This window comes from Lutjanus erythropterus, chromosome 20, assembly GCF_056507025.1.
Source record: "Lutjanus erythropterus isolate fLutEry1 chromosome 20, fLutEry1.hap2, whole genome shotgun sequence".
Taxonomy (NCBI): domain Eukaryota; kingdom Metazoa; phylum Chordata; class Actinopteri; order Lutjaniformes; family Lutjanidae; genus Lutjanus; species Lutjanus erythropterus.
This window is the reverse complement of record NC_139336.1, coordinates 19,920,121-20,064,299: the sequence shown is the minus strand read 5'-3', so window position 1 is coordinate 20,064,299 and position 144,179 is coordinate 19,920,121. Positions and strand designations below refer to the sequence as shown.

At 39.1% G+C, this 144,179-nt stretch overlaps 6 protein-coding genes across 9 annotated transcripts in view; 2 read left to right on the top strand and 4 right to left on the bottom strand.

Annotated features, from left to right (window-relative positions):
* rab11fip1b (RAB11 family interacting protein 1 (class I) b) overlaps positions 1–8,263 on the bottom strand; it is an 18,049-nt gene extending 9,786 nt beyond the window's left edge. Inside the window, exon 1 of the mRNA XM_084745852.1 lies at positions 7,482–8,263. Within this exon, the coding sequence (XP_084601978.1) occupies positions 7,482–7,849 (368 nt within the window). The 5' untranslated portion in view covers positions 7,850–8,263. The remainder of the gene's footprint in view (positions 1–7,481) is intronic.
* Positions 8,264–9,868: 1,605 nt separating this feature from the next.
* gpat4 (glycerol-3-phosphate acyltransferase 4) lies at positions 9,869–19,722 on the bottom strand. Its single transcript, XM_084745646.1, has 13 exons — positions 19,586–19,722; positions 17,717–17,964; positions 15,798–15,867; positions 15,413–15,695; positions 15,226–15,300; positions 14,285–14,374; positions 13,966–14,059; positions 13,703–13,818; positions 12,212–12,267; positions 12,039–12,124; positions 11,827–11,955; positions 11,596–11,675; positions 9,869–10,375 (listed from the first exon to the last, which is right to left on the bottom strand). The coding sequence occupies exons 2-13, from the start codon at positions 17,882–17,884 to the stop codon at positions 10,207–10,209; spliced, it is 1,416 nt and encodes a 471-aa protein (XP_084601772.1). The 5' UTR covers positions 17,885–17,964; positions 19,586–19,722; the 3' UTR covers positions 9,869–10,206.
* Positions 19,723–21,857: 2,135 nt separating this feature from the next.
* On the bottom strand, positions 21,858–45,536 carry cabp1b (calcium binding protein 1b). Of its 3 annotated transcripts, none has more exons than XM_084746241.1 (8): positions 44,646–45,536; positions 28,423–28,590; positions 26,962–26,992; positions 26,708–26,851; positions 26,273–26,382; positions 25,298–25,372; positions 25,072–25,144; positions 21,858–23,701 (listed from the first exon to the last, which is right to left on the bottom strand). In XM_084746241.1, the coding sequence occupies exons 1-8, from the start codon at positions 45,306–45,308 to the stop codon at positions 23,676–23,678; spliced, it is 1,290 nt and encodes a 429-aa protein (XP_084602367.1). In that variant the 5' UTR covers positions 45,309–45,536; the 3' UTR covers positions 21,858–23,675. The 3 variants fall into 3 exon arrangements, with proteins under 3 accessions (XP_084602367.1, XP_084602369.1, XP_084602368.1); XM_084746243.1 differs by lacking the exon at positions 44,646–45,536 and adding an exon at positions 33,295–33,903; XM_084746242.1 differs by lacking the exon at positions 28,423–28,590.
* A 17,057-nt stretch (positions 45,537–62,593) lies between these two features.
* Positions 62,594–71,890, top strand: ggt5b (gamma-glutamyltransferase 5b). The gene is made up of 12 exons (XM_084746362.1): positions 62,594–62,851; positions 65,098–65,225; positions 65,312–65,407; positions 67,334–67,529; positions 68,605–68,762; positions 68,866–69,012; positions 69,165–69,295; positions 69,723–69,907; positions 70,023–70,114; positions 70,232–70,341; positions 70,425–70,535; positions 71,253–71,890. Exons 1-12 carry the CDS (start codon positions 62,679–62,681, stop codon positions 71,397–71,399), a joined length of 1,674 nt encoding a protein of 557 aa, XP_084602488.1. The 5' UTR covers positions 62,594–62,678; the 3' UTR covers positions 71,400–71,890.
* A 4,324-nt stretch (positions 71,891–76,214) lies between these two features.
* ggt1b (gamma-glutamyltransferase 1b) lies at positions 76,215–94,494 on the bottom strand. 2 transcript variants are annotated; one of them, XM_084746011.1, is made up of 13 exons: positions 94,347–94,494; positions 88,412–88,616; positions 88,051–88,181; positions 87,826–87,915; positions 86,406–86,598; positions 86,140–86,300; positions 85,048–85,197; positions 83,752–83,888; positions 82,036–82,223; positions 81,825–81,952; positions 80,193–80,305; positions 78,610–78,723; positions 76,215–77,542 (listed from the first exon to the last, which is right to left on the bottom strand). In XM_084746011.1, exons 2-13 carry the CDS (start codon positions 88,576–88,578, stop codon positions 77,396–77,398), a joined length of 1,719 nt encoding a protein of 572 aa, XP_084602137.1. In that variant the 5' UTR covers positions 88,579–88,616; positions 94,347–94,494; the 3' UTR covers positions 76,215–77,395. The 2 variants fall into 2 exon arrangements, with proteins under 2 accessions (XP_084602137.1, XP_084602138.1); XM_084746012.1 differs by lacking the exon at positions 94,347–94,494 and adding an exon at positions 92,734–92,835.
* Positions 94,495–99,948: 5,454 nt separating this feature from the next.
* lrrc75bb (leucine rich repeat containing 75Bb) lies at positions 99,949–142,186 on the top strand. The gene is made up of 4 exons (XM_084746014.1): positions 99,949–100,484; positions 109,515–109,643; positions 117,154–117,266; positions 141,305–142,186. The coding sequence occupies exons 1-4, from the start codon at positions 100,200–100,202 to the stop codon at positions 141,906–141,908; spliced, it is 1,131 nt and encodes a 376-aa protein (XP_084602140.1). The 5' UTR covers positions 99,949–100,199; the 3' UTR covers positions 141,909–142,186.
* The last annotated feature ends 1,993 nt before the right edge of the window (positions 142,187–144,179 follow it).

Here is a 144,179-nt window from a genome sequence, read left to right as displayed (position 1 = left end):
TGCATAGATTCATACAAATAGCAGGATCTCTAATAGCTCATGGCCCACAATGCCTTGGTGACGTGTGTCACACTCAAGTTTGTGCATTTACTGCACATTCCCAGACATCTAACCCTGCAGACAGTCAACACACTAGTCGCCCCCTGAAGGAGTTAGTTTATATATAACAAGATTAGTCTCTACTTCTCACAAAACAAGCTGCTGTTAACCTCATCATCTCCATTTAAACATACTGTAACAACAAGTCTTATTCTCTCAGTGAGAAGCGTGCTGCAGTGATGAGACAGATGACAAAGTCAGCAATTTTTCATGAGTTCTATTCTTTTGAATCAATGTGTTGCTGACTTCTAAGTGACATGGTTAGCGTGTGTCAAGGTCACATGATGTTCTGTCATGGCTGAAAGGGTGGGGACAGCAACCTGTAACTAAGCAGCAGTATCAAAACAGACCACACAACTGTATTTTTCAACATAAAGAGTCATTGTGGGGTACAGGAAAGGATAGTTGAACTGTCCCCAGGGTTGGGGTCAGTTGCAACATCTGACTTCTTCTGTTCAAATAAATATTGTGAACAATATGTCATGTTTAAATGGTATAAAGATTTGTTTGGTCTTGTCCAAAAAGTCTCTAACTATAAACTATATTCTATAACTATAAATAACTGAAAGAAATTCCATAATACTATACTATAATACTAAGATGACAGTGAAGGAAACCAACATAAACACTGGTTACAATCTCGTCTTCTCATAAAATGTAGAAAAGCCTAAATGCACTCAGCGACAGATCAACGGAGACCAAGTTTTGTCCACTTTGCGCTGCTACTGCACCTGTGTCACAGTCCAGTACTGACAGAAGGGTCTCAGAATAAGCAGAATAATTTAACAGAACAACGAAAAAGGAGCAGTCAGCATAAAAAGTGCTTATCAGGCAGAAATCTGAGGTCAGCTCACCACTGAACAAACAACTCCAACTGAAATCTGGATTCCTGGGGAAATGAGGAAATGAGGAAGGGGCCGTGTGGGCATTTCTGTGTGGGCGCGTGTGTGTGTCTATACGAATATTACTCACGTTGTGGGGACATCAATCTGCTTAAATGCTCACATTGCGGGAACTCACCTTCCTTATGGGGACCAAATGGAAGTCCACATGAAATAAATCATTAAATTTAAGGGTAGAGACTTGGGTTAAGGTCAGGTTAGATGTAGGTTATATTAATGGTTAGCGTTAGTTAAGTGGTCGTTATGAGCAGGGTAGGTCTACAGGAAATGATTCACAGTCATGATGAAAAGATATGTTTGAAAAACAGAAAAATGTGGAAGCTTTAAGCAGGATTGTCATAGATCTATATTGTGTTTTGAGTTTGTGTGTTTAATTGTATAACTGTCCCCTCATTTGGCATAAAACCTCTACCTCATATGCCCCCGATATGTAATACAGACTCAGCTGAATACAACGCCTTCCTCTCGGTGGTACTGATATGTTGCCGAGACTCACCCGCCTACTCGTCGTCCTCCTCTCTGAGGAATGCTTCAGATATGTGGCACCAACTAACAAATTAAGGAGGAAAAGGCGTTTTCCTGGAATTTCCAAAATGGATGAAACTGTTGTCACAGCTCCCTCCCACTGTTGAGTAATGGGATATGATTTGCTAATTTCACACCTGACATTGCCAGACACATCACCCATTTATCCATCATGCAAATAAAGGGGGACCTTAATCCATTTTGAAATGCTCATGAAAATCGAAGTGTTAACATGTCAACTATATCAGCAAACTTCCTAACCTAAACTCACATTTTGATGTAATAAAACTTTGTAGAGCTGAGAGGAACTGCAGAGGAACTGGTATTAAACAACATCAAATATCACAATACTTTTAACCAAATACCTCGATATTAATATTTATTGACAGTGGTGTTTTTTACATGATACACAGGTATTTTTCCATGTACCCACAAAGAAAGCTCCGTGATTTCCATATGCCCACTAAAAATGTGTAGCAATATGTAACAGTATAATTTTGTGACTGACCTTTCAATTTAGCAATTTGGTTTTTGCAAATACCAGATTGAGATGTGTGACAGTGAACAAACACAGAGGAACAACAGGGAATTAAGGACAAAGTCTTTATGGGATAAGGTTAGCATTATTGTTCCTTGGCATAGTTAAAAAAAACTCACATCTACGTCATCATTCACTCATTTAATGCCCAATCCTGCACTTCTTAGTGGTACAAATCAAACACACCCTATGTTGCGTTACTTAAGGATGCACACTGTGTTTAGGAAAATGCTACAACACTCCCAGTGGATCCTCCAGTTGTGTGATTTCTATATTTGCTACACTCAGAGGAACTTCGACCTTCACTGAGGTATGCAAGGCCTTTCTGCTGTTTCAAAGTTGTGACTGGACCGCAGACTTTTTCATTTTGAAATGTTTGATAGCTTTAAGGACTGCAGTGAGACAGACAGACTGGTTTTATACAAACTGAGAATGGACAAGCAAAGAAATTCAGCAAAGAGCTGAATGCTGCAGACTTTGCGGTGCTCAAGGCTCAGAGAACTAGAAAACTGTACTATAATACTGAGTTGTATTACAGTAATAAAGCATAATAATATTGACGAACCTATAACACTATTAGTACACTAACATTGTACTACAGCAGCCTGTAGTATATTAAAACTATACTTCTCTGATACTGACAGACGCCACAAACACATCCAACATGAACAAGTAAAAAAGAAGAAGAAGTAAGCTAGTTCAGTTTAATCAGACGGGAAGTTGCAAAAGTGTTTGGGCGTTAGCTGGTTGGGGTAGTAAGCAGGGTGCAGGAGGAGGAATTAAAAATGCCTTTCACTGAACAGAGCCTGGGTGATGATGACTATGCCTTTAAACCCAGTAATCTCACACCCCTGTGAAGAGAAGAAAGTGTTCCTCTGCTGTACAGACAGAACAAGAAGAGGATAATGCATGACTCAACATTTTGTAAATTTATTCTACTTTCTGCACACACACACACACACACACACACACACATCCTTCCTTGTGAAGCCTGAACTACTGATAAGACAATACCCTGAGTGGTTCAAGCCTTTCTTATCACAGAGCACAGCTGTGTGAGTGCGAGAAGAGCTGAGTGAGTGAAACAGCTCCACAGTGATAATGTCCAAGCACCAAAACTGTCCAGGGCTCAGTCTATCAGTTCACAACCGTGAGTCAGAGAAGACAAAATGAAGACTTGTTCACAGGAACCAGAGTGAATGTGACTAGAAATTCCCTTTCCAATGGAAAATTAAACTAGGAAAACTAATGACTGAACTTATTTTTAAGCCAAAATAATCACAACACATGCTGTTGACAACTACAAAGTAATTGCAAATTATTTTGATAATTGATTAATCAAGTAACTTTTTTAAGAGGAAAATTTTCTGACTTCAGCGTCTCAGATTTGAATAGTTTCTGGTTTCTTTAGTCCATCTAACTAAATAGCTTTGGGTTGTAGACAAAATAATACTTCTGAGGATGTCACTTCGGGCTTTGGGCATTTTGACCAAACAATTAATCGATTGATTTGAAAGAATGATCGACAGGTTAATCAATGACAAAATTAATCCTTAGCTGCAGCACTACAAGGAGAAAATAATTTATGGCGAAGGTGTTTCAAAACACAAAATGCTGGACAGAAGGTTTAATTGAGGCTTGCTTACTGCGGGTTATTTAATATCCTTACACTTAATTCTCCTGCAGCAGATATGGATGTTGTGCAAAGAGGTCACCGCTAAACAATAAACGTACACATGGGTTGTAATGAGCTGCTTGAACAGACAACCTACATGCTCGTTTTTCTGGTGAGGATGAGCTGCAATGGCGTCCAGAGGCATTTTGGTCTGAGCCTGTGGAATAACACCCCCAGGAAACCGAAAATGAGAGAATCCAGACAAATTTGCAATCATGAAATTAACTGAATATTTTTAATTCATAATTCAAAACATCTTTTAAGCCAACATAGAGAGAAGTCCTTGAGGTGTTCAGAAAAAAATTGAAATTTGAAAAGATTCAGTTTCATGATAACTGGACAAACTCATGTGCCTGATGGAGCTTGTGGTGAGACTGTTTTTTCACTTATCCACTTATGATCCAGCTTCATCATTTTTGTTCCTTTTGCTTGTAGCCAGGGGCCTTTCTCAAAAACATGCAAAAGAAAACTTTGTCCACTGTCTTTCCCCTTGAAATTAAAGGCAAATAATAACCAATGACCAAACAAACACAATTATCCAATCACCAACTGACCACATAGTTCAAATCAAACAAAAGTACTAATTCAGATGTCTTAAAAGTATATTTTATATAATTATATACAGCTATCAAGAGACTAAAGTCATTCTGTTTATTCTGTCCATTTCCATCTGTGCTTCTAACAGTACTGCTTTCTTTCGCAAGCAACACATGTTCAAAAAAGAGCAAAACTTGGTTAAATAATTGCTTTCCCAAAGTCAGCCAACACCATGTCCCTTCAACAGTAGAGCCGTTGTACTGGCAGCTCGTGGAATATGTTTGTCTTCTGGGGGTCAGTACACTCACAGTGGTCTCAGTGGGAAAACTGACCCCGTAGACTGTTGCTCACTGTTGGCATCACTGTTTGTTTTTCATTGATAAAAACAGGCAGGAATGTGAGGCTAACGCTGGATTTAAACCTCAGAGGCAAGGTACACTCACCAAGGACTACAGGGAGATCAACAGAAAACAAGCTGAGTATTTATTCAACACTAAAGCAGCATGTTTCCTGATTTTACAAAAAAAGAAATCCCCATAAAAATCGATGCATGTATCAACCTGCACATTTTCTGCAGCAGTACTCGAGGGAAACCGGTATCTGATATCTGAATGCCAAAAAGAGCAGATGTGACAACTACAAAGCCCAAAACCATGCACTATTAAACAGGCAGCGTATAGCCAGGTGAAGTCCAGCTCGGGATCCTGGGAAATTTGGACGCTAGCCAAACCAGAGTAGCAGGCAGAACGCTATGAAGAAGTTATTTGTGACCAAATGCATTTAATCACAGCACATTCCATGCTCTCAAATCTCACTTTAATGTGATTTTTTCACTGTGACAATCGCACCAAACCTTCAGGCGGCGTTGTTCCGGTTGCCCTGCGCTATTAAAACTTTGCCATAATATGAAGAGACAGAAAAGCTATAGTTTTATGATGAAGAAAACTGGAACAGTAATGAGTTACAACATCAAATCCCGCCTTGGTGTGGTAGACATTACAATTCATGCAATGACCAGAGACATCAGACGGAGCAGACAGACCCAAACAACAACACAAAACCTTTGAAGAGGTGGGAGAAGGAAGTGTGTGTGTTTGTGCATTCAGACAAACAGGTTGGTATGCAGTCTGCTTTTGTATAATACCGGTCACACGGCAGGGGAGTAAAATACCCACAAACAGCTTAGCACAAGAAAATATTTTCCATCCTTACTGAGCTGCAGACGTGGCTGATGGGTGTTGCATTTAAATTTTTTGAGAATTAAAACGTTAAATATTTTCTTTCTTTGAACACATTATGTTCTGCTTAAAGGAGCATGTACCAGAAAGGCCTGTGAAACCTGATCACTGACATTATTAGCACAAACTCACTCAGCTTAAATAATTACTACACCTACTTCACACGGTCTGCACACAGTATAATGCCAATTTAAAAAGGACCAGTGACAGTAGGATTTAGTGACAGCTAACAGTAAGCTTGCAGATTGCAAACATTTACTGCAGTGGTTTTTGAAACTTGTGAAAAATTTGAAAGGCTGTGTCAAGAGCCAGTCTTGTTGATCAGCTCTTGATACCCAAACCTACACACTTATAAATATTAAACTTTATTTCTGCCATATTCTGCCAATAAATCCGTGTGAATCTTACAGACTGAATTTTTAAAGCTTGATGTTTTATTTTAGTGATGTGCTGGCACAGCAAGGTGAAGTTTGGGTCCTTTTTTGTGGAATCTCTCAGTCATCAACAAGCTCAGTCAATGAAAGAGTGAATCCTTTGACTCGCATCTTTTGCCTGAGTAAGTAATGCTGATTGGCATCCTTGAAGGCTGCTGCCGAGGGAACAAATCCCTTAAGCTGCACTGGAGCAAGTGGGCAACATTTGCAGTCCAAACCCACCAAAGCAGCTGTGTAGTGATGCGTGGCTGTGTGTGTGTGTGTGTGTGTGTGTGTGTGTGTGTGTGTGTGTGTGTGTGTGTGCGTGTGCGCCGCATGCTCAAATACCTCACCTCAGTGGAAAAAGGTGATCTAGATGAAAAGGTAGATGATCTATAATCTTATTGTTACAATAAAAGAATAGAGATTATGGAGTTTTATTCTGCAAGACCACAAAGCTGCATGACTGACAGAACAAGCAACCAGGAGTTGTTCCCCTGTTTCACAGATGAAAATCAAAGTTACTCACTCCTCACTGTGCCTATCACAATGTCACCTGATTGCTCAAAGAATCTTTGGCAGATTGATTGATTAATTGATTGACCCTTGAACCACTGGACTCTCCTGCCAAGAGACAAGCTCAATGATGCATCCTTTAAATTAGAATTAATCTTATGGGGATGTAGGAGAGGAAAAAATGACAAAACAGACAGAGATATTAGGTTGCCAATGTAAGCTAGTTAGCATGCTAATAAGATAAGAGAATGAAATGCAGACTTTGGGAACGGGTAAGGTTAGCGGTTAAGTAAAGTTACCAAAGCTGTAATGTTAAGGCATAGCAGAGCTCACCACATCATGAATGACCTGGTTCACCCTTTTTTTTCATCCCTGGGTTTTGATCTGGAAGTGGAAGTGCTTCTCCACTCAAAGTATCTCAGGAGACAACGCACAAGTTCTGCGAGGGAACGCAAACACAAATGTCTTATGAGGGGGAGCAAGAACAGTGCAAGAGAAGGCAAAAGTTCTGCAAGGGAACGCAAAAGTTTTGTGAGGGAAGGTCAAAGTTCTGCAAGAGAACGGAAAAGTTTGTGAAAGAACGCAAAGGTTTTGTGACGGAATGCAGAAGTTTGTGAAGGGACATAAAAGTTTCTTGGGAGGATGCAAAAGTATTTTCTCCACCCACATTATTTTTTCACCCATTCATTAAATTTTTTTTCAGACCTTTTTTTTCCAATCACCATTTTTGTCTCCCTATGTTCACATAGGGGTTCCGTATAAATGTTCGAGTAATTTCTGATGGCTAAAATTAATTAAATACTTTTGGGTTTTGGACTGTTAAACAAAAGATTTCTGGACTGGGATCTTGTGTGTGTGTGGGGGGGGAGACTTATATGAAGTCACTTTGGGTACTATAATGAGCTATTTTTACTATTTTTGGACATTTTATAGATAATACTATTGGTCATGAAAGTAATCGTTACTTGCCCTATAAAACAACTGATGTGTTTTCACATCATTTCTATTGACCCTCTGACTCTCTGCTGTGTAACTCACTCGGTCTTGTTGCGGGTCTTGTCCTCACTGAGCAGCAGCAGGTTGATGACAGCCTGTCCCAGCAGTTTGTCTGGACCCACCAGGGCCCGGTGCAGGACGTGGACGTGCAGCGTGGAGCGCTCCGTGCCTCCTCCTCCTCCTCCTCCTCCTCCAGCCAGCAGCAGCTGCGGCAGGTCGAAGGCGGCCTCCTCCTTCCACACCGGGGCCACGCACTTCTCCACCACCGACGTCTGGTACTTCTCTTTGCCCACTTGCATGACGGCGTAGGCATCGTTGGTGCCTCCTTTCCCCTTGATCCTGAGGCCTCTGGCTTGGAGCACCGTTACCTGGACGCTCGTGGGACACCACTGCTGATCCGACAGGGACATGCTGACACAACGCTTGTTGCTGGATTAACAGCGCGCAGAAAATAAACTCCAAAACACAAACCTGCGCGGCCTTTACATGAGTCCACCGTCAGACTGGACAGAAGAGAGGAAAAGTTTCCCTCTGAGCGTCGGTGTACTTGAGGAAACAGCTGATTGGGCGTGGCTACACCGACAGGGGGCCTCGGTTAAAGACAAGACACTCCCCCCAGATTAAATGACTCCAACAAACCTGACACTCCGCTTGGTGCCCATTCACACCTCAACAGTCACTTACTGGAATCATCGGGCCACACCTGATGCTTGCTGAGACCTGCCAGAGCGCATCAGTATCACATCAGTCAAATAAGGACAAGAATGACTGATTGATTGATTGAGGACTTATTTAAACTGACAGATCATCTAGTCCATATTCACAGTCAGTCCATAATGCAAATTTTACTGTCTTCTGTGAGGTGAATTTGAGTAATCTGGGACTTTTTTTGCAAATCTGATTTTAATTCACTTTGATATCTATCTACATAGGACCTATATCGACACATCTATTCAAACAACACCAGAAGAAAAAAGTAGATATCAAACCCAGAGAAGACATGCCACACCTATATGAAACATGTAAAAAAAAAAGTCACAATATTTTAATCATTTCAAAAGGAAAGAAAATGATAAATATCTGAATTTCTGTATTTTATTTGGGCCTTACTCATTTCTTCATTTTATTTCTTTATATTTTGATTTCATTTTTGTAATGTTTATTCTTTTTAACTTGTTATTCTTGACTGTATATAGGACATTGTCAACTGGCATTAGATTTAAAAATCTTGAATAACTACAAATGGAAGTCTCTAAATGCACATTTCCCCCCATTTGAACAGCTTCAGTGACTGGCATGCTGTTCCACACTGGCAACCATATAGCACATCATAAAACTTTGTTGCTTGAATAGATCACAAACATAATTTGATAACAATTAGGGGAGTTTTCTGATGGTGCCCTACCATCTTCTGTGACCCCTGTGAACTAATGTGATTTCAGTCAGGTGTCATCTATGCTACACCTATAGAAAGTTCCTGTTAACTAGATTTCCGTAGAACAGAAAATAAAACCTCTGAAGCTTAGGAGTCCCACATTACCTGTATTCACTCATAATTTATAGTCCCTGCTTAACTATCTCTCTGATCTAGGTCTGAAAACACGAGACCAACTCTCTATAATTGTCTTGGGGACTTGGAAAGGGGACAGGATGCCTGATGTGACAGCTGATAGGATTCATATGGTTGGATTCAGTTTCAGTTGTAGCTCCAGTTTGAATCTTAATTAGGCTGCAGTGTCAGCGTCTGCATGGATTTCATTCCACCTGTAGATCACGTGGATTGAAGGCAAAAAAGGTTAAATATCTCCAATGTGTTTTTGTATCAGTTTTAGCCCATTCATGGACTGAAAACTTTTCCACACTTGATTCCCTGCATTCTCCTTGATACAAGCTGGAAAAACCATCAATTCCCATTAACTAGACTAGGATTAGGAGGTCATGGAAAATGTATGTATTCTAGACAGTTATACAGGTGTCTAAATCAGTGTGTTTTGATTTGTATGTTTTTAGTTGAGTAAAATGTTCTGGATGGTTCATGACTAAACACTGACTCCTGCTGTTTAAGAAAGGGAATTAAGTGACTGCAACTTCTGTTCCTTTGCACCACTTTTAGATGTCAAATCCTTCAAATAAACTTTCCTAACACCCCAAGAAAAACAAAACCTCCATTATCGCAGCTTACATACCAGGCCTGAAAACGTTTGATCTCATTTTTTCTTCTTCCTGGTGCCCAGTAAAGATTAAAGGTGAAGACACATATAGAGCCTTGAGCCAATTAGCACAGTGACGCTTAAGTCTTGGCACTGCCAAAGCGTCTGTCTGACAATGATGTAACCACATTAGGAGTAGGCACTTAAAATAGTCCGTTTAAAAGATTCTGTGAAATCATTTTGATTTGAATTCTTTACAAAAAACTTTTAACACTCTTTAAAAGAGAATGTTTTAATCAGACACACGACAAACAAGCTCACATGGCAGTAAAAAGGAGGCAGGAAAGAAATTAAGGTCAAAATTAGAATTGGTCTATATATAGTTCATCTGGTCTATGAACTTTGGTCACAAGAATAAACACAGACCTATAAGCATTTGTCTCAGTGTACTGCAAATGTAACTAATTTTATATCATACAACAATATAAATAAATAAATATTTTACACATATATATCAAAACATAAAAATACTTTCATTCTGAGTCTGTTCAAAATTAATTCTGATCATTCTCATTCGTCATTATGTAGGATGTCAGAGTCATACATTCTATGTGTCCTCATTGACCTTTTGTTGAATCTGGATGACATTTTTCCTCTTCTGGGTTTTCATCCTCTAAATGTTTGCTGTCCCCCTGGTCCTGCGCCCCTACAAGAACTTTACTGTAAAGTTTCTGCTGCTCTTCTTTGAAAGCTTCTTTCACTTTTGCTCGTTTCAGCCCTCCGTCCCTGAAGGAACACGGGTAAGAAAGGAAAAGAGCATCACAGACAGACTCGAGACGTCAACTTTAGTTAGTTCTTCCACAAACAACTGAGGGAATAAGCGAGATTGCACCTTCAGGGTGCAATGCTTCTGTCAGAAGTAAAAGCTTAATAACAATGTGGTTTGTGGATCAGTGTCAGTGTTTTATATGCCACTGGCTATGAGGGGTGGAAGTGACAAAAATTAATTGATAAAAATGAAGCTGAGGAAAATGCATGTTAATTGAAAAATAGATGGGCGAAGATTGATGTGAAAGACTGATAAAGCTGATTTGATGAAAACAGTTGTGGTAGGATGAAAACACTCATGTTTCATCTCCCCCTTCTTACATTCATCATTTATCATCCACAACACAAAATTGCCATTTATCATTTAAGATGGTGGCCTCGAGGATGAACGTACCAAAAACTAATTGAAGAAAATTGAAGTAAGTTCTTATGAATTATTAATAGAAGTAATGATGTATGTTGTCAAATGAAAATAACTTGACTGTGTTGAGTGTTGCAACACGGCAACAACAATAAGTTCCTACAATTAAGTGACACAACAAGTCCAAGTCCATCCACCTGTTTTATGCAACAATAACATAAAAATACAAAAAATATGGAATAAAAGTTTTAGTGCTTGTCAGTGGTGAAGAAGTTGTCGTATGGATAAAAGCAAAATGCAACAAAGTACAGAGGAAACAGACTTAGCAAACGAGTCATGACATACATAAAGCATGTGACATAAATTTGTACTGAAGCTTCACTCCACTGAAGAGACAAAAATGTCAGCAGATAAAAAAATCAGATCTGTGTGGAGCAATGAGAAAAGTGTAATATTCCTCAAACTAATACATGAAACAAACATTTCCATCATGTTTTCTCCATTTTACAATACAGTTTAAGGTTTGGTTGGTGCTCTTTTAATTACTTCATCTTGTTGGAAACTGCTAGGAGAGTTAGTGGCGTCTATTACTTATCTCAATGAACCAACTCCTAATATTCTCATTACAGCAGTGCAGGTCTATTCAATTAGCAGCTCAAGGGCCACGTCTGACCCTTAAAGGACCTCAATCTGGTCCTTGATCATTTATAAATATGAAAAAAGTATGTAATCGTGATTTTATTTAAATAAAACACTACTGTAAAATTCTGTTAAAAATTGCTCCACATTTGTGATGCAAACCTGGCTAATGACTCACCAAATTAGATCCACTAATCCTCCTTGTGCAGCTATGGCTGCTTTTACTCTGTTGGCAAACTGCACAGCGTCCTCCCCTTCCTACACAATAAACACAGCACAAGCTAAGAAAGCTGGAAAAAGCAGTCCGGCAGCAGCAGAGAAAACAAACAACAGATGATCTGAAAGTTACGTCACGGATTTTGGTAATACATCAAATATTTCTATGTAAAGTTGTGATAAAGAGCTTCACCTCTCGGTTCATGGGTGGCAGATACCAAACGCTGCAGACGATGGCCCAGCTGCTCATCATCCTCAGCAGATAATTCACCATGCCAAACTTACTGCTGTTCCAGAAAGCATCCCCAAACCGAGGATCATACTGCAAGGAGAAAATACAGTCATATCAAACATAGGTAAGAGCAAAATGAGCAAAAAGGAAGAAAAACAGTAATTCCTTCCTACCTTAATGGCAACTGGATAGACGGTGCAGCCAATTTCAAAACTGCCCTTTTTGAACATCATCACTGATGTGTTATTGATGCAAGTGCCTGCAGAAAACACCATGTGAATCAACACTAAAAAACACTTTATGGGCTCTACATGTGTGTTTAAAAGAATTATGTGATCATACACACCCTCAGGGAAGATCAGGATGGGCTGTTTGTTTTTGTCAGCAACATGATCACCAAGCCTAAAATGATGAAGCAGAAGAAATCAAAATCCTGCCCAATGATGTTCAAACCCACAGTGTGAACTGCTGCTATTATAGCTACAGCTGAATCATTACAAACTCATACTCCATGGTCAGTAATATTAAAGGTGTAATATACAGAACAACATCCAGCTGCACTAGATGTCAGCAAATAACAATTTGTTATGTAAAGATATAATGGAGCAATGGCATCCTGAGCTGAGAATGAAGCCACGCTCTCTGTGTCTGTGCTGTTATCTGAGCTATCTGCCATTTATCTGGGCCACTTGTGCATGTTTGTGCATGTGAGCTCCTCTCAGTCTTTTCCCATGTCCACTTTCAACACGGCATCCTGATGAGCAACTTTCTCATTTTACAGCTAAACAGTGAGGTAGAATATGTTTCTGAAAACATTCTAGGTGAGAAATAGGCAACGTAGCAACATAAGTAACATAATCTTAATCCATATTTGATTAACTGTGTCTAGTCACTCACACTCACACACACACACACACACACACACACACACACACACACACACACACACACACACACACACACACACACTTTATTGAGTAGACAAAGTACACATTTGTTTTGGTCTGAGATGCTGATGGCCCGCTGTGACCTCCTCTTTACCACATACCAATCCTAGTGCACACAGTGGTGGAAGATGTCCCAGGTCTCAATTACTCAGGTAATTTACTTAAACAAAAGTAAAAATACAACAGTGTAGAAATACTCTATCACTAGAGGTCAACCAGTACAGTATTTTTTGAGGCCAACGCCAATACCTGTATTATAGAGTAAAAAATTTTTTGACATTGATATATCAACTGATGTTGTCTGTTTCTGCATATTCTTCCTTTAAAACCTGAATTAATACAACAGATCAAATATACATAAAATAATAATTATAATAATAAAACCATCTGCATAATGTTTTGTAAAAAAAAAAAGGCCTGCATTCAAATTTTACTTAAGTCAAAGTACAAAAGGACAATGATTAAAATCTACTTAAATTGGATTACAATTATTGATAGACTAGTGTAACGTTAATATCACTTTAATGTTGAAGCTTGAAGGCAGGGCTTTTTTAAATGACGTTATATATTGCTGGATGGCTTAATTTATTATACATTTATTTGCTGTTAATGGTTTGTATTAATAACACCTGTAAAGTGAATTTATCAAATAAATATCGTAGAGTAAAAAGTACAACATTTTCCACTGAAATGTAGTGGAGAACAAGTATTAAGTAACACAACATGGAATTACTTACCAAGTAAGTAAGACGACCTCAAAACTGTACGTAAGTGCAGTACTTGAGTAAATGTACTCAGTTACTTCCCACCACTGGTTGCCCAGCAGTGGCACTGACCATAATCTAACTGAAGCTAAGAGCAGTGCCAACACTGAGAAGATGCAGTTTTACCTTTTAGCCACTAGATGTCTGTCTTTGACTTCTGATCTCTCAAACCAGATGTGATGAGAGGATCTGACCATCGCTCGCTGGATCATTCCCATCAGCCCTCCATGCACCTGGCCGACCTGAGGGACCAGTTCAACTCAAGTTCAGTTCAAAAACATCCCTACTCATTTCCAATACTCTAAAAGCTGAGCTACTTTTCATAATCATTTGTTTTTATGAAGACTGAACACATTCACAAACACACACACAGACACCAACTTTTGTACCATCGAGTAGCAGCCGTCATTGGCCAAGATGATGACATCAATGGGTGTTGTGTGATTGGCCACACAGATACCGCCATTCTTTGGTTTGTTCTCTCTGGAATTAAGACAAGTTTTTTAAGACACACATGTACAATTTGGTAACAAGCTAACAAATATACACCATTCACAGTTCAACACTTGTCATTATATTCTTTGAAACAGAGATGTTTACAAAACTGTTAACTTGTGAATGTAATTGTTCTGAAAATTATAAGGTATTCAATAAATTAAAGTGTCTCTAAGGAGCTGATGTTCTTGTTGAATATTAAATATGTTGTACCTGTTATGATAGGTGATGATTGCTGTGAGAGCTCTGACACAGATGCGGTAACACATCAGGTGAACCTTTTCACTCAGGAAGAACCTTAACCTGAAAATATAATGACACCGCAATTACTCCAGTCCCCTTGGGATGCACACTTCAGAATCAATCAAGGTCTTAAACAAGCACTTCATTTTTCAGGGAACAGAACAATTACCCAGAAAATGTTATTTTAAACCTGATTAGCCAAAACACACATGGGTACATCCAGTCAGTCTTGTCGTGTTTGATTATCCTGTCTGCTCTTGTTAGAGGGACCTGTGAACTATTATTAGTCCAGGCATTTTATTTTATTTTGATTTTGTGCCTTCAATGTGTTCTGAAAGAGAACATTTTCTTTCAGGAATCATACGAAGGGAAAGTTAAAAATCGCCTCAGTACGATCCAACTAAAATGCCTTTTTGGTGCAGGCAATCTGTGAGGGAAAAAAGCGGTAAACCTCACACAACAACAACAATAACAACAGAAAAACTGACAAATATTTATTCCTCATAAAAGTTTCTTTGACAACATATAAAAAGCTCTAAGAAATCCAAGCAGTGGTTCTTAACTATTCCCTGGCACAACTTAAATTAACATCACTATATTAGTATATGTGTTTACGAGGCAACATTAATTGGCACTAATACATACAAATGCTGGCACTGATTAACATCAATTATTTAAATATCACTTTAAATAAATCTTTTATATTCATTCATCAAGTGAGCATCAATCAACATAAATGTTTGCAAATATGAACATTAACTTAAACGGGATAGCTTTTAAATAAAACCGGTTTTCATTACAAAGATTTGTAATGAAGAATTTCCTTATGCACATTCATTGTGCTCCATCCAACAGCATGTCTCATGTAAAACACAGTTTCTGCTTCTGTATGAGAACTTGAGGAAACTTACTCTTTATTTGGTAGAAAGCCCACTAAATAGGTCAGGACTAGAAGCAGACTAATGCCAGTGACTGCCAAAGTAACCCTGCAGACAAAACAACATATAATTGAGCAGTTGTTCACCCATTCTCAGCTTCTGTACAATGAGATGAATCTTACTGTGTCTACCACATAACCTGCCTGTGTGCTGCTCTGACCTGAGAGGCAGAAGGACACCATAGCGGATGAGGACTCCCAGCCCCCACAGGACAGTGAGTCTCAGACTTATATGACGGAAGTTGTAGTTGCTGCGAGTCAGCAAGTTCCAGCTCTCAAGTTCCTGGGCTGAAAAGCGCTTGGTCACCTCGTCATCCACGATGCTCTCCACGCCTCTCCGGCAGAAGTAGAAGATGTCGGCCATCTCAAACTCACAGCTGGCAGAACGTCTGAGCCCCTGGATCTCCTGCTGCAGAGACGATGGAGGTTCTTTGGCTATGATTCCTATTATGAGAATGAAAAGAAGACATTTGAGTTAATTGTAAAAAATAATACAAGCATTGTGAACATTCATGACTGAGAAATATTGAAATATTACTCATATACCACTGCTATATGGTTTGTAGAGTTGCTCATTCTTTTCCTTTGCTCCCATCTCCATTCGTAAGGTTGCCCACTAATTTAAGAGAAAAAAAAACACAAAGATAACTAGATTAGAAAACAAGACTTACATTTTCTGTTTGCTAAAATGTTTGACATACAGCAACACAAGAGTAAGAACTAAAGACTTAAACTGATACTCTACTGCTGACTCGCAGGTATAAAGTTGCACTGCAGGCCTCCAAATTTAATTCAGAGTTAGAAATTAAAGGAAAATAATGGTAGTATAGACTGTAATATCATCAGAGTGGTGAACTTAGGCAACACAGTCACTGGAGACTGGTCCAGGTTCTGTTTCAAAGCCTCTACCCTTTGTCTGACTAACTCAGGCATAAATAGGTCACAGTTCTGATGGATCAGGCCTCTGTGCCACCTCGACCTGAACAGAGGACATTTAAAGAACCAGCGCCTGGTGTGTACCCCAAATAAAACACAAATGTGCATTCCAGCAGGGCTGTAGCACACGCACACGCACATACTCCTATGCCAACAAGTGCCTGCCGTACAAACTCAGATGATTTACACTTGTCAGGCTTGGAAAATATTAAAACTCATTTGGAAGTGTGGAGAGGCCACCAAAGCCAGCTTGCCAAATACAAAGCTTCCTCTTGTCCACCTGGGAAGATCACACATCTAATCCCTGATAGAGATATACAGAACGAGTGAGTGGATATTTTATTTTTGTGTCTGGTCATTTTCATGATGCATTCTAGCATATCATCATCATTGAACAGCAAAAAATATCATCGTCATCCAAGCATTGAGTATCGCGCATGAACACAAAACAAAGTACAGAAATCTGAACAAAATAAAACACTACCAGAGCTAAATTAAGATACTCAAACCATCTGGATAGTATGGCAATGCTGCATATGTGAGTAGAATGGCTGTGCGCCACAACTGCCATATCGGCTCCATACTGGTCTGTTGTACAACATTTACAGTCCAGTGGAAAAGCCTGGACTTTAAGCTCTCTCGGTGGAAACCAACATTAAGCTAGTCTGCCTTTTGCCCTGACTGGACAAAGCAGAGAGAAAATCTGGAGAGGATCTGTGGAGAATTTGGCCACAGGACCATCCCTACAGGATCCTGCACACTGCAGATTTGTGTTGGATCAAGAGAGCTTACAGCTCCTCCACCTCTCCAAGCAAAAGCCAGCAGAAAAGCAGTCCAACAGGGACTGACAGCCACTTCAGACTGACCAGTTCCAAGGGCTCAGACAGAGCCCAAGAACTAACTCCATAACAACTTATAACAGCAGCTTTCAACTGTTATGCAACCTTTAGCATGTTGGGAGAGCATTTTGCAGTCTGTCTCAAACAACTGGTGTGTTCCAATTTGTTCATCCTAAATCTTAATCTCTCCTGAGTGTAGAAGGGAAAGTCTGAAACTGAAGGACTGCAGAGACTATGCTTGTGAGGAGAACTGTGCCACAGCTCTTGGTACTTCATCCCAGGAGTGTATGCTCCCTGCAGTATCTACACCTCAGATGGTCCCATGGCTAAAAGCCTGCTCCCTTGGGTTTGTTTCAAAATCCAAGTCCCTGAGGAAAGGGAGCCAACAAAATGCCCTGTGGATCTAACAGTCCCTCTGAGCTGGGAGAACCCAGGAGTCCCATCCAACGGGCAATGTTTTTTTTTTTTTTTAATGAAATCAGTGAGATTAACTCTGCAAAAACTAGTTTGTGCAAAATCTATAAACTCTGTGGGTCCTAACATATTACTGAGAGAAGATATTTGTTCAAAAATGTTGTAAAATGTGTAATCAATGAATAAAGTATTATTTTCAGTTCACCAACAACATATGAATACAAAGGACTTTGTACCTTCTACTAATAGTGTGCATTAAACAAATGTCAAGCTCACCTCAAAGATCTTAAGAAGTGTCCTCATGTAGAGTCTGCGGATACCAAGAGAGACTCCAAGCACAGCCGGCACGATTGTGAAGACAAACAGAAGAGTCAACCACACAGTGATGGAGATGCTGAGACACCTGCACAGCAGGTTGTCAGCAGGAAATGAAAACCAAGTCATGTTGCTCTACAGGAGAAGAGAGAGCAAAGAGACTGCACACCACAGCGAAAGCCTCAGCTTTAAGACTGGTCCGTTTGAATCTGACAAAAACAGCACACAAAATGTCAATACACAGTTTATAATCCCACATGTTCCATTTCAGGTGACTTGTTCTACATTGTGATCGACTTTAAATTACCTTTTGAGCAACATCATATTTTGCTGATGGGCAATATATAGGGTAGATTTTGACCCACATATTTTCACTTATGAGTTGTCTACAGTTGTTGGGGAACTTCTGTTACTGAGTTACATTACTGAAAGACAGTTAAAGTGCAATACTTCCCCATAATAGGTGGGTATTTTTAAGGATTCAAGATGGCATGATTTACTTTATGAATTCACTAACTTTCTTCTGACAGCAAGCGTAAGAGCTACTCCAGCTTGAAGCAATAGCTCTTACTCACAATTGTTAATTGACAGCTGTTGCCTTATTGTTGGAAAAACTGGAGAAATTCTAATGCAAGCTGTTTGAAATAAAGCTGGTGAAGGCATAAACGAAATGACTTCAGTTCACCTGTCAGTTGGCTTTCAGACAATATTAAATATTTTGGATATCTATTCAATTAAATTGAAGGATTGACAGGAAATAAATGTTAGAATTCAACTGTTATACTGCTAGATGCTCAAAATGTTTAATAGAGCTGGATTAATTTCCAATTACAACACCTTAGGTTATGGGGGATGCAAAAACAGGGGCTAAGAATAGGGCTGCAACTAAAGATTATTTTCATATTTGATTAGTCTGCCAATTATTTTTTCGATTAACAGATTAGTTGTTTGGTTTATAATAATATGTCAGAAAATGGTGAAAAATTCCGATCACTGTTTCCCAAAACAGATAAGGTAAGATCCTTAAATGTCTTGTTTTTCCCCCCCAACCCAAATATTAAGTTTACTGTCATAGAGGACTAAAGAAACCAGAAAATATTCACATTTAAGAAGCTGAAATCAGAGAATTTTGACTTTTGTTCTTTAAAAACATACTCAAACTGATTAATCGATGAACAAAATAGTTGGTGATTCATTTAATAAATGATTAAAACTGATTATTCAAGTAATAATTGGAGCTGTACATGAAAACACAACAAATATGTAGTTTGTACTTACAACCTAAACTACATGACCCAAAGTATGTAGCTCTAACTACTAAAAAAAAGCTAGATTGAACTACCACCAAACCACTATAAATTGTAGTCAAGCTAGTAACTGAAGTAAACTACAGCCCAGCACTGGTTTTAATTTAATATTAAGGGACATGAAGCACCCAATCCAGAATTAAGGTACAACTAATTAAGTATAGTAGGTGGCCATGATGTAGCGTCACTGATAATTCTTAGGAACAATGCTTTAGCTAAACATCATTTGTCATTTGTTTGTGTTTTTATTCATTTAGCATTGACGTTAACAAACAAATTTTAATTAACAGCGAATAATTGTAACTTAAATGTGACACATTCAAGTCAGACGTCTGCTTTCTTCATAAGGAAACCCTGGCATTGTAAGTTATTGATTATTGGGAAGCTTAGCCAGCTATAAATGAGTTTTGTTCATGGGTTTATTCCTAACATGCTAGCTAGCCTACAAGGTGCTCTGCTCACGCTCAACCCCCGGCTAAAGGCTAATAACGTGTTAGCTAACTACCTGGCTAACGGCTCTCACCGTCCTGCAGATTTAACTCCAGTCCTGTGTCGGGGAGGATCGAGATGACAGACGGTCAGTAGGTCTCCATCTGGACAGTCCAGGCTGAAGTACACTGTACTGCTGGCTCTACAGGCGTTTAGCTGCATGCTACAACTGCAGACAGAGTTGTATAGAGTCGTCATGGTAACAGGTGGCCAATGAGAGCTGCTGTCACTGCACTGTGGGCTGGACGGCAAATCTGATTATAGTGGAGTAGGTCCGGTCTGTTGTGTACTGAATATACCATGTTTAAATGGCTCCACATGAGGAAATAATATTATTATTATCATTATTTAATTATCATTATTTAGTATCTATAATTACCAATTAAAAATGCTCACAAAAACAAATGTGGTACCAGTGGAGACCATAAAACAATAATAAGCCATACAATAACTCACCATATTGTGGATGAAAGTGGGAAAAAACAGTAATACTTAACCAAGTCTTTAAACTTTAGCTGTCACTGTGTACATTGTCTCTATGATACTATACATTGTCTCCACAATATCCTCTATGATAAATACTTTATTTACACTGAATACACGTATTTTGATATTCTGAGAGACTAAAGATGGCCTGATGTATGCTGTTTCTGTTAAAAGCTAAGTTGGCTCTTACTCAGAAAAATTAGTCAGTAGAGAAAGGCGTGTGTTTATAGTACTACAGAAGAGTTGCCAGTGTGCTACACACACAGATTTTTGTAAATGTCAGAATTCTTTTTGTCCTCATCTTAATCTATTGTTATGAGCCTCATTCCAACATGTCAATAAATTACTCATTCTGATAAGCCACACTGATGTGATGCTGCTACTTTTGGCTCCTCAGACTTGATTCTGTCTTGTCTACAGACTTTGCTGGATTTGAGGAGCTTAATTTTCTACATCAATCAAATATTGTTGTGGGATCGTACATTTTGTTTTGATCTCCTTAAGTAGAGGTTTTAATGTTTTGCTCAATTCTCCTGTATGCCTGCTGTGTTAAACCCATGCAGTCTAAATTTCATAGACTGCTCATTAGAGTCTTATATCCAAATAATTTCAAACAAAGTCTGCCTCAAATTATAATGTGTATGTAAATAAAGTGAATCATTTGTGATGGCCTTCTCAGTCACCTTGTCTTAATGCAATTGAACACCTGTAGGACACTTTGGACAGATATGTTAATTTAGAAACAGCAAACAAGTACTGGCATCAGAGGAGTAGCTGCCCAGTTATTAGTACTGAGTATGCATGAATGAAATGTGATTGCCTTTTTCAGTAACAAGTATAAGGAATGACAATTTGCAATTTAGTTATTACATGAAATTTACTCCTCCAAGTAATACTCCATTACTTCAGTGTTTTGGTCAGTTAACAAACTGAAATGTATTAGCTTGGTTGAAGTTGACATAACCAAGAAGTGAGGTGGCTAGACTAAAGGAGGAGGAATGCCTCTTTTGATAAATCCAAAATAGTCTTAATTACATGCCGTATATTCTTAGCTGGCTGGCTTGTCACTGATGAGCCTTGCTCAGAGTTGGAGAAGTTGTGTGAGCCCCACTGCTACACCGTGCAGGCAGGACTTCTGGAGAGCAGCTCTAAAGCTGAGCAAATACCACCAAGCTGTAGGCCGAATGGTTCTTAAGTTTTTCTACTACTTTTCTTCTTTTTCTACATGTTTTACACTGAAGAAGAAGCTCTTGAGTTGTTGGAAGCTAGGTCCTTTGATGGAGCTGGGGTGGGTAATAGAAAATATTGGAAATAATATTGCAATTTATTACATTTTCAAGAACTGCAATTACTTTTTCAATAAGTAATTAGTAAGTGATAACTAACTAACTAACTAAGCGTAAACTAGTCTCCACCACGAAATTTAAAGGATTTGGCACACACTGTGATACACTGTGTTTGTTCCTTGGCCATTGAGTCCCTGTAATGTCCTCACAATGTGGTTAAATATAAGACGGCTCACATGGACACACACACACACACACAGTTGTGTTCCCATCACTTCTGAGGACATTATATTGACTGACATTCATCTCCCTGAGGATTACCTGAACTAACCCTAACCATAACCCAAACTGTAACCCAAGTCTTCACCTTAAAGTTTAATAAATTACTTTAAGGGAACTCGTGTTTCGTCCCCATAAGGCAGCGTGTTCCCCATAGCGTGAGTGTGTAGACAGATCTGTGTCCCCATATGAGTAATACACGTCCACGTCCACACACACACACACACACACAATGACACAGACACTGCTTCTGAGCAAGTTCCAATAAAAACCTTTATTTCTGATATATTCTGCTACAAATGTCAGTTGTTTCTTGCATGCATAGTTTCACACAGTTAAGACAAGTAAGATCACAAAGTAAGATTTCCCTTTAGAAGAATATCTTAACTTTAGAGCATGCATATACCCCCATGTCCATTTATAAACAGTCAACCAGTAATTTAGCTGCCCCGGGAACCAACCGGCATTTCAAGCAGCCATTTTGAAAATATAATCCAGCAGATCATATTCCTAAAACATACTGCATACACTTACTACACTGAATAAGACTCAAATAATATTTTTGTAAACTTTCTTTGGCTTTTTGCATAAAGAAGTTTTAATGCTGCTTCTTTATAAATATAGACAATGAAGGTAAGAGGGTAAAGAAATTGGTTATTAGAGATTATGCTAAATAGGGGCAGTTTGTGGATGAGGTTGATTGTTCAATTCATTTTGAGGTATTAAAGTTAAAAGTGTAAATGTCGCACCAAAGTGAAAATCACTTCAGGGCTGTTCAGTAGACTCACAAAACCCCAACAAACAAGTACATTTATCAAAGCTCTCTGATAAAATTAAAGCATTAACAGACTCTCTCTTTCATGTATAGTTTTAATACTCTGTTGATCATCCACCAATGTGTTCGGATTATTTTATGTGGGGTTCAATGAAGTACATGTCAATAGTACCTGCAGTAGATGTTAGTTAGCATGCATCCAGTTAGGACATGCAGAGAGGAGTCCTGGCAGAGATGCTACGCATATTGCTTAGACTTCCTGTTGGTGCCCCTCTTTGCTTCTCCAAACTGAGGGCATGTTGACTGGCATGTACTGTAGGTAATACAGTGACTATGAACAAATACTTCACACAATCCAACATCAAATAATTTAAACTATCCCTTTAAAGTAAAGATGATCTGTCAAACTCTTCATGTATTCATGCAGAGTCATTTTCAGAATTTGTAAAACATACATGTCATTAAAAAGGCCTATCACAGTAGTCAAGATTAGCAACTCACTGTACCAAGAGAGGATTTCCTTCGAGATTTTTTGCAGTTGAAAGAGTCTTATGCACACTGAAAATTACATGTATATCACAGTAAGATAGGCATAATCTTATTAATGTTAGAAGAACTCCATCAGTGCTACATTACACATAATTACAAAACAAATATTGGCTTTGCCTTAACCAGGGTTCGACAGTAGTCTTATTAAGGGACATAATAAATGTACAGTATAAGGTGGAGAGAAACGACAGTATGCACAAAACACAAACACACAGCTTTGACAGGATCACATGAAATATTTCCATATTGCCATATCGTATTTGTGCTTAAGACGTCCTCAGCATTAGAAAAACAATGTGCTCTATTGGTTTGGCTGTTTGCTGGCATACTGCTGTAGTTGAAAATATGTCTTATTAATTGCTACAGTTATTAACATAGTGTTGTGTTTGTTTACCCATTGAGGCAACAGCCACATCAGCATTAGAAATGTTGTTATTACTAAAGGAAAATATGCTTTTTTTTTAAAATATACTTTGTAAAAGTCAGAAATGCAGCTGTTGGTTTTGTTTATGCTCTAAGAAACAGCAGCAGCATAATAATCAACAGTGTTGCTCCCGGCTGTAGTCATCAGCCTTTGTGCTTCAGCGTGGCAGTTTCAGGGCAGGGTTGATATGTTTTTGTTTTCTTGTTCATTGACAGTTCAGAAGTTCAAGATCCATCAGTAGTCTGTGCTGGTCTCTCTCCTCTTCCTACCAAACCAACGGAGAAGCCATGTCATGTTCTTCAACACGTCCCTCTCTGTCAGGGACTCATCGAGACATCATCCGCACGAATTCTGTGAATTAAAGGCAAGGACAGATTGTTTTTGAAGCGCTAGTTTAAAGAAAATCATCTATATGGTGCTGCACAAGTGAGCACAACTACTCTTTAAGATATAGGATATATATAATTTGAGGTTTCTGAGGCAGTGGTGGATGAGTGGAGATGGATAATTGAACACCTGCAAACCCGGCTGTTCTTACTGAACAGCAGCAATATGATGAAAAAGTTAATGATCATTGGAGATTTTCATCCACTGGATGAGCATTTCTTACAGTAAAAGAGATAGTTTGGAATATTGGAAGTATTTGGTACTGCTGACCCTGTCCAAAGCATTACATCACTTATCTTCCTACATCAGGACTCCGAGAGAGATGGCCGACTGCCATCTATTGCAGGTAGTACACTGACTATCGATAAGTACCTCATAAAAGCCCATCTCAAATAATCCGAAATGGCTGGGTGGGTGGGTTCAGTATCTTGTGAAAGGACTCTTTGACATGCAGACAGGAGGGATTTGAACCAGCGGCTAGAGCCGGGCGACAGTGAACTTCGCAGTGGACGATGAATTAAATGAGTATTTGTCTCGGCACCACATGCTTCTAACTTACTTGTTTTTAATAAGAAAATTAATAAACAGGACATGGAGATGTAGTACAATAAACAGCAATGACATCTTATTTGTATTTTGTCTATTACATGTCAAAAACAGAACTAAGATATCTACCATATTGCAACTCTGAAGGGACATACTACCTTAAATACAGAAGACTTTTAAATCAAAATGTTATGATGGTTGAGGGTGTAGGTGTCTTTTTCTGCAGATGGACTTGACTTGGTTCTTTTCTTTCAAAGTCACATGAATCAGGACCACTTTAGACATGTTCTCCATGTATTCTAGCACTCCAAAATGATACTTTCTTCTTAAATTTCTTCTCTCTATCCTGATCAAATGTTGCTTGGCCATCATTATTGATGGATTGCGTATAGAATGTAGAAAAATGTGAAATTATATTGATGTAAGAATAGTCGAGCTACTGAAAACAGCAGCACTTTCTGATGTTTTCATCCCTGACACCCCGTGTGCATCTTTTTCTCTGTGGGTAATCTATGAGGTGCCATAATCCCTTGGTATGGAGATAATCTGACAGACAGACCTACTGCCTTCATCCCTTCACCTCACTATCAGCATGGTGCTGGGATATCAGCCACACACATGTTGGGATTTCTGCTTATACTTTGAAATGTGTGTCTAAGTGTGCATGTTTATGAAAGAGACAGAATGATGAAAATAGAAACACACCAACAGAGAAAGGTGTTGTGTAAGCATATTTGATTTCCAGGCTCTGCGCACGGCACAGTCACATCCTGCATCGGATTCTTTACCTTCAAAGTCTACGTGCCCGTCTCCGTTAAGGTCAATGTCTCGCAGGATGTCCTCCAGATCTCTGTGTCCAACCTGAAAAAGTCAGGTGGATGAAAGGTGTGAACGTCCCTGGCACAAGCTCAGGCAGGATACACAAGTGGAGGAGACAGACACGATTCAGACAGACTCCATGACCTTGATGGAGAGCTACAAAGAAGACGACAGACTCTCACAGCAGCTCCGTACCTGTTGTCCTAAAAGTTTCTTCATTGCTTCTCTAAGTTCTGCTGTGCTGATCTGGCCGTCACCATTAGTGTCAAACTGAGAATGAGAGAAAAAGAAACAAACAAATAAAACAGAAAGATTTCCCCTCCTTCTTAGATATATTCCTGACCTTGCACCAATCACAGTCAGCGTCACTTAATTACCAAAATAGCAACAGAATAACCTCAAGAGTATCATCAGTTTTATCTGACATTAAGTTTTTTGTTATAGCATGGTTACCCCTTGGATCCCCCTCCGTCAATCGCTTCTGAAGAGACTCTTTCTATGAGGTAGCAATCTATGATCAGTTTTTCCTCTTGTTTCAACTGCATTTCAGTCCAGTGGGAAATTATTTTGACCATAATGCTGTTATCAGACTGTGTTTGGTATTGATTTTATCTTTACTCAAGGTCAAAGAGATACATACACACAGAAATAGAATAACAATACAAAAAAGAACATGAAGAGAAAGTGAGAAAGAAGAAGAATAAACTAAAGTAATGAGCTTTGCGTTGTATCTTAAGTGTTTCTATTGTATCAAAGAGTTTAGAACTAAAAGCAGATTAATATTCAGATATGTGTTATATATGTGTTAACATTTATATACAGGCACACATATCTGTACACAAACATACAAACATATGCCTTGTTCATACAAATACACACATATATGCTTATCCATATAGACATACACTCTCATATTTATTTGTTCATGGAACAGACAATTAGAATAAATAATTAAAAATAAGAAATATGCTCTTTACATCCCTTGAGTTTATCGACTTTAAATGTCAGTTTTAATTCCAGGTTTCACCCTGTCTCAAAGTATCCCACCCACGTTCAAATTCTGTTCCGTATTTCTATTAACATCCTTTTCAAGAACCTACTGATGGTTCAAAAATATTGTCTCTTTGTAGCTCTTAATATGTATGCATTCCAGTTTGAAGTTTTCCTCACCTCCTTGAATGCATCCCTCAGCTCTTTGACCCCGATCATGTCTGCGGTTTCAGCCAGAAGTTTGGGCCCCATGAGTTCAACAAAGTCCTCAAAGTCAACATGTCCTCCCACTGTTGGACGGATGGAAAAGAGAGAGGTGGGTTAACCTTCAGGCTGTTTTTAGAGGCAGAAAGACTTATTGCTTAATTTGCACTCCTGATTTTCTGTGACACTCATCTGATGAGCAGTGATGATGGAGTGGCTTTAAAAGCGCTGTTAGCGCCCAGATGTTTATTTTCATATTTTTATCAGATGTTTTGCTGACATTAGCTAATAATAATGTGTCCACAAATCTCTTATCTCAGATTCAGATTCATGAAAATCAGAGAACATAATCTCCTTGGTGTAGTGGGAAATAATTCATAGACATGTACTCACAGATGTGGTTTTACTTACGATTCATGTTGATCTGCTGGCTCAGCTCTATCAGCTCCATCTCTGTTGGCATGTAGCCCATTGTTCTCATGCAGTTCCCCAGGTCTTTACAGCCAATAAACCCGTCTTTGTCTTTGTCAAACTCTTTGAATGCCTCACGCAACTCTGAGAGCCAGGGAGAGATGGTGTGAACATGAGAGAGATGTGAAAATTACATATTGTGAAAACTATAGTTTTGTTTTTACAGTCTTTATTTTTCTGAAAATGTAACATACCATCCATTTCTTCGGGCCTTAGCTCTCGGTCCTGTGAAGGATCACAGCACACAGTTAGGGTCCAAACACTGCTGGTATTTTTAAAATCATGCCAATATGCAGCATTCCTCACACAATATGATGCTGTAAAAAAAAAATTGGACAGGCAACTGCAGAGATTGGCCACAGAGTGCCAAGAGTCTGCAGGTTTCCTTCTATCCAGAGAGGAAGAGCTCATCGATGAGATCACCGGCTAAAGAAAATATGAAGACTCTTGGCACTCTGTGGGAAATAACACAGTGGGATACAAGCAAAAATTGCAGGAACAAGTTAAAATTTAAGATCATGTATTTTCCGTGGAGAGGAACCTGAACCATTCACTGTATCTGTAGTGTAGGTTTGTGTTGAAGTAATTTCTGCTTTTGTTGGTAAGTTGTTTGCATTTCAGTAAGTGTGGACATATGGAGACAATTGCGGAACTTACTATTAGACAAAGGTTGGCAGTTGCCTTAGAGCCCAAGCTACCAAGGGCCCCATAAAAAGCCTCATAAAGTCGTGGTTAAGAACTTTTAAATTAATTATTTTTTTTACTTTTTGCTAATGATGATGTCTTTCTAAAAATGTTAAAATGGCATCAGAATGCTTAATTCATGACTGTCACAGGGCCTCCACACTAGCTTGGTCTATTCATTGATCTTACTGCACCATCTGTGGAAATTAGTCAGAAAGACAGTAGCCAACTCTATAAACAAACAGACTGTTGAAAAATGAAGCGAAGCTGCCCCAGCAGTGCTGAAAAAGGAAGAAGAGGGAGGATATTAAAACAAAACACCCCCCCCAGCCCACCCCAGCCACAGCCTGTTCACCCTGCTGCCATCTGACAAGAAATACCGAAGTATCCACTACCATCCTACCAGACTACAGAGCAGCTTCTTTCCTGAGACTGTGGGACTGCTTATTTCATCCTCAGCAAGGTTTTTTTTTTCTAAGACTTACTTTCTATTCAAGGACCGAAAAAGGGGAGACGAAAACAACTGGGAACAGCCAAGGGAGAAATAGTCATCAGAACAGTCAGTAAAACAACGTCACTGTTGAGACTCTGATTTGTGTATCAATGCTGGAAATACACAAAAAGGAATAAACACCATCACCATAATCTGGCTTCACTAATTCTCCAACCTGGTACAAATGTCCACCATGTTCATGAGTGATGCAGAATAAGTATACACACAGACACACACACACACACACACACACACACACACCCTTGCATTCAGCATTGATTGCATACTAAAAAAGATTTCACATTCTGAAAAAAAAACAATCTTCTCAGCTCCACCACGCTAATTTCCATGCTGTGAGTGCTGACATTACAGTGAGGAGTCATTACTACACACATCCATCACACGACTCTGTTATTGTGCGTGTTCTGTAGCTAATCTCTGGGCATGCATGCACATGATATTGTCTGGACTTACGTACAGCCTGCCGGCTCTCAGCGAAGCCCTTGCGTAGAAAGATGCATGCAGGCCCCAGCACGTTGTGCATGTTGGCTCCGTTCTGGGCCAGGGCCACTAGCGGCTCAAGATAGGCCCCCCCAGAGCCCCCCTCCTCACAGGACTGCACTGCTTTGTAGTTCTTCTTCTGGTCCTGGGGCAGCAGCAGCAGCAGCAGCAGCATCCGGGGCAGGGGGGGCCGGACATGGGAGCAGGAGGGCAAAGACAGGGGTAGAGACTGTGACTCAGATCGTGGCAGCATGGAGTCAACAAGGTGGTGGGATGGAGGTGGAGGGGGAGGTGACAGACATATGCCTGTCAGTCATAGAGAGGTGTGGAGTCAGGTCAGTCATGATGGAGGGAAGCACCTCAGTCAGAGGGTAGAGGTTGTAATTTATTATGACAAGAGCAACTGATGCCATCCATGAATCTGTCACAATCCTGCTCAACACCATCAGCCTTCATACCATGTCTTATATATATTTCAGTTTACTACATAGTCAAAATGAAATGCCTCTTTTCATCCCTCAAGTGCTTGCGATTTATTCATTTTTTACAGTCCTTAACTGCAAATGTTGTTGCTTTAGAGGGAACTTTCTGTACCCTATTTTCTCATGTTTTGTGTCTAAGGGTGTTTTCACATTAGGTAAGATTGTTTTGTACCATGCCTGAGTACGATTACCCCGTCTTTCCAGTCCCAGTCGGCCAGGTTTCACTTTAGTAATGTTATTCTGTAACTGAGCACACTTGCATCATCATTGGAGACACATTTATTTATGGTGTAACTATAGTATGGTTTAAAGCCTGCCAATCGCAATAACTCAATATTATAGCCCTATTTTTAGTGGGCGTATGTTGCAGCTTTACAGTGGTCTCACTCAATACTGGACCAACTTCAGAAACTGTTGTCCCCGTTAGTCACTTAGACACAAAAACATGGGAAAATAGAGTCCAGGTTGAAAAACCAAAGTTACCCTTTATTACAAAATTTAATTGTAGTTTTGTAGTTTTGACCATCCTTCCTAACATTTATAACATTTACTCACCACAGCTGTGATATGGGAAAACAGCAAGATCGCTACAAAACAGATGGAGCGAGAAAAACAAGCTGATCAGATTGTCATAACACTTAAAAAAAAAATAACTTCCAGGTTGGCTAAAATTATTTGGAAGAGAACATGAAGGGATTGATCTCACATCATAGACTCACTTTCCAAGTCAAATTTAATGTATTTGCCATCTATGTGCAGTTAACAGTTTTTCCTGTGGAATGGGGAATTTCTACCAACATTTCACTTTAATCCCCAAATATAGTCTTTTCAATTAAGTGACTAAATTGTTGACCCTTTTAACAACCTCTCTAATCATCTGACTGCTCTTGTTTGTCGCCTCATTAGACATTGTTGGAATGATGTTGCCGTGCTTGCAGTGATTTTGGTGAGTACAATATGAACAAAACCTTTATCAATAATGGCCTGAACTACAAGAATAAGACCCAAGTTGTAATAAACTGGAATAATCCTTTTATACCCAATTTGCTGATGGTTAGAGGCAACAGAGTCCACAGCTTTATGACTCTAACTGAATGACTATGTATGTGTTAGTAGTAGTGGTGGTAATAGTACACACAGAGTGTTTACAACCAACAAGACTCATGCTGGGATAGTTACTTTAATTTCTGTGACGAGTGGCAGTTTTTTTGTGCATATTTCAAAATAATTGTGCTGTCCAGAAGATGAGGCTAAAGTTCATCCAGCCATTTAATTATAATCACCAATTAGGCAATCAACCAGGGGGCAAAAGTTGTTCTCACAGCAGTGATCCCAATTACAGAGCGAGCTACAGGTTAATTAAAAATGGGCAATCACTGCCTGCCAGTGGACGGGAAAAGCTTCCTCTAAATAAAGTCAAATAAGGTCCAGCCATTGCTCTGACTAATATTTGAATTAGAGAAAAGGCACAGCCTAAGCTGAGGCTAAATACAGAACATAAAGATGGAAAAAGGGCTTTGACAACATGCATCTGCTGCATATTTTAGTCAAGTCTAAAGCAGTAACATCTCTTCTTGCTTCTAAAAATGTGATAATATTGGTCAAGTCTTCAATTACTGCAGTGTAACATCCATCTCAGAAGAGGAAAATCCAGCTAAAAGCGAGAGGAGTGGACTCACTGTCACAGTGAATTACCAAGAGACCATTCTGCTGCTGCTTTGATTCTCTCAGACATGAGCTTGTTCCCGTCTCTAGATGCTTTTTACAGCAAAAATAAGACATCTACATGCATACATAATGAAAAACGAATATGCATATGTATACTACATTAAAAAACACAGTATAATATGCTCTACAAATGACCTTCACACTCCATCTGTTAGCCCTAATGCCACTTCATGCATTCCTGCAGTCCCCACCACAGGAACGGATGCCCACTGGGTAATCTGACCAAGTGATGCATGGAGCAGGGCTGTCTGTGGGTATATCGTGCCAGAAAAGTACTATGAAGCCACGCACTGGCAGTTATATAACCAAGGAAAAAAAAGAAAGAAAAATAAATTAACAAGCCTGAAAACAGTGTCAGAGAAAAGCTGAAGTGAAGCAAGAACTTCTCCAACCCATTTTGCACAGATGGCATCAACAGTTGCTTGTCATATTGTGCTTCCTCACGGATGTGCAGCTGCTGATATGAAGGAAAATCTATTCGTGGGAAAGTCTGCCTGCTACGCTGAGAGTCTATTCAAGCATACGCTGATATGTTGAGGACAGCAGATGCAAGAGACATATTGTACAAATGAAGATTGTCTTCTTGAGCCTTTTTGAACGCTCCTCCTTCATTGTTCCTCAATTGCGCACTTATGTTGTCGTCTAAAAAGGCTCGATGCCAGTCGTACGTTTGAGATAATATGATCTGACGAGGTTGAAACTGCACACCTGTTCACAACATTTCCCCTGACTGGTCACGTCCAGCAGGTGCAGGTTCAACAGCTGGTAAGGCTCATAAGGTGGTATCATTGTGTGTGGCTGACTCTAAAGTTTAGTGGCATCCCAGTGAGCACCACAAGGATTTCAGCATTGATTTCTACTAAAAATGCAGTTTCAATATCAATGCAGCACAAAACACTAATTTGTTTACTCAGAGGTTGAAAGAGACACAATATTGATTTTGTGAAGATTTGGTGATTAAGTCCAATTTCACTAGTAGGTGCAACGTTAAAATTAAAATATCCTACGTCATTTCTCCATTATTGTCGTCATTCAGCCTCTCAACAACCATTAAAATATTCCACATCATTCAAACATATTATTCAAATTTAAGAGCCAGCAACGCAGTTTAACTTTCAGCTTTTCAACAGCCAGCATCATCTAGTTTAAGCTGCAGGTTGAAAGAGACACAATATCAACTAGTGTGAAGTCGTGATTCCAATGCATTTAATTTTTCATATATGTAATCAATATTAACTATATAGGCTTTGTGCAGCCGAGAAGAAGCTTCCAGGACATTGTAATGGGAGAAGTTCTCAATTTAAAGTAAAGAAATTCCTCCTCTTGTCGTAATGTGCATGTGCAAGCACTTAGGCATACTGATTATTTCAACTAATTCAGGATATAAAGAGCGACAAAGTGTTCAACCAAAAAGTCACAATGGATAAAGGGTTAAATACAGGACTTTTGTCCAGGCACTTGGGGATTTCAGTCTTGCATATGGTGTGCTTTTTCTAGCTTTCAACTGAGAAATTTGGATGTAGTTTCTTAAGTGAAGGTCCAAAGTAACAATAGTCTATTATTTGCACACTGTAGCAGATGAAAAATGTCACTGCTGCACATCACAGTGAAATATGGTCTAAATGTGAAAAGAGCTACATGGTTAATTGATTAGTTATCAACTATTAAAGAAATCACCAGCTATTTTGATAATTGTATAATTGATCTGAGTAATTGTTAAAGAAAAAGAAGGTCAAAATTCCAGCACCTTGAATGTGAATATTTTCTGGTTTCTTTACAGCTTTATTGTACTATACTTAAAATCTTGGAATTGTGGATAAGACAACACATTCGACGACATCATCATTGGAATTGGGAAACAGAGACTGACGTCTCTGATGTTTCACCATTTTCTGATATTTTAAACAAAACTACTCATCGATTAATCAAGAAAATGATTGACAGATGAAGTGATAATGAAAATAATCATTAGTTGCAGCCCTAAATGTGAACGTTAAATACAGGTCTTCAAAAAACTTTCTTTCACTGGTGACCATAGTCGTTTTTTAACACATCATTTCATCGGAAAAAATGTCCACTGAGAAGATCCAAATCCATTGACTTCACCTCAGTCAGCAGATCAAGCACAAGCAGCACCAAGAAACTCATTTGACCTTTGTCTAAAATGCTAAAATGTACTTCTAGAGAATGCAACCACTCACTAATGAGCGGAGAGGGAATGTTTATCTACAGTAAAAAGACATATACGATACAATACGATGCAAATGTCATATTACGGCTACACTAATCTCAGTGCAATTCATAAAGAACATGCAGAATGAGATTTAAGGGAAGTCACAAAAATCTGAGTCAATAATCAGAACTATAAGTTATAACTCCAGCGTCAGACACAAGCATTTTTCTTGAAATACTCTCCCATTATCCTCTTGTGTGCCTGGACTCCATCAACACAGAACACAGGGAAACTGTTGAAGACAGCCTGTTAGTGGACACACAGTCAGACAGCACACAGGGTTCAGTCAGTACAAGTCCAGTCAAATAGCCTTCGGTCAGGTTGGGGACGCACCATGAGACAAACATGCACCAGCAGTCAGGGAGGGGATTGAAAAGGGGGTGAAAAGCCCCAGAGCGGACCTTACCTTCTTGGTGAAAATTTTAAGCGACTTTACAGAGTTGCCCATTGCCAAAAAACAAAAAAAAAAGTCCTTCTTGTTTTATGTTTTCTCTCTAACTGTGTCTGTGTTGGCTGTGTGGCTGTTTGCAGCAGGTACGTACATATGCATGTGTGTTTGCATGTGTCTCCAGGCATGCATGGGAATAAGAGTGATTAGGAAGGGAAAGAGGGTTCAGTGGGTCATTGACTGACATAAGAGGACATTTGGGAAAAGGCAGCAGGGAGAGGAGCAGGGGTATCATAAGAGGTAGAGAAGGTAGATAAGGAGGGAGAGGACGAGGGAGTGGACCTAGAGGCGAGGACACTGGGAGGTACGAGGGGAGGGACAGTGAGACAAAGGAGGAAATATGCAAACAAGAACAAAAGGACGGATCAGAACAACACAGAGAGAAGCAGAGGGAGAGGAAGCATGCATGTGATCAGAGCGAGATGCAAGCGCCAGGAGTAGAAAAAGCAAGATTGCTTATTCATTCCATCCTCTCTCCTACAGTGTCTCTCCTCCCCTCTACCCTCCCTCTCCCTCTCCTGTCTCTCTGTCCGTCCGTCTGTCTGTCTCTTCCTCTTTTTTCCCCCCTACTCTCGCCGTTCAGTCCACAGTTTTAACCATCTCCATGCGAGTGTGACAGAAGAAGCTCGTTCGGACAAGCATATTACCTTCCCCTGAGCGAGACGCGAGTGGAGACACTAATCCAAACATGCGCACGCACGCACACACACACACACACACACACAAACACACACTTGATTAAACACACATGGATGTGGGGCTGTGGAGCTAAAAATATACCACACGCTCTATCTTTTCACCCCCAACATACTCTCCCCCATTTCTCCCCACTCTTCCTCCAGCATACATCTATCCATCCCGCTTTGTCTCTCTCTCTCCCCCTCTCTCTCTCTCTCTCTCTCTCTCTCTCTCACACACACACACACACACACACACACACACACACACACACACACACACACACACACACAACACACACATGTAGATGCATCACAAAGTCATGTTAAGCTTGAAGGGCATGGACTCAGATCAAAGGCAAAATGTGCAAGAAATGACACATGGATCCTGGACCATCGAGGATGCAAACCAACACACACAGGCTCAGGTCATAAATGCTCTTTCTCCGCTTCTCACATACACACATATACATACTGACACACACACACACACACACATTTATGTATTTATTGTAAAGTAGTATGACTGAAAAACGTGAGTGTCTCTTAAGATGAAACACCTCTAAAACCAGCAGTAAAAAGTCACAATGTGCAGGTACTAATGGATAATTTAGAGCATTGGTCCTCAACCTGAGGTCTGGGCACCCCAAAGTGGGGGCGACAAAAATCACAGGGGTCCACAAGGCTTTGTCTGCTCTGAGGTTGTCAAAGTTAGATTTGTATGTCCATAAAGAGAGACAATGTGGTACAAACTATGTGTGTTACTGATATTACAATACAGTATGAAAGCCTGTGTATAAAAAGTATATTGTAAAAGACAGACTTTACAAACAATCACAAATAGCAGGCTACGTAGTGGGCTACACCTCTGTGACCTCTCAAACTGTGATAATGAATCAATATAATTCTTTTGGTGAAGATGAGTGTGTGTAAGCTACTCTGTTAGGCTGTTAAAACAAAAAATGTTACAGTTTACACTAGAAAAGAGACATTTTCCAAATGTAAAGGTTCTAATGAATGGAAACAAAACCTACGAATTCAAAAACTATGAATTATAAGTGATGTTAATTTTTAGAAGTAAAGCTTTCCAAGTGGTGTTATTGTTTGTGCCGCTGTCGCAAAGACAAAATCTGTACACAACTCTGGATCAGTTTCTGTTTCCTCAGAGTCAGAGCCAAACTGCATGGAGAGATGAAGAACAGCACTTTGGAAATAAGAGAGAAGAAAGACACGTGTTCACTGAAGAGGTAAATTGAAAGCTATTGTAATGATGCGCATTGCATAGGAATAACATAGTTGGAGCTGTTAGCCTGTTGCTGCACACAAACAAGTAACAGCAACAGGAGAACAACCATGAATTGTAAAGTGATTTATAATGGAGACAATTTTCCTGCGAAAAATCATGCGGTCAGTGGCGGACAGATTTGCATAATGAAAGTGAGGCTTATAGGAAAACGGTCGAAATCTGATGGTGCCATTATTCTGTAGCCATTATACTCTGCAAACAACATTTACTTCATAATGATAAGCTAAAGAAAAATAGTTCTGTTTACACTTTAATGTACCAAATAGAATATAGCAGTTCAAATTACCTCTAGTTGGACCACCTACAATATTAAAATGAGAACAATCCAATAACATCACATGGAAAATAAATAATAATATAAAACTCTAAAATAAGCTTTTCTGCATGAGTACTTTTAATTTCATTTTGGATGATAATACTGTACTGCTTCTTTTACATTAGCTAAGGATACCCTCCAGATATGTTATATATGACTTATGATAATATCAATTACCTTACTAAAAATTCTTAAAATTATATCTACTCCTTCTCTCACATTAGTCCAGGCCAATTTCCGCATTCAGTTTATGTCAGTAAGATATGGCACAGTAAGTACCAGGCCACCAGTAATTCTCCTGCTGCTCCCCATGGATCTGCCACACCAAATAAAACATACAACATAAAACATTTCTTCTCGATATAGATCCTACATGAAACTGCTCAGTGTAGATGATCTTGAGTAACCAGGTTCTCAACCAAAGAGATATTGCTGTGGAAGTTGTCAAATGTATTTTTTTTTCCACTTTGAGTGCCATCCAGCTCCTTAACATTCAAGCGAGGGCAGTCGAACTATGCAACTCAAACAATCAAGACGGATAAATAGCACAGAAAGTAAAAGAAAAAATGTGTTTTTTGAGTTTTGGGTGAACTGACCCAGCATCTATGATTATGCAAATATTGCTCATTTCGAAAGTTAAACTACAGGACACAAGATGTCTCCTGCTTCACTGAAAATTCCTTTGTTATTGTGTGCACAGAGGGTTTCAAGTGTCCACATCACACTTGTGCGAGCTGCGTGTTGAACTGGCTGCCTTCCGAACTCTGCTCGTACGGACATGTTTTCAGGTTTGTGATGAGCACAGAGAAACTTTCTCCCTTCAGCAGATGAATTTTAAAACAGCCTTCTAGTGTCAAACTCTGCACACACATCATCCTGCACAGTGAAGATCAAACATCCAAGTGACGCAACAATAAGCCAAACACTTCTTCTACCACTGTCTAAAACAACAAACCACATCACACATTCACTCCCGAGGTAACTTTAGCAGCGACCATCGCAGCACTAACGAACGTCCTTATTTCCCTCTCCTGTTCGACCTTGTCTGTTCCCCGCTATTTTAATAAACACATTCACGCCGGAGTCGTTTCACATCTCGCTCCCATTCAATATCTCTGCGGCTCCTCTGTGTTGTTCTGCGGATGATTCATCCAGCCTCTCACCGGAGGCTCATTGTGAACTTCAGAACACATCAGACGTCAGACACAGGAGCCGTCAGCTCTCATAATGTCAGACCAGAGTGTGCACGGGCATGAGATCCATTTCCTCCCCCCTCCATCTCTCTCTGGCTGTATCCTTCACACTCACACACACATTTTATTTTACACATTTACATAACTGCTTACACACAACATACCAACAACGTCTCTGGACAAGAGTCATCTGAAGGATCTGAGGGTTATTGAGGCACCATTTCACAGGAGTCACACACACAGGTGCATAAAAATAATATATAGGATGATGTTAAAATGTTAAAAACCTTCAGTGCAAAGTAATCTATATACACTAAACATTACAGAGAAAATATTAACAAATGCATCTTCTTTTTAATGATTCAATGAGGATTTTGAAGTCAACATAATCCTGGTTCATCTATGGCCATCAAGTGTGTTCAATGAGCTGAGAGATGAAGATGTAGGTGGGGGAAGGAAGGGATTGATGTAATCTAACAAGCTCTCATCGTTCATCATCAACCTATTTGAAGCTAGCTGATGCATTTCTAAATCGTTCTTGTTTCATATACAGTCAATAGTCCAGCCGATAAAGTGAAAAGACGCTATTCTATAATGAAATACTGATTTATGTGAAAAATTATTTAAGCTTCAACAATAAAAGTTCGTAATGTGTGCTTCTTGAGGGAGATGGTTGTCAGTTCAATGGTCTAACGAGCTTCTTTGGAGACATTTATGATGTGTTTTAGTGGTTTGAGTGAGTTGCATTTGCAGACTTTATGAAAGGTTTTGAAAAGCTGGCTTCAGTATTGACCCATGCTTCTTATCAATTGAAAAAAAAATTTAGTAGTAATCTGAGAAAGTTTCTTATTATCTCTAGATATTAACTTATTTTGAGATTCTAATTTATTATAATGACTTACATACACATATAATGCAGATTTGCTTCATCTGCTTTAGCTTTAGCTGAGAGGTCACAGTTTCATTAATTCAGTCTGTTTCTTTTTACTTGTAATTTGGAATGAAATGCAGTCACGTTGTGGTCAAATGTGGCACTTTTTGTAAAGATATGGAGTTTATCTCACAGTGCATTCAAAGGGCTAAATACAGAGGCAATTAGTTTTTTTTGTGCATACATTTCTGTCGTCATCTGAGGACGTCTAGGCGGTGAAAAAAACATACTTGCGTCATCTGCTTTTGCTTTGCCCGAGACGTCACAGTTTCATTAATTCAGTCAAATCAGAACAGCTAAGACTCTCATGCAGATAATTCTGTTATTTTAGCATCATCTCAGATAAATGTACAAACAGTGAGTTGAGTTAAACATCTAGTGCGTCAGCGGGAGGGAAAAAATATTGACTTGTCTCTTTTCAGTCAATTAAACCTCTATTGTTTTTCTCTCTATGACTCATTTATCTCCTCTCCTCTGTCTCATTCTCCCGTCTTGCAGTGTCTCTCACTGATTTTCCCTTCCAGCCTCAGGTCTCCATGAATATTTAGCATCATCGTGCACACGCGTGTACTTGCAGTGCGCGCAGGCTCTTACATTTCACCGCCTAATCCTCATTTCAAAAAAGGGATTTAACCAAAGAGTGAATTTTCTACCTCCTTCTTCTCCAGCACAGATACAAAAATATCCCTCTGTGTCTAAAAATAGCCTGTTATACTAGAGACATACTGGAGGCATATGCTGCTGTGAATACGATGATGCTGCTCTCTTTCCTCCCTGAGCTTTCTCCTCATTTTACTCTTTTTTTTTTTTGCCTCCTCTCTCTTTTGACTCCCTCTCAGACGTCATCAAGGACAGTGTGACCCCAGCAGAGGAGAAAACAGGGAGGAGAGGAAGGGAGATTTTGTGAGGGGAAAAGAGAAAAGGGAAAGGCAGACGGGAAACATCAGTGGATGCGAGTTCAAGTTGAGTAACAGGAAAATCAGGCGAGGAAGTGATGGGCTAATCTGTGTTTTAAGACCTTTCCTCACATTGTCTTCAGAGCTGTCAGGTGGGAGCAGGGAAGTGAGAGTTGATGAGTGTTTGTCTTATATAACAATCATCATTCAGGTCCGCCAGCAGTAGACTCACTCTCTTCCCATTTTATTCTTTTGTCCTCCTCCCGATTTATCCAATTGCCTCGCTTCCGTCACTTTCTTTCCCTGGCCTTTCACTTCTCCTGTCTCACTGATGTGACACACACTGGACTGTTAATCTCTTCCTCTCTATCACACACACACACACACACACGCACACACACACAAACACACTCTTTGAGTTCAAACCTATTAGTACAAATGGTACTTGCTCCCTCTGCTGGCTAACACACGTATCCTTTCATCTAAATTTAATTTGAGAAGAAAATTGTCATCTCCTCAATAACAGTTTCCCAGCAGTAGATAACAAGACGTCGTTCATTAACAAGGCTCGACTGAATCTGCGGATTTTCAGTGAGGCTTTGAAGAACAAGGTCATCGAAGGACACAAAAACTGAAGGATGTGGTGATTGGTCAGTATGGAAGGACATTTCTGTCAAAGTGATGGGAAAAAATAAAAGATCCACTGAGTCATTATAATGAGAAAATGTCTCAAAACAGTGAGTTAGTATCTCACAATAATGTGAAACTTATGTCATTATTTTTGAGAAAGTTTCCCATTATTGTGAGATACTAATTCATTATTCTGTGATACTGACTCAATAGTTTGAGATTCTAGGTCATTATTTTGAGATACTGACTTATTTTTTTTTATAATAATACTAATTAAAATATAGGTATAATAAGAAACGTTCTTGAATGAGTTAGTATATCAAAATAATGAGAAACATTATGTCTCAAAATGATGACGTGGTAAGTCACTATAACTTAATATTTTGAGATGCTAACTCATTATTTTTTTAAATACTAAGTCATTGTTTTGGATAAGTTATTATTTTCAAGGATATGTGATGATTTATTTATCATTTACAACAAGTTGGTAAAATGAGATTTTGTTGTATTTCCTTCTTTGACTGATTTGCCATGTATAGACTATGCAAATCAATTTGTAATGATGGTAACATATATGCAAGTAAGCACGGGTATCTTCCCTGATTAACAGATCAAAAGCTGTTTAAACTGCTGCGCTTGTATCCAACTCCATGTACTTTGTCAGATTAAAAAGTGTGTGACAGCGATCCCACAGTAATAAGCCCTGAATCATGTACAAGACGCCTCCTGTCTCTATGGTCTCTATCTGTTGGTCATGTAGGCTAACAGTTATTAGAACACAGTGAAGCAGAGTGATACATATAGTTTAAAGTCATAATTATGTTGTACTCTATATTAGCACTCATGGGATTTTTCTTGTCCAATCAAATTACTTAGTTGGAATTAACTGTTGTATACAGAAAAATAGAGAACAAACTAATTGGAGTGCTGAGGATGAATTGAGCGATCTCTGTGCATCATTCTTCAAGGCTGTTGATTTCCTCCTGACACGAAGCCTCGTTGTTGTTTGAAATCCGGCTGATGATGGCGGTGTCATCTGCAAAATAGAGTTCTCTCCATGTCGGGGGCAGCAGTCAAGGGTGTACAGTGTAAACAGGAGAGGCGTGAGCTCACAGCCCTGAGGGGCTCTGGTGTCGAGCACGAAAGTGGAGGAGGTGAGACGGCCAATCTGAGATACTAACTCATTATTTATCTCATTAGTTTTGACATAACTCTTAATTTTTTTAGATAGTCATTATCTTTTAAGTCACTGTTTTGAGACACTATGTCATTATTTTGCAGTGTGTAAATAAGTATTACTTTAGATACTAACTCATTATTTTGAGACAGTAACTTATGAACTAAATAACGTCTTTTCATTATAATGATTTACAGGATCTTTTCCCCCCTCACATTTGCAGAAATAGGCTTCAATAGTCGAGAATCTCTTAAAATAGAAACTAAATTTCTACTGGGACAAAAACATTGCTCAAGCTCTGTCCTTGATCAAGGTGTCTGGGGTAACCTGGATAGTTTAAACACCTGAATGAGCAGTTTTATTAACTATTCTGCACGCCGGCTTTATGAGTTTTCACAAAATGCATCAAACTGCAAAACACATCCAAACGTCCTTACTCTAACCTTCACATTAGCCTTTTTAGTGCCCATGATTCATCTTATGAATATGAGAGCATAGCTTGGAGATACATGTCAGCACATGCTAGAAACTAGCCCTTTTATTTACAAGTGCTGCAAATTTGCTCTGTCAGGTTGCATGTTTGTCAAAGGATTAAAATATTTTTACGAAGCCAAGAAAAACCAAAACTTTAATGCCCTCCTCCAGTCTCTCATAATCAGGTCTTGAGGGGGTATTTTTAGCTTCTTCCACTGGCAGCGAATGAGTCCTGTTGGGATTGTATGCAGATCTTGATGTTACATAAGAAAAAGAAAGAACTTGTAGTGTGTAATATCTCACCCTGCATTTTGTGCTGCTCTGGCTGCCATGTCTATTCAAGGAGCATTAAAGGCAAGTTATTGTGATGGCGTGGTCACTAAAATGAAACAGCTTGGGTAAGATGCTGAGCAGGTGCAAAAACATGCATGCGCAAACTCTGTTTTATTCACTCTTTTAACGTCCTTGCACAGACATCAATCCCTTCCTTGGTCTCTTTTTCACACAAACACCAATGTGCACTCTGCTGTCTGCTCTGAAAACTAGTTCGACTGTTAACAGCTGACTTAACTTCACAGCAACAGCATCACAGAGAAACAAACTTTCAAGCAGTTAAACTTTTGATGGCATGTTTTTTAATGTGATTTGATAACCGAGTAATCCAGTTCACTAAAAACACTCAAAACTGCAGCAACATAACCTTTCAAATTCACAGCAACGCAATACTTTGCTCACTGGAAAATATCAGAATCTATCATCTGACATAGACCCGATGGATGTGCTAAAATATCTGCTATTTCCACACACGTCAGCAGCAGCAGCTCTAGAGACTTTATATAGCACACCGCTGCATGGATTTTGCCTCACTGGAACCCCTAAGACTGATTGAAGCTCTGGCCTGGATTGAGAGGAGTTATTTCTGGAACACATTAGCGTTCGGGGAGGTAATTGTCTCCTCTTGAGCTTTTTATCACACAGAGAAGGATTTCATTGAAACAAGGAAAAAAGATGGGAGAGAACGGACAACCTACTGTACTGGATGCAGCAGAAAATTGATGTATTAGTAGGTGAACAGGTGATGCAGGGAAGAAGAGATAGACCCCCGTTGACCCTCACTCACCAAAGTATCAGTATAGGTGAATGGTGTTTAGATTTCATCAATATATAAATGTTTTACTTACCTGCATGCGTGTGTGTGTGTCAGTGTGAGCGACAAGCTCTCATGATTGAAAAGTTTTCCACACAGTGGGAAAGTTGATCCCCCTGCCATCGCTCAGGTGACAGTCAGTCACAATGAAAGCGGCTGCATTCATATCGGGATGCATGACAGACTGCAGGCCTCCATCATGAAAGTGATGGATATCAGATACATACAGGAGCCAGATATGGACTGAATGCATGCATCCATTTTTAATCTGCTCAACTGGGGTCACATGCACATGCGACTTCAACAGGTTCCAGCTTCATTTGCATCTCACCTGTGAACCTCCACCTGCTGTCAACCAATCAGCTCTGCAGCTACAGTATTAACTCTTAATAAGAATCCACGCTACAGCAAATTTGGCAGTAAAGGAGTGGAGTATGAGACTAATACACCTGACACCATTTGTTCTGGGATTAATTTGAAAATTTGACATTGGACTGGAATGTTTTTGTCCTGTCATATAGATATTGGACACTGTCATTGATGGGTTTAGTTCTCTCATTTTTATTTGTTTTGTCCCCACTTATTGCTCCACTTGTACCCCCAACTGTCCCCAGAGGCAGATCTCTCTTTGAATTGGCTCTCCCAAATTTCCTGTGTTAAAGGCAGACTATGCAGGATTTTCCCCGTGTGGTGGTGTCTGTATTTACAGAGACCCCACCTTCTGTTTGTATTTTCCTATTTTCTAATATTTTGCTGCATGTGGGATATGTCAGCCTGTTTGGACAGTGGTGTGTAGTCCCCTGCCAATACAGTGCACAGGTTTTGAGGTCGGGACTAGGGTTGCGCCAAAGTAGTAGCCAAAGATCATTGTGGATTAGTAATACCAGATTTTACCAATAGGTGTCGCATGTGACGAGTGGAACAACTTCTGCACTAAACATCCTGGAAGTATTAACTATACTATGTTTATTACCAGCCGGAAAATCAGATCAAAACAAATCACTATTTAGTCAATTAACATACTAATGAGCTGGTTTACGTACACTGGATCAGATCTGCAGAACCAGAATTCGACCTCACCCTAGTTGGTACTTGCAACTACTTACAAACGGTTACACTGAATTCTCTTTCTCTTTCCTCGGCTCATTATCTGTGAGAGCTTCAGAGAAGAGCTACACACACATACACACATACAGGCAGGGCAGACTGAGGATCACTTTGGCTGTATTTACACAAAATCCAGTGTGGTGTGGAAGTGTAGAAGTGTTAGTTGTGTTTTAGAATGTAACTGCTGTAAACCAATCATTAAATAACATTTTATTGCTCTGCACAGCTTTGTTCTCTCTAATGCTGCTCTCTTTAAACTATAATATGTAACATTTCCACATTAAAATGTCAAAAACATTAAACATATGTTATATATTTTGTTGATTTGTTTACTCACATTATCTCAAGTGTTTCCAACAATGTTCGAACGCAGAGGCATTATTATTATTATTTATGCTGAGTGCTAATATAACCATTATTTTTTTAAATTGAGAGAGACGCCCAGATAATGTTTATAGACAAAGTGTCCTTGTTCTGTCTCAATACAGCAGTTTGGTCAGTGGCTCTATACGCTTTAAACTACACAGGGACAAAAGTAGGTTTGGGGAAAGGTCGTCTTTGGATTACAATAACTATACACTTATGTAAGTTCACCTATGTAACATAACATAACTTAATGTAACATAACTTAGTGTAATGTAACATACGTCAGTTACGTGAGGAATTATAATCATCAACTGCAGCTTTATAATAGCCATCCAAACAATGTGAATAGATGCTTTACAAACCAATTATTAACCATTAACACAGTGTGACAAATATCTGGTCCAGATCTCTATATAATGATTTCTTAATGATAACCAATGATTATGAATTTTCTGAGTTTGATCTGAATGTAATTATGATCTTATCAGCTTTGACACAATACATACAGATATTTTATATTACACAGACTAATGATAAAAAAAAAAAAAGAAATATAAATAAATATAATATATATAAATATAATTAATTGTTTGTTAACAGTGGAATAAATATTATCTAAAGTTGTATTAGCTATCAATTTACCATTTGCTAACGATGGCATTATAAACCATCTACCATCTCAGGGTCACATAGAGCAGATCTAGACTGTGCTCTTTCTATATATTTAATATAAAACATGACTTTTTTTTCTTGGACATTTTTAAACATGTTAAACAAAGCTGTTACTGACATGTTGTGCCTGCTCCTAACAAACACTGTGACTTTCATGCTGCTGATGATTTATTTATTTTAGACTGAAATTCTGTCCTTTGCACCAAAACACACGCACACACACATTTAACGGCAATAGTGAGCTTTTAGCAGTAGTACCCTGTTTGAATTGACTTTTCTTGTTGCATTTTATTACAAAGGTAGAAGAGATTAGCTCGTGCTTTAATTTGCTGAAATACAGGATTAAAAACTATCCTCTGGTCCTATTCTCTGCACCTTTGGATCTACTTTTTCAAAAGTTGAATTGCCTCGACTTACCTGCCCAAACACTGACTTCACGATGGGATGGAGAGTGGAGTCATACTCAGACGCGGTTGCGCTCAGTCTCTTGGATGTGCGGCTGCTGGCTGCGGGCTGGACAGGTGCGCTGGGCGCAGGTGGGTCTGAGCTCAGGCTGGAGGATGACCCGGTGATGACTCTCTCCCGGGGCTCGAAGAAGAAAGCCGCCTCGTCCGTCTGTTTTGGGTAAGAAGGAGTTGGAGACGTCCTCCTGTCCAGCCGGGAGCCTCCGTGCTGCTGCGCTGCGGGAGGCGGCTCACCTCTGGAGGAGTCGTGGTGGTGGTGATGGGAGTGTTTGGACCTGGTGGACTTGCTGCGCTCCTTCTGATGCCGACTCGTCCTGTGTCTCACGTCCTCCTGAGTGTGCCCATCATCCCGGTAAGAGTGGCTCTTCTGCGCCCGGTGATCACCTGCATGTCGAGAGGACTCTGCATGTCTCGGCTGGCAGAGAGGTCTCCGGGCGCTCGTCTCGCACTCCTCCGTCCAGCCTCCATCCTCTCCGCCTCCTGCTCCTCCGATGGGGTGATGATGGTGAGTGCGGTGGCCTCGGTGGTCCCGCGGAGCGTTGTTGGACCTGCGGTTCGGTCCGGATGATCTGAGCAGAGAGGTGGCAGACTCGCTTTTTGGAAGAGAGGAGCTCATCGTTCTGCTTCTCTCGCTTTGACAGGCGGAGGAGTGATGGAGCCGCTGGAGGCTGGAAGAGGTCGAGCAGAGGAAAAGAAGGCTGTCCTCCTCCACGTGCAGGTGTTCAGCGCTCTCTAATCCACGTCCACGCACTCGAGCATCAGTGATGGAGCAGCAGCAGCCACCTGACTGAGCGTTCAGAAGTGAGGAGCAGCCTGATGTGGCAGCAGGCGGTCAGTCTGACGCCTCTCAGGAGCTCCTCTAAGTTTGGATGACAGCCTGCCGCGTATCACACACACGCAGTCCACGCGCAAAGTTCATTAAGACCCACGTCACTGCAGATCACTTCTCTCATAATGAGCCCGCTTGATTAATATCCCTTTTACGTTCTATTAACTCCTGCTTGAGCGTCTCTCTTACGATCTAATGTTTTCAAAAACACACCTTTGGAGACAGAATCAGTAGAATTAGTCCGAGCTGTTCGTAAAGGCACCAGAAAGATGCCAGTACGTCAAATACCTACGTTTTCGGTTAGTAAAACGTCCTGAGCACTGCAAAATAATGAGAAAAAAGGAACTACAAATACATGGGAGAGTCTCTGCAGATAGACACACCACAAGACACCTCTAGTGGGTCATAAATGAAGATTGAAAGGGATTATGTTTATATGAGTCTACACATTATTTTGCTCAAGAAATGCATATTGTGCCTTTAAACAGGTCTATATCAGGGGCTCCAATGATCACATGATGTTAGAGCCACAGACAGATTCAGTCAACACTCAACAAGTGGCTGGTGTGACATTAATACCAGCAGACAGAGTCTTTTTCAAGCACGTCACAAAGTAGCCCTGCTGTGTATTTGAAGTAGGGGAGACCGGGGATGGTAGTAACGCTTTTTGTTTGAGGATCAGTAACTCAGTGGTTGTTCATGTTCGATAAAAAAAAAAAAGAAGATACACAGTATCCACCAACACTACATAGATAAAACCTCATTGGACATCTACTATACAATCACAGATTAGGTGATTTAATGTCAAATACAAGGAGTTCTGTTGTTATTACTGGGGTGAGTTGTAAGACTGGGTATAGGATTGATATAACAATGAGAGGCAATTTGCTGAATTAAAATCCAGACTATCATATTTAATTAAAGAAAAAAGAATAAACAGTTTTGAATACAGTGAATAATTAAAAGACAGTATTTCTGAATGTGAATTTGTCACATAAGGGTTCAGTCACTGTCACAGTTGTGGTAAATAGATTGCTGCCCCTGGGGTGCTGCTTTGTGGGCTCAGAACTGACAATGTACACACTTGACCCACATTTTTTGGGCCTTCAATTTTCAGTGTTGCATGCACACAATTTTGGAATTATTATTATGTTAATGAACTGTTACAGCTCTCCCCACCCCAAGCAGCTACAGCTAACTGGTGCAGCATTAAGGCTTAAATTGAATGCAAAGCATCAAATGAAACTAGAGAAACTGTTACTTTAAGTTATGTAAGTCAAACCATTGTATCTACATTACAATGACTTTTAGCCATTAAAATAAATCTTGAGGAAAAGAGGTACTTTCTTACCTGAAATCATTTTTTAGTCCTTAGATCCATAATATTGCTCACAGAAACATACCACTTCTCCTGTGAGCTAAAAAAGGAAGCAGTAGCATTACGATTATTGAGATCATCACTAACAACTAACTAACCCTTCTCATTTGTCAAACTGAAAGGGCTTGACTTACCCCGTGTTACAACACTCCCTGGTCTCCCCTATAACTTTGCATTTTCATGAACTAAATACAAAAGACTCTAGTGCAAAATAGGCTCAAAATGAAGCAAAGCGAGCAGAAAAAGGAATTGCACAAAAAGGATGACAAAGTGAAATCCTTTTACAACCTTGAGTAGTTTGTAGGTCTTTTGAGCTACAAATAGTAAGATAACCTTTTAGGAACTAACAATGAGGCCATTTATTTATAAACAAACTAATGAAAAGAGATATACAAGGCAGAACAATATCAGAGAAGAAAATCTTCAAGAATTAAATATTTATTTATTTAGCCATATACTTTCCATGTATATGCACATTGTAAATGTATTACATTAACATTAACATTTATTTTTTAGGTAACATCTTATTTGTATTTTTTGTATTACAACCTCACACACTTAAATAATCTTATCTGTGTACTGTAAACTTTCGTTTGGTGAAAACCTTGCACATTCTTGCACAAAACTGTCTAACATATTGTACACATTTGTTTCCATATGTTATTGTCAATTTTATATTTGTGTTTCCCTTTAAGTACTTGTTCTTTATCGTTCTCATATTTTTCTACAACTTTGTTTATTGTCAAACACTAAATTTGCTAAGGACTAGTTTCTGATTCTGATATATTGTCTACAACAAAATAAACATTAGTTTCTATAAGTTTTATTTGATTTTAACTTGTGCAAAAAGAAAAAAAAATCACACTCAGTTATCCTTCCAACTTTTGCCTACATGAGTCAAAAACATTTTTATCCTACCAGTACAAACAGCATGATTGCATAATCTGGGTGTAATAATGGTGCCGAGGTGTGAACATAACGGAACATTTGACTGTGGGTTACTCCAAATAATAACAGCAAAGTTCAAAAGGGAAAAAAAAAACTGAAAATAAAGCGTGACAATCTCCCAGCCTCATCCCATCTGCACACCCAGGGTCATAATTCTCACAGCAGATGTCCAGGGATGCAGGGCAAAAAGTATGTAATGATGTTAATATACAGAGCCAATTAGACGCTCAGGCTCTCACGAACCGCGTTTCACAGTGCAAAGCTGAGAAACGAGCAGATTTTGCCCTCCTCCTCTCTCTGGGGAATTTTTGTTCTCTGACATCTGTGTCTCTGCCTCCTCTGCTCCAGGGAGAGCCGAAGTATCTTCACTCCATCGCTCCCAACCCCCCCCCTCTCCAACATCGGCCTGCTTTGACTCTGCTGCTACCTTTTTATACTCCGTGCATCTCATCAAGTGCCGGGAAAGTGTCACAGATGCTGAGCCACTGTTACTCTGTACAGTCATTATCAGGTGTAACTCTGCTGTAACAGTACTGGCCTCCTCATACTGTCTTCTTCATAATCATCAGTAGAAAGCCCGATGTCTTGGAACATGTCTTTCCTTTCCTTTTACAATGTCTTGTTCATTAAAACATGTTTAATCTGTAGTACTGTTATACTTCATATGCCCCTCCCTCTCCATTTTACTCTCCCCTTCTGTGGACGTTGGGCTGCAGCAAGGGACATACGAGCCTCGGGGTGCAATATGGCCCATTTAATGTCCACAGAGACAGAGAGCGGTGTGCAGCATTAAACAAAATAAACAGGTATGTGTTTTTTTCAAAAAGCCAACAACACGGAAATAACATCAGGGAAAAAAACAGAAATAATTTAAAAAGATGACACAGGAAATGTTGGGCTTTTTGGGGCCATGTCACTTTCTATTTTTGCATTTATCCCTCCGCTCCCCCACCACCCCGACATCACCGACTCCAACACTCAGCAGGGTCAGATGGCCAAACTAACTTTTCATGGCAAGTGCTGCAGTGCACACAGCTGCTGCTCTGCACTCATAAACAGCACAACTATTGGGAATATGTGCTTTATTTCTTCTATTATTTAGCAAAAAAAGACCTTGTTTAGGTACAGGATGTGTTCTTCCAGGGAGTTATGTGTGCATTCAGGATGTAACCATATCAAAAACTCAAGGTCCAGTCATACCACGTTAAAAATCTACTATTGACCTAAGCGTGTGCGAAAAATGGCATGAATCGTCTTTGGCAAAGAATATTTGAAGACCATTCTTTTGTGTATTTAGGCCCTTTAGTTCATCTCTCTTATTATCCTGCCACTCACTCCTCTGCTCACTCATAATTTCTTTGCGGTCAGTGTCTGAGGCTATCAGTTGTGATATCAGCTGTTCCATCACTTCTATCCAATAGACTACACCACTTCACAGCTTCATCAGCTTCATCAGCTTCATCGTTTCATCAGCCTCATCAGCCATCAGTCCCAGTGGAGTCATCAGCCACCACGTACACCAGTGTCTGGCTCCATGGGGGATTTATCTTGCTGCTGCTCAGGGCAGACATCCCTTGAAGCTCCAAAGACTTTCTGTCAAGACTAATTATCACATCGTCTGAATAATAAACAATTATCTTTACTTCGCTCACTTGTCTCTCCTCATTGAAATACATCCTGAACTTTTTGGACTCACCTGGAACAGTTTTCGATTTATTTTTTTTAATCTTGAATGGTTCCTTCTCCCCGACTCTTACTGCATCTCTAATCACATCTTGCATCCTTATTAACCTCGTCCCGCGACACAGTTTGGTATTACTGAAAGATTAATCAGCGTTGGTAAATAATTAACTACACAGCAGCTTGGGGCCTACAAGGTGAAGAAAGAGCTCCCTCATCTGAATCATCAAAACATTTTGCCCATTCATCTAATGAACACTTTGTGTGGGATGTAATATAAACACTAAAATAAGACAATCAGGAACCAGCATGAAATTGATACTCAAGTTTTGAGTTCACATGGAAGCCTTGCTGTCATCAGTAGACTGATATCATTAACTAAATGTTCCAATCAGCCAGCTATTTTAATCATCAAATATTCATTCATGAAGTCAGTCAGTCAGTTCATTTTCAACCCGAAACTTAAAAAAGTTTGAATTTGTGTCTCACAGTTCTTTGACAATTATGTGATTGATGCTTCAATTATCCAAAAAAACTAATTGACTAGCTCAGTTGACATAAAACCTCTCACATAATCTATCCAGTTAAAATCTTGTGCCCAGATTCTCTCAGCATGACTAGACTATAACTAATTCACTTAAAAAAAAAAATGATGAAAAGAACAGGAAAAAACTGTCCGTTTGCACCCAGGTGAGAATACTCTCATCGCAGCTATTTGTCTATTTATACCCAGCCACCTAGTTTAGTTATGAAGAGTGACAAAGTCCTTGTAGAGACGAGGTTGTGGTGGATCCACATTTGATATTTACACCTGGGTGCAAATACCCTCGTTGACTGCAGACACCTTGATGCTTGTCTCTGCCATGCTTGGCACTACACCCAGGTGTAAATAGCCACGTTGGCTTTTCCACCCTCGGGGCAAATAGCATTGTTGGCTACTGACACCTGGATGCTAATAGCATCTGCCTAAAACAGGGTTTCTCAGTCTTGATCCCCAGGGACCACTGCCCTGCATGTTTTAGATGTTTCATCTGATTCAAGTGATCACGTCGTCTTCAGGCTTCTGCGGAGGTTTCCTGATGTGCTGATCATTTGAATCAGGTGTGTTGGAGCAGGGGACACCTAAAACACGCAGGGCAGTGGTCCCTGAGGACCGGGATTAAGAAACGCTGGCCTTAAATAAATTAAAACTAAGATTAATAACATGGCGTGTCTGTTTGCACCTGGGTGACAACACTCACACAGCAGCTATTCAACTATTTACACCTGGTATCTGAGTTTAGCTCTCCATAGAGCAGAGGTGGTGGTGAATGGGTTAAACATAGGACTCCCAATCAGGAAGGCTGGGTTTTGAGTCCAGCGTGACCCCGGAAAACAAAAGTGTTGACTGAAGAAAACTGTCTTTCTTTCAGGAAACAAAACTACTTATTAGGTTCTTAGGAGTGATCATGATTTGTCACTGCCATGCTGGTGTAAGTAGCCACATTATTTACACCCGGGATGAAAACAGAATCTGCCTTAATAAAAATGGTAACGTGAATATGAATTGTCAAAAGTACACTTGATTGCACAATGTTTGTGTGTGTGTGATGATGCTGTGTCATTCCTCAGATCATAAGTCTAAATCTATCAAGTGATGCATCAAGTGCTGGAAGGTCTGCTCGAATCATTTTTGACACTTCCTTTTATAGTCCGATGCAGCAGCTGACAGTGATTCAGTCATATTCTCAGACTGTGTCAGTGATAGTTGCACAATACTGCAGAAGTAAAAGTTGCTTTCAATTTCAGTTCTCACTCAAAAATTACTCATGCTAATTTTTGTCATTGTTGTGGTTGCTGTCATCACTCTCTTTGCCATTGGTCATCAGGCTTACGTTCTGGTGTTCAGAATGTAAGCCTTCATCAAGCCCATTATGACCCTGATGAGAACCAGAGCCAAAAACACACTGGTCTGCAAATAAGGTCATTCGACATACTGAAAGAATTGCAGGGATTTTGCCTTTTTGAGCCCTTTTCCTTTTCTCCCTGCAGGTAAAGCTGTGACAGAAACACCAACTTTTGGTGCCACAGCAAATAAAATTCTTTTCCTAACTGTATTATACTTTAAAGTCAAAAACAGCATTCTGATACACTACATATCTAAACTGATCTCTTCAATCTGCTTACAAATAACACGGCTTTACACTATTTAATGGCCATATAGTATACAGTACTATTAATGAAAGTATAATGAATATAGACTACTAACATTGTTTAATTAATATACTTATGTTATACTTTTTATTAATCTTTTAATGTTTGAATTCAATATTTTATATTAGAAAATGCAATTTTCAAATACATGTTCATTTCTGTGAGTTAGCATGAAATTTCGGGATATATATTATACACATATATAAATATATTATATATTTTTATATTAATGAACATAATTAGAATTCAGTTTTATTTATTATATTTTATTTTTTCACAGCCCCCCACTTTGAAAATCACTGTCCTGGAGCTTTCTGCATCATTTTGAGCTACAGACTTCAGTGGATGTAGTGGATCATTAAGGATGAGCATTTTGCATTTTTTGAAAAATAAATCCATCTTTATTTTATTTAACTTTATAAAGGCAGAGGTTGGAGCCAAATGGCAGCAATCGTGAGGATGTGATTGTTGGAGTTTTCTTATCTTTGTTATTAATGTATTGTCTGAAGTAGTTCAGAGGTTGGCAAGCTGTAGTGCTTTCTTCCTGCCATGAATGTCTCATGCGTGTGTTACTCTTCTCACTGATTTCCTGTCAACGTGCTCTCTAATGTCTCTTTTTTCCTCTCTTTGTAAAAGAGGCCAGAGGTTAAGGTTTATCTGCGCACTGATTCATTTAAAACAAGTTGCATTATAATAGGTTTCATTCATGATGATTGCATTACTAGCTCACCAATGGAAGTTTTTTTCTTTGTAATTGATTTAGTCGTGATGAATAACTTTAGTAGGTAATAGATTTTTTAAAGCAGCCATCTTGACATGAAATAGAAGGGTAAGCACGTGTGTTAGCGATGATACAAATTAAGGTTTAGTTCAGTTCAGGTCAGATAGAGTCAGGGTGCTGCTATTGTGCATGTTGACTCATTGCAAAGACCTAAATTCTTAAGAATAGTACCAGTCATACCTGGTTCTCTGGCATGATGTTCACAGTTTTCCGGGACCATGCAGAGCTGCAATTTGTGGCATCACAAACTGGCTCAAGAAAGGAAATCACACAAAGTCCTGAGTGCTAGCAATTGTTTTTTATTTCAATGGAACAAACCAAACTACTGTGGAAATTCATTTCACCGGGATAATCTGCTCATGCCGTGCAGGGAATCCTTCCTGGGTACAAACAAATAAGAAACCATCAAGTAACATCCAACTGTTAGAAGTTAGTGGTTTTAGGACGGTATTATTTGCATGATGACTCTCCAGCTGGCTTGAACAGGCACTAGAGGCCCACCAGGTTCTGTGAGTTACATCTACAATGAGCCTCTCAAACTCTCTGCGGACTACAGAAAGAACAGAGCAGGCAGGCAGGCAGGGATGTCACAATGGAGTGACTGTCCATAAAAGCTGTTTTAAAAAATAATTTATGTAATACTATTGTTACTCATTCATTCTAAGGCTTGTGTTCTTACCTGAGATCAACGAGAGGATCCAAGGCAGCTAAAATATGCTAGAATAAGCAAATAAAATTTACAATGAATACAAACAGATGTTTTAACAGTTGCCACTTTACCATTATAGTCCAAATGCCTAAAGTGTTATAGTTTCACCCATTTTATTGAGGATCCTTTGGGAGGTAGTTTGCCTGTGAATTTATACTGGAAACAGATGACTTTTCAGCCCTCCACTGATGTTTTCAAATGGTATTACTGTTTGCGCCACTGTCGCAAAGACAGCATCTGTAAACAACATTGGATCAGTTTCTGTTTCCTCAGAGCTTTTCACCATGGAAGAGAAAATATAGAGAGAAGAAAATGCATGTTCACTGAAGAGGTCATTTAAAAGCTATTGAAATGATGTGCATTGCCTCAAAATATAACTTAAGTTTGAGTACTGTTAGAATATTGCTTTGCACAAACAGGTATTGTCAGAAGAAGAACAGTAGGAGAAAAAAAGCATTTGTTCATTCATTATCCCTGCCAGGAGAAAGGATGAACGGACCTGGAGCTCCTCTGTAGCTACTCTCAAATACTACTGGACTGATCAGCCTAATTATTTTTATGATTTGTATGCCTTTATGTTTTTATGGCCACAGACAGTGTGTTTTTAAGTCATCCCGTGAATATGATATCTCAAGAAAGTTTTGAGGGAATTTCTTTAAACTTTAAACAAAATTACACATAAATATCTAATTGATACAAATATTTAAATATCTATCTAACTTTGTAAATCTCTGCTGGTTGTTTCTGGCAGCTGTGGCGGCATTGCTGTAGGTGCTTCACACCTGTTACCTGGCAGGGATGCACTCTGTTAGTTAAATGTGTAAATCAAGCCTTCATTTTGTGGGAAAAATCGTGCCCTGATGCAGAGAGATTTGCATAGTGAAAGTGAGGCTTTTAGGGAACCAGACGTAAAAAGTTGTCTATTTCTGCTTTATGTATTCCAGGGTACATTTCATGTTAACCAGTGCCATTGATGCAGGATGTGAGCCAAACACAGGACTGTTCCACTATTCAAACTTTTCTTAGGCAATGAATTAACCATTTAAAAACCTTGAAAATGTGCCGAAATGATCTAGGCTCAATGATAGGACATTTATCAAAAACTGTAGAAAAATCTCATTTGTTGAATCAAACAAGTTCACTGGAGAAGAACAAAGTCAACCACAAAAGAGTTTATTCGTGTTCTTCAAGGCAGCAAAACGAACAAACTCAAGTCAATCCCAGGATCAGACTGAAGAAAGAGACTTAATTCACCTTATTTTATACTATTTGGGAACTCTGGAGAGTCCCCTCCTTCTTCTAACATTTTGATCTGCATACAAACCCATATATGATTTTCTGGCACTTTAGGTACTTTCCACATATGTCATAGTTGGTAAAATTTGCCACACTTAAGTTTGTGCCTTGTCAGCATGTATTTAAAAAAAAAAAAAAAAACATATCACCTGTACATGCACCTGCACACATAGATGACTTCATCCTGCCACTTAACCATATTTGGCCACATGTGGCTCTTGTTTGACTGTGTCAGCACTCTGCTGCAAGTTCATAACCCTGTCCAAGTGTTCTGTTGCCTACTAATACAGCTGGACCGGCTGGCAGCAGTTTAAAGCCAGTTTATAGTCTTGACTGTCAAAACACAGGAGAGCTTATACACTGTCTGACAATGAGCAGTTGGAGAATGTCTTACACACAGAGAGAATGCTGGACACACAGAAAACAATACGTCTTACACACACATACACAGAGGATCTCTAACACATGCAGAAATAATACACAACAATTTCAAATATGTTGTTTATTTATGAAATTCGTGCCTTCTTTGCTCTGTTGTTTTATTAGAAGTGATACCATTTCAGCAGCAGCTTGGCTCCTGAGATGACCGGCTGGGAAACGTCCTTCATTATCTTTGGGAGAACAGGCCCGGTGCACCTTTTGGCACTTTACCTGCAATACAAATGTCACCATAGCATTTTAAACAACACAAAATTTCAGCTGGAGGGTTGACATTGGTCACAGAGTCGAAATGTAGTATTTGTTGCTGCAATATTGGTTTGAAGTTTGAATTGAAATAAACACAGTGTGTCATAAAAATATGTTTTATTGAAAATACTCTTGAACAAATACTGTTGTATTACAGCAATTATAACAACTAATGGAATCTGTTAAACATTAATTGCATATCACAGTCAGCACTGTTAAAAGGTATAGAGAAAGATTATTGTGTAACACAGCAGGTGTTGATAGCTCATTAGGCACACTGGATTAGCAAACAGTCAAAAACAAATTGTCCATTTTCTTAAAATGGCTCTTTAAATGGGTGGGTATAAGCACACGGCGATGTGTTCATTTGCTCATTTCCAATCAGCCACAGCTGTATAAGGGAGGTGTTAATTCCTTCGAGCTTAAAGTGCTTAGTTTTCTACCCACTCCAATAATGGTTTCATCAGTGTAAATGGAGGGCTGGTGCAGTTCACTCAGTGTTACTGTTACTGGACGCAGCAGGTGTGTTTCACTTTGAATGTGGTGGATAAAAGGAGTGAAATGAAGACTGCAAGTAAGTGGTGAGTTTTTACTAATCAAGAACAAATGCAGCTTTAAAAGAAACAAATCTTATTTTTCTATATATCTATATTTTCCAGGCGCCTGACTGTATGTATGTGCACAGCGCCCTCGCTCTGACATCTCTCTGATGCATGTCTATAGGTTGTTGTGTTTGTCCATGAGTGTATATTTTGGGCCTGTGTGCGTATAAAAGTGAAAAATACAACCCCCCCAGAGAGAGATTAATAAAGTACATCTTCTTCAAAACGTAATTGCATAAATGTACTGCAGCGACTTGGCAGGAAGAGTGTGTATTCTTGGGATGATGCATTATCTATTAAATTTGTATGTAATCCAAATTAACTGAATGTACTATTCTCTCTTTCTGCAGCTGTTACATTTCAATCTGTTTTGGCTCTGCAGGGGTGACTCAGCCAGATGAAAATTGTTTTGGAACTATTTATGCCTCAGAGAAAAACAACAATATTTTATTTTATATCATCTGTCTATAAGCCTTGCTCAGAGTGCACTGTAATGCATGTCAGCAATTATATGATCCAAACTTCACATTAACAAAGACAAGACAAGTGAGTATGAGGGCTCATGAATCATTCTCCTGCAGAATGTAAAGGTTACAGACTGCGAAAAAGAAGAAAAGAAATGTCTTTGACTGAAAGATCCCATGCACTAAAGGTGCACTGCACATATACAGTTCTGTACTGTGGGATGGTGGATTTGAGTGAATAGGGGCTGGCATGGGTGGGTGGGGGGGTTTGGTGTGACGCAGGGAGGGCAGAATAATAACTGTGCTCTATTTATAGGAACACAACGACCTACAGTACAGTATGGTATCCTTGCAAAATATGCTCTTGCACCATCTCTGTGGGCTTTTCAACTATGAACATAAACATTATGACATATTCGCTTGTATTTTACTGAGATTAATTGGCTTCATAATTGAAAATAAACCAAATGATTCGACTCCTTATGATTATGATGCAGTACTGTTTGCATTATGATGAAAAGAATAGGTCAGTGGCTGTGACACTAAGCTAATGCAACCATAATTAACATTAATATGCATGTGTTTCCTGGCTATGTTTTCTATTTACAGGTCTTGTAAAGGTCATTAGTTACTCTTTAATATCCTTGCTGTGTACAAATTCAGCCAGAACAGATGTAATGGTATATCTTAAGGGATTAAATCGATCGCAACTGGACTGGTAAAATTGTCTTAGAAGACGTTTCGCCTCTCATCCGAAGAGGCAGGTCAAGACTCTGCTGTTTACTTACACCTCAAAGAGACAACACACTCTTTTGAGGACAAAGATGTACATATTCTTGACAGAGAAGACAGATGGTTTGAAAGAGGAGTAAGGGAAGCCATCTATGTCAAAGTTGAGAAGCCATCCCTGAACAGAGGGGGAGGCCTAAGACACCACCTATCCCCAACTTACAATGCTGTCCTTTCATCCCTTCCCAAAAGATTCAATAATTTAGCCTCTAAAAACCAACAACACAGTCCAACCACACCTGGCTCCAGGTGCCCCTAACGACCATCGTTAGAACAGAATGGAACACTAACGAGTGAGACCCCCCCAACGACGGTTGTTGGCTCACTGGGGTTTCACCCCACTCAACCCAAACGACTGTCGTTAGGCCTCACAATAGGGAGTGAAACCATTCTTGGTCTGGAGGCGGCCTCTCTTAGAGGATAAATAATTGAAGTCCAACTACTATTCATCAGACTAGAGCTGTCCTATCTAGTCTGATGAGCATGAACTGATGAAGCCTGCTCGGATGAGAGGCGAAACGTCTTCTAAGACAATTTTACCAGTCCAGTTGCGATCGATTTAATCCCTTAAGATAACTATGACCTGGATGAATGAGAATATTCACAGGCATGTAATGGTATACATTTATCTCTCTGAGAAAGAGATATGAGTACTTTTGTTTAAATGTTTTAATTTGTAACCTCACATTAGATATTTAATATTATTAGACATTGTTAGAATCACTCTCAGCTATAAATACACAGTAAGATTTGGCAAAATTTAGGTGAGCATTCATATGGAGGTAATCATGTCAGGACCAAATGGCTTGATTTGCTGTTCATGTAATCATATTTTATTCATGTATTAAGTGCTTGAAGATCAAATCATTACCAAGTGATTTTGTTTCAGACTGTCTTATTATCAGGGTTAATGCTAATAAATCATTTTTCTAACTAATCAAGGTCACTTCACTTGTACATCAATTAACACTTTCTTTTTGGAGTTTTTTATGCTTTTGCAAAAACATTCTGACCAAGATCGGGTCTTATATTAGTGGTTATTTTCTACTAAGGGGAAAAGAGCTGTTTTCCTAAATCTACTCTCATTTTCCCATCCCTCCCAAAATTACATGTTGCCTTACTCGTTCACCCTCAAAAACAGACATTATCCCATCTCCTTTTTGCAGTGAGTTTAGTCTCAATGGCTGCCAGTGTCAGTTTTGTCTCGAGTTGAACTGCCCTTGAGACAGGCTTGTTTTACACCGCAACAAAATGTGCTGAAGTAAAGCTGTGCCTGAACATAAAGGACATTTTGGGTCTTTGCCTGTCCTTTTACTGAGATTTTGGGGGACGTGGAAGTACATCATAAAATGCATGAATCTAATCCTACCCACACTTCCCTCCAGCTAAGTTCCTTTTCCAACGCATCATCTGGCTCTGATTCGCCTCAGGGAATGCTCTTTCACATCTAGCAGCCTCCTCTTGTCTCTGATTCTCCTCTACAACCACTTTCCTCCTGTTATTTGCTCCATGAAGGTTGTGCAACAATATCCCTACGTCCAAGTACTTTCTGTGCATGCCGAACAGCCTCCCTTGAGTTCCATTTCCCGTCTGCTGCGTCTTTTGGCGCTGCTCTCGGTATTGCTTCATCCATACATTCTGAGAGCATCATGATCTCCAGCATCACTTTTTGCACATTTAAACTCCTCTGTCCTTACAGAGCCACGGTGCTGAGGCAACATGGGGCTCTCAGACACTTTCTAATCTGAGAGTTTCTCGGCCTTTGAAATAGGTACTTTATACACCGACCTCCCTGTCTAAATAAAACTTCTACACAAATACTCCTTTATTTCTCTGGCTTAACCTGCAGATCCTTGGTAGGTTGGAGAGGATGGGTACACCCCAACTTCTGAAAAACTTCAAGTTGCCCCTCGTGTTAACTGGCCAATATGTATGACACATACTGTATACACTATAGGCAGGCAGACAGTATCTGATCATGTGTCTGGCCAGTCACTATGCTCTACTGTTGGGTAATCTGCATTAAGTCATATACAGTCAAGTCACTATTATTTTTATTGCCCAAATCCCAAATTTGCCTCAAGGGGCTGTATAATCTGAGTCATCCTATGGTCTGCACCCTCTAACCTTATTATATGTCTTGATATTTGTATTATATGTAGTTAATATTAGTTACTTAAAAAAATTTCCTTTAAATTAAGATGTAATTCAAGATAACATTTGAGGTTGCTACATAGCAATGACTCTCTCTCGTGCCACTGGACTCACGATGGATTCCCAGAGGGTCAGCACCCTGGACAGCAGCAGTCGATGCCACCTTTGCCAGAGCGCATTCAGCACCTCGGCCAGCGGCCACCACACTGGACTGGGCCACCAGGGACAGCCGAGCAGAGCTGCGTGGTGAAGGCACTGAAAGCAATGAAGTGTGACGGCCCTTCGGCTCTGTCACGGCCTGTAGGTTTGTGTCGTGCCCTGCTTGGGTTGCTCCTTGTCTTTTGTGCCTTTGTGATTAAATTAGTGCAACTGGGTGCATCTGACCGGTCCACCAGAATGCATTTAGGATCAACTGTCCCCACTCTTTCCCTCTTTCACTCGTTCCCCACATCTATGCTTTTGTTTGGTGACACTACACATTCACACATCCACTGTAGAAGCACTTTGAGTTAAAAAGAAAGAAAAGAGAAAAAATAATTTTATACCAACAAAAAAGCTCAACATGTCAGATTTTTATTTCAAGACTTTTTAAAAATAATAGCCCCATTGTACTGCCTATTTCCCCTACTGGCAAACCATGTGTGATCATGTGCAATTAGCTGATGGATTATCAGATTGGCTTTTCTCCATCCCGGCTGGCAGACCTGGTAATCTACCAGCCCACATGCTCTGTCTTGTTGTCCACTGCTGCAGTCACCTGCAACTCAAAGTGTGGAGCTTCGTTATCTCCTGCTAACTTCACTGGGTTTCCTCTGTTTGGATCAACAAGTAGACAAGTTGGCGTGTTGGAACAGCATTGTCCCCGTGAGAGACATTTTTTCAGGCTGTGCTTGTGCCATTTTACACAGCTTAAGGGTAAGACAGCCATCTGGAGAATCTGGGTGATTTGGGCTTCACAACATGTACCGCTACATCAAAAACGCAAAGGACACAAAACAATATCTCAGTCAGTGTGGTAGCTCTTCAGTTACCTGGTCAACCTGCTCAACACAGGTGTGTGAGGGGTCATAGATTCATCACATCTCATGACCAACTTCACACACATGCGTTTCATTTGCTGAGCAGCCTTTGACACACAAGATCCACAGTGATGTCAGCATTTCATATAGTTTTGTGATGGTTTTGGAGGTAGGCAGTGAAAGGCAACTCTCCCTGCCAGCAACATAATTATTTCATTCTATATAATATCATCACTGTCAGGCAGAAAAATGCTGTTTTTAAACTGATTGAATGATGTTTTGTTAAAGTTAGCTCTTTTTTTACAAGATTATTATAGGGACAGTATATCCCACAGCAGAGCTCTGTGACGTCAGCTTATTAAGTCCAGATTGCTGGATGTTTAATGGTTTTGTAATGTGAGATAGCAGAGGAAGAACTTGTTAAGAGTTGGAACAACTGTACTGTTACCAGCGTATCTCTTACTCCAGATTTACTGGAAAAGCACTCACAGTTTCTCACATCCTCACAGTCCCACAGCTGTGTTCTCTCATGATAACAACATCATTATCTAACTTACCAGATAATTGTTGGGAAAACAAGTTGCTTTACCAGTTAAATAGTAGGAGAGCCTTTGTTTAGTGCAGTGACAAGTCCAAAGAGTTGAAGAAGCTTCCTGCTTTTTCAGTAGATCACAACAATTTACCTGGTTTTATTCAGCACAACAGTCAGTGTATAATGATGTACACAAAGGTGAACAGTCAAAATCTTTGAAGTGAAGACTCTGAAGAAATTTAATATGGAACTTACCACTATATTAACCTGTAACTTTAAAGGAATTGAATAAGAGGTATTAAGTGTATTTTGAAATGAAAAATGAAAGTTATCAATATACATGTGATTCCAGTGAGTAATTTCCAGTGAAAAAAACTCAGCACCTCATCATGTTATCCATTAGATATTTGTGTGTAATTTAGTCATAACTAGCAAATGAATTCTTCACTTGTGGCTAAAAATGTGTTAAGTGAGCTCATGAGACCTTGACCTTTGAATCCCCCAAATTTAATCGGTTCATTTTTGAGTCCAAGTGAACATTTTTTGTCAGTTTGAAGAAATTTCCTCAAGGTGCTTTTGGAATATTGCGTTCAGAAGAATGGGATGACCTGAAAACATAAGACGTGAAAGTCATAACAAAGGTTTTTCAAAAATTGTAAATCACTGAGGTCTTTCAGCATACAGCCATTAATGTGTGAAAAAAATAAAAAATAAAAAGATTAGGCTGATTGGTCCAGTAGTTGTCTATTTGAGATTAGCTCTGGACAAGCTGCATATCCAGGGATCACATGCACACTAATTTACTCACTCACACACACATAAAAGTGATTGTATGGATAATGAGTAGTATTGTTCTATATTTAATAAATATGTCCTATAACCCCAGTGGTTAAGTTTAGGAATGGCACATATTATAAGTGAGTGCATTTAAAGGGACAATTCCACCCCAGATCAAAAATTCAATTTCTTTCCCCTTGCCTGCAGTGCTAATTATCCATCTAGATATTTTTAGTGTGGGTTGCTGAGTTTCGTAGATAGATGTTGGCCATAGAGATGTCTGTCTTCTCTTGAGTATAATAGAACTAGATGGAATTCAGCTTGTGGTACTCAACACACCAAAAAATATTGCACATTGATATCAGTCAAAATTGATCATTTTAAGCTTTCTAGGTACTGTATTCAACACCCAGAAGCCAATGAGCAGTTAGGATAACACAATTAAAATACAGATACAGTACTTTACAGGCAAACCAAGAGACATAGAAGCGTGATGTGACCTCTGTTTGGCAGATTTCAGCACATGAACTCAGTCTAGAGACTCCAGTTTCCCCTGTGTCACTAGCACAGAGGTCACCCCCCGTAAAATGGTCCAACTGGGAGGGGGCTGCTTATCCTCACACTGTGATGGGTCAGAATAGTGGGAAATGGTGGAGCAACAAGATAAACACAAGACAGGAAAAGCTAAAGTTGCACAAGTGTGAAACTGATTTCACATGAAATCCAGCTGATATCCAGGAAAATGCTTTAATAAAGCATAAAAAAAAAAACCCTATTCTCTTTTAAACAATAAACTTGACATATTTATTTCATTTTGAAATTACTTAGAAATTATAAAAAAAAAAAAAAAAAACTACAACTGGGAGTACTTATGACATCATGGTTATTTCCAGTCTTGGGGGCTGAGAAATGAATATGAAAGACACAGAGTTTCACACTATATCATGGTCATTATAGTAGTACAGTCCACTAACTCCGTCCTCCTTCAGCTCTTTTGTTCCACTCCAGCAGCACAGTAGCCAGTGGATGGAGGGGAGGGCTGAGGTGGGATTAATAAAGCAGTGCTCACTGAGCGTGTGTGCGCACTGAGCGGCAGCAGCAACAGTTCCTCCTCCAGCACAAAGTTTCCCCTCACACAAAGTTTAAGGATGGCTAAAAACAAGCCCTGGCTGGTGTGCTGCTTCATCTTGGCGGGTTTAATCAGCGCCGTTGCCCTCGTCTGTCTGTGCATCGTCACTCTGGTGGACCGCGGGTGTCCCAGCGGCAGCTTCAAGCATGCGGCTGTGGCTGCAGACTCCAAACTTTGTTCCGAAATCGGCAGGTAAGTCACTTTACTGACACTTTCTTTTTCGGGGAAAAAAAAGAAGAAAAAGTTTTGCATAATTGAGAAGTGACTGTTTCTAAAACTTTCAAATGCAAACTAGTCACAGTTAATATTGATGTTTTTAATTTGGATTTGAATTAGGAGGTTAATTAATGTGTCAAGTCAAGATATACTACAATTCCATCATTTGTTTCTTTATTCACAGTAGTTATTCAGAAGCCTGTAGCAGGGCTGTCAGGCTACGCCTTCCTGCTCCTGTGGCTGAGATAAAAAGCTGAAGTGAGCAATGGGGATAAGCAGTTTAAGAGATTTGATAGGCTCTGTTTGAAGAATGGAAATAATACCTGCAGAACTGTGTGCAGACAGGCCTTCATTACACTCCCCTCTTGTTGGTTTATTCCCAAACTGTCCTGCTCCACTTGTTGTAAGAAGAAAACCAAACTAGTAACTGATGTTAATCTTTATAATATGGAGTCAACAGACTTGGATGTTTGTCAGATCAGACAGTGTTACTTGCTGAAGCATGAGTTGCAATGTAACTCATCATTCTGTCATCATAGTAAATATAGATAAAAGGTGAGGTGTTTTTTTCACTGGAATGTGCATGTAGATCATCCGGCTTTTGTCTTCAGTGGAGTATTGAGTGTCTGCTGCCAGGATTTGTCAGGGTTCATTTCCCAGTTCACAGCAAGGACAATAACACATTGAGTTATGCACTGAGGCAACAAGCTCATCAGATGACAGAAACATTTAACGACACAATCTGATTTTTCAGACACTTTAAGGGACAGTCCACCCCAAATCAAAAATACATATTTTTCCTCTTACCTGTCATGCTATTAATCCATTCAGATAGAGTTTTACAGATGTCAGCCATAGAGATGTCTGACTTCTTTATAATATAATGGACCTAGATGGCGCTCGGCTTGTGGCGCTCAAAGCACCAAAAAGGCACATATGAAAAACTTAAAACTAGTGTCTCTTTCCAGATGTCAAGACCCGGTTACTCAAGATAATCAACACACCTTGTTGTGAGCAGTTTCATGTTGGATCTACTTTGCCTCTAAAAAACATTGGTGTTGTTTTTTTCAGATGTTGTTTTTTGGTGCCTTGAGCGCCACAGGCAGAGTGGTATATTGTATTCAAGAGAAGGCAGACATCTTTATATATATATAATGTATACATAATTACAATTTAGGATGTTAATGATTAATCAAGAATTTAACTGTGGTGTAAAAATGGCAGTAATTGCACCTCTGAGGAAAATGCACAAATTTGCAACCCTAATTTAACATTTCAACAAATACCTTTTTCTTATGTACTGACAAAATGTTCCAGATAGACTCAACACTACATACCTGCTGCATCATCATTAATTCTCTCTTGAACTGTATCATTTGTACAACACTTGCTTTACTGTTTTGGGTGGTAGTTTAGAGTTTCCACTTTTTAAACCTAAAAACAATCTCCAAACAAACAGAAACCACACAAAGTCACAGTACATACACATGAAATAATCAGATTAGTGTTGCAGTGCCTTTATACACAAAATAAACAACATATATTTGATTTTGTCCCTCTGTAGACGGTATCCCATTCAAAAATCCATCAGTTTAAAACATGAAGCAGTATCAACAATTGCATTTATTGTCCCGTCTACACCGTTCACATGAGACTCCCGCTTTAATTAGATTCTGCTGGTTCTGCTGGTTGAACTCTGTCCTCACTAGACTTTATTCCATGTTCATCGCTTCCATCTACGAGACGCTGAGTCAGCCTGACCTCCACAGAGTCCAGACATTCCCGACACTACCTTCTCTTGTTGCTCAGTGAACACATCTGACACTATGCCAACTTCTCAGTGAAAAGACTCATTCAGAGCTTTCTGAGACAATTTTGACATAAGCCAACATGCTCAGTTGTGGAGTGTAATTAGATTTGAAAAGCCAAATTATGACAAATCAGGATTATTTCCTAAGGAAGGCAGTTTCACTCAAGAGTCATGAAAAAAGACGTAAAAAGCACCACCATGGCCAGCGACTTTCTGGTATGTTGCTCAAGCATCAGCACATGGTTTAAACTTGCCTCTTGGCAGCGCTCTGACACCCTTGAAACTTTGAATCCCTGAGGTCAACAGTGATACATCCAGCTATTGAAAACTGTGTAAACGTGTGTGCCGTCATGGTAACTGATTGTGTGCTCATACACTTCCCTTAAATGCAATGAATATGACTGTTTTCCAGGAATATGCTCCAGCAGGGAGGTTCAGCAGTAGATGGCGCCATTGCAGCTCTTCTGTGCACATCTGTGGTCAACCCTCAGAGCATGGGGATAGGAGGAGGGTCCATCATCACTATAAGAAATAAAACAGGTGGGTCTACTCATTCATTCATTTTTGTGACTTGAATTTTGTTTCTTCCCGGACGATAATGATTGATTGGGCTGATCTCTTCCCAGGCACTGTTAAGGTCTACAACTTCAGAGAGACAGTCCCAAAGAATTTCAAAGCTAACCTGCTAAATGACTGTCCCAACCCATTCAGACTGAGCACAGGTAGGCACAGCTGTCCATGGTCAACTGCAGCATATGAGGCAGATTTTTTACCCATGTTTCCTCATGTAATCCTAGTAACGCAGAGAAATTGTTCTCTAATGTATCATTTTTGACTCATTTTCAATGTTATTTATTGTATTTGAGGTGTTCTCTGCCAGTATAACTGAATAGAAACACTTTAATTTAACCCCTCCTATTTAGCATTAATGGCACAAAATAAAACTCTTAGTGGAGCTCTTGTTTCTTCACTGAAGATGTTCAGTTCACCTCAAAATCCAAAATACACATTTTCCCTCTCGCCTGCCGTGCTATTTATTCATCTAGATTGTTTCAGTGTGACTTCTGGATATATGGGTCGTAGAGATGCTTCTCTCCTACTTTCTTTCTGCAGGTGAATGCTCCAGAACTGCTTTCATTTCTGCTAGAAATAAAGTAGTTCCTACATGAAACCGCTCACATCGAGGTGTGTGGATTATCTTGACTAACAGGGTCATGATTTCTGGAAAGACAGAATATTTTTGAATGATACTCAAGAGAAGACAGACTTCTTCACGGCCGATATCTCCAAAACTCTGCAACTCACACAAAAATAATTCATAAATCATAGTAACTTATTAACACGTATGTGATGAAGATCGACAGATATAAATACTGCTGATGGAGAAGACAAAACAAGCTCAATAAACAATGAGATAAATGAGGGCTCACTAGTTAGTGAACAACAACTCACTGTGGCCCTTGTTCTAATATGTTGTTCTAAGTTTAGTTTAGTTTGGTTTAGTTTGTTTGATTTATAAAAGGACAGTGTGCAATGACATTGATCATTTGCAAGAAATAAAAACCTGGTTGCACCAGACTTATTGAGATGCTAATTTCCATCTCTAGTCCTACGCATAACAAGAAGACACAATTAATAAAATGTAAAGTGCAATACAGTCTACAGTAAATGCAGGTGCCTAACATAATAAAAGCAGCAGGAACACACTGCACAGTACAAAATACAATGTGAAATACACAGTAACTACCTTATAAAGTGACCTACAGTGTAGGTGCCTTATATAATAAAAACAGTAAGTGCACAATGCACAGTCAAAATACAGTGTAATATATGAAATACAATTACTACATTTACCAATGCCTCTCCCTTACAGAATAAAAATGGTAGGTACAGGCTGCACACTACAAATTACCATAAGAAATACACAATAACTGCACTATAAGTGGCAAAGTTACCAGGACATTTAAGGACATTGGAAGACAACATAACATAATTTGACATTTTAGACTGAAGCGCAGAGTGGTTAACAGTATCAAAAGCCTTATGGACATCCAAGATAACAGTGTCTACCACCCCTCCTTTGTCAAGACTAGCTTTGATGAAGTAGCAGCATGCAGTTTCAGCGGAGTGTTATTCTAGTTGGGTTTCTGATCGTCTGGGTTAAGTGGAACTGATTGGTAGCCACGGTTGTAGCTGAGCTAGATGCAATGGCTGGATCGGGGAGGTTAGCCGGGGATGTACATATGGTATAGCCATGTTTATTAGCCATTGGTTAACAGGGGTTGCTGCTGCTAGCTGTGTAAGCGGCGTTTTGTCCAGGTTGTCAGTGCCGACAGGGTGTGAGCTGGGATTCAGCATCGCCAGCTACAAGTAATATTACAGCGAACTGGATTTGTCCAATGTAGGAGCCAGATGAAAAGTTCTCCTCCCACTTCAGTATTCTGTCACTGTCTTGTGCTAATGAAGCGATAGCTTGTCGATTTATAAAGTTTTTGCAACTAGTTAATAACCCAATTATAACCCATTTATAAATCATTAATTTAATAATGGTACCCATTTTACATATGTAATTATATTTGTTGGTCTGAATAATATCACCGAACTGTATTTGTTTAATGCTGCTGATGTTTCCCACATGTGCACTGCAGGCAGTCAGTGGATCGGCGTTCCCGGAGAGCTGCGAGGTTATGAGGAAATTCACAAACATTATGGGAAGCTGCCTTGGGCCAAGCTGTTTGAGCCAACGATTAGACTGGCTAGAGAGGGCATTGAGATGCCACAGTACCTGGGAAAACTCCTGAACAACCCCATTGTGAAACAACATGTGGAAAACTCCTCTCTCTGGTAGGTTTCAACAGCATCTCACTAACTTCTTACTGGCTCAGAGCATCTGTGTGTCACTGCAGAAATCCTGGAGCAAAGGGCTCTCCCATAAACCCTTGGTTTGATGCTTTTCATGATAGCTTTACACAACCACTGGGTTAACCATTGACTATTTAACAATTGTTTTCACATTATATAATAGTTTCATGCTGATTTCACTGCTCGTAGCTCAACAGTTCAAGAGCTGTGTTATCTTCTTTTAGAGATGTTTGAAAATTGCTTTTTTCTCAAATGCAAGATTTGAAAAGGGGTTAGTTGAGGGTTAAGTGTGCAGTGACAAATCTGAAAGAGTACATTTGCTTCTTGTCTGGTTTTGACATTAATATATTTAGTATTGCAAGTTACAAGATATAAGAGATTTATTTATCATCATACAGCAGGGTCGTAAAAGCAAGATTTTAAAGTATTTCCCTCTTTGCCACTCATACATAAACATATACAATTATATACAGTAGAGTGCCTGAAAAGATTTTAAAAAGTAATAAACATATAATATTTTACACGGAGGAGTGGTGGGGATGTGTAATAGGGCCATATTAAGGAAAAAAGAGAGGGGAGGATTTCTTTTTTATTTTGCGTCTCAAGATTGAAGTTGAATAGTAAAAATAAAGTAAAACTTTTAGTGTAGAAAAATAAATCAGAGGAATAAGTTTTTTTTTATTTTGCATTTTAAAAAAAAGTCATAATGTTGAGAATAAAAAAGTTTAACTCTAAATGGTATTTCAATTTTATTCTTGACATTTCAACTTTATTCTCAAAATGCTAAATTTAAAAAAATGGCTGGTAATATTTTGACTTTACTCTCGACTTAATTCTGAAAATAGAAAATAATAATAAAAAAATAAATATCCTTTCATCCATCAGAATACTCCTCCATCAGGGTGATTAAGTACAGAAGATGCATGTGATATAGAATGAACGGCATGGCAAAATGGCCAAATCCCCGAAATGATGATGTGCAGCAAGTATCTCTCACTGTATTCTGTAAATATTTCCTATTATGTTCAAATATGTGCTTCAATACTTTTTTCCCCAGTAAAGTTTTTTGCAATGAGAAAAAGACTCTTGGCGCTGGAGACATCCTGAAGATTCCTAAACTCGCAGAAACCATGGAAATAATTGCAAAACAAGGAGCAAATGCCTTCTACACGGGCAAGATAGGACAAGACTTAATCAAAGACATAAAAGATGCAGGTTGGTGCAATATCAACAAGTTTGGGGTGGACACTTGAACAACATACTTGTGTGTAATGTTTAAAAAAGTAGAAACACACTGGTTCCTACATGTTTCTCTCAGGTGGAACGTTAGAAATGGAGGATCTGAAGTCTTTCAAGGTGCGAGTGGAGGACGCATGGACAGTTCCTCTGGGAAGTAGCCAGATGCACGTTGCTCCACCACCTGCTGGGGGCGCCCTGCTTGCCTTCATCGTCAAACTGATGAAAGGTTTCATGTACTGTCTGATGACTCTCCTGTGATCCCTTGAACTGAACCTAAATTCTAGCATCTTTGTCCTACGCACTGAATTATGAAGAAATAAAAGCACAAAAGATTGCAGTTTTAATGTTGTTAAAGTTGTTGTTCTCCATTTTCTGCAGAGTTCCACTTGACTCCAAGCTCTCTGGATGGTTACCAGAGGATTCAGATGTACCATCATTATATAGAGGCAGCTAAATTCGCTGTTGGACAAAAGAGGAGCATTTGTGATCCTGTCTTTAATAAGATAAAGGTTGGTATATTTTTCATCATTATCAGGATAAAAGATATTCAGATTATCAACCAAAAAGCTCAAATAAACCAACTGTTCATCGGTTGCCCAGGACAAACTGGCAGATTTAGTGAATAGCTGGTAATTTCCATCTGCAGTCCTTGTGCAGGTAGACACAAACACTGAACAGTAAAAGATCTAAGGAGGGATAACATGTCATACCTGCCGCTCTCTCCCCATGCTTCCTGTCTTTATCACCATCAGCTGTCTAATTTAGTAAAAAAAAAAAAAAATGTAAAAATAAAAAACATCTCGAAAAAATTAAGAAATAAAACAAACCCCAATAAATTAAAGTGAAAGGAAAAAAAATAATCTGAGATACAGTCCAGTTACATCTTACCGCAGCAGTATACAGGATGCTATCCTCATCATAATATTCTTCTTTCAGACAGCAGATCATTTGATCAATCCCTCCTTCATTAGTCGCATCAGAGGGATGATTTCTTCAAACCGCACCCATGACAGAGCCTACTACAATGTTACGCCCTCCTCTGATCACTTTGGGACGACACACGTGTCCGTCCTGGATGAAGAGGGACTGGCTGTCTCTGCCACCAGCACCATAAACCAATTGTGAGCAGAGAGCCTCTTCAAGCAGAGGAGTTCTGTATCTACTTCATATAATATCAGGTCTGCTGTAATGTGACCTTTATCCTCTCAGTTTACTGTGTTTTGTTTGGTTTTGTAGATTTGGAGGAGCCGTTTACTCCCCACGAACAGGCATCATCCTCAACAATGAGCTGTGTGATTTCTGTGGGAGAGCAGACAAAGTGAGGGCAGGTAAAGTCACTGACATTAATATAGCCTTTCAATCTAATGTAACCGAGTTAAAGACATTACTTTATGTAGTCATTTAGTCTCTTTTCAGTCTGATATGGAGTGAAATTTTTGTCATAGGTGAACAGCCTCCTTCCTCAATGACTCCAGTAATACTAGAGTCAAAGTCTGGAGGGCTGCTTGTGATTGGTGGATCTGGAGGAAGCATGATTACCACAGCAGTGGCCTTGGTAATTCAATTGAACTCAGTTTCTATATTAGTTTGTCTGCTTCCTTATTTGTTTGCTTACATGACTTTCTTTTATTCCTGCAGTCTATAATGAATCGGCTGTGGCTGGGGATGAATCTGAAAGACGCCATCTCGACGCCTATTGTGTTTGTTGACTCCGACAACAATGTGATTTTCGAGCCTGGTTTTGACAAGGTGAGCTTCACGTCTTCCGCAGCTAGCAAAATTTGGGTCCCAAAACGTTCTGAGAACATTGGCTCTGGGAACATTACTGAAACGTTCCCGCATAACATTGCCTGGATGTTACACGGCATATCATCTGGCGTAACTGACATAAAACCAACAATATTGTTACATTCCCAGACTGTTCTGGGAAGGTTTGTTGAATGTTTCCATTCATGCTCCTTAAGCAAGTTTCTCAACTGTAAAGTTAACGTAAAGGTTACAGTCCCAGAACTTTCTGTACCTTTGTGGAACATGCTTTAAACGTTGTGGGAAGGTTACCTAAAAGGATACCATTAGAGAACCTCAGGGGAACGTTATTAAAATAACCACACAAAAAAAAATTCTTTGTGTGGTTACAATGTTTTGTGATTATTACAATGATGATGATGCTCTTAGAACCTCATAGGAGGGTTATCAAATAGACACCTGTAAGGAATGCTGTGATAATTTTATGGGAACATTATGGTTTGGCTGGGTCATCCTCACCGTCCATTAATGACATGCAGATTCAGTGTGACCATCTTTCTAATGAATAATATTTCAATTTATGTTAATGGATTTCTGACAGAGATTAAAAGGACATAATCCTAGAAAGTCCTATTTAATTTCCCTGTAATCGTTTTTGAAATCTGAAGTAGGCAGGATGAGTGGTATTAATTTCTGTGAGCCTGCTTTGTGTTTCCTCAGTCTGTTATGGATGGCCTCGAAGCTCTTGGACACAAAGTTAAGGGCAAGAAATTTTTCCTCAATGTAGTCAACGCCGTGGAAAAGGAGAATGGATGCATTGCGGCCGTATCGGACAGCAGGAAGATGGGGATGTCAGCTGGATACTGACCACACAGACCATGAGGAAGCACCATTTTCTCACTGAAAGAGAAGACTGACTGACTGAAACTTAAGCCTTAAGAACAATGAACGTGCCAAAACCGTGACCACAAAATGTGACTAATTTGGTGCTTGAACTCTTTCCAGATGGAACTGATGAGCACATAATCAGTCAGGAAAATAAGGATTAATTAAAGGATCATTCCAGTTTAATATAACTTGGGTCTTGCTTTTGTAGTTTGGGACAAAATTTCTCGCCGTTAGATAACATTGGCTCTTGTGCATGAATGTTTTCTTATTTTTTTCTTATATTTGCCATTAGCACCTCAAAATGCCCCAATAAATTCACATAAGGGCAGCAGACTTAAGTGCCATGTACAATCCACAAACCAACAAGGCACAATCGTTTGACAGACAGTGTTAAACTTGGGGAAAAGAAAGAAAGAAAAAGGAAAGAAAATGCCAATTAAAAGCAACAAAAGACAAAAAAAAATAAAAAATCAACAGACATGGATGAGTGCATTGGAGCCGTCACTGGAGAGGTTACTCAGTCTGCTGTGCAGTCAGGTGTAGCCAGGTCATGTGCTCTCCCTGGCAAGTAGGCCACTGCGTTCAAGATGTGATTCTGTACATCACATACTATTTCGAGATCTTTGAAATCTGCAAATGTCTCAAAAGAAGTCAGATGGGGCAAGAAAACATATCTTATATATTGTCTATTATCTGGAGGTAAACTAAAAGTATTTTTCTAAATTTAGTGCAAATTTGAACCAAATTTCCAGTGAATTGCCTAAGCATTTTTGTCAGCACATGGAAACAGGTAGATGGAAATACACATTCTCTTTGCATAGCCAGACCACTTTCTACAGCGCTCCATACATGCACATTCTGTTTTAGGGGAAAAACACCCTGCCTTGATTGCATTTCTTTAAACCAATCACAAACATCTTGGGCGGGGCTAAGCCCAGGATGCAGTGATGAAGCTGCTGCAAAATAGTGTCAAGGGGGAACATTTAAACATGAAAAAATTAAAATGACTACATCACTGCAAAAGAAAAGTCAATAGCTGTTAGCTTGTGTACATTCGTACCAGGTGCTAATTTGCCATTTTCGGTGAGTGGGTTGTAGCTTGGAGGGTTGGGCTATTGACCAAATATATCAGCCCTCTCTTATTGGATGAGACCATTCCTAGTTGTTGGTTTAGGGTTTTTTTGCCATTTCATTTTGCTAAATTAATGGTCTGCCTCCAACAAGAAGTGAGAGTCACTGCTCAGCGACAGACTTTCATTCGGCTGCACAGCACACACCCACTAAGAGCAAGAACGAATAAGAGGAAAACAGTGTAGAGTAAGAATATTTTCAATTTTATTTCTGTGAATTCACAATTTATTTTGACCAAACAAGATTTAGTGATAGTTGGAGCAGTCAAAAGACTAATTAAGGTTGTTTTGGTGAGTTTTAACATTACTTTGTTTCTGTCAGGTTTGAATGAAGTGTTTTATAATGAGTTAACAGGACACTTAAGCTCATCTTAGTTCCATAAAAGACAGACATTTGAATTCAGAAGATGTACATTTGTATTTCTGTTTAATAGCGAAAATATGTGTGATATTTCATTTTCTTGACATTTTGTGAGTTTATTTTCTTTATTAATTGGATGTACCAAACGTAATGTAGTGTACGTAACCTAGCGAACTCACCACTCTCACATGTCTCCCATCTGAAATGAGTAACCATGGAGACTTTCTAAAAACAGTGTTATTGTCTGATTGCTGAAGTTTCGTGCCCCATCAGTCTTCTTTTTCACAATGTCGGCATGTTCCCAGATCTCAGCAATTATCTCGGTGTGACTGACAGAAATGATGGACAAAATTATAAAAATAAGACCCAAGTTGTAACAAACACAACTTATTCTCCGTATACAAGCAGCCAGTCGTCACACACGTACCCTGATACAGACCTTGTAAATGATGTAGACTAACGCACAGTAAAAACACCATGAGGCTGCTAACTCTCACTGCTGAGATCTGCTTTTATGAGGATTTAACACCCATGACCAAAGTGTAATGTGTTTTCAGCATGAGCCATAAAAGCAAATCAACTGTAGTCCAACAAAACAAATCCAATCATTGCGTCCTGTCTGCGGATGATGAATGTCTTTATGTTCTGTGAATGAGCCATGTAACCCTTTCAAAGTGAAACCATGACTGACATTTGAATTGAAGGCTGTTGTAGGATGTCAACTGCCCAAACTGGGAAGTTTAACTGCGACTTTAAAGGGATTATTCAGATTATTTGAAGGTATGAGGTACTTATTGATAGTCGGTGTATTACCTACAGTAGATGACACGGCCTGCAGTTTGGAAAAGAGGAATACTAGCACAGAAGCTAAGTATTGCTGTGGACAAATAACAAAACATCAAAATCTGTTTAGATGTACCATATATTTAGAATATTTTCACCACTTTACCTCACTGTCAGACAGCCTTTCACCCCAAAACAACCAAACTCCACCAGCGAAATATGTCATTTTACCTCACAGGACAGGGGAGAGACCGCTACCTTGATTGGTTAGTTTGTTTGTGTTATTGTTTGACTTATATGAATCCGAACGGTCCTTTTGAAATGCAGTCACACAATGACAGGAACAAACTATTTGATTGAGGCAGAGACGGGCAATATTTGGCTTATACAATGGTAGCTGTAACATATACTAAAGCTGGTACTCCTCTCTGCTTCTCCAAACCAGCAGCAGGACGACCGCCATCTACTGCAGGTAATACACTCACTATCGATAAATACCTCGTACAACATCACTTCAGAAAATCCGAACTAGCCCTTTAAAGATTTTACTGATCGTGAAACAGCCTTATTCAGATCCCTGAGCATGTTGTGGTCTTTATTTAAAGATAAAGAAATGCTGTGAAATTCAATAATAAAAAAAAATAAAAACAAGTAGAATCACAATGAACAAAATTATCAAAAAAAATAAGTGTATTTTCACACCACCTACATGTAATTTTGTAATTTTGTATCTGTGTTTTAATGTGTCAAAATGTTTTGTACCTCAATAATGCATTTTCTCAACTATTAACTGTGAATATTTGTTGTCACAATAAAACATATTAAAGTGTAACAGAGACAAGTAAAATCACTGAGTGTCTGATCTCAGCCACAAACCCTGAACACTGAGTTCATACTCTGTTCAACTCAAACACCTCCGACATGCGTTTCACTATAAACTTCAGTTCTTTAAACATTTATCCTTTGTTGTTAGGATAGCATGATCAGCAATAAGCCGCTCCATGTTTTCCTGTTTGCCTTGTTTCAGAGCAGCACTTTTCACACTGAGACAAAGCAAGCAGTAATGAGATACATTTCAGCAGAGAGTTTTATGAATTAGTAATGATTTCATAAGTGGATTCTGCTCCGTTTTCCTTTGAGGCACTAGATGTGACTTATGAGAACATGCAAATTTTAGTCTGTGTGAAGCACCACTGTCTTTGTTGTATGACAAATGAGTTAATCTGGATAAGTTGCAACTTCATAGCTTTGGTGTCATGATATTAGCAGCCATTTAAAGTAAGCATCATTTTACACTATGCAGAAAATGTCTCTCCACTAATAGTCTTTCAGTCAAAGCAGAAGAAGTTAAATAATCCTGTGATGACTCTGACTTCCAGTGTTAGCACACTTTCAGCCACAAAGTCCTCTGATGAAGCAAATTACCTCAACAGTAGTTATTTGATGTTATCATAGGCAGGCATTCTGTATGTGTGGCATTATTTGTAACCATCATAGTGTCATGCAATGTAGTAAGTTGAATTAGAACCACAAGGACGTTGATGTACACGGAGACTTAAGATTTTGTCATGCCTAAAGCGTGAGTAAATTGGGCTCTCTGTGTTGCGTAACTTTGCTCATTATAATATGTGGAAGTAAGATTGTGCTTAATTGGGCCTTAAAGGAAAGTTCCAGTGTGACTTGCTCATTTTCACATTCGCCATCTCTTTGAAAGTAAGTGTACCCACACCAGGTAACACAACTGAATATTTTAATATTTTAATAGTACTTTTGCAGGGCATTCTAGTAAGTCGCATACAATGTAATACTGATGTACCCAGTTTGAATCTGGCTAGAGATATTTGATGTATAACATATGTCAGTCCTCCCTCTCCCTACATTTCCTGTCACTATATATTGGTCTGTCTGCCAGCCATGAACTGAGGCTGTGATAACTTGACTTTTCATACAGCACCACAGGTTTTTATTAAGTTAGTTTTTTATTTTGTCTAATGCTTTAGTTTATGTACAAACACTGCTAAACTTATGGCATAACATTAGCCTCCGCTGTAGTATGTGTTTTAGTGCTTACTAGCAAAATTAGCATGCTAACATGCTAAACTAAACAAAAGCATAAACATTATAGCCTACCACTTTAGCATTATCATGTTAAGATTTTGCATACCCCAGTACATAGTATGTCAAATGCAGTATGCCAAAAATACCAGGATGTCCTTCTGCATCCGGTTGTATTTTGCAGTATGCAAGACAGCATGCTTTTGGCCATTCTGACCCACAATCCTCTGTGCAGTGCGAGACACAGTATGTCATATCATCTGAGACACTGAAAAAGCACAGACTGATAACAGCTCATTCGCTGTGTTCCATATCGCATGATTTATTTGTCCTTGGCAAAGCAGTACGTCCCAATTGTACGCATACTGCATGCAACAGTACATACTTTGTAAGGGCAGTCGTAGTAGGTAACGAAACTGCACGCAATTGGAACACAGCAAGTGTGCTTTTAATAATTACAGGATGTTCTTTTCAAGAGTTTATTTTGAAAAAATAAACATCTACAATATCAAGTGTACCAATTTCCTAAATAAAAAACATGACGGTGGAAATTACCAAATAAATGATCCATTCACAATGAGATTTCTTTCTAAATAAATATACGTGACATACAATACTATAACAGGCAAAGTTGTGTTGTGAATGTTAAAACACTGTTTCTATTACATATGAATCATCTGTGGCAAAAGGGCATTGTAATTTTAAACCTTTATACATTTCAGTAATTTCATAACACGTTCACATTCCAGCTGAGAAAATAAGAGCCCTGAATCCCAGTAGTGACAGTGAGCAGCAACAGCTGTAGTGTTGTTATGAGGTCATTATAGGCCATTGCACTTTGGGTTGTGGGAAATTACTGTTAGTTATTAAGTAGGACTGTTTGTCCCTGAGGTGTTATAGTCCCTTATTTTAACAATGGCACATTCCTGCTCTCTCTCTCTCTCTCTCTCTCTCTCTCTCTCTCTCTCTCTCTCTCTCTCTCTCTCTCTCTCTCTCTCTCTCTCCCTCTCTCTCTCTCTCTCTCTCTTTTAAATGACTGAAAGCTGATATTTATGAGTCTTTGGTGGATTTTTTCTGTGCATATTGCATTATTTAAGAGTTCAGGCAAAACAACAGGAAACAAATCTACACTGTTAATGATTTATAAAAAAGCGTTTCATCAAAAGGAATTGAACACATTTATGACATATGATAGCGTGAACAAAACATTCTTTCATGAGTGAAAGTGATGATTTAAACATTTACATGTACCTCTGCCTTCTTATTTCAGTTTTAAATTAAAAAAAAAAAAAAGCACAACTAAATGACTGTCACAGTATCTTTCAAAATAATACCCGATGACTTGTACTTTTCTTAATTGCATGAAATGATAATATGGCATATAAATGCATTGGACATGGGAGTCAGTATTCAGAATTAATTTGAGGCTGACGCACTTTTCAAGAACAAACAATAAGTTAATGATCTGTTATTTGAGCTGCATGTTATTAAGTATATCAATGTTTTTCTAACTTAATGAGAGAACAATTGGTGGCCAAGGCAGTTCCCGGTTCTTCATCAAGTCTCTAATCTCTCTCCTCGTACCGCTGATGTCAAGGTTCACAGAGCTACAGTCCATCTGCGTAATCGGAGGTGTGTGTATGACCTCAGTACCCTGTGGCGTACGCCCACTTGCGAGGATCTGACTGAGCTTGGAGTCCGGCATCTTGACGAAGCACCGCCTGCACCACTGCTCCAGTTGATGAGAGGAACTCTGTCGTGTGGTTCTTTGAAGCCAAACCATCCATGATGTTCTATAAACAGAAGTAATGTAGAAAAAGATATGCAGACAGACTGAACAGATGCGGCATAATGTTTATGTAAAATCCTTTTATCATCAAAATACTGCCTTTGCTCAGAAGAACCTCCTTATCAGCCTGTTGGTGTGTTAATCAACAATCAGTGAGATGCCAAAATCATGCTACATTGAGATAACTAACAGATACAAACAAGAATTCAAATCTAGTTTAGTGGACTCAAAGTGAAGATCATATTTATTGCTTTTGGAGCAGCAAATGCTTTTACATCTCAGTCAAGGAGGGACTTATGATCAGGCAAAGGTCATCAATTGCCTTAGGCTCCAAGATAACAAAAGCCCTATAAAACATATCATAAAGTTACAATTAAGGATATTCTCTTCTCTTTTTAACCTTTCGCTTGTTAATAATGTCTTTCTAAAACAAAAAATGCTAAAATGGCATCAGAAACGGCTCGGTGAGGTGTAAAGACTGCTGCAAAATGAAGCAAAGCTACCCCAGCAGTACCTCACCAGACTAAAGAACAGCTTCTTTCCTGAGGCTGTGAGGTTCCACCAAAAAAAATGTATTTTTATGATGTATTATTTAATCAAAGAAAATGGAGAGAACGAGGAATGTGGAGGGCCCCATGTCTGTGTTTATCTTAGACTCCAAAATGGCTAAATCCACATTTGACTCCAGATAGTATCTCTACCAAATGTCTGCAAGGGAGTGTATATAGTTTCTTCTCCTTTATTACCCTCAGTGGTATATTTAAAAGATATTATATTGTGATGTCCAAGTGTTCTGTCTGCAGAGAGGGAAACTTGCCAACTGTTTTCATGTTAGAATGTATTCAGAAAAATATTTGCTTTCATTTTGTGATCAGATTACCACACCAGTGCTGAAATATTTTTCTTCCTGTTACATTATACACATCCCTGAAGGTAAATATAATGAACAGTATCCCTAGTGTCGGGGCTCAGTGTTAGCTAGACTTTTGGTTGAAGGATTGTCTCATCTACACACCAAACCACAGTGCTATTAGTCATATATATCAGTATTGTTTGTGGTTTGACACTCACTTTGTCAAAGCCAGGCTCTGCTACAGTAGTGTTGGGAGTCAGCTGGTTGTGGAGCCTTGGATCTGACACGGCTTTTTCCAGATCGTAGTCAAAGAAAAGTGCGTTCAGAATGACCTACAAAACAGCAAACATTTCAGCCAACAATAACTTAACAGGCAAGAAGTGACACTTCATTCATCTAACCAACAATTTAAAGGTGCAATATGTAAGGACTGGCCACCCGCTGATTTCATTTTCCAAACAAAGGGGGCAGCATATCAGCAGAGTAACCGCCAGCTGCTGCTAACTGTAGCCGCCATTCATTAGTTTTCTCAGTTAGCTGTGCAGCTAGCAGCTCCAGAGCACCAGGGGAGTGTTGGTGTTTCCACCACTACCACATGAGCTTTAGATAAGGGTTTAAGGCCAGGATAGGTGGAGCGGCACCAGAATCAGCACCAGAAAATAACGGAACCAGGTTGTGTTTTTGCAATTGTGTGTTGACGTGTTGCCATGAACTACTGCGTGGATTCACCTAGACAACAAGGCGCAGAAAGCCTCGGCACGATCAAGTGTGGGAGTGTTTTAGACAGAGATGCAACAGTTTGGCTCTCTTTAGCTCTACAAACTGGACATGAGTTATCTGCTCTGCATGAGCGCTGGAGGTGAAGCACCGAGCGACCCGTCCTTCTCCTGCAGCTGCAGCAGCTTCATCGCCCTGTTTAATTTTTTGTGTCAGCACCCAAGCACGATATACGAGATTTATCAACTAGTGGAACGTGTTTCTGTCAGTAGAAGTCACTTGAAATAGATGTTCTAGAAGTTTCTTCTTCACCTCTGTGTTAAAAGTGATGCCTGCACCGCTGCTGTTAACTTTACACCACGTGTCATCTGACGGTGTTATTCTTACTTTCTGTTCACTTTATCAGCCACATTTGAGTGAGAAATGGCTAAAAATAATGTGACAGACTGTCTGTAACTAATTTCAGTCAGCAGAAAAACGACGAAAAGTATTTTCTTTGCCTCGCACTGATGCAAAAATACACTGCGAGTGATCATCTTACGTGCATATGACTCCAGTGATGAAATAACTTCATGTCATTACCAGTTTCTGTCTTAAGTTAAAATACTGATTGTCCAGTTTAGTGAAGGGTCGACAGTAATTAGCGATTAAATGAATGTGCATCACAGCTCCTTTTGATTTGAGGTTTAGTGTTTTCTGATCAGGCATCAGACATGGAGTCAATTAGATAGGGTGGAAATTAAACAACTAGAGCCACTTTTATCATTATTCTAATGTGCTTTATGTCTATTTTTCAGGATTGTGATTGAATACAATATCGATCTATTAATGAGACAAGTTTTTAATATGCCTTTTAGGTAAATTAATTGTTATATAATTGAGTAATAAAAAACATAGTTATTAGATTAATCGATTAACCAAAAAAAAAAAAAAAATCAATAGATTAACTGTTTAAAAAATAATCGTTAGGTGCAGCCCTACACCATACATATGTCAAAACTGTTTTTTCGTCACATTCTGTTAATAATTTCTTACATATTGGACCTTTAAATGTTGCACAGCTGTATTAACTTCAGTGTCTTACCTGAGCAATAGAAGTAGTGATTTTCGTTCCTCCCGAGGCTCCGACCACCATCTTGACTTTGTTGTTTTTGTCAAAGAAGATGGTTGGACACATAGAAGACATTGGCCTTTTTCCTTTTAACAGAATTGAATGGTAGTTTACTTAAAAGGTCAAATGAAACAAGTGTGTCCTTAAAGTATTTGTCCCCACTGGGAGTTTTATTGTATCATTATCTCACAACATTGAATCAAATTAGATTTAATATGATTCTTTTTTATTCATGGTCATCTTTAATGGTAATTCAACACGTGATGTCTGAATTATGTGAAAGTACTGCAAAGATGTCTGCAACATGTTTGCATGTCTGCAACACTGTTTTTAGTTGTTTTTATGCAGAAGTTTTGCATGGCTCAGTAAAGCTAAATAAGACAAAGACCAGTGACATATTGATATTGGACAGAAATATTACATCATACTGGGAGTACAGTAGTAGTAGTCGTAATAGTAATAATGGCTGACAGAAGTTCCTCAGGGTTTTATTCTCAGAACAATCCTCTTTGCCCTTTATCTGCTTCCCTTGGGTTCCATTCTTATAAGATAGTCTTATAATATGATCTCTCTTTCCATTGTTCCACTATTTCAAAGATGATATGCAATACTCTTTAAAGCCACTCTTGGACTGTATAAAGGACATCAAAGTTTGGATGGCTTTAAACTTTTTCAACTTCAGTGAGAGCAAAATCAAAGTCCTGATATTTGAAGTGAAGTGGCGCCTGTGATGCCCCTTATATGACCCTGTCATTTGTGACCCAGTCTCCTGCTAAGGTCAAGTCTTTTTTAAAATCATTTCGCAATTTTGAAAAGGTTAAGATTTTATTGTTCATTTACAAATTACTACATGGGATAGTTCCAACCTATCTGTCCATCCTTTTACACCTACACATCCCATCGACGTCACTCAGGTGAGGTTGTTCCACGATCGAGGCTGAAGCACAGAAGAGATTAAACCTTTGCGGTTGTAGCCTCCAAACACCTGGAACGAGTTGCCTTTACAAGTTTGGCTGGCCCTGACACTGCCCCAGTTTTCCAATCCTGTCCTAAAACACATCTTTAATGTTTGTCTTTTAACATACCATGAGAGTTTTTATCATTTTTTAAAATTGTGTTGTTTTATTGTATTGTTGTTGTTGTCTGTTTTTTGTGTCTTTTTTTTGGTATATTTGATTGTACAGCAATTTGGTCAACTGTTGTTTTTGAATGTGGATCGTATAGTAGTGGTATAGTACAAAGCACTGTATGAATAGTATCATCTAATGTGTGATTGCAATTTATTTATAAAACATTTTTCTGCTGTACTACTCTGTTTCACCCAGTCTATTTATTTACACCAAGAGGAATCCAGTAAAGAGTGAACAACTTTTACAGCTTCAAAAATGTAAATCTACCTTGATTCGATGTTGTAAAACAATAAAAGATTTAACTCTGAAAACTTTGGAATAATAAAATATAATGCACAGCGTCAAGAAGGACGGGCTTCTGCATGACCTTCAGTCAGCCCACTGTTGAACAACCAATCTATATTACAGTCTTACTGGTTTTGAGAACCCTTATGTGTGTGTGTGTGTGTGTTGTGTGTGCTGATCTTAATATAACCTGGCCTGATGAAGTTGTTCGGTGAAGGAGGGAGCCCAAAGCCGTTTGTGACGTGCGGGGAGCTGAAGTCGTCCATCTCATTGTTGAGAATTATCCCTGTTGATCTTGACATGACCTTCGAGCCCAAACTGCAGGAAAAGAATCAGCATTAAGATATCAGGGGAGTTGCAGCAATTGACTGTCACTGGTAAGAATATTTGTCTGGCTGTACTGGTGGTTGATGGTGCTGGTAGCGGCCACAGCACTTCCATCCTCTGCTACTACAGAGAGGTGTGATGTCCCGTGGTCGTCAGGCAGGAAAAACTCTGGCTCATAGTAGTTCATGTGTTGTGTAGTGTCATCTGAGATCTTTTTACGGATGCCTTCGGCATAGGAACTTGAAGTCATATTCCGGATGAGCTTTGGAAGAGAAAGTGGGACATTAAATCTATCAGACGTTAGATAGATGAAATTTATCATATAACTTCATTAGGCACAGTTTTACATTTTACCCATATATCTGCTGAGTTTGCATAATGTGTTCACTTTAGTAGCTTTAGAAACATCACTCAAATATTTTTAATGGTTACATTCTGGCCATGGGAGTGGAACTGGCCTGCAATCTTACTGATAAGAATGCTTTAAAGGCTACCTGTATCTTCTGCCCAGGGTCAGGCTCTGCTATTGCTTCCTGAGAGAAGGCTCTGTTCTTTCAGTTGAAACATTTCCAACTGATTAATACAATAAACAAAGACAACCTCAAGTATTTTATTTCTCACTGGGAAATCAACGGATTTCTATGAAAAATCATTCAAATTAATCAAATATACAGCATGTATGCCAAACCTGTCTCCTAGAAGAGCAAATGTATTTTGGAGGGAACATATTGCCACCAAGATTACATTTTTATCATGATAATGAGGAAAAGTTGGAAATAACAAGTAGGGCAAGTTATTGCTAAAATGCTAACATATCTTTCCCCTTATATTATAATTTTCACTCGTAGCAGCTGTGGCATGATTGTGATCTTTTGGGTTGTATTTTGGCACTCTGATGACGTTAGAGAAAGGTTATGGTTTAATATTAAAGATACTGTGAAGCAGGAAGGAGTTTGGAGTTTGTCACACCACAGAAATATGTGTTAACCACCCAGCCAAATTTGAATGATTAAAAAATAAAATAATAATAATAAAAAAAAATCTGAAACACTGGTGCCACATGTGCTCTGCTGTCTCAATGTCAAACACCACTACGACCTGAAATCGACCTGAAACACGAACGCTCCAGCTAGCAGCTTTATTGGACATGTCCAGACCTTATTTTTTCTGATACTGTTGAACCAAACTCCATTCCAAAAGCAGGGACCATGACTTTTCACAGTAAAAACTTTTGTTCATCATCCATCACTAAGACAGTTTTCTGATTCGCTTTGATCTAGAGACACACGTCATTTACTCAGTAACATCATTAACTAAACAGTGATGAAGAGTTTGCCACAGACTGGCTGCTTTTACTGTGCATATGTTCATCCAAAAGGGGACGTGGTCATTGGATGTGATGCATGGCTGTTCTCATCCATCCTCCCCAGCTCCACCCTCTACTTATTTAAAAAACTTATTTAAAGGTACCATGGGTAAAATATGAGAATGTCCGGCAGCACCCGCAACGTCAGAACGCTAACAAGCAGAAAGCATTATTTAATTATTTATTTTATTGTTTATTTCAGGAGGGACAATAAGCAATACATGTGATGTAACAGATATAGCTAAAAGCTCATTTTCAGCTTTAGTCCCTGCTGAGGCCTTAAGATTGGTACAAGTGTTTTTCCCTACTTACAAGAGGAGCTGCTGTTTTTGCCTCCGGGTAGGTAGCACAAAAACAGTGTGATTCCCCAGAAACTAAAGCCAATGCTTTAACTGTTTGTTTTGAGCGGAGACCATCATCTTACTTCTGTGATGTTGAGAAACTCCCGATCCCCAAGTAAGGTCCTCTTTGCATAAGCAAAACGGAAGGCCTCCGTGATGCGATGGTAGGTTAGGATTTTTTTCTCTGTGCTCGCCACGCTGTCTGAGGTGAACTTGTATCCTGGAGGAAATACAACAATCATCAGCAACTCAATTTGAACCACAGCCTCGCTCATCTGTCTTCATTCGGTTGCCTGTTCAGGTATAGGAGACAGCTAAAATGGACTTGACCCAGCCAGTTCCTGTGTTTTTATTTAGTCTAAAAGCTGCTGTGACCAGACCATGGGTATTAGCCTGAGATGACAGCCCACAGAGGCAAACAGGAAGAAGGCTGAGGGAACCAGAGAGTTTGGGTTTGATGGGTTTCAGCTGTCGGACAGAGGCAGGAGTCACAGTAAATCAGCAGGATGAAAGTTTTGGGCAGTTGCTGAAATGTGAGCATGAAGCCTCTGCCACCCGACTGTGTCCAATTAGAGGTAAATTGGTGAGATTAGTGTTCGTGTGTGAGGCATGGGGGCACAGCGAGTGGGTGGCCAGTCAGAGGAAAGGAAAGGTTCAGAGAGATTAATTACTTTAGAAGGAAGTTTCACATCTAATCCTCTGAGGCAGACACTGTCACTGTACTGAAAAGAAGCAGAGAGATGGTGTATTCAGTGTGGACGGTTGGGATTTTCTGCAGTGACCAGTCAACATGGAGAAAGTTAAATCAGAAATATCATTAAATGATGAAAGAGATGATAGACCAAGGTAACAATGATTTGATCAGCAACGTGTTCATGAAATTTCATCTGGTGCTTAACTTTGGATCTTAATTACTCCAACTAGTCACTCCTCCAGTTGTTTTAGCTTCATTCTCTAACCTGAAGGAAGTTACATGTCTATGTATATATTTCTGACATAGCACATACAAGTCCACTGTCCTGAATTTCACCCATTCTCATCTGGTCATCAACAATGTGAACATTACATAAAAATGTAATCTTTTTTTTTAAACCTACAAGATATCTGTTGCAGCCATATCATATTGATAAATACATTAAATCATAGCATTACAAATTTAGATCTGATTTAGATGCTTTAGAAAGTAGTTTAAGACTGTCTTAGGTAACTTGAAGTCAGCAAAGCATTTTATTTTAAGAGCAGATTTGTTGTACAGTAGATCAGCATGCAGCTCACAGTGGAGTCCTTTCTGAGAGACTGACTGGCAAACTGAAGGCAGCTCACATTAAAGCACATTCTCTCCCACTCAGGGTGTTTTTGGACAAAGCATCAAGGCTTACCAGTCAAGATGTTTAATATCAGTGAGAGCACAGGGCCGCTAGCGGGGGCATTGGGAACAGCCATGGTGTACTCCCCCACATTCACCCTTAAAGGGTTCTCATCCAAGACAGGCACATAATCCCTCAGATCCTCCATTGTGATGATACCGCCTAAACACGGATTGACACACACTGTGAATGCACACTTGGACAGAACTGGGAACACAAATCCTCCTTAACATGGAAATTAGATGTGCAGAGAGTGGTGCATGGTGATATATTTTATTATATGTCCTGGAGTCTTTTTAGCAATGACTTTTAGTGACAATGGTAGTGGCAAAAATGAAAATTATTATAATGTGTTTCATTAATGTGCATCAGGATTAAAGACACATGATGTATCTGCAAAAATAGCTGTTTGGAATGTAAAATAAAGTCTAGATTAAGACTCAGTTTTGTAACTTCGCTGCTGTAAGTAAAAAAAAAAAAAGTGGCTTGTCAATCTTAATGGGAGACTGAAGTCTATTCATGTCAAGTAACTGCACCTTTCCTGGTGATCTGACCTGATGAGGAATGAGACAAACAAAGAAAAGCACCTTTTCTATAAATAATACGATATACGACTTCAGACTGTCATCAACTTTTCTAGCCTGTCATAAACAGACCAATTACAAATGCCAGTTGGTGTAAAATCTCTCAGTTCATTTCAGATAGATTAATAATTGAAATAGACTGGGCATTGCCACTTAGCCTGACCTCCAAGTTTTCCCTGTGGCCACTTACAGTATTGCAGCGAAAAATTCCCTACAGCCTCCCAGACTTCCCCCATAAACCACCACTGTAAAAGAGCTGCAAACAAGGTCAATCATGGCTCTTTTTTGTGAGTAATTTTTGATCAACTGAGGTTGTATATTTGTAAAACTTTTCTAGAGTTGTGAAAAATGATTTCAAAATATGTCACGCCATCGTAATGTAAAGTCAGTGGGCCACATACTGCGGAGGTAAATAAACATTTATATCTGCCAGAGCAAATGAAAAATGAGTTCACAGATTTATCTTGTTCCCAGGCTATCAACTTTCTAAATTCAAATAAAGCAATAAAAAAAAAACTACCTGCTGCCTGAATATCTGTCACAAGGTTCTGAGCCAGTTCTCCCTTGTAGAAAGCATCTGGACCCTCTTCGGCTATTTTCCTGTAAGTTTGTGCAAGCCTGGTAAATTTAACGGTGTCATTTTCTTTTAGGACATCACCGTTTTTCCCACAAAACACTTCACTGAAATAGAGAGAAAATATCATTTAGGATGGTAATGAACATGTTTTAAGTGACTTTCAAATAATCAGACAGTGACTATGTACACATTATGCTGAAGTCTCTCACCATAGGGCTATGTCATTAATGATGATATCCTTCTTTTTGGACACAGCAAGGGCGAGTGCTCTGCCCAAAGGGAAACCATTTTCTGCAAGATCAATGCTCGGCTGGAACAAGTCTTTCCAGGGCAGTTTGCCATGTCGTTTGTGTGCCATCTCATAACCTCGAATCTCCCCTGGTACAGCAATAGATAAACCTCCTACCAACCATGGAAACCAAGGAAATAAAGACTTAAATTACTGCTTCATAAGTTATTCAGACATTATTTTGGGACATACATACTACTATGGGATTTGTTGGATTGCACCAACAAAGATTCATTTTTAAAACAGATTAACTGATGGTTTAACTTCAAATTATGCTGCACCAAACTTTTAAACTATGTTAAAATGAAATTAAAAAACATTAAATTCTCTCTTTAATTCTCATAGTTTAAACAAGATTAAAATTTAATGCTGTTGTAGTTTAAACTCCAATTTAAAATGTGATCCAGTATAAACTTTAAATTTCCACTTGAGGAGGTTTAACTTTTAGTCGCTGTCAGGCAATCTCTTTGCTATGTTGTTGTCTGTCTTCTAGTCTTCTATTATTTGGCCACTTTGCTCCACCATTAATTTGGCCAACTGTTAACTATTTAGTTAGCTAACAAATAATGTTATGTTCTGTTAACTTTTTTAATCTAGCAGCAAACAGTGTAACTTTTTATCAAATTTTTTCTTGCAAATTTTAAAAAAACTTATCACTTAGCAAATATTGTAATGTTTTGATAACCTTTTCCTTTTTATACTTTTTATAAACTTGTAAGCTAGCTGCCAAACAATTTTTAACTTTTTAGCAAGCTGTCTAAATTCAGGTACCTCTGCACGTACACTTCCTGTTTTGAGTGTTTAAGTGTGTTCACATTGACATTTATGGCAAAATGAAGTGTACTGATAGTTGTACTTAAAACAGCCATGTTTTATTTGCCATGCACTATATGGCTGTTGAATTGAAGCCACCAGTAAATGTATATAGCTAAGATTTGGTACTGCAAATCTAATAAAAATCAACATATTATACGTATATATTTCAGTCAGTATGAGGAGGGAGGGCTGGCCTGTTGTCAGTGAAGATTACAGCATATTTTTAACCTCCCAAGAAACCAAGGAGAGACAAAAGTGAAGAAAAAAAGAAAAATGAAGTTAATTAACTCACATTAAACCTAGTTTTGCTAAACTCTCATTAGGACTAATCTTAGATAAAGTTTATTTTTGTTTGTGCAACCCCATCAACCCAAACTTTTTTCTTTACTGAGAGTCTGTTACAGCTCTTGGAGATTATATGATTTAATTTGACTGACACTAACTTAAGGTCATCATCTTGCATAATAATGTTAACAATAGGCTCCCACTCATTTCCATGTCTGATAGCACTGGTTAAACATTACCTTGCTGGGATAAATCGCTACTATTCCCGAACATGTTCTCAGTTGCATTGATTGGTGCCGTCTCCCTGGCATCAATGGTCTCAACCTTCCCTGTGAATGAGTCACAAATCAGGAAATGCGGTTAGAGTCCAGATGATCAGACAGTTGTACAGGATTGTTGTGTCAGTGGGAAAGGTAAATAACAAAAGTATTTGGTGGTGATGATGTTTGTTAGAGTAAAGGTACCAGTTTTTGCATCGTAGATGGTGAAAAACAGTCCTCCTCCGATGCCCATACTGTGGGCGTTCATAAGCCCAACACACAGTAAAGCAGCTATAGAGGCATCTACTGCAGACCCCCCTGCCATCAGTATGTCTCTGTGGTAAAATTAATTAAAAGGGAGGGAAGTGGTGGAGGATTAATTTTAAGATTATAAGACCCCGTGTTGGCAAAGACAAATAAATGAAATACAGTGGGTTCACACAAATTTGTATATACGCTTAAGTCACGTATGTATGTGTTATTTTGTATATGACTACAGGCATGTATGAGTCTGTTTGCAACAACGTGCCTGTCCTGAAGAATGTTTTCACGTGTGAGCTCTCACCTGCCGACCTCTGAACATGGCCCAGCATCTGCTGCCACAGCTGCCTTGAAGTACACCTGCTCGCTCGGATGCTTCCTTCTCCCAACACCGAAGAAGACACCCACAAAAGTGGTGGCAGCTGCCAATAGCAGCAACGCCAGGGCCACAATTATTGTCTTCTTTGCCATTTTTATAGTCCAGGAACAATAAATACTTTTCTTTATGCCTGCCAAGAGAAAAAAGAAACTATTTGTATTTCTGAATGTATGAAAATGCACCTGCCGAGAGCTGTGCCCTGTAAAATAAGAAACTAGTGAAACAAACTCAAATCCCAAATCAGTAGAATTACACATCTCATAGATCAAAAGGATTAATCCTTTACAAAGTATGCATACCACATATGACATGCAATACAGGTTTGAATAATGTATTATCAGCAGGATCAATAAATATTGATAAATTTGAAGCAATGTAAAATCTCGAATGAAAGTTCAAACCTACAATTGAGGTTTACATATTAAAACATCAATTACATAAAAGGTTATACATATCAAATCGATCCAGTAATTCAAAGTTAAGAAAATCCTCTAAACTGCAGAGCAACTAATTAAATTCAGAAAAGCTGATATATGTTTTGAGGAACAGCATTCAAAATACCCTGATGAGAACTGTTTGCTGAAATGTTGGCGTCATTAATAGTTATAAAAATTAATACAGGTATTACTCTGTGGAATATAAGTATGTCTGACAGGAAGACTTTATCTAGCAAACAATGTAATGTTTTGTTAACTTTTAGTCTAAAATGGATTGCGATAAAACTTGCATTTCCTTCCTCTGTTCTTTACTGATGTGTGAACAATAGGATATTATTTGACTGACTTGCTTGTAGAACCACTTTGCTACACAAAGCCCATAAAAACACCTATAAAAACTTCAGCAGAGCAATGCAGTCAAAAACAAAAAGGCCAGCTATTGTCATTTTCTGATGTAACATTGAAATAGCATTAAAATCACCACATAAAATTAGATTGAAGCCAGCTATAAGGAGTTCTCAAGTCTGCTAAATAACTGAGATTTCTTTCTGGCTTCAGGGGTAGTATATATATATATATACATTAATTATGTGGTATTTTTCACCGCGATAAAAAACAATCCAACATTAAAAGCCTACCTAGAATTATTTCTCTTTGACGTCTTGTGATTTAATTTTGTCTTTCCCCTGCTGTCACCATTACCACGTCTTGTTTGAATGAAAGAGAGAGAGCTTGCTTGCTCTTGTTACAGAGCGCACCTGGATGACATATTTCTGCTTTTACATGAATCCCAGTTGAGAGCGGGTACTGTGATTGATTTCCTTCTGTGAGGAACACAGCGTGTGGCCAAATGTATTTTAGAAAAGAAACAGCAACAGCTGACTTCAAAACTGTGCTTAGCGTGAAAATAACGAGTGACGACAACCTTCCTAGAAATGTAGTGGATATTTGTCTTTGATATGTAGTGGAGTGAAAGTCATACATTTCCAATAAAACAAATACTCAAGTAAACTACAGATGCTCAAAAAATGTACTTAAGTACAGTACTCAAGTACATGTACTTCATTACTGTCCACCACTGCAAGTTTCTGAAGAGGTGAACCAGAAACTGTACCATTAGGGTCACTGATAACATCAGAGGGCATGGACTGTATTTTTGTTGGTTTTTAGTTGTTTTAGATGAGACAAAACTTTTCAGAGGACGATTAAGCCTCTTTACATTCCAAGACATGAATCTCAAAGGATGGCCTCATCATCTATATTAAGCCGTATCAAAACACATGTAGGGTCAGTAGTCTGAAACAGTGCACACAGGCTGCATATAACAACACAGTGGAAAATAAGAAGAATAAGAAGAATAAGAACAAAAAAAAAGCTGTCATAGGAAAAAATAGTAATAGGAAAAAATTCCCACATGGAAAAAAAAAAACAAACAGATCAAACATTAAAAAAAACCCAAGGAATACAGATTTTAGACTTTTACATTTGTTAAGTTTCTTGTATATCAGTTTCAGTGGCATGACAGCTAAAGTTAGTCAGTGACAGACCAGTGATTTGTGTCATACTGGCATGAACTACTGAGTGCAGGCTCTTCAGATCAACAGGTAGTGCAGGTTAAGCACCAAACAGCAGCAGGGTAGCCATCTCTTTAGCTTTGTTGTTCAGAGCTTTGCAGCCTTTCCCCCCAGTTTTGCATCCAAGGTACATTCTGTTTGCCATTTCAGTGTCCAGCAACATCTCGCGTTGTGCACGATGATAAGAAATGAGTTACTTCAAAGGTTTCCCAGGGGCAGGCAGGTGAAAGTTTAAGTGAACGCTGGGAGCCACACAGACACAGACCTGCTCACTTTGGGTCATGCTGTTGTAAAAATCTGATGGCCCCTGAATTACTTTTTAAGTGACCCTGACAGATTATTACTAGGAATTTGCATCTTTGTTTTCAGTCACAGCATATGCTAACAGAATTAGGTTAAATGTTGGTAAGTAAGTAACTACAAAAGTCAACAGACAATGTGGGACAAAAGTTTGTTAACAGTTCACATACACTCACTCACTGCTCATCTTTACTATTTCGAAAGCTCCTGGAGTCATGTTTTTTTCTTTTTACTAAAAGATATCAAATTGCTTAAAGAATACTCCACGAATTTAACATTGTACTCATCCAGCATCAGATTCATTAGAGACAGTTTAGGATCAAAATTGATGCAGCAAATCCAGTGATATTATTTCAGCACTTCTTTCTTGTCAAAACCAAAGATAGAAAACTATTGCTTTTAGTTTTCTTGGTCAAAATCTGGCACCTATATTACCCACAATGCAACTTAACAGCTGGCATTTCAACAGAGGTTCCAGTGTTATGCTAGTAGCAGCTAATGTAGGCTTCTTCATACCTTGATCATACCATGTACATTTGCTTATCTTCCACCATATTGATTTCTACCATATTAGTGTTATTTAAAAAAAAATATCTTCAGGTTTATATTATTATTATTATTAATAATAATAATAATAATAAGAGGAAGAAGTAGAAGAAGAAAAAGAAGGAGAAGAAGAAGAATTGTGTAATCACGTTTACAGTGAAACTGTGATATTATCATACTCTATATTGACAGCAGTCAATAAATCAACGCACAGTTCTCACATTCTTAACATCATGATCAGGTCTTTTATTGCAGGAGAGAAGATTATGAATGAATTACTCTGTCAGTTCATAGTTGTGCAGTTGAATATTGTTTGCCTTTCTGCTCCTCCTGATCAGCTGTTCCCCTGTTCTCAATTAATGATCACACCACGCTTACATATCACTTCACAGTTTCAAGCCTCAGATTATCATAATTATCACCATAACAGACAAACAAACAATATAATAGCAAATATATATATATATATAAAAAGAAAATAGCACACAACAAAAACCTCACCACAGGAAAAAGCAAAGAATGTAATATTTTGTTAACTTTATATCTTGGTTCCCCTTTAAACAAATACGGACATCCATGTAGCTTCAATAAAACAGAATGAATAAAAATAATAATGTTTGATCACAGTATTGCATTGTTATTTCACTGCAGACTGCAAGGTCACTCTGACAGTTTGAAATCAAGATCTCATTCACTCAAAAACCAAGCCGTCAAACACCCAGCAGCACCATATCCCTGAGTGATGTATCCACAATGAACAACACTAAAAGTTATGCTGTGGCTGATGGGAATTAAGTTATTAATTGTTATGTCCTAAACCAAGTACGTGTTGCACAAGGCTGACCTATTGGCATGAGATCAAATTATATATGGAGTCCCGTGTGCAGCAGTACAATCCCAACCTCACTTTACATTGTTTAAGTGTGTCTGCACGGTTTGTCTTTAAAACCTCACTGCTTAACAGGCTGTGGAGGAAACACCACTATGAGGATGTGTGCTTTTCAATATTTGCCAATCCATGGAGCTCCAGGCTAGAAGATTATACTAAATTTACTTTTTACATGTCCTGTCAGGCTACGTTGAAACACTGGCTTCTCCAGCAACACAGCTACACACCAGCATGTTCGCTGTGGAAAATTCCAGTCTGGAACATCTGTGTTTGTTTGCCTGTCTTTGTTAATCCTTAACAAACTTTTAAGAAGGAGTAGATGTTTATAGCGATTAAACTGAGGGATTTGTCAATGGAGTCTGGCAGGCAGTAAGACTGGCAGTCACTGAACTCAAACTCCAGAGTGTGTATTTTCAGAGCAGTGGGCTTTTGTTTTCAGGATAATAGGCTTAGCTTTACATTGACAGAGAATTGACAAATATTAAAAACTGATCAACTTACAGTGTAGGACTTGCTGTCGCTTGTCGTTGTCATAGTATAACGTTTCATACGTCTTGCGCTCCTGTTCAGTGTCCCTGCAGGCAAACTGCCTGAGCCTCAAGTCTGGGGAGGAGTGGGCATGGATAAACCATAGCATATAAAATAGGGATTTAATCCATTTAATATGGTGTCTACGGCTCCAATTCACCATTATGACTCTAGTACTCATTTTCAAATGCTAAGATCTTACATTTGTCCTTTAACTAATGCTGTCAATCAAATAAATACCTACATTGAAATCAGTGGCAAGAGGTAAAAGTATGGAAAATCTGTACTCAGATAGAAGTACTGTTACATTAGTGAAATATTACTCAAGTACAAGTAGAACTACTGGTGTTAAAAAAAATACTCAAGTAAAAGTACAAAGTATTCTTCTCAAAAACTACTCTGAGCTCTCACAGAGAACTCACAGTGAACTGTGAACCTTATTAGTCATTATTTGGGTGCTTGAAAATTAAATAGTTACAACAAAAAATATTACATTATTAAAAATTATTCACTTCCACCTCAGTGGGTTTAATAATAAAAAAAATCTATCAAAATTTTTGGGGGTGTCTAAAAAACCCAAAGATTCAAGTTTACCTAAAGAAGAAAATTAAATTATCTCAACAAAAAATTTATAGCTGGTAAAAACTCAACTAAAGAGTCATAGTCGCATCTCCACACCTGTGGTGGCTGCAGCATTTTTTAAACTTTTTATTTTTTAATGTGTTGGTTTTCATTGTACTGTTTGCAATCAAATAGTAATATTGGCTAAAAAAAAATGCAAATAACAGGTTTGGATATTAACTCAAATTGTAGTCCTACTCTCGCAAATTGTAATTTTGAAAGGTAGTAAAGTAGATTACAGAGCATAATCCACACAAGTAAGAGAAAGACTCCTCTAACTACTCATACAAGTTCAAAAAAGGCTTACTTACAATAAGGTGAGTAGTTGTATTTCTTTACTTCCATCCCTGCTGAAATGTGCACTCAAAACGAGCAGCCCACAGAGTAACAGAGAGGGATTTTGAAAGGTGTATTAAGGGCTCTGCTAACCAGTAAACTTCTAAACTGCTGTGTGAAAGTATAGGAAATATTTTTGTTTGTCTAGGATGATCTGACTGTGAGTCAGTATATCCTCCTGGCAGTTTTTTTCAATAGCCAATAAGAATATCTTAACAAAAAAAAAAAAAAGAAAGAAAAGAAAAAAGCCTTGAATGTTTCAGTTTGATATTATCTTTCATTTACTCCAAACCCTAAATCCTACTGTCATGCAATTTCTTTGGTGTGCCAAGGGACTGAAGCCAGATCACAAAACAGGCAAGTGAGTCCATACAGTTGCACAACATAAGACCTACAGCTGAACATTACTGTACACAACCTTTGCTTTTATTTTATACAAAATGCCTTCACAGCTTGAAGTTACTTCAGCAGTGAAAACCTAAAATAAAAGTAAATTTTGTGAGGTGAAAACTGTGGACAAATTCAAATTCAAAACCAAATCCTTGTCATAGACTTGGATTAAACATCGTATCACCTGGATGGTTGAAATGAACCTTCGCAGACATGTCAAACAGTTTTTTTTGTCTTACCTTGACTCCTCTTGGCAGGGCTCAGCAGCAGGCTGCTCACTGCGTGCGTCTGGTACGATCTGTAACAGCTGACAGGTCAGGAGACTTACTGTGGTTCTCATTCAATCATTCATTAAACTTTAACCCACCCCATCATAAACACATATCTTCCTTGTTATGGTCTTCTAGTCTTTGCAGATAGAGGCAGAAAAGACAACTTAAGCCGACATTCAAGTGATCACTGAAATAGTCACCTGTGCTCAATCTTCGCATTGCTTTTTAACATACCACAGAGCAGTTGAGTGACCCTGAAACTGAGAGGAAACTACAATTCCTCAGATGAATGGCTCTTTATCTGCAGTGGCACTCAAACCTATCTGCAACACATATTAACTATTTACTGGATGAACAGTTCTTTATCTGCTGTTCTACACTAACAAAGATGAACAAACAGTCAGTTTGCTGGCGTTTCATTTCAGATAGATGACATATGACTCTAGGTAGGCAACATTTCACAAGATCATAAATTAGAGACCTGTTTCACAGATCTGATGCAGCGCAGCTCTATGACAAATATTGTTCTTGGCGCGACGGCTCAAAAAAACTGTCATTTTAAAGTTTTCAATAAAGTGCCTCCTCACCGGGAAAATGAAGGCCTTCAGGGCTGCGAGGGGGAAGATCGCATCTGCCACGAGGGGAGGAGAGAACACTCAGCACGAGCTGCAGGGGGAAACAGCATGAAGGGCTGCAGAGCTGCATCAGGAGGATCAGTTAAATAAGCAGCCATGCCAATGGGTGGAGGGCAACAGGGACAGGACTGATTCTCAGCTGTGATACTGAGGCCCAGGTAATAATGGTTTTCCGGTATGACAAGTGTTAACGGTTCACAGAGAAAGGAAAACACAAAGCCACTAATCAAATTTGTTTAAGCTCCAGACAGCATGAGGTTGAGGAGGGGTACACCTGCAATTAGACAGGAGATTATGTTTAGGTCAAAGGTGATGCAGGTGAACAGAGCTTTTTCTTAAAGAATGAACAGTGCTATGACATCGTATTTTAGCAAAGCCTTTCCACTTCCAATAGCGGGATTTAAATATGTATTATCATCATCTTTGGCTTTTAATACACACAAAAATACTTGTAACATATGTAATTGAAAGTGACATCCATCCAAGGAGTCCCTGTCTATTTTTTCAGTCATTTGGTCCCTGTGCTGAATATTTAGTTACAGCTGTGACAACACCAACACTTAATGTTTGTGTTTTCACAGCTGTAGCCCATCAGCTGTACTAAATATCAATAACTAGTTACAAAGCTCCATTTCAAACAGAAACGGGCAAAGGTATGTAAGAAAATATTGCACTCATGGGAGTGACTGCAGCCTGACAAAACATGGTTAACCACGGTCAAATCAAACAAATTAATGGCTCACTTCTTGAGGATTACCATCTTTTTTTTCATCAGAGTGAGATTAATGGATATGAGCAACTCAGCCCTTATTCTCAGCCTGGATAAGCGCTGTCTTGGAGTCTGTACTCATACTGGTGACCCACTGTGTGAAGCTGAGCTGAGGGTAAAACAGAAAATATTTTCTCCTTAAAATATGATCTAGTTTCACCCAAATCAGTAAATAAAGTTATATATTTGTGATTTCGTACAGAAACAATCCAGTCCCCTCAAAAAACAAACTGAAATACTCTGATTTTGACTTCATAGGAACTTTAACAACAAAAGTTTGGTTTATTATATTCATGAAAATCTTTTGCATTTAGGCTTTATTTTGATAGACAGGAAATACAGGGGAGATTGAGGGGACATACAGCAAAGGGCCGGGGCCCGACTCAAATCCACACCATTGCAGTTAAGACTCAGCCATGGTACCTGCTCTACAAGGTGATCTACTAGACCAGCCATGAAAAGAGATTTTAATACAAAATATAGCCTCCATATATGCAGATAATCTGTTGAAGAGCTAACATCTCAAACTGGACATCTAGTTCTGTACAGTGGAGTCTTTTCCTAACCCTCTCCAGAACAGATTAAATGACTTTATCATATGTGCTGCCTTGTTTGACTTTTTCTTCCTCTTCAACATAATGTTTTGCCCCTTTCTTCATCTCTTGTAAACAATATTACTTTGAGTATATAAAGAATGTGTGTCAGAGCCTGATAAATACTACACATAGTGCTGTGGTGGTTCCACGACAGTCAGACTTCGCCGGTCTATAAATCAATTCCTGCGCTGGAGGCATGTGAGCCGGACCACCAGAACACCCCAACAGAAAAGTAAGAATCATACTTTTGGATTGAAACTGTATGGTGGAGCACCAGCTCATCCTAAATCAGCACCACCATGAAGAGTGAGACACAGTCAGACACAGTTATTGTCACACCATCCCCATGATTCACAGTGAATGGTTGTAAACTCAGAGTGACTGAGATAAGCAACATCTGGAGAACAAGCAGCCCAGGAAATAATACAAAATATCATAAAAACATGCTGTATGTCCACTCCTGGAGCGTCCTTATAGCTGTCATCTCTGGCACTTTCCTGCACCAAAACATCTACTGCATGTGTCTGAAGCCAGGGTCAGTGAGCTGCTTTAAACTTTTCAAACATCACTTGTTTATCTCTTTCTAAACTTGATCTGATCCTTTTGTGTAAGATCAGTCAGGATTGTTCAGTGCTGCTACACTAAGTTAGAAATCAAAAGCAGTTTTCCCATGAACCATCTCACATCAATTCTTAAGTAGGCAGTCATAACACTAGTTTTATCTGCTTTGGTGTCTCCTTTTATTAAACAACATAATGCATTGTTATGAAATGCCCTTCAGAACCACACATGAATTTTCTGACTGGCATCCCTGAACAGGATAGCTATCTTAGATATAGGCACAAAATAACTTGGTTAGGAGAGGATCATGTTTTGTTCATAAAATATCCATTTGTTTTTGTTTGAGGAGTGATCATGGTCAGAATTTGAACAAAACAGTGTTGGCTGGCAGAAGGAAACAGCAGTATCCAGTCTGAAAGTCTGGAAGTAGCAGGTTATAAAGACTACGGTGTAGACCTGCTCCATATGAAAAGTGCCCTGACATAACTAATGCAATTTGGTACTATACAAATAAAACTGACTTGACTTGGTAAAATAAGAATCTGCTACCTGTATCTGCGGCAAAATAACTATATTACTCTGTTCTCCAGCATGGAGTTCACCACTGTTTCTGTGGCTTTGCACTTTAGTCTGGGAAATTATCCGACTTATTACACTCAGTCACACGGGGTTGTTCAGTGATGTAAGAGGGTTGTTGCAGTATATTATACAGAGCTGACAGTGGATTATGGTTTGAAAGGCCCTGACTCATCTCACATTCTCGCTGACCAGACAGCCAGAAGTTGTGATGACTAATTAAATGCAATATATTCAATGATTAATTTTGAAGTAATCCAAAAATATCCCATAAATAATCAGTAATCAGTAGTATTTTTCTTTTGTAATCCAATGCATTAATGATTACAACAATCTGTTGTCATTTCAAAGTAGTTTGACTCAGCCCTGTTAAAGTGTAACTTGTTACCGGGATGAAAGGCAATATTTTACCCTTCCCCCTCTTGTTAAGAGTCTGTTGCACCTCTAACCATGTCCAAGACAGACAGATATGACAGATGCATATGGAGTAAACTTACACATCACTGTAGCAAGATGAGAAATTAAATGAGCTACATGTAAGAACTGGCCACCTGTTGAATTTATACTCCAAACAATTACCAGAAAGTTGGTGGTTTTTTGTTCTTTCAGTTAAGAGCTAACTTAGCAAACATACAGTATTAACACTGTCAATAACATTATACAGTCAGCTGTATTTAAAAGCATCGAAACCGATGTCAACTCTTGTTTAGGTTTTTATCACTTCTTCTTTGCCATTCATGGCGTCTTGCCCTCGCTACTTCTTCATGCTCTCATGTTGGACTGAGGGCTGACTGGACGCTACAGTGAGACGCTATTTGCCTCATAAAGTGCAAAGTGGAATCATGAGACAGGGCTAAGTGGTTCACGTGCTAACTTCAGAACAGCCAGTAAAACATGCTGGCTTGCAAACTGCAACCGGATGCAGTAGGACATCCTAGCATTTTGGGCACACTGCATCTTTACAGTCTCTTTCTGGCATGCTAGGTAGTATTATATGATTTTGGAACACACAGCATACATAGACATGTTTGACGTAACGTTTAAACTGTTATTTCTTCACATTCTGTTGATAATATTGCTCCTTTAATGATAAGAGCTATTTATTTGTGTGCTACAACTCTGCCTACTTATCTGCTCTTTAAATCACATCTTGCTTTTGAGAAAAAAATTGTAACCAAAATTGAGAAATTTATATTTCATAATTCTGATTTCATGATGATCAAACACAGACAGCAACACCCAGCCACTGAGAAGAAAAGGAACATTTCTGATATTTCTCGGAAGACCTTTTCTTGTCATTAAAAAAAAAAACTATTAGGGACAAATCAAATAAACAAACTAATGACTAATGACTAAATTTAATTTGGACTTTTAAAAAGTAAACTGAAAAGCAATGTTTCAAATTTGTTGCACCTGTAACCACACCCACCAGTGATGTCACTGTATAATAATACACCCTGGAAAATACTTCTCCATCATGCAGTAAGGCAGCTCAACCACTTGAGGTAAGCTGCTGTTTTGTTGCTCTTCAGAGATGCATCACCACTGATCCATTTGACTTGAATTATTAAAACCTCTCTACTACTCAAACTTGCATGTTTTTCAGAATTTGATTAAATGGGCCTACCAGCTCATCTGTCTGGGCTTGATCAGTGCTGTTCCTAATTTAATGGACACCCAAACTTGAGCTTAGTCAGTCCACATAGCTGGTGGATGTACTATGGGCTGTTTTGCAATTCAAACAGGGGAGATTTAGTGTTATTACTCAGCATCAGTAGACTGCCCAGACTGCAGCTACTTACCTGTCATGAAAGTACAGTACAGCTCTGTCCACTGTCCCCAAAATACTATGCATGAGTCAGCCTGCCAAAATTTCCAAGTTTTTAAATATCTTAAACATGCATGGTCTTAACATCCAGCCGAGTCTTCGCCGAGCTTTAACGGACATGTACTGCATTAATAAAGCCTGGTAATCTGAGATCCACAGGGGATGGACAGATCAATATGAGTATCTTTAAAATGTAATGCAATCCAATGCAACAGCCATGCAATAAATAACACCATTGTAAAACCAGAATGTGATTGTTAAGAGTGTCAGAGAGGTGTTCTTCTCTGCATGGCAACTATAATCTATCTATCTATCTATCTATCTATCTATCTATCTATCTACACTTTCATATTACTGGATTATGAAACTGTTACATAAGACCTATAAATAATAACACAGCAGGATTAAGCAGGTCAACTTTCTGTGCTTGGCTCAGTGTCACATAAACAACCTGTGTGCGTTCTGATGATGTGAGGTCAAGTAAGAAATCTAAGCTGCCAACAGTTTCCTCTGCTCTGACTCTCGGGCTGTGCGGAGAATCACGATCTGATTGGCTGAGGAGCGCACCAGCTCTGAGTAAAGCAAAGGATGCCAGAGTGTTCAGGCAGGCAGTGCATGGACGGGTAGGATGCAAGCAGAGGGGACGACGGCTATCAAAGCGGGCACACATTGTTTATGATGGTGTTTCGCAGTTCAGAGCAGCCTTGAAACTTTCAAACACTTTATTTCACCGAGGGCAGAAGGGTTTTGACTCATCTCGCTGCAAGTTAAGTGTGATGTTTTGGCCGCATGTTGTAAAATCCCTCTCACCACCACCACCACCTCCTCCACCACAAATACATCCTTCCAGGAGTGATGGGTTCTAAGTTGACCAGACAGAGAAGTCTCGATTTTGACAGCAAATTGTCCAAGAGGAGACGCCAGCAGAGGAATGACACCCCGGGAGAAGGCGAGAGAAGTGGCGGCAGAGACTTCTTGTTTACCTCCTTGATGCTCAAGTCCGACAAGCTCCCAGGGATGCTGCGGAAAACCAACCACAGCCCGTATGTGAGGCGGGTGGCGTGGATCCGGGAGATCCAGAGGCTTCTCCGGGAGCAGAAGATGGAGCAAGCAGCCGAAGTGCTCAAATTGCTCAGAAAGGTAAGGGACTGACACGATTTGTCAGTCTGCACTTTATTTCTTACTGGAAATGTGGTTTTTAATGGGAGAAACGCAGTTTAATGGTTGTTTATGAACATGTGAGCAAAAAGTTTGCTTTAACTAATGACTTTAAAGGTATTTTCTTTTTTTTTTAATCCGCAGTCATATATAGATTTTTTATCTTTACTGAGAAACTACAACAGGTTTTTATGTTAATTCCAAAAACATAAATACACTGTAAAATTAAACTACTTGTTTTAACTTAAAAAAAAAAAAAATAGAATCCAGGCTGCCTTAAAAATTTAAGTTGACTGAGTTTGAAAAGACAGAACACATGGGTAATTTGAAATAATTCAAAACAAATAAACATTTTAAGCCAAAAATATAAATGATTAATTAATTCAGTTGTGCTTGAGAAAACATGTTCAATAACCTCAAGATATTAAGTTGAACCAACAACTGTTCAGGTGCACTGACAAACATTACAACAAATTTTGATTTTCTTTCACATTTTCAAGTTTGAAGAATTGGTTTAAATTTGTCTTATTTATCTTTATCTATAATGCATTAGAGACACGCAAGTTTTTTCATACATACTTTCTTCAAACTATAAGTCTGCTAATATGCTGATCATGTTTCTTTAGAAACTTTGATCTTTTGAATCATCATTTCATTTGATTAGTTCATTGAACTGTATACAGTATATTCAATTCAACATATGATTTTAAAGACTTCAAATTAGAAGAACTCATGTTCATAAGTTCTGATAAAAAAAAATTGGAAATTTTGAGTTTAATCAACTTCAATAAATAAAACTTGTATATTAATGTTTTGTTAATGAGTTTTTTATTTAGAAATGTATGTCCATGTATTAGAGCTGCAACAATTAGTCAATCAGTTTGATTAGTTGTCAAATATTAAATTAATCACCAACTATTTTGATAATAGAACAAATAAATAAACAAACAAATACTGAAATTCTTTAATTTCAGCTTCTTAAATGTGGATATTTTCTGGTATCTTTAACTCTGTCAGTAAACTGAATGTCTTTTAGTTGTGGACAATTAATATTTTTATATTATTGATATTTGCAGACATCACATTGGGCTTTGATTTTTCACCATTTTCTAGCATTTTATGACCAAACAACTAACAGATTAATTGAGAAAATGGGTGACAGATTAATGGATAAGGAAAATAATCATTGGTTGCAGCCCTAGTGTATGTACAGTATACTGTATATATATACATGTATACGTGTGTGTTGGCTGCTATGTACACATGTGTTAGCTAAGCCGATAACAGAGCATCCATTGAATGATTTATGACGCTCATTGGAAGGAATCCCACTTTTCATGGAGCACGTGTATCAGCAGGTGTCAATGTGTTAATCATTTTTTAAAACTTGATAGTAATTTAATCATCTACTTTTTGCAACTTCTCATAAATGTTTAAGAGGTCTGGCTGATGTAAAGGCCATGACATTGCACTCCATCGCCTTTTTTTAATATTGCTGAGGGGAAAAAAAAGGAGCACTTATAATGAGGTTGATGCCTCAGTGGGTGAGACGCTGGGTGGTCTGAATCAACCACCTGTTTTGTCTGAAAGGGAATGGCTAGGAAGTCAGCCAGTTCATGTCCTGAATATTCAATCAGCTCCAAACAACACAGAACACTGAGTTTATTATATGTTACCCCCTTGAAATATGCATCAAAACCAGTTCAGGAAGACTCGTTCAAATGAATTAATAATAGGGGTGTGTCCAGACTTTTTTGACTGCGGTGGCCCTGACTTATGTACAGTTGACATGAAGTACACACTGGAATAGCATCAATAACATTATTTTACCATTTCTCTTAACTACCTTGATTACTATCATTACAGTGTGTCACAGTTTCTTGTGTTTTATTTTTCAATTTAAAAGACAAATAGTCCTACAAATCATAATACAACCGAATGACACCCCATAAATATGATATAAAGCTTCCATAATTTAGTCTTTAAGTCTTGAGAAAATAAACTGTACCTCCATTCTACCTGTCAGTCCTCAGGCTGTGTAATTCATCCTCCCCCTGGACATCTAGCCACACTTTGTGATATTAAATGAATAAGTCAGATACTGTATATGCTACTAATGATTATTTTCAGAAATGATTAATCTCGATTAGTCATTCAATTTATAAAGGGAAATGTGAAAAATGCTCATCACAACTTCCCAGAGCCCAAAGTGATGCCTCTAAATTGCTTCATTTGTCCAACCAACAGTCCAAAACCCATAGACTCTGCATTTACTGTGATAAATGACAAAAAAAAAAAAAAGCATCAAGTCCTCACTTGAAGCTGGAACCAGCAAATGTTTTTTTGGTTTCAAAAACGACTGAAATAGTTAGAATAGAGTAGAATTAGAATAAATAATTACCCTTCAGACTAGAGTCCTACCGACGCTGGATTTTTGTTGGTGATGCTGATATTCGGGAATATGAAAAATTCTGATATCGATATATCGGCCAATATTCTTTACGCACAATAGAACATATAACACAACGTTTTTTGCAGTGATCTTCAAAATGTGTTTATCAATCACTCGTGACAAAGATATGAAATGTAGGCAGGATATTTTACAGTTTAACACTAAACTTTTGTGTTTTGATATTTTAGTAACAATGAATTTAAAGAAATATAATAATGTATGTACATATAATAAATACAGTCACACTTGAATTTAAAAAGAGATCAAATATAGGTAAAATGCTGCCTATAAAGCTCAGAAAAATAAATAAAAACAATCTGTCACTGCACTGTAAGAAAAAAAAGTTTTCATATTGTACAACATGTATACCAGTATAGACAGATATTGCTGGTTGGGCCAGTATCAGGTTGGTAATATCAGTCAGCCCATATTTGGGTCGAGCCTGTTGGTAAAAGGGTATTTTTCAGGTTTAAGGCTATAAAATAGAATCTAAATAACAAAAATGAATTGCAAGCTGTGTCATTATTCACTGCCTCCTGTGTGAAAGAGGTTTGAAATATACATAAGAGAGAATGTTGACAAATCCACACGAGCAGAAGCAGTTTATATAAGCTCAATTAATGCTCGAATGTGGGTTTGTTAAAGAGCTCTAATCTGCCCCTGTTGTGCAAACACTTCTTTGTCGTCAGCTTCATATCTCCCAGCTAAAGGTATGTTAGGTTTCTTATCTCTTACACTTTCCCGTGTTACACCTTCCCTGGTCTAATCCTCACTTTCTGAAGATTTATCCCAACTAGAGAGCAGAAAAAAGACATAGTTTTGAGAGCTCAGCTTGAGCTTTCCACTGCCTTCTGGTAGCTGTGGCTTGATCAAAGGAGAACAGTTTTGAAGTTCAGACAAAAGCAGTTCTGATCAAGAGGGCCCCCCTGTCATGAAAACTCCCTGCCCATCTGTACGCTGCCGTTGAATAAATTATACAGATGTGTGCAGATTAAAGCAGGAAACAATGCTGAGGAGAAGCCATGGATGTCTGAACTGAACACAGATTTGTAAGGTATCTCTGCAGCTCTGCACAGAAACCTTTAACTGAGGATGAAAAAGGTGCGGAGTGAATTTAAACCTCAATGTAAAGCTTCTTATTTGTGTGAAGCAGGAGGGATATGACTCATCCATAGCTCCTCTGTTTATTAAAGCAGTCAGTTAAGCCTTATAAGAGAAAATATTTCAGAGATCAACATGTACTTTGTTGGTCGTGAGCAGGGGCAGCTTTCTCCACAGCTCGGTATTTAAACTGCTCACGAAGCACGAACGCTCTCTCCATCCCTCAGCGAGGTGAAGCCAGAGCGCTGTTACTCTTGTATGTTGTTGGGGCTGAAGCCAAGTGTCTGACTAACAATACTTCAACACAGTCAAAAACAAAAATACTGGTAGTAGATCTCCTGTTGTTGTTGCTCTCCAGCAGCAGCAGCAGCAAAAGCAGCTTTTCCTCTTGGAGATGGATGGATCTGGAGATAATCACCTTGAGATGATGGATGCTGCAACATGTTTGTTTCACATTGAGGAAGTCATTACAAAGAGGAACCAATAACACCGGCCCCGGCGCTCTATCTCCATCGCAGATCTGCCTTCTGGGCCATTAAGTTAATTAGTTTGGGATCTTCGAGATATTCATTAGTAAACAAAGAATCAGCAAATACTCATATCAATTACGCTCTACTACATGCACACTGAGTAACCAAAGTGCAGCGGTGAAGAAGACACTAATTAAGGCGTTCTCTGCTGTGTATGAAGACCTTTTTGAAGGCTAAGGTTAGCTGTCACAACACATATTCACACATATTTATTTGTTTATTTATATAAGTTTAAACACCTCATTTCAAAACTGCAGAATTTGGTACCTTTGTGATCATATGATTTCTCCAATAATATGTTGTCAAATGCAGATAAAATGCCCCAAAACTGAATAAATGAATGACACCCACAAAAAAATGCAATAGTTGTCTGTACAATCACTATGAAGCTACAGCCAGCAGCCGGTTAGCTTAGCTTAGCATTAAGTACTAAGTGAAAGTAACTAAGTGTTCATTATTTCACTTCAGAGGTGCTGGTAGAAGGATTTTTTTCACTTTTGGACAGCACCAGACTTGCTGTTTCCCCTTGTCTTTAATGCTAAGCTAAGCCAATCTTTTCCCTAGCTGTAGTTTGTTTATTTTATTCAACTTTTAATACCTCAGGCCAAAACTGCTGCAAATGTTAGTATCTTTGCGATCAAGTTATTATTACTCCAATAATATAATTAGTGTAGAAACACGTTTTCCCCATATTTACTCTAACTTTCTATATGTTATCAAATACAGACAGAATGCCCCAAAAATGAATATATTTTTAAAGTTTGACGCAATCCCACAGTAATGGAGTAGTTTGTTATTTTGAAAAACACACTTATTTGCTTTCCAGCCAAGAGTGAGACAAGAAGATCGATGTGACTCTCATGTCTGTATGGTAAATATGAAGCCAGCCAGCAGCTGGTTAGCTTAGCTTAGCACTGAGGCTAGAAACTGGGAAAGCAGCAGGAAGCTGTTTTTACAGGTTGGTTTTTTAACAGGTTGAACACATCAGATAGAATTAGTGAACTTTAGATGTACTGAATGATTTTTTTTACCTTTGGACAAAGCCAGGATAGCTTTTTCCCCCTGTTTTCAGTCTTTATGCTAAGCTAAGATGCTTTTCCCCTGGCTGTAGCTTCATACTTACATTAAAGACATGAGAGTGGTGTCAATCTTCCCATCTTAAGACTGATTTATAGTTATTTGTAGGCTCATAGGCTTTTCTTCTGTGTACTTGACACAGAAAAATCCAACTTAAATCTGAACAGGAAAGCAAAAGAGCATGTTTGTCTAACTATTCATTTACATAACATGAGCTTCAGGGATACTTCTCACAAACTGAGATCATTTGAAAATGCGAGAACATTTTCAAAAGGTCAAGATTTTGGCACTTGGTTTGTGTGGCCTGTAGCTACAGCATATCAAAATTTATTAACTAGAGTTAAATGTCCATTTGTGAGGCAAAAAAAATCACTTGCTTTGCAGGTACTGAATTATAATTTAGTTGGAAAATTGGATAAAAGTACAAGGGAAAGATTGCAAATGTGACTGTAGCATATATTAATAGAGGCATGTTCCCTTTCTATCACATGTGAAGACTGTAGTAGAGGAAACTATCTCTCATGTGTCTTGTCACATGTGACTAAGTTGACATATTGACCTTGTCCTACTTGGCAATGTGTTATTGCTGCTGGCCAAGCATTTGTGTCTCAGCTTTTCAGTACATTTTCACATGACAACAAGCCACTTTCTGAACACCTTGAATTTTGAGACGATTGCATGAAAAGTCCCAACATTTTGTCAGTCCAGTAAAGAACATTTAATCCTTCAGTCCAAGTAAGGTCCATCACCTGACATCTGTGACATGTTTCTCACACCAAAGCAGAAAACTGTGGGACTGGATTTGTCACAGTGTGCAATATATTTAATTGGATTCTAATGAACTGCATGTGTGGGATGATGCTCTGCGATTCGGGGCTCATCGCTTTATTCAGAGTTTTTGTGACGAAGCAGACGTCAGATTAGATATGCAGCTTTCATAAGGACATTTACAGTGGGATCTGAAGGCATGTACACAGGCATCCTGTCAGTGACAAATAGGAAAACATTTCATGCTTTTGTGATTACGAATCAGTCAAATTAATCCACAGGATCAGATCTCTGCGTGTATTTTAAAAACTGTGGTTTGGTTTCAGCTGCGAATCCCCCACAAAGCTGCACAAAAACATATTTGATGCCGCAGCTGCTTAACAAAACCTCATCATCATAAAGTAATCTCTGTGCTTTCATTTATGGACACATGTGGTACCCTCATTCTGCTCTAAATGAGGTTTATTGAAGGGGGAGCTGGCCTGGAGGATAGTCCAGTGTCAGGGAATCCCACAGAGCTCCGCTGCAATAAATCAACCCAAAAGCTGGAGGAGGAGAAAATGCTGATGGGAGGTTTCCTCTTCGCATCCACTGTGCCCCCAAGTGTTAGGGCTGTCAGAGCGTATAGAGCATGTTTTACACAGCCTCAACCTCCAGCATGCTATTTTAAAAGCTTTTCAGTACATATAGTGCTGACAGTATTTACTCTTCATCTCCACAGCTTCTAGTTATACAGGTTTACATGATATAAAACACTGTAAACAAGAGGATGCTGGTCTAGTGTGACACGTTAGTTTTGTTGTTTTCATGCAGCAGCAGCAGTTTATGTCACTGATGTAACAGTGTATGAGTAGAGGAAAACATCTTTTAACAGTTGCTACGGATTAGGAGAGGAATGAAGCTTTATTTTCTTTGACTTTCTTTCATCATTTTGTTTCATCCGCTCAGTTTCTTGTCTTCGCTGCTGTTTGCTGTTTGCCTTTTCTTGTGTGTGTGTGTGTGTGTGTGTGTGTGTGTGTGTGTGTGTGTGTGTGTGTGTGTGTGTGTGTGTGTGCGTGTGTGTGTGTGTGTGTGTGCCGCATGCTGGTAAGACTATTTGATGTGTCTGAAAACATTGCATCTCAAACACTGGCTGCTAATGACACATCAGTACTCCAAGCATTACCTACCTCAAGATGCAGCTTTTATATATTTACATTGTCACTGCAAATAAAGACAGCCTGTTTGGATAAAACCACTCAGGCTAAGGTTTCCCTTAAATTTTTATCCAGGGATGCCTTGATGAGTTACATAAAAGCCCCATAAGGATTTCCTCAGGATGTTGTAAGGGAAAACCCTTTAATTGCTAAGCGTTTGCTCCTAGCTGCTTATGTAATTACATATGCATAAACTAGTCGAGTAGTCAGATTCTTGCCAACTGATTTCCCCGTCAGTTAAACAGCAATTTGACTTGTGAAAAAGTAACAGGGATATGTAGCGCCTTCTTCTGTGCATTATGAACATTGCAAATTATCCTGCAAAACATGACAACAACTTCTATATATCATATCCCATTTGAATTGTGCCACTTCCCAGTTTGTTGCAGGCTTGTCGTAGTTTAGGTTAATTGGTGTGAATCCACTTGTTTAGTGTTTTATCCAGCAAAAGAAAAGGCAAGATCATCTGCATGTGTATGAAACACACAGTGTCAGCTGCAAATGTTTGGTTTTGGTGTGAGACTGTTGTGATAGTTGTCACCACCTATGGCTCTTCCACTTTATGCCGATTGCGTATCCTCACAGTTTCCTGCTTAGTTTTATGCCAAAATGACTTTCTTGACTTGTACAATTATCTTGTATAATGTGTAGCAAAGTTCAAACAGGATAAAAAAAAATGTCTCCCTTAACTTTTTCCCATGTTCAGTCCCTTGTTGGTTCACCAGAAGGTGAGGGACTTTGCCTCTTTATAATGCTGATGTGAGTGAAGTGTAACCATGGTAACTGACATGCACATGTGCTGTATTATGACAGTAACTGCCGTGAAAGCCTCGGTCTGAAACCAGAGGTTTTCAAAGTAGGAGGCAGGCTTCAGCGGGGGGTTTCAAACAGTTTTGGGGGAGGCTCACTGAATGCAGGTGAAAAATATTACATAAGTTCTGAAAAGGAGATCACATAGAATAGTAAATGTGTGTTATTTGGTTCAAGAGGTAGTTCAAATATACAGTATTTTGGATTTTTATTGTGTTTCCCACTTTCTCAGAGTGAGAAACTAATAAATGCCTGTAGCATGAAGTTATGTAAAACAGCAACATTAGGCTGTTATCAGGCTATCTTGGCTCAATTTTTTAGTGTCCATGGGATAAAATAATAATCATATCAAATAGACTGAGCTAGTAAACTCAGAGGTGGTGCCTTTTTCTAAACTTTATCTGAGGGGAGGCCCACAGACTTTGAAAACCCCCGGTCTAAATGCTTTGGCAAGAGTACAAATAAGTTTGTAACTTGGTTCCAGGTTTTATGAAACTGCTCTGCGCATAAACAGAATGTTTTACTTCTGAATTTCAAATAATCGAATATTAAGAAGTAGAAAGCAGAAGTGCATTTACCTTAAATCAAAGTTCAGAGTTGTGTTTTGTGTAAATGATAGAAAGTCCCGTGGACAAAACTACAACTGAAACCTGCAAATGAGATAAGAGGAACCAGATGGAGTCTTATTCTCCTCACTCGAGAGTATAACTGTATTTTTCTTTTTAAAAAACGCTCACATGATTTTTATCTTCGCTTACTTAAAGTTTACTCCCAACACCCTTCTCACACACACACTTATATATGCACACAGACACCATCCCCCACTGTGCTGGATGTTAACACATGACTCAGATGGCAAAACCTTATCAGCTCACAGCTGATAAGAGGGCAAGATGAAAGGGGATGCATGAACAAAGCTTATAAACATTTACAATCTATTTTCATTAAACTATCCATGAAATGTCACTTGAATATTAAATTAAACATGTGGCTCAGGCATCAAATTAATTTCTGAATATCTACCCCACATGGCAAGAGCTAACCGGATCACTTTCCACTCTCTTTTCTTTTCTCTCAGGATCTGGGACTCCAGGGGACGTCGCTTAATGACATTTTGTACAAGAACGCGGCTTTTCTCAACCTGGTGGACCCCATTTCTCATGAGCTGCTGCTCAGTCTCGCCCGGGACCTGCAGTGTCCCAAAAGGGTATGAACTCCAGAATGATCCTTTTCTGTTTATGACCAGTAGTTTTTATTATTTTCTTCTCTTTTTTTTTGACAAAAACAGCAATTCTAGCAGATACCCAAGACAGGAAGGGATGGGACAGAAATTAAAGAACATTGCCATTAAAAATGTATAAATAGACAACCAACACTGCAAGTGATAATTTTAACTAATACAGGAACAAATATAGACAAATTGAATGAGTAGAGGGAGTGATGGTGGCAAGAATGCCAGTGAATCAAAGCAATAAATATGCAGGATGCAAGGAAATAGCTAATTTTCTTGAATTAAGAAATACTTTATAAGGGATTTTTTTTATCAATAAAACAGATATGACACAAAGCTCTTTAATATAAATGTAATTTTTCTTTGAGTTTGGACAAAGAATATTCAGTAAAATAGCTGAATGCAACCAACCACAAGGCAATGATAAAAACATCTTTTATGTGTAAAGGTGAAAAACATCAGCACTGGACAGCATTCATGCAGCCATAAATCAAAATGCATCCAAAATGTAACAACAATGGGAATGCTTTTAATCCATATGCATATCATCACATATGGAATATCCATAACTATATGCATATCCAATGTGCAGCAAGAATGAGAGGTGCAATGCATTTAGCCTGAGCCTGTCAACTGTGCACACATGGTATGAAAAAAGCTGGTTGATTATTAACTCCTATATTTCTTTATTTACTGAAATGTTTGAAGGGAAAAAAAATATGATGATCAATCCAGTAGTATTTGAGATGACCTTTGGACGAGATGCAGGTCTGTTGATTATGCACACACACACTTTTATCTGCTTATGCCTGGCAGGCATAATAAAAATTCTACAAAACCTAAACATGTTTAGACATTAAAAGCTAGAGTAAAACAAGCATTTACAAATTAAAATAAAAATACAAACTGTGTGAGCATTTCTGTTCAGAAATACCAAACTGTTGTACCAGTGCCAGAAATTATTTTTATGGTGACACCTTCATACAAATTATATTTCCTCACCCACTGCTTCCAAAAGAAATGTTTTTTTTTTTTTTTTGTATTTGTTTAAGCAGATATCTGCTGTCAGATTTCAGGGTGGGTTGAACTTTGAGGAGAATAGTTTGTTTTCACTGTTTTAACATTCATGGATTAAAAAAACAAACAAAAAAACGATTATTATAAAATTATTAATCTGTTCTTCGTCCAAAACATAATAGGCTTCATATGAATTAACAGGACAAGAACTAGACGTGAACAAGAACAACATGTCTGCATTTATTAACCATGCATGAGTGCATGTGTCATATTTGTTGTCAGACTGTTGTGACAACAAAGAACTGCCAGTTTGTGTTACAGCAGACAGAAGCCAGGAAGCATGGACGGTTATAATGTAGGTGTTAACATAATGGATCATTTTGTACTTCTTTGTGTCTCTAAAATGTGTTCAGTATTTGGTGGCATATAAACTTTTATTACATAGGGAGTATTAACAGATTCAACATTCAAGTGACCACATTTTACATATTATTGAGTACAGGAGAAAGCAGCTCAGCACAACATCAACATTTTCTTTTAGAAAATTATTTTACAGCTCCAAGGAACATTGCAGACAAATTAAAAGAACAGTCTGGTACTTTCAGAAATATACTTTATTGCTGAGCTGGATGAGAAGATTGACACAACTCTCATGTCCTACAGCCAAGTTTACCTTTCCTCAAACAGACATTTGATGGACATTTTTTGTGCACACATGACAGAATGACATAACAAAAAAAATGTTCAAGATGCATCCAAAGAATTGTTGGAGCAAGTTTTTATTCATTTAATTAATCATTTTTTCCTTTTACAAGCCATGGATGTAATAAGTGAGCCATGTTATTGACACTTATATTTTTGTCAGTGCCGTTTATAAGATAATCGTTTTAAAATCTATTTAATAACAGTTTTCATCACGATGAATGTCCCTGTTTCTGTCAGAGAAAGGCAAGGGCACCCTAAAGCATGCTAGTGTATTTCTACCCTATTTACGCCCTTCCTAATTAATTAAAAAAAAGGGAGAGAGAGAGAGAAAACAGTTATCCTATTTTGTGTGCTTAGGATTTTCATTTTGCTGTGGTATCGAATGAGGTATTGTGCATCATTTTTTTGTGTTAATATTGTATCAAAGTGTACAATTCTGGTATTGTGACAGCCTTAATCTGGAAGGTTAAATGAGAGCTAACCTTCAGTCCTGGCTACAAAGGGGACACCTGCATGCTACAGGATGAGTAGAGAGGTCAGGGTTGAATAGTAGAGCCAAATGCAGACTCTGGGTCAGAGTTTGGCTCTGCAGTGGCACCATGTGGTCCGTCTACCCTGCAGCTCCGGTGCTCTTTCAGCACAGTGGCAGACAGTCAGGCGTATGAGATTATCTACCTTGATTGCGTCATACTGGAAAGCGTAGGCAGGTGCCCGGCGGTCATCACGCCGAGGTCAACTGGGCCGGCGGCCACGGTCGGCAGCACCAAGGCCTGTGGGGCGGCGTGGCTTTGGCACTAACAATGAGAGCAGTTTGATGGCTGTGACAGGTGGGAGGTGAGATCAAACTGGAGAAGCTAGTGCCGCTGGAGTCCGCAGATCGCTGTGAAGTCTGTTGTGTCCAAAGCTACAGACACATCTCACTGTTTGGAAGGGACTGTATGAAAAAATATTAGTGGGGGTGGAGGGATTCAGAAAAGGTGGGTGGTATAGGCCTTTTTCATGTTGGCTATATTGATATGAAACAGTAGGGTAAACACAGGTGTTACCAATGATGCTAATTAAGGTCCTGCTCCATTTAGTGTAACAAGCTTTTCCATTGAACCAACATGCACAATAGCAGCACCCTGACTCTGCTTGACCTGAATGGAATGGAACCATAATTAGTATCATTTGAACATTTGTAAAAAAAAAAAAAAAAAAAATGGCTACATGGAAAAGGGTCTGTGTAATTTTCCTGTAAGCTGAAGGTATAGTGGTCTTGTCTTTTGGGTCTATTGTTTTTTACTTGTCTTACATATATATGTTATTGCAGCTTTTCCTTGCTAACTATGGAAATGAAGGCTGGTTACATGAACAGTTGAATCAAAAAGACGACTTGTAACAAATTGTGACGCTCATATTTTATTTTATTTCATTTTGTTTTATTTTATTTCATTTTATTTTGTTTCGACAGAGAGGTCTGTCGAGGATGCGTCAGTAGTTCTTCCATAACACCAGCTCCATCACGGTGATTGCTTCAATTGACTACATTTACCATCAACACTGATTGGACATCCACATTAAAAAGAGTGAATTTTCCACATAAGAAAGTCATAATTTTAAATCAAACAATAATTGTCTCATAAACCTAACTAAATTTTTGTGCAGTTGTCTAACCAAACCTTAACTATCATCATCACATCATGACACAGATTTATTTTTTTATTACAGTAATGGTTTTAGAAGTCACAGACAGCTCAGCCAAGCAACACTTACTGAATTTGTTTTGACATGTTGTTGTTGTTGTTGTGGTGGCTGTAAGTCAAGAGGATAACCCCGGGGAGAGCTTTGCTCTTTTACAAAGTGAAACATAAGGTTTAGCCCTGCTTGCCAGTCCAAAAGTTTTTTACAGTCCCTGAAGTTACAGTCCAAATCCAAGGGGAAAGAACTCCCATAATTATAAAAAAAAATGTCTATGAACTTCTATTACTCACAAAATGACTGAACGGTAAAGATCAGTGTTAGGCATTTGAATATAAAATATTAATGGTGTTTGATGTTTTAAAAATGTGTTCAGACCACTAATATTTGGAGACAGACGTTTTCCACATTTTCAGTGGATGAACTGAACACACATATTGATTTTTAATCATTAAGACAACTTCTTTAATTATGCATGTGAATTAGGTTCAGATTTATATGGTCAATAAAACAAAGGGCTGGTACTTTCAGATATAAATCATTATTAATACAGATGGGGTGTCAGCTCATCCACTTGTAGTAAGGCATACAAATCAGAGATATTAAAATTCAAATTACATTTCAAACTCTGGTATGAGGGCGAAGACACTACAGAGGCAGCTCAGACTGAGTGGCTGTAAAACGCAGACCCGGCAGCCATTACGGTTATCTGAAGTCTGCGGTAGTTATCTCTCTTAGGGAAAGATGGGTTGCCTTAAGATAAAGTCACTGTGGTCTAGTTTTTACTTACCAAGTCCAGATGATAATCACCTGTGAGAAACTCTAATCTTATCGCTGTTTGCTTTGGCGAGTAAAGCCCAAGAGGAAGGCAGGGAAAGTGAGGAGCTGGCAGTAATGTTCTCCTGACTGGCAGGCGACCCGTGGCAGGATACTGTGTCAGACGTGACGAGGATGTAGAGAGGCAATGTGCTGGATTTAAGGCCTGGCAGCTGCCTCGATGGCCAGTATTTTCCACCATACTAAGATTTATTTACATTATATATACAAGGACATGTTGAAGCCCAAAAGCTATATAATTTGTGAATGTTTTAAAGCTCATGCCCGTCTGTTTTAGCTATTAATTTACAGTAGAGATTAAATGAAAAATGCCTTTTAATCCACATCTCCAGGAACATTATGCACCTATTTAACAATATATGCCAAAATAAATACATTTCTTATTATTTTCTATCAAAATCCAATCATGTTTTCCTTCTGTAAATCTGAGGTGTGCTGTTGTAAACTAGAATCAACCAATTTAAACTGATAATATGACATCCACCCATCAATCTCCAGAGCTAAGGCTGAGATGCATTTGTTAGCTAGCTAACAACAGTATGGTACGTCCGTGTGTCTTAGGATGTTTGCCACCTCAAACCTTGTTCTGTTTCCCCAGAATACCCGCTGACTAGAAATTATTCACTGTGGGGAAAGTGGTATCTGTGGCAGCGGATTATGCTCAAGGCATTTTACAGTGAACTGATTCAGCAGCTAAAGTTAGCTACAATGAGCATATGATGGGCTGGGGGCCGGGCCTCGCTGATTAAGATTATTATACAAAAGCACGACTGAATGAGTATACAAACCGATTTGGGTGAAACTGGGTCATATTTTATGGAGAAAAGGCTTTAGGTTTTTCCCTCTGATGTCCTTCGGCTGCTCAGCTGAGGCTGAGTTTGGACCCCTCCTCTGGCTCCTCCTCTAAGAGTCTAAACTCTCTGTGTGGTATATAACTCCAGAACTTGCCCGAGAATCGTCACGTTTTTAAGTTTTCTTCAGTATCAAGGAAATTCATTGCAAGTTATCTGTACATCCATGTACATGTCTCAAAACAGGAGCTGGTAATAGCTAGTTTGGCTACTTTTAATGGTGCTGATTTGCCAAAATATAAAAAATATTGGGTTTTTATATTGTTCTTTGTGCTCCTCCACTATTATAATTGTTCTAGAAGAGACTTTGCCACCTAAAGAATTATGCCTGAATGTGTTGAAACAACCAGCAAGTAGACGTCTTCAAACGATGGGAATAAATAACTTCCAACTTCTAGGCTTATCAGTACAATGGATGATATGCATTTACAGATTAACCCGCTCCTCAACCACTTCACGTCCTCTGTCTCTGCCTGAACGTGCTGTGTCTTCATCATCCCCAGAGTCCTGCACGTCATCTCAATAATTGCAGTATTACCAGCCGTCATAGCCAACTGCTACTGGCAGCTACAGCGCAGTTAGCAGCAGCGTGTCTGTGACTTTGTTAAAAGAGAAAAGATCAATGTCGCAACAATCCTGCCGGCCAAACAGTAAGGTGCAGCTCCCGAATGGAGTTTGAAGTGGGGTTTTTTTCTGCGTCTAATGTTGTGTTCACACAGAAAGCGAAGTGAACATTTGCCTTGCGTTACTTGCACAAGTTTGATCGTGGGATTACTCATGGCGTGTTTATTCACCTCAAACAGACAGCTGTAAGCTAATGAGCCACTACTCAACAGCTAGGCTGCGAATGCATGTCGGTGTTTGTCAGCACTCTGCACTCACAAAAGAAGACAGTTCTTTCTGTTATGTCCTTCCTCTCTCACTTCTCTCTCCCCTCCTCTCTGTACATTCATGCAGTTACATTAAAGTACGTTTCTCCTCCAGTCAGCTGTCAACATAGACAAAGACACTAATTAGCTTACAGTACACAGCCGAGTGAGGTTGACTCCTCCGTGGACCGCTGTTGCAGACAGGTTGAAAAGCAGGAGTGAGGATAAATCTTCTTTTTCATCTCAAAACTGTAAAAACCTCCCACCGGTATTAGCATCGCCTGGTGCCAATGATGCAAATTCACCTTTATTTGCGTTTATTAATAAAAAAAATTATTTGCTTTCTATGTGAACACACCGTAATGAATAAATAAGAGCATGGTCAACTAAGACTCTTCTTACCAATTAAGAGTTGAGTTGACTATTGGGAAACCAGGCAAGAAAACAACCTTTGACTGTGCTCCCTTTTCGTCAAAAGTCTGTTAGTCCTGGAAATGGTCAGTCCCAGTCTCGCCATGTTCACTGGAAGCTCCTGGTCTGGGAAGAGTTAGATTATTGAACCACTGTAGTTGTTTGGCTGGAGGTGCATTGCATTAAAACTCATTCAGTGCCACTGACTATTGCAACAAGTCCCTCTCTAGCAGCCTGTTTTGAAGCACATAAATATGCAGAAGCGAATAGCACTCTGCTTTCAGTTTCCTGTGGACTTTAATGCATGTTTTGTTTTGATGCGCCCAGATTAAGACATGTGATTAATGTCTCATAATGAGTCACAGCACTGCACATTTATTGACTTTGTTGATTCTTCCAGACCACAGATTCACATTTTCTAAGAATACAGACACATTGCGAATCAGTATGCGCCACTTTAACGTTGTGTTCAGTCATCCAAGTGGCTGAAACCGCAGCCCTGAATGTTTTGAAGTATGAGGCATGCTTGTTTGTCACCCAAGAAAAGAAGTGGCAGCAGGAATGGTTAATCGCCTTAAGGTAAATTGCCCCTGTCTTTTTTCCTCTCTCGCCACATTGCCTCTTTCTTGTTGTCGTGTTGTACCATTAATTAGATTTACCCTGCTCAGCACAGCCCATTCCATTTAAAGTCTTTGACGGAGGAGGAAGAGAAAGAAGAACAGGCAAAGAGGAGGGGGAGGAAAGACATAGAGCAAGAGGGAGGCAAAATAAATTAATATTTTGATGTAGAAAATCTTTGAAGCAGGTGTATTCAAAGGAAAAGAAAGAAAGAAACACTTTGACTGTGTTGTACATCTGTAGTTTGCAGGAAGAATGGGAGATCAAGCATCTGGCATCTATAAATGTATAAATTACCTCTTAGATATCTAACCTTTTGAAAACAACTCTTTTTCTACTTTGTCATATGAACATTTACAGTTTAATGGCTTGTTTTTCTCCCAGTGATTCTCAAATGTGTGATGGCTGAGCTGCATTTATTCATGAACAGCCACTGTTTGTTTGTATGAACGTTTTTTATATTTATTGTCCATCATTTCTCCTTTGTGTGTATTGCAGGAGACCGATTCGTTCAAGTCTACCAACAAGATCTGCCGCCAGCTGATTTACCACCTGACCCCTCACTCCAAGTGGACAAGACAGAGCGTGCCCAGGAGGAAGTCTCAGGCCTGGTGAGTGTGTCCTCTCTGACACTGTGTACCATCAGTCTGGAGATGGACAGCTAACACGTCCTCACCGTGAGCATCAGTGCAGCTCATAAAGCTCCATAAACCCTCTCTGAATTAAGTCTGAATTATTGCACTTACAAGGCGTTTGGGAGAAGACCTCAGCCAGTTTCTGGGAATATTTACCTCAGGTATTTCAAGGTTTTAACATTGATGGTGTGTTAATAAGTTAAAATTATTACTTTCTGGGAATGCATGACTCTTTTTGCAGGAATTGGTGGGGTGCAGGTTTAGGTACCAGATGTGCTCTGCCTGCCAGATGGCTCAGAGTTCTGTGTTTACAGGTTACGGACACTATAATTGGCTGTACATCAGGAAGTGTCCAGAGGCTTTGTACAAACAAACAGAACTCATGGCCCTAAGCCTATGATTTAAGCACTGTAACATTAATTTGACATTATTGCTCAATTGATTTGGTAAAGGCCAATATCCTTTCAAGTGATGTGTTCTCACCAATGCGAAGCAAATATGTGCCTCACAAGTTTGATCACCAGATAATTTCAGGAACCTTTGTAGTTATTCTCGTTACTCACATGAGTTTGTTACCCCAAACAGGCAGCTGTATGCTGTTGAGCAACATGCTAACAGCTAGTGAGCACCGAGCTATGACTGTGTTTATATCAGCCTCTGAGAAAACTCACCAGAGAAGCTGTTTCTTTCTGTTATGTCCCTCTCTCTTCCTTCCCCCCTCCCCTCTGTACTTTCACAAAGTAACTTTAAAATATATTCCTGTATTACTCCTCCAGTCAGCAGTCATCACGGACAGAGAAACTAATTATAATACAGTAAACAGCTGAGCTCGGCTCCTCCGTGGGTTGCTGCTGCAGACAGGTTGAGGGCCGAGAGTGAAGATAAATCCACTTTTTGATCCCAAAAGTTTGATCCATAAAATCTGAGAACTCCTCCTGCCAGCTCAAATTTTTATTCAACTTGAATATTTGCATTTTATGTGAATGATTACGTGAATTTTGCATGTTGGCATCACGTCATTCTCATTGCCCAGCATGAATGACATGAATTTTGTGTTTATTCCCATCTTTACACTGTGTGTAATTTACTAATGTGAAAATTTTTATTTGCTTTCTATGTACTGTGTACTGTCCCTGAATCTTCTGGTTCTTAACACTGCAACAATTATATAGCTCCTTTCCTACCAGCCGATCATTTTGTGTTTACACACGGCATCCATACGCTTTCTGACTTACAACTAATGCATAATTTGTAAACACAGGACTATGAGCAGATCCCGCAGGCTGACACATCTGGTATCTACACCTGTCATTCATGAGCTAACGTTAGCTAGTGTTGCACACAGTTGGAGCTGTAGCAGACCTGAAGAGAGGCAGTACTCTCAGGAGTGCGCACAAACATGACATCCTTTGGATTTTCCTGGAAAAAATGTTGCCTTTCCTTTACATAGAGCACAGTACACAGGTTGTTACAGGCAACCGATAAAGTCCAGGAGGGTCTCGTTTTTTTTAGCTATGTTACAGTCTGTTCACACTTGGGCAATAGAAAGAAATTAATACACATAAATTGCTTCACATAGTACCTCTATAAACAGAATGTTGCATAATCAATCATAAAATGACGTTTATTCTCATTTTCTGATGCTATTCTTTCATAATTGTTTGATTATGTGGTTATATTTTTCAGTAGCACAATCACTCTCTAATGTGTAATATCTTTAAGTGGAAAACAACACAGTGCCAAACACACAGCATATTTGATCCTCACCTCTACAGCATATTAATGTTTGGAGAGTGTGACCATCTTTACAGTGGTGAACTGAGGATATCACTGCTGCAGTGTCATAGAGTGATGGAATATGCATACAGACATTTTGATGTTCACTGGAGGAACAAGAGGACTGTTCATGGACACAAACTTAGATGATGATCTTATGTTCTTGATGATACCAGTTTAATACCACTCTGCAGGCAGCCCTATGACTCTGATTTGTGTTGGAGCTATGCATATCTAATTGTTGTGTTGTGTTGCATGTCTGAGTTGCAGTTTTTGCACTCAACTTTGTTGCTGTAAACTAAAACATATTTTGCCCCACAGCTGTACTGTAAACTGCCATCTTATGTAGCTTGAAAAGTAAAGATCATGTTCCCTCTAGTACATAATATTAATGTAATAATATACTAAGGCCTAGTTGTAATCTGGAGTACTTTTGGAGAAAACTTATAAGTTATTTAATAGTCAGTGTTATTATGAACACCCAATTTAATTTTACAAGAACAGTTGCAAAAACGTTTGTGAATGTTGTCAATTATAGTTCTTAGAAAGACTGAAAATCGGAATCAAGAGGTCGGACCCTTAAAAAGTCAGAAATCGGAACTTTACAGCAGAAATAAACATGTTAACAGCCTGGTACTGAATGGTGTTGTCTCTGCAGCTAATTGCCCCATTCGACACAACTGCAAAGGTGTGAATTTTTATGTAACTCACCCTCTCAGTTGGTAGAGAACGAGCCCCATGTGCTGAGGCCTCTGTGTCGGCCGTGGGTTCGACTGCATGTTATTCCCCCATTCTCTCTCCCCTTCTCGTCCTCACCTCAGCTGTCCTGTCATTAAAAGGCATAAAAGCCAAAAAATATATATTAAGACTTACAGTTATACATAATTAAGGGCTAAGTACCCACTTCATTCATCCGACTCAGCACCACTTATGCTCAACCTCTTTGCCCATTTTTTGATTAGCCATGAGTTAGCAGAGTCTGGCACTGCCAAGATGGTGACAGCCAGAGCCACCACACTGAGAGCTTCAAAATGACTCTTCAAAAACATATGAGTGACCAGAGACACACCTTCCAATATTAATTACACTGTTAATGATAGAAACAAATTATTGTTCTCAAACGAACTCAGCCACACTTTCATTTGTTAATTTAAGATTAAATAAATACTGTCCTGCCTCCAAGGAAAGTCCTCCTTAATGAAAAATCACATTTAATGGATTATTTGTACTTTCTTAAAATAAATCTATAAACTTTAGTTTCATTGTTTGTTTCTTAACATGTCATGGTTCCTCCTCTATATTCTATAAACAAATTGTTGTCAGTTTTTAAATGAAGATCATGGAACCATCAACTTGTGTTATCTTACTAGGACAATTCGTCCATTTTCACACATCCTTCAACAGCCAAAACAGTTTCGCACCTGATACTATTGTGACAAAAACAGCCTCACGCCTACTTAAACACCACTCATAACAAGTGTCATGTGTTTATAGAGATTTTAACAACCCAGAGTGTTTTTCTATGTTAGTCCCCAGGGTAATGCGCACTCCAGAAGTGATCTGGAGGCTTCTGAAACAAGGGGCTAATAAGAAATTAAAAGAAGGGGCCTGACTGAACTTGGGGAAATTGCCACCAAACTGCAGCAAGTGAGTGAAATAAATAAAGAGAATCAGAAAGACTGATTTCAGCAATCGCTCTGCAACTCAAATTAAGTAACAGGTACATTTGTGGAGATCTTATGAAAAAAACATCTCTAATGATGATCAGGAGGCTCCCTCTCCCTGAGCAATTAACCCAGATTGAAAGATTTTTTGACAGCTTGAGTTAACTTCCCGCCCCAGTCTCTTGGTTGCAATATTTTCGAAATAACACTCAACAGAACAACAAGGCAGCCTCTCCCAGTGTGCTCATTAGCAGCAAGCTCTGTCTCTCTGTCTCACAGCTTCCACTGCAACCACCCAGACAGTAGCACTCAAACCAGAACCTTTCTTTTCTGTATGAATACCAGCAGAAATTAATGACTTTGGATCAAATGAAGCATTAGCACGCAGTTTACATGCTTTCAAATGTTTTTCTGTTATTGATATTTGATTAGTTCAGTCCTGTCCTTCTCCATTTCCTCTCTCCTTCTCAGTCTGTCTCCTCCTCACCTTTCTGCTCTCCTTTTTTTCCTATTCTTCCCAGCCCCTCAATTTCTTCCTATTTCAAAATCCCTTCCCTTGCATTGATTTTCTTCCTCTGCTCTTTTTCCTGTGGGATTTTTCTCTCCTCCTTGTGAGAGTCCATTTTGTTCAACAGTTACCACACAGAACGGTTCTGCAGTTTGAGCTGAGGCTCTGGGGAAACGCTCTGTCAGACGGAGAGAAAAAAAGGGGGAGGCGGAATCGCTGCAAGGTTGCCGATTAGAAGTCATGTATTTTCCCTCTTTTCTTCCTGGCCTCGCTTTGAATCGATCGTGAATTTTGATCTCTTCATATTTAAGCATGAAAAAGCATTTGCCATCGCATAACCTACATTGCATTCTTATTTTCTTCAAGTGACGCTGAAGAGTCTATTTGATCAATCTGGAAATGTGCTGCGGCTTTGCTCTCCAACCGTGGCTCAAATTGAATTGAAAATGAAATATATGCAATTGGTTGCAAATCTTCCAGAGATAACACATAAGTCATGATTCAGGCTTTATTACTCCAGCACACTTTGCTCTTATAACACTGTAACTGCAAAAGCAAGTGTGCCACACTTCATATATTATCAAGGCAATTTCATTTTTCCTCTGTAGCTGCATGTGCCAGGTTTCAGTACAGTGTTGCAGTCCCTAGAGGGGTTTTTAATGTTATTGTAATTGGTATTGAATTTCAGATTAATCAAGCTCATATTTTTTATTACGCTAAAATTGCCCTTCCAGCACATTTCAAAGAGATTGGACTCCGATTGCAGATGCTTTTTCATTGCTTGTCTTTACTGCGAGGAAGTAATTGATGCGAGGCTCTTACAGCAGCTATTACAGACGTCTTCGGTACATTTAAAGACTGTGGTTCAAGAAGACGACTGAATTCTTGTGGTAGACTGAAGATACTCAAAATATTGGAGGATTTTTTTTTTGCTTTATTTGAGTCAGCATAGAATACAGTCTTCAGTAGAATAACTGAAAGGATTTAAGTGTGAATATAATCCGACTGATGATGAGAGTGTAAAGAGTCGTGGCCATGACAGCTGTTTGGGCAGGTGTAATCAGCTGTGGGTGAGCTGTCTGAGTCTTGATGTTTGACCCAGACCTCACACTGTTCAGACTAAAGTGCCTTTTCCTCCCACACCTCACACTGTGAGGGTTGTCCAAAAGTTATTTCATTGCTTTTATTTATCTTCATATAAAGCCTGATAGTTATTTAGCGCGGGGTTATTGAAGTAGTATGCTGCCAGCTTGATTCTTTCGTATGACTTATTTTTTATTTTATTTTTGTTATTTACACACATAAAAGTGCATAAAACCTAGAAAATGAAAAAATAATAAATGTGTCAGCCACAGGCTTATACAATGAACCTCTCCTCTCTTTAGAAAAAAAACAATGGAAACTAATAATACTGAAAACTAAGCTAACATCATTTCAGGGAAATGTATCAAAAAAAGATAACAAGAAATAGTGGGGCTGCATTGATAAGCCTTTGTTCCTTTTGTGATGAAAGCAGGAAGATGTGTTGAAAGATACAGAGGCAACAAATCTGGGTGTTGGGCAACCACAAAGTTGCCCCCTGGTAGGCTTGGCAGCCATTTTTCAAAATGGCCAACAACATTGGTTCAACCTTCCTGTTCCATTGGACCCACGTGCAATAAAGCAGACCAAAATGCAACCTGGGGGCCAGATGGAGCCCACTGAAAAGTTTTATGTGGCCCACAAGGCCATCATGGAAATACCAAAAATTAAAAATCTGCCCACTGAATAGCATTGTGCTGACCGTTAAAAAGTTATCAAAGGGGTCATGGTGTTCACTGGTAATGATAATGAACTGTAACTTTATTCAGTCACTCCTGTATATCCATGTTGTCTGTGTTGTTCTTCTTCCCCTTTTTCTTCCGCGAACTGTGGTACATAGTAAAACATCAGGTTTTGGGTATTGCCAAAAAAATAATTCAACATGGCATTTCAGAAAAGGTGACCAACAGCAGATGTGCCCTCTATAGAACATTTCTGACCTTTCCATTATGAAAGATTTTATTAGGACTTTATATCATTTGGGGAACAGCAGTCTGATCAATGTCTCATGTGCCCCCCCATGAAAAATAACCAAATAAAATTCTGACTCACAATTTTATGGATGTTTACAAAATAATTGGCCATGTCATTATAATTTTATTAGCCCTATTTACGGTGCAGTGAGTCAGCAAAAAGATAGTGAATACAAGAGCAAACATTGTTTTTTATATATTATTATTTATAGAAGTACAGAACCATATAAATAACAAACCTATAATCATGTTAGTGGAGCAGCGTGGCTTACTCATTGTTAATTTTGTGATAAAGCAGCTAATTTGGCAAATATATGGCTTCTGATGGAACGGCTGGTATAGATTCTGATGTCCATGGCAGTCATTTTCCAATATCACTTAGAACACTTTGGCAACTCCTAAGCTGTTGTTTCTATGTTTTCTCACCATGTATATTATTTTCATGCAAGTTAAAGTGAAAAGATGTTTTATTGCAACATAAGGCAAAAATAAAATAAATAAAATGCAACAAAAGGATGAGATTGTCTCTGCAATTTATAGTGATAATTAGATTAAACTATAGACCAACTGGTGGCAATTGAAAAATGGCTGCCATGCCCACTAAACAAAAGACTTACACATGTTCACCTGCCACAATCTGCTCTGCATAAGAGTTTAGTACACTGAAAGTAACAAACACTTCCTACAGATAACAGTTAGAAGCCAAAAGGGTTCCTGCTCTGCTTATCTCACAGTCAGAAACAACATCTGGTAACACTTAAAATCATTAACATGTTTGAAAACGCATCATATAAAAACTGTTTTCTCAAACAAGATCGAACATTTGACCTTTCGTCTCGAAATTTGGACAAAACAATCTTGTCTTATCTTTATCATCTACGTTATGCAACAGCGGTAACAATGATCAGCAGAACTGTTACGAAACCAAGTTTATGAGAAAGACTGAGTCAAAGAAGGATCTGCAATCTGTCTGGTTCAAAAGTGCCAAGGACTGGTCTCCAACCAACTGTGGCTGTCTGCTCGTTCTCTAAATTTTGCCTGATTCCAGCTTGATTTCTCATCAGACCGCCACTCAGACCCAGTCTCAACATGACAAGGATGCTCCAGCCTTCTACTTCTCTTTTCCATCAGCAGTGACAGTGCCACAATGACCCTTCCTTACAATGCTAAAGGCATCAGTACACTTCAAGCCTGCTTGTCCGACTGTCAAACAGCATCAACACTCCACATGGCTGTTAGCAAGAAAACTATCACACACAAATGGCTGCATCCAAACCCCCCAACAAAGGACAACAAAAGATTGGACTGCAGTTGTCAAGGAAATAAAGTGTATGGACAAACTGACTTAAATACAGTAAATGTATCTAACCCATTGCATATGTCACTGAATATCCCAAGTATAATGTTGCCCATGTCAACCCACGCTTTTTGTCTAAAAAAGAAACATCCACCAACCGCCTTTCTGACAGTTTTTGTAACTTTCCAAAGTCTGATGGGCAGTCTGAAGTCTTTCAAGCTCTTTACATTCTTCATATCAGTATGTCCGCCACTTCCATTTGCGCCACTGAGTGCAATGCCACCAATGTCTAACCCCTCTTGAAAGCAAGCTTTTTTTTTTAAGCCCATTCCAACTACATAGTTATAAACACATTTGCTGTAAGACAACACTATGTACAAACTAGTTTGAGTGAAGCATACTAACACCTCAAAAATCCTGATGTGACAACAGACAATGAACCCAAGGTTTGTGCTGCAGCTGCAGCCCAAACCTGCATCTGGGTGGGGAAAAAAAGCAAAATTTGACACTCAACCATTTGTTTATTTGCCCCAAACACTCAACATATCGACTGTTTAGACCAAGTGTGAACCAAACGTGACATCAGTTATTGGCCTGTGAACAACCATATTGAAGCATTGAGACTGGTTTCACTGGGGTTTCCACCTTGTTTTTTTGCAGAGCATGTGCAGTAACAACAAGAGCATGGAGCTCATTTGTCAAGCAGGAAATATTTGTGGCCCGCCTGCTGGCATTCTCTCATATTACAGCTAAACAGTACACTAAAATATATTTCTTTTCAGCAAGCAATAGGTAAGGATATTAATCCATATTTGATCAACACTAGTTTGACAGTTTGAGTCAAGTTTTGGGAGGCTCTGTTGGAAACAGGAAGGACGCTGCCAGCTGCCAGCTGGTCGTGATCTTTTTCATATTACTACCGCTAAACAGTACTCTAAAATATATTTCTGAAAATGTTTTAAGCATGAAATAGAATCTCAGTGCATATTTGATCAATACTGTCTAGTTTGACACTTTGTTCTGAGTTTCGTGAATCCTGTGTGTTGCACTGAATGGACACACTGAGAATGACTTGTCAATCACACAGCATGCTGTGCTAATCTAACAATAGAGACCATAAACTCATTAGGAAACTGTTTACTAAGATCATAAATCAAGTGCGAGTAGGGTCATTTTGCCATAAAGATACATACAATCAGACTTCTTTTTGTAGCCAGTAGAGTCGCCCTCTGCTGGCCATTAGAAAGAATGTAGGTTTAAGGCACTTCAGAACTGGCTTCACTCTTCAGACCTGGAAGCTCCATCCACTATTTTAAAAAATGGTCTATGGTTCAGAGTTTTCTGTAAGCTAGCTAGCTACATAGCTAGCACCGACCGTGTGTGTCAGAGTGTACCTGTGTGTTTTTGTTGGGCTCAACCTCTGCCAGGATTACTCAAGGTTAAACATTTTCAGCTTGCACAGAAACATCTTTCCTGCCACGTCAAAAATTTATGTTACGTCTTTATATGTAATTGCACCACATCTAAAATTTGCTTCACATTTGCTCTGAACACACAGAGGCCAATGCAGCTGTTTTTACTCCATCCAAAAAGTTGGGGTGGGGTTACTCTTTAAATCATTTCCCTTCTCAACTACCAAAACACACCCCTCTCTTGGCTCCCAAAATACTCACTTCAACCCCTGTGGCTAGTCCAAATTTTTGCTGCCTGACCATCTTCCTAAAATTCTCCTGCATCAGATCATCATCAGCTACCTCCACTGCTTTCCTGTGGCTGGCTCAAATTTTCAAATTCGACAATGCTATCAAGCATTATGAGGCTAATGCTAATGTAGCCACAAGTTGACACCTGCATTCCATTGCCTGACCTGCACACCAACCTCTGACCTGCATCATAAAGCTGACGAATTTGTCTCTTTCTCCTTTATCACTGTTGGAATGTCCTTCCCACTTCAACAAGATAATCCCCTTTGCTCATAGGCTAAAAAACTCATTTCCTCAAGTGGCACCTCACATCATCCTCTCACTTCTGAATCATACCGTGGAAAGCATTATCCAGTGAAAAGCCGTCCAGGCATCATGGCTATAACTATATTTGGTTGAGCAATTAAAGTATTTTAGACATCTGTGTAATAGTCCGGGTGCTTAGGACCACTTTTTCCGCTGCATTCAACGCCTATATTTCCAGTCCAGATTCCTCGACGGCTTTTCACTGGCTAATCAGCAGAGAAGTGCTCGCTGGGATTCTCTCTCCAGTTTCTCTCTGCTCTGCTCAGACTAATTTGCTCTAATCTTTAAAGAAATCCCCTCTACCTCTCTTCCTCACTGTTATTTTGAGCCCTTCTCTCTTACACGATCCTAACAGGGCTGCAGCGAGGCACTACACCTTCCACCTTTGCAATCCTCGCTATTGTATGCATCAACGGCCTATGAATTTAAGCCCAGTCATTCAAGGCCATGTTGACGTTGGAACTTTTTTATTTGTCATAGTTAAATAGTGAAGCTGTTGTTTGAAGTGACCTGCATAGTTTGAACAAGAGAAAAGAATCTTTTTCCACATTAAGACAAAGTATCATCTTCTTAGATAAGAGACAGCATAAAAGCAGCGCTCATAATCATTTAAAGGTGCAATATATAACATGCAGTCTCAGAGGTATTCGCTTAAGAGTGTTTTTACGGCATGTCATCAATCCAGAGGTCACCTATGTTGGAGGCACTGAACATAAACAACGCAGCACTCCTCAAATGGAAATTTTCTGAAAGCTCAGAGTTCATGAGTCGTGTACAAGAATTCCCACGTCGTAATTACAAGTTTGCAAGTTCCATTTCAAATCAGCAGGTCAATTTTGGTCATCCAAATATAAGCTTGTGAAAATAACAAACTAGTTCCTCATTAATTGACTTTGTTAATAAATTAATTGATGAGAGACATTTTGATTGCTTATGTCAGATCAGCATTTTGATATAAAAAGTTGTACTAGTAGACAGTTAAACTCAGATATTTAGTTAAATGTCCAGAATGTAAAGATCAGTTGATCACCTACCTTAGCTTTCACAATACACGTCATCGATGAGCTGATACTGAGCCTCTCTCACCATCCACACACCATCTGGTTGTACACTTCCAAACCTTTGTAACATTTAAGTTCTGCTCCTGTGGGTGGTCTTGGCAAAAAGACGAGGTAGTTTTCTATGCTGGGATAGCAAATAAAAGGCAAACTTGTCCGCTTGTCATTGCGAAAGGAAGAAGCCAGTTCGTGTGTGTCTTCACCACTGACCCAGTTTGATGGTTTGAGCTTAGTTTTGGGATTCTCCATTGGAAAGTGGACCCAAAAAGGCATCCGTCTGATCACAACATTTCTTGTCTTACAGCTAAACTCTATTGCTGGAAACATTTTAAGACATAAATAGGCAATGTAGTAACATAATCTTGATCAGCACGGCCTTGTCTGACAATTTGATCTGAGTTTAAGGATTACAGCTAAACAGTACACTAAAACGTGTCTAAAAACAATTTAGGCAATACATAGGAAATGTAATAACATAAAACTTAATTATTGGTCTAAGGTAGTTACAATAGGCCCCAGTGAATGTTCTTATGATGGGCCCTAGTGCACGCTAGGAGTATACACCCACATCCAATCCAGATTTAGGGCAGGTGCTGAACCAAAGGTGAGTAAATAGTCAAATAAACAAGAAACAGCTTGCACACTGCATGGCTCCAATTTAATGCCCAAAGTAGCGACGTTTTGAGCAACGCCGCTCATCATCAGACCAGAGTGACACCGTAAGACCATCTTAAATCCACACAAGAGCAGTCACCTGATCAATCATGTGAACAGAGTGTGCAAAAGTGCATATACATAGATAAATGCAAAACACAATATTCATATATATAAGTAAATAAATATGCACATCAGTGGTATTGCACATGGCCCTTAGTTCACACAGTATCTGGTGTCAAAATAAAGTAACACTTAATGAATGTTTCAAAATGTCTGTTACGGCATAAAATCAACCCCCTGTCTTAGATAGTTTTCTACTTAGTAAAGTTGACCTACTAATGTGTCACACTGGATCAACTTACTTACTTATTTTCTTACTTACTGTCTACTACTGGCTCAAGGTATTTCCCGTAGTTCATATGTTCTTACCTTGAGGTGATAGCCCATAATAATAAGAATAAGATGTCGCCTATAATCTGATTACAGCTGCTCTCTGTCACACAGCTGCTGTGATGTATCTGGTAAAATGAACTAGATAATTCTTCCTTAATGCATTTACTGTACATATGGCTTCTGTGCACCAAGCCGTGTGTCATCTGCCTTTAACAAGTGTACGACCTATTTCTGGAGCCAAGTCACCCCCTGAGGTGTGCGCTGGAAGTCCGAACAGCCTCTGACTCAGCAGGCCTGACCTCTGACTAACCTACAAGGTCGACTCCTGAGGCGAGGGCAAAAATCTGACAACCCGGGGAAGGAATATGCAGAAATATATGAATCTGTGTTTTTGGCAACACAAATGCAGATCCCTGGGTTTTTGAAAGGTTTTGCTTTCTCCGGTCACATTTCCATTGAGAGATGGAGTATACCACTTGACTGCACGCTGCTCTCAGTCTGCTAAATCTGCTTTCTGCTTGACCTCCACTTTTAATAGAGACTTAAAGATCCAGCCACCATCCTCGTGCATGAATAATTGAGGGCTTCCCGCGGTACAGACTGAGATCTTGGAGGATGAGGGGGAGGAAGAAGGAAGAGACACTCAGTATCCATCGCACTCATCTTCAGGGCATGGGGCCATAATGAAATAATTACAAAGATTAAGCGTGATGATCAGTAAACATGAGGTTTGAGGTGTTTTTAATCTAAAAGAAATGAAAAAAACTGCTCGAGCTGCTTTAAATAACAGCTACTACAAGGCTTCCTTGTTTTTTATCCAGGGATTGAACCTCTGTTAACCTCTTATTGATTGGATTTTAACTGTAAATCTGAGATAAGGCTGCTGCTGCTTGAAAATATCAGAAACAAGGATTGTTCTGCTTCTGATGATCTGTTGGTCTCTCGTTCCTTTCAGGCTGATACAGATCACTCCCCGCGATCAAGCCCCTCGGTCTGCTTTGGGAGCCCTGCATTTTAATGCTGATTTCATAACTGTGCCTTGACATAGTATGGCAGACACAGGCGTACTCCTCCATGATATACAGTTATGTAATGCAAACTGTTTTCTATGTGTTCTGTCGCAGTATCCTTTTCTCCTAAGCGTCTAGTTTGTCACATCGAATCAAATCATGGGTGAATTTATAGCTCACCCGTGGAGTACATTTTGCATTTTACACGCTGCAGAGTTGCATTATGGTACATTTTGTACCAAGAGGTTTTATAATCATTGGCACAACACAAATATGCTTTTATCTTTGGTCGGAAGTCACATATTATCTGCAGTAATCCATGTTGCATCCGTGTTGTGCTGTTTGTGTTATTTTTGGTGTAAACAGACTGAGAAAGAAATGAGGGCATTTTCCTTTCTTTCTTTCTTTTTTCTTTCTTTCTTCGTTTCTTTCTTTTGTTCTTTCTTTCTGTCTTTCTTTCTTTTTGCAGCATACTGTATGTCATACGATCAGTAACTTGTAGTGAAATCTTTGTCTGGGTAGGCAGTGACCTATCAATCTGAATAGATTAAATTAACACAATTTAAATTAACTAATATTAACATAACGTAATTAAGGTTCAAATTATGCATGGATAGACAAAATATAGTCTACATTAATTTGACTATAAATCAACAAATATATACTGAGGGCCTACTGCAAAGTAAAACTAATACACAACCTAACCCATGGCCACATTGAGCTTATATCATGTCCACACAACACAATAAAAACAGAGAAAGTCACTGTGACAGGAAATGTGTGTGGATTATTGTTTGGCAATGTAACAGGCCACATCAATGAGGCTTTTTAAGATTTAAGATTTTAAGATTGTGCCCCCTGATATTTGCTGCTTAGGTCATGTCAATGCAACTATTGCCTGAAGTTTTGATAAAAGAATCTTTTATGTAAGAAATATCCATGCTGACTACCACTGTTTAGTTATCTCCACTAAAACAAAAATGATAGCTGCATGGAGTGATCCAGCTGTGGAAGTATGCATAATCAAGGTCAAACTGCTGGAAAGCAGTCTTCAAAACCGTAATACAAACAAACTAACTAACTAGCTAACTCACGGCAGATGCTTACTCATACTGACATCTGTGGGTGCACTGCTAGGTGGGCGGAGAGGTGCACAGTCCGGAGCAAGAGGGAGTGGATGTCACGCGACACGGAACACCCAATGACTGCAGGGCTGAAGCAGGGTCAGTCTGTGCCTCAACATTGGTCATTCAATACTGTGTGAGAACCAACTACGCCTGTGCAGACTTATGAAAATACTGACCTTAGAGCAGACAGAGGCACAGATAGCAGTTTTTAGGAGCAAGTTGTGGCAAAAGTAACAGGCTATAGTAATAAACAAACTATTCTGACTAGTTTTACTGGAGCATGTGAGCAATTCTGAGACAAAATATGAATAATTACAAATTTTAATTAAAATAAATAATATTTATAAAGGTATGAATTATTCATATGATGAAATATTCAATATATACAGCTACCATGTCATCTCAACATTTCTTTTTAGCTTTGGTGAGGCACTGCCAACCATGACCATACATCACTGCATATGTCACTCCAGTTTGTGCTGTTTGATGCGTTTCCAATATTCATGTTCAGAGAGCCCATGAGGGTTTTATAATGGAGTGTCTGATAGCTATAAGATTTACTTTACTTGGCAGTCTGGCTTAATCTATGCCCTTTTCTGTGCTTATCAATACTCCACCTTCACACCTGTACGCAAGACTGATGTGAATAATGGTGATACATCTTCAGGGTTTTGACATAGCTGTTTTTAAGTTGGAGCATTTGGGGGATTTTACTTGTATTTTTAATGATTTGTGTCTTCTTGTGCAATATTCCCATTATTTTCTTTTTTTAGTTAATAGGGTACATGTGCTGTCAATGTATCACTGCCATCAGTTCACTCTGTGTTGACATCAACATTACTACTTTCCCTCAAACTCCCAAATTCAAAGTTTCCAAGAACCAAGTGACTGATCTGAGACGTCAAAACACTGCACAGCCCGGAGCTGCTCCATTGACGATGTACAATGGAGGAGGCCTTAATCAGCCCATTTGCTAAATGTTTCACTGAAATTTAATCCAAATCCAAATGAGCTGTGGGGCTATTTTTTCCTTCCCAGAAAATGTGCCATTATCCTCATGAAACTGGAGGACACTGGATGGTGCATGCAATCACCGCTTTCATGTTTCCCAGCACATTTGCAGCTGAAGCGTAGTATCAGTGTGACAGTTGCATTGAGGCAAATTTAACTACATTTTTTTGCTCAAAGGATTCTCATTAACACAGGCCAAACTGTCCCAAGACACAAGAGTCACGAATTTGATACTAAAACTGAGTTGAGTTAAACAAACTGGTTCAGGAAATGTTCAGCACTGTAGCCCTGCAGTCACAGGCCTGAAGACACATTCACATAAAAGACAAAAGACAGAAATAAAGGAGCAGTCTTTTACCAGATGCTCACTTTTCAAGGATGAGTTCGTTCATTAGACCCTTGTAGGCTCTCCCACGGCTGAGCTAGACGCATGTATTATACAGATGCCTGGAGGCAAAACAGCTTAGATCGATCTGAAGAATAAACAGGTCAAGACCAAAGCGTTGATGAAGCAGACATTGATCTGACCACTCCCACGAGTCTGTGGAACAGCATCCACATCCAATGTTTCTCAAGTGCTTTTATTTCATTCCCCTGAAATGAGTCAAGTGTCTCGTTGCATGCTCAGCAGGATGTATATTTGAATTTGTGTTACAGAGTTTGACCTGCCAGCAGAGATACAGTTGGATATATCTCATGTGCAGTTTTTAACATATGGGTCATAGACTGTGCAGCCACACCAGCAAGAAAAATACTTGTACAAAATAAGAAAAGGTGCACAACATATGATTAGCTGATCAACAGAAAAAAAATCCAACTATTTTGATAATCGATCAGTCATCAAAATTTGCTGGCTCCAGCTTCTTAACTGGAAAAAGATTTGCTGTGGGTCTTTTATAACAGTAAATGAATAGTCTTTGGGGTTGCAGGGTCAGAGGGGTTGTTCAATTGAAAATGTTAGTCTAGCCTGCCTGACTCACTGATGCTTTATCTGATTGAGGTTTGTGCAACTTAGAATCTGTGACCCTGACCATGGCTCTGAAATATCAGTAGCCTATCTGTGCTGTTTTTCCTCAGTCCTGCCCTTCTGTCAGCTTGGTCTTGGCTCTATGATACTCTCTAAAGGCTATTCAATTATATATTGTAGTCCATATACTGTACATAGTAGTGACACCTTCATGATCAAAATGACAAAAAGCAAAGTGCAGTCTGGAAGAGCAAGATGAGAGGATCATAGAAACACACTGCTGCAGTATTCCTATAATAGCTCTATGATCATTCATGCATCCATGCTGCTGAAAATACACAACCAGACCAAGCCATGCCTGGAACAACTTTGGGGGAGTCATGACTACAGATATGGTTATGGTCAGTGTTTGAATTACCCCTGTGGCTTTCACGTGCAGACATTTTATCACCTACGTGCAAAAACATACTGTCAATACATTTCAATTCATGAAGAGAATATTTAGCCTGGAGCGCCAAAGAAACAGAAAAAATATTCACTGTTGTAACGCTGTCCATCAAGCAACAATAAGAAAGGTGATGTACAGTACGTAACATATGTTATATGCAGGAATATGCACTGCATTGTGTTTATTAGACACTTACTATTGCCCTATTATTTACTACAGGAACCTAAATAGACAGGAAAGTATAAATTCAAACAGAAAAAAAACATTGTCACTAAAGATTACAATATTTTGAAGCTCCCCCTGCATTTCTCAAATGAGGCTTCTCTCCCCATAGCACACATATTTACAATCCAGGTTACTGTTAGGATCACTGTTTTGTATTTTATTTTATTCTCGTTGGCTTAATACTCATCTACTGAGCATTGACTTTGATTTATAAATTCATATATAAATAAATTAAATTAGATGCATTAATATAAAATGTGTCCTGTTAAACACAGGTACCAGATCCAACTGCAAAGCCAGCAGCTCCAGTGAAGTCTCTGTGATTATACAACAGTGCTGATAAAGGCTGTGAATACTCAGACAAAAAAAAAGAGGTCAAACAGTTAAATATATTTCATTTTATCAAACCAGACCTTCTAGTAACACTCATTCTTATATTAAATCCCATTGTAAATGAACACGAGAAAAAAAATATAACCTCTAACACCCCCCTGTCTCTTGATGAATTACTGATTCATGAGAGTAAATGAAGGGGAACATGTATTCTATGTGGGTGGACAGATTACAAGTTTCTCCTGCCATTTGCTTTTAACTCTCGCCCTGGTGGCAGAATATTGAAGGATTGTACGGTTCCCCTTGTAAAAAATGTCCCTGTATTTTAATCTAGAAGAATGTGCATGTTGGCTCGACCCTTTCAGCCCTTTTTAAAAACACTCACCTCTCCAGCCCTCCATCTCTTTCAGGTTAAGTGTAGTAGGAGTGTTTGGTTGCATTCGAGCGGAAATTGATGAGCAGAATGGTGAAGTATGGACGCTGCGGACTAACCCTGATGATGAGCACTTAACTTTTGTAACATCAGAAGAGACAACTAGACTGAGTGGAGACTAACCTGACCTTAAATGGCATCAGACAGGAGTTACAAAACATATGAATATAGAAATCAATGGACCTGCCACGACCTTCAGTGGAGAAGCTTTTATCCAGTCACATTTCAAAATAAAGTTGAAGAAGAAATAAAACACTGATTTAGCAGAAATGAGTGATACAATACAGAGAAGTTTAGAGTGGCATGAATCCAAGTAGAGATATAAAGAAAACAAATTAATGAACTGAGGTTGGGAGATAAATTTCAACAGGAAGACCGTTCCAGAGTTTCAGAGTTCTGACAGCAAAAGGGCAATTTTGTTTAGTTTTAGATCAGGGGACTGCTAGCAGAGATTTCTTGCAGGATCTGAGGTGCAAGTTTAAAGTAGTTAACCCTGAGGTCAGTTTTAAAATCAATGGGAATCTGTTGCTAACAGGCAAATATGGGGGCGACAACAAATTCTGCAAAAGATGACAGCATGCTGATTTTTGAAAGAAGAGGTGAAATGGAGGTCCTGTACTACTTAACATGATAACCAAACTTTTGATTAGAATCTAAGATAACACATACATTTCTGATACGAAGCTCAAAGGCTGATTTGCAAAGAGCCTATGCTGTTGTGAGTATTTATCCTTATGTGTTGGCGTGTCTGTTTCACCCTGCAATTACTCCACCAAAACACCAGTTTGAGGTGGTATTTCTATGCCACCGTGTTGAGTTTACTTCCACCAGTGGCCACTGAAACTGAGTGAATCATGTTGGAGTTGAAGCTAGTTATTGTTGAATAACAGTTACTCGCACTAACAGAAAGAAAAGACATTATACATGGCTTGGCAGAATTTGCATTATGAGCAAGCCAGATACCATTACAGCTTATTACATACATCTTTGTTTCACAGAGGCATGTGCAAATCAATATGCCTAAACACTTACGACATAAACGTCACAGTCCAGAGAAGCAGCAGAAAAAGTGAAATCAAGAGTGACTGTTTGAGAGGTAAAAGATGAACCACTTGGGAGGTGCAGGTCATACATTGAGGACGATGGTACCAACAGCCACACTTCACGTTACCAGATGTTACAGGTGTGCACTGTGTATTTTAAAACAGTTATTCACTCTTGCTGTTGAAAAAGGCCACTGTATCAGATGCGTTTCGTGTGCTGTTGTTACAGTGATCTCTGGGCAGCCGAGGCTGTCTGAGTAAATCTCTGTATCAACACTGGCAGGCTGCGAGACAGATCAAGCCACCGTAGGCTTTTTATCCTGTATGAACTCACATCCACTGCAGTTTAAATACAGATTGAGTCACTGATTTTTCAGCAGCATATCACTCAAAACACACGCTTTCTAAAAATAATAATTAAAAGACACATTCTCTTGTTTTCTTCTGACCTTTCCCGTAAGCTCTGTCTCTTTGCTTGTACTCCATTTCAGCATCACAAACCCCAGATGTTTTAGCTTGTACTTCTGGGGTTTACATAAGTATAGAATGGCGAGGACCCTTGTTCAGTGAGTAAAAGTTAACAGCATCCCTGAGGAAAGACATGCTATGAAAAGCAATTAGACAGCCTGCCTGAACCCACATTTAAGCAGCCAATAGTTTGACACATGAGAGTCAGCTCTTATTAGATTCCCGCCGTGTTGTATCAGTTGCTCCTGAGGATGTCAATAAATGGATTTCCCTCAGATGTTTGCTTTTAAATGAGTCCCGATGCAGGGGACGTTCTTGTTTCGCTGCATGTTTATATGCGGGTTGACTCTCCTTTGAAGTTGTTTGTGTCTGAGCTGGTCCAAGAGGATATGCACCACTGCCTACAAGCATGGCAGCCACATCAGGGGGAGCGAGATGAGACATTTTGTTGTTTATGTTGTTATCATTTCATGGTGATGGACTGTAGTGTATACTCTGGCTTTAGAAATGCTAGCTGTGCCCCTCGGCCTGCAGCCAGCCGAGCAGCCTGTGGGTGGAACTGTGCCCACGTAGCCAGGAGGCAGCGGATTTGGAAGGAAGTATGAAGTCGTTTTTACTCTGTCTCATTAAAAGCACATTAGTGCCCACCCTCTCCATGCACACCCACTCAGCTACAGTACCTATCCTGCCCGACTGTGTCTCATGAAAGAGCTCTTCCCACAACATAAGCACACAGGTGAGAGGGGAGAGCTCCAGCAGAAGCAGGAAAACCCTTCTATAAATAAAGTCCAAGAAAACAAAAGTCGATGCTCATAATCAGTTTCATTACAGTAAAGTGCAGAAGCTGCACAGAGCTACAATAAACCGCCTGAAGTCACAGGAGTGGTTGAGTGTGCCAAGAAGCTGCAGATGCAGTAAGACTTTACTGGCATTTTTACAAGCTACAGTCAAAGTCAATAATGTTTGAGTGCTGAAACAATAAGTCAGTGAGTATTAATGGAAATTAAATGACATCAATTTAATAATCAATTATCCATTTAAAGAAGCTGTCAAGCGACAAAGGACAAACGTTTACTGGCTTAAGCTTCTAAATATGAGGATTTGCAATTTGAAGATGCCACATTTGGCTGATGGAAATGGTAACTGGGATTTTTCACTGTTTTCTGGTGGTTCATGGCTCCATGGATGACAATGTCAGTCTGTCATTCTGTCCAACGCTGTGGTTCAGACTGAAATATCTCAAAAACTGTTGTGTATATTGCCAGGAGGGAGTCGCTGATTTATTGACCAAATATCAGAATTAGATGATGTTCACCAATGGCAGTGACAGATGTTTACATGTTTAGTTGTATCAATTTCACGTTCAGTAAATGTTGTCTTGATATTTGCCTGGACTCTGGACAACAGTAGCTAGAATTGACTGGACACAGCTCTGGTATGACACTTTTCAAATGAAGGTTTCTTTATTTCCCTGGCAGAGACATCAAAAGCAAAAAACTATAAAAAAAAATCTGCACTGGCTATTTTAAACATTGGTATTTGTCCTGAATTGATTGACAATCGATGTATCCAAATCGAACAGACATTCATGGTTCAGAGAGAATGAATCTCAATGACATTAACACCACCAGCAGGTCATGGTTTTCTCTTAGCCCGTGAGACATTTCAATATCTTCTTGATGTTATGACAGCTGGTACAGATATCCTGTTATTACTCTCACAACCTCTCTGATGCAACACCTTATGGCTCTCTGGGTTGGGAAGCATTGGAATAAACAAATCACTGGAATAAACAGAAGAACTGACAACAAATATGAAATGTGAACATCCTTACGATGTTTAATAAATAGCTGAGGAGAGTACATATAGACAGCATTTTCACATGAAAAATTATATTGACATTCTAGTCCACAGAGACTCAGATGGATGAGAATTTTAATGAATTTACAAATACAGTAAGCCATTCTGAAAGGACAAATGAAAGCATGGATACAGGTGCTTCAGCAAATCAACCTCAGAACAAGAAAGAAAAAGAAAAGCGAAAAGAGGCCAAGTAATGAAGGGAGCAAGAAAGTGAGAGGCAGTGAGCAAGAGTGAGGAAATAGAGGGAGAGATGAATTATAGCCTCCTCCTGGAATCGATAATCTTGCGAATCACGGCCCCGGTGTGCTACAGATCTTTTTCTTTCCCTTAACCAAGCAGAGAGGGTGACAGATGTAAAGAGCGCAGCCTGCCGATTTATAAGGCTCCCAGACAGACCAGAGAGCAGAGAGAGATGCTGGGATAATCCTTGCTGTGCCTGAAGAGGAAGAAGGACAAGTAAAAGCAAATAGGACTAAGACAAAGAGAGGATAAACCTTAGGCTATTTAAACAGAGCATTTTTCTCCTGTTTGTTGGATTTTTTTTAAACAAAGTCTCCCACGCTTCCACCTCATTATCATTTGTTTGGCAGATGTCTCCACTCTGACTTCGTCCAAGTCTGCATGCTAGTAAAAACAAAAGGGAGTCTAATGCACTGCAGCTATGCCTTACTTTACACTGCTTCCAGGACATACATGCAGCCTCCTTATAGCTCTCCTATGCATATTTCACCACAGTCAGGTATAGGGAGCATTTAGTTTCAGTGCTATCAGAGGTAGTGAGGGATACGATGATCCTACCCGACAGGTATGATACTTACAGTAGCATTCTTCTATAAGAGGGCTTCACCTCACACCTGTTGTCTGAAGTCATTCGGACTGAAATAGATTATCACCTGCCTTTATCGCCCTCGTGTCTCGCCCATTTTGGTTCCTTTATAGTGTGTTCGTCCATCCGTCACCTACGCTTTTATCCTCCTGTCTGTCCTACACAATATCTCAGAGGACATTTATCAAACTCTGACTAAACTTAAAGGAAAAGTTTGACACTTTGGGAAATACACTTAGGCTATTTGCTATGGTGCTAAGACTTAGATGAGAGGGTAGATACAGCTCTTGTATGTGTAATAAATATAAAGCTACTAACATAGCTTAGCATAAATACTGGATACATGAGGAAACAGCTAGACTGGCTCTGGCCACCAGCAGCTATAAATCTCACTAATAGGCTTTATATTAACATGGTATATCATATTTAATCCATATAAAAACCAAAGTATAGAAACAAAGAAACAGTTTAGTGGTGTACTGAACTATTTCTTTGTCAGGGCCAGTTGCCAGGCAACCAGCGGAGATGCAGGTTATTGGTCCCTAGATTCAAAGGGCTATTTTCAAGAGGTGGGACCAAGTTATTGTTTTGCAAGTCACAAGTTAGTCTCATGTCTTTAGACTCGAGTTCTAAGTGAAGCCCCTGCTTAACACTGACAAGTCCCAAGTCCTGTACTTTGAGTTTCTAGTCTTAAAAAAGTTATTTCGTAATAGTTTCCAGCCTCATTGATTTACAACATTACGTAGCTAGTGTAAGAATAAGCTCTCTAATTATGTTAGTATTAGCCCTGGCTTTGTGCAACTTCAGATGTCAAACAAAGTTTAAACTTATGAGTCCCATGAGTTCAGTTCTTTCTGTGTTGACCACCTCATGGTTTTTGTTCGCAAACAAAATTAGTTTTGGTATCATTTTCCCAACTGGAGTTCAGTAACGTAACACCAGTTCATGGTCCTCTCCTGCAGCTCGAATGAATGTCGTTGGACTGTTTCAAACAAAGTGGATGTAGGGAATTAATTGTTGACTTCCAGACTGAATAATGAAATTATTATATTCATATATTATATTATATTATAGAAATTAAATGATTTGTGATGCATTTAAAAAAAAACATACTTTTTAATCTTAGGAGTTATTGGTGCTGTTAGTCAGATTTTTTTTTACCTTTGGACAGAGCCAGGCTTGCTTTTTCCTCCTGCTTCCAGTAGTTATGTCACATTTGCATGTAGCATCATATTTAAAGGGAAATCCGCCAATTTCTATGCACATAATTCTGTTTGCAAGTCTTGTCAAGCATTATGCATAAGTGAAAAAAGTATGTTGGGGCTCCAGAGGGAGCTACACAAACTTGTTCATAGCATGCTCCTCTTTTCTGCTTGAGGCGAGTGAGGTTACATTAGCCACTACAAGTACAACACACCCAAATCTCCCACAGAACTGTCTGAGCCTGTGTTCATTCTGATTAATGCAGGCACCAGGTTTTGACAAGGAATAGGAATGCATTGAATAAAAAGAGCCATGGTCGTGCCCATGTTCCATGGTGAGACTTAATTAGTATGCAAAAGATTTCAATGTGATTACACTGCTACTATTGTACACACAGCAGAACCATATGTCCCTTTCCCTGTGATAATCACAATATGTTTAAGAATGGTGGAAAATAGGAAGAAATTATGATGGACTGTTGCTCTTTCTACTATTTGTCCTTTGCTTATTGTTACTTATTTCAACCCAGACCCAGTGACCTTTTCCTAAACCTAAGCAAAAAATTTTGTTGCCTAACTCTAACCAAGTAGAGAACTTTTTTAGCATACACATGTGAGAGTGGTAAGTGATGTATCTTCTCATCTGACCAAGAAAGTGAATAAGCATATTTCTTAAAATGCCAAACTATTCCTTAAAGGCAAGGACGTGTGCCATCACTTCATTTTAATATTTCCTGGACTGTACTCAATGGCTCAAGGTCGGCACTACAGCTTTTCGCTGTCTCTGTATTCACTGATGGGAACAATGCGTCTCATTGCTACTTTTTTGGCTACTGTTAATTGGTACTGTTTGGTTGCGACGAGAGAGAAGTGCATCACACCAGTGAGTTCTCATGTTTTTCAAATGTGCTGATCAGCTCAAGGGGCTTATTCATGCGTCACTCACAATACTTCAGACACAAGTGACCTGGTTTTTAAAAACCCAAAGAAAAAGATGCATCTCCCTCTTGAATTCCTGTTGTCAAACTGACACTTGTCCTGGGCTTTACACTTACAACCCCAGCTCAAAACAAGGTGACATATCTGCTACTAATTGGCCCAGACAGAAGGGCAACATCTTCTTTTTTGCCTTGTTTGGTCTGTTTTCCCATCATTAATTTATTTATTTATTGTCTTTGATGGTTGTTTTTTACTTAGAGACTTAGAGAGCTGGCTTAGAGATGGCTTTATGGGAAAGAAGTGACACCCAAAACTGCAAACAGCTGGCGCCTTTCAATGGGTGACATTCAGCCTAGCTAGGAGACAGAATTTGTTGCTTGAGGGACCTCAGACCGAGACGCATTTAAATGCAAATTCTCGTCTTTACATTATTGATTGCTACACTCTGTACACTCTACTGGTGGATGCTGTTTCTTTTTTGCGCACTCTGCAGTTCCTTGTTCTTGTGGGACATAGTGGCACCCCATTGCAGAGCCTTTTAAATCAATAACCTCAGTATCATTAAGTAAAGATCATTTGTCTTCACACACTTTTGTAAAACTAACTGCCAACACCTTTAATACTGTCTGCAACAAATGGCCATTTTGTGATCCAAGTTGTAAACAAAGTGACTGATGTTTGTTTTGTCTCCTCTTTCCGACAGTCTGAAGACCACCCTGAAGAAGAAGCTGTCTGGTGACGTGGTCAACCTGTCCGGCATCCCGCTGTCTGGCCAAGATGTCCACCGCGTGGCTTTCTACCTCCAGAGCAGCAGTGACGCCGTGTCGGCCGTGGACCTGAGCTTCACCGAGCTGCAAGACGAGAGTTTACGGCTGCTGCTGCCCTACCTCAGCTGCCTGCCGAAACTGTCCATACTTGCCGTCAATGGCAACCGCCTGACACTCGCCATCCTGAAAGACCTGACGGACGCCGTGAAGGATCCTAAGAAGTTCCCCTGCTTGGCCTGGATCGACCTGGGCAATAATGTAGACATCTTCACCGTGCCGCAGCCTCTGCTTGTGGCGCTGAGGCGTCGCTTTGGTTTACGCAGCAGCCTCCCCACCATTTATGAGTACAGAGAGGCTCAGGCATTCGGTGGCTACAACCCAAACATGGAGACCTCTGTGGAGGAGCCCAGTCTGTACGAAGAAGGAGAAGGAGAGGAGGATGATAGAGAGGAGGAGGAGGACAGGCTGGAGCTTCAAGCCTGGGGCTTTGGAGAGGAAAACATGTCAAAAAATGTGCCGGTACACTTCTGTGGGAGGTGATCGCCCAGAGCTGCTTTCTTTTAGACTGGCTGCCCCTTAAATCCATCAGTATCACATCGCCTCAAGTTTAGCCTCGTGTGTTAGCAGGTGTCATTGTGGCAGATGCTTACAGTGACCCACATGTTTCTGAAAATAGCTGAACTGTGTTGTGTGTCCCGCTGGATGCTCTGACTACTGAAACTCAGTAGTGTGATGGAGGCAGCTCTGTGGTTGTACAGACATGAAGAATTTATTTATGGATTGATTCGACCTTCATTTATCCAGGAGGAGTTGAACTGAACAGAGTGTGTTCCGTTCCTGAAGTTTTGCGCTCTCACGGCTTAAAACTTCCTATTATTCACCATTCTGTCCACTGCAGCAACTGGGGGTTTAGTGCCTTGCACTAGGGCACCTCAACAGTAGCAGTTGAGCAAAAACTCATTTATGCTTAATGTTAAGCTCCTTTTACACCGGACAAAAACCCACTAACACCCACTAAAAATTGGGCTTTTGGCTTTGGTGGGAAAGGGTATAATCGGCATTCAGTCCTGGGTCAGATGACTCTGCAGTGGTCACAGGTATTTATCAGCTCCAGCTCCAATCGGCACTGATGTAAACATGACGCCCGGGTGGACAAGCTAATTTTTGCCTTTTTTTCAGTGGAGGCAATGAAGGCCTGTCCGCCAATATGTAGCTATGTATTTAATGGCTGCACAGACCACCTCCATCCACAATGCTGCCTCTGCTTTTGCCCCTTTCTCAAGAGGTACATTATTACAGCCTCCTCCGGTGTCGCCATGTTTGTTGTTGTCAGAAACTTTTGACTCTTCTTCTTCTTTGAGGTAACCTTTGACACTGAGCTGCGCCCTCTAGTGGATGTATTGCTTAACATCATGCCAGCTTAAAGGATGGAGGTATGTTGGTTGTGACAGTTACATCATTTGACATATATTTTCTATTTTCACACATAAAGGTTGAGCACATTTACTCAGCTGGTTCAGCCTCTCGGACTTCACCCCCACTGCCCCATTTCTGTGAAAAGTTTCTCAAAGTCAAATTTGTTTAATTTCAACTAACATTTTGCTAATACATCTAGATTTTTTGTTAGAGCCCAGCAGCATTATTTTCACATGAAATATGCTTCCATTTTTTCTGGACACAGCATTAATTTGGGAATTATTTTCAAATGAATGGTGTGTTATGTCAATCAAGCATACTGAATCCTTTTTAATTTAAATTTCCAGCACAGATTTTTTTCAGTATATACAGCACTGATGTTACAGCTGTATGGAGAAAAGTGTCAGCCTGATACACACACATGCAGCCATGCAGACGACACACACCGTGTGTGAGCTGCTGATGAACTGATTACTGCCTCTATCAGGCCTCGTTAGGCCCCTTCAGGCACAGATGGTGAGCAGGGGGATCTATTTTTTCTCGGCAAATAGGACTAGCCCCAGATAATTCCGTCCACTGGTGGTTTATGAATGATTCTATTTATGAATCAGACCATAAGCAACAAGAAAGATGTCCCCTCTGTTTTTAAAGGCGTACACAGAACTGACAAAGAAAAGACTACAAACAGCTCTGCTTTTATCTTTTCTTCTGTGGTGCTACAGCGTGCACATACATTTTTGTTGTGGCATGAACAAAGTGCAACACATTCTTTTTGACTTTGTCTTTTTTTAGATGTGTAGTTCTCATCCTTTTGTATTGTTTTTTTAAAGAATTGGGCATGACTGTTTACTGTAGCGTGACATCAGTTCCCACAGAGAGCATGTTTACATGTACATTAATATTCCAATTACTTCGAGATTGTTTTGGGGGGCATTTGATAAAATCTGCCGCATGTGAACACAACTGTATGAGCCCACACTCTATCCTGCCTACAGATGTTAATGTGGTCTGTACTATTTCCATGTTATTATTCAGGAAAATCTGTTTATTTCTGTCTACAGGGATATTAATGAACGGGATGTTAGGTTTGTGTGTGTTTGTGTGCGTATGAGAGCATAATTAGAGTGTGTGCTTGTGTGCATGAGTGTGTTGTGGACACGCAGAGTAAATTACTACCTTTGATCGTCGAAATGAAATGTTTACTCATTTGCACTTTAAGGACAACTCCGTCCCTGAATGCACAAGCTTTGTTTTAATGGGTTGTTGTTGACATAAAAACAACTCACTGAGACGCCCACGTCCTGAAATAAATGTTGTATCTCAACTTTTTTTGATTTAATAGATAAAACGTCAAACTTCATACTCATGTCACTGTTATGTTAAAATCAGTTGTAA

Excerpts from the sequence above, each read along its gene's own strand:
- gpat4 (XM_084745646.1), bottom strand. The coding sequence starts at position 17,884 with ATGACTTGGTTTTCATTTCCTGCTGACAACCTGCTGTGCAGGTGTCTC. Across the intron at positions 13,819-13,965 it reads ATGACGGCTGCTACTCGATG|GTCGGCCAGGTGCATGGAGG; the intron begins GTACAAAAGTTG and ends CTGGTCCCTCAG. Across the intron at positions 10,376-11,595 it reads GGATTAGTGGATCTAATTTG|GGACGGAGGGCTGAAACGAG; the intron begins GTGAGTCATTAG and ends GTGTTCCTTCAG.
- cabp1b (XM_084746241.1), bottom strand. The coding sequence starts at position 45,308 with ATGAGCTCCTCTCTTCCAAAAAGCGAGTCTGCCACCTCTCTGCTCAGA. Across the intron at positions 25,373-26,272 it reads TGAGGGATGCATTCAAGGAG|TTTGACACTAATGGTGACGG; the intron begins GTGAGGAAAACT and ends TCTCATTCTCAG. Across the intron at positions 25,145-25,297 it reads AGAAACTTTTAGGACAACAG|GTTGGACACAGAGATCTGGA; the intron begins GTACGGAGCTGC and ends TGACTTTTTCAG.
- ggt5b (XM_084746362.1), top strand. The coding sequence starts at position 62,679 with ATGGCTAAAAACAAGCCCTGGCTGGTGTGCTGCTTCATCTTGGCGGGT. Across the intron at positions 67,530-68,604 it reads GTGGAAAACTCCTCTCTCTG|TAAAGTTTTTTGCAATGAGA; the intron begins GTAGGTTTCAAC and ends TTTTTTCCCCAG. Across the intron at positions 70,115-70,231 it reads AGCAGACAAAGTGAGGGCAG|GTGAACAGCCTCCTTCCTCA; the intron begins GTAAAGTCACTG and ends TTTTTGTCATAG.
- ggt1b (XM_084746011.1), bottom strand. The coding sequence starts at position 88,578 with ATGGCAAAGAAGACAATAATTGTGGCCCTGGCGTTGCTGCTATTGGCA. Across the intron at positions 83,889-85,047 it reads GATATTAAACATCTTGACTG|GATACAAGTTCACCTCAGAC; the intron begins GTAAGCCTTGAT and ends TATTTCCTCCAG. Across the intron at positions 82,224-83,751 it reads AGTTTCTCAACATCACAGAA|CTCATCCGGAATATGACTTC; the intron begins GTAAGATGATGG and ends TCTCTTCCAAAG.
- lrrc75bb (XM_084746014.1), top strand. The coding sequence starts at position 100,200 with ATGGGTTCTAAGTTGACCAGACAGAGAAGTCTCGATTTTGACAGCAAA. Across the intron at positions 100,485-109,514 it reads TGCTCAAATTGCTCAGAAAG|GATCTGGGACTCCAGGGGAC; the intron begins GTAAGGGACTGA and ends CTTTTCTCTCAG. Across the intron at positions 117,267-141,304 it reads AGGAGGAAGTCTCAGGCCTG|TCTGAAGACCACCCTGAAGA; the intron begins GTGAGTGTGTCC and ends TCTTTCCGACAG.